This window comes from Loxodonta africana, chromosome 8, assembly GCF_030014295.1.
Source record: "Loxodonta africana isolate mLoxAfr1 chromosome 8, mLoxAfr1.hap2, whole genome shotgun sequence".
NCBI lineage: Eukaryota > Metazoa > Chordata > Mammalia > Proboscidea > Elephantidae > Loxodonta > Loxodonta africana.
The window spans coordinates 42,259,653-42,403,831 of record NC_087349.1 but is presented as its reverse complement, the minus strand read 5'-3'; the positions used below and the strand labels follow the sequence as shown (position 1 = coordinate 42,403,831).

The following is a 144,179-nucleotide window of genomic DNA, read 5'->3' as shown; positions in this document are numbered from 1 at the left end:
TTCAGAAGAGGACATGGAACCAGGGATATCATTGCTGATGTCAGATGGATCCTGGCTGAAAGCAGAGAATACCAGAAGGATGTTTACCTGTGTTTTATTGACTATGGAAGGGCATTCGACTATGTGGATCATAACAAACTATGGATAAACACCGTGAAGAATGGGAATTCCAGAACACTTACTTGGGCTCATGAGGAACCTTTACATAGATCGAGAGGCAGTTGTTCGCACAGAACAAGTGCATACAGATTGGTTTAAAGTCAGGGAAGGTGTGGGTCAGGGTTGTATTCTTTCACCATACCTATTTAATCTGTATGCTGAACAAATAACACGAGAAGCTGGACTCAGGATTGGAGGAAGACTCATTAACAACCTGTGTTATGCAGATGACACAACCTTGCTTGCTGAAAGTGAAGAGGACTTGAAGCACTTACTAATGAAGATCAAAGACCACAGCCTTCAGTATGGATTACACCTCAACATAAAGAAAACAAAAATCCTCACAACTGGACCAATGAGCAACATCATGATAAATGGAGAAAAGATTGAAGTTGTCAAGGATTTCATTTTACTTGGATCCGCAATCAACAGCCATGGAAGCAGCAGTCAAGAAATCAAAAGACGCATTGCATTGGGCAAATCTGCTGCAAAGGACCTCTTCAAAGTGTTGAAGAGCAAAGATATCACCCTGAAGAGTAAGGTGCACCTGACCCAAGCTGTAGTATTTTCAATTGCATCATATACATGTGAAAGCTGGACAATGAATAAGGAAGACCGAAGAAGAGTTGACGCCTTTGAATTGTGGTGTTGGTGAAAATATTGAATATACTGTGGACTGCCAAAAGAACGAACAAATCTGTCTTGGAAGAAGTGTGGCCAGAATGCTCCTTAGAGGCAAGGATGGCGAGACTGTGTTTTACATACTTTGGACATGTTGTCAGGAGGGATCGGTCACTGGAGAAGGACATCATGCTTGGCAGAGTACAGGGTCAGCGGAAAAGAGGAAGACCCTCAACGAGGTGGATTGATACAGTGGCTGCAACAACGAGCTCAAGCATAACAACGATTGTAAGGATGGCGCAGGACCGGGCAGTGTTTTGTTCTGTTGTGCACAGGGTCGCCATGAGTCGGAACCGACTCGATGGCACCAGCAGCTAACAACAACCTCCTTTGCAGGCTCCATATGTGCAGAGGAGCAGTGTGTGACTGCTATTTGACCTTCCTTAGCCCTCTGAGGATGGTGATATAGTGCAGAAGATCAAGTGCGCTTGTGCTATATCCCATAAAAAGTGATAGGAAGGGCTGCCGAGAGGACTCTATCTTGAATATCAGTGGATTCCATCTTAGATTCCAGATGTGGGCAACATAATTAACATGCTCTGCCATTCTGAGAAGTACCTGCCCCTTGAAAGAAAAATAAAAAGAAGCCCACTAAATATTCATTACTCTGTTGTCTCTACTGAACCCATAAAAGCTCTGACTGTGGTATGAGATTAATTGGCCCCTGAAGGTACTTGACTGAATTTCTGGTGGAAGCTTTTCCCTTACACTCCTGAAATTATATTTAAGTACTTCTTTCTCTATAATATGCATATTTTTGCAAATATCTTTTAAGCATGAGAGTTATCAGTTTGGTTTTGCTAGGTGCTGTTGAGTCGATTTTGGCTCATAGCAACCCCATGTGACAGAGCTGAACTGCCCCCATAGGATTGTCTTAGCTATAATCTTTACAGAAGTAGATCGAGAGGTCTTTCTTCCTCAGAGCCACTGGGTGGGTTCAAACCATCAACCTTCCCGTTAGCAGCTGAGCACTTAACCATTTGCGCTACCAGGGCTCCTTATTATCAGTTTAATCTACTCTAAAAGAAGTTTTCTAAAACTCACTGGCCTACAAAGCTTTATTCTGGTATTAGCCACCTTTGCCAATTCAATCTTTTTTACCTCAAAATATTATTTATTTTTTTCACGGGTACACATATCACTAGATGAACACAAAATACTCTAAAAGCAAGTACCCTCTGGGTTTTCTTTAGTTAAAATGTCCATCCAATTTAAAAAAGGATAAAGGTGGAATGCTATAAACTGTATTTTTCTTTAGTAAAAATTTAAAGCTTTGATAATACCTTAACTATAGAAATGTTGTTGTTGTTAGGTGCCATCAAGTCATAGCGATCCTATGTACAACAGAAAGAAACACTGCCCAGTCCTGTGCCATTCTCATAATCATTGTTATGCTTGGACCCACTGTTGCAGCCACTGTGTCAATCCATCTCGTTGAAGGTCTTCCTCTTTTTTGTTGACCTTCTACTTTACCAAGTATGATGTCTTTCTCCAGGGACTGGTCCCTCCTGATAACATGTCTAAAGTATGTGAGATGTAGTCTCACAATCCCTGCTTCTAAGGAGCATTCTGGATGTACTTCTTCCAAGACAGATTTTTTCATTCTTTTGGCAGTCCATGGTATATTCAGTATTCTCTGCCGAAACCATAATTTGAAGGCATCAATTCTTCGGTCTTTCTTATTCATCGTCCAGCTTTCCCATGCATATGTGGTGACTGAAAACACCATGGCTTGGGTCAGGCACACCTTAGTCTTCAAGGTGACATCTTTGTGTTTTGCAGCAGATTTCCCCAATGGAATGTGTCTTTTGATTTCTTGACTGCTGCTTCCATAGGTGTTGATTGTGGATCCCAGCAAAATGAAATCCTAGACAACTTCAACCATTTCTCCATTTATCATGATGTTGCTTATTGGTCTAGTTGCGAGGATTTTTGTTTTCTCTATATTTAGGAGTAATCAACCCTGAAAGCTGTAGTCTTTGATCTTCAGCAGTAAGTGCTTCAAGTCTTCTTCACTTTTAGCAAACAAGGTTGTGTCATCTGCATAATGTAGGTTGTTAATGAGTCTTCCTCCAATCTTGATGCTCCAATTTTCTTCATATACTCCAGCTTCTCGGATTATTTGCTTTGCATACGGACTGAATAAGTGTGGTAAAAGGATACAACTCTGACGCACATATTTCCTGACTTTAAACCACACAGTAGCCCCTTGTTCTGTTCGAAGGACTACCTTTTGATCTATGTACAGGTTTCTCACGAGCTCAAGTAAGTGTTTTGGAATTCCCATTATTCGCAATGTTATCCATAATTTGTTCTGATCCATACAGTAGAATGCATTTGCATAGGCAATAAAATACAATCGCAATAGTAATAGTCAATAGAAATAGTAATTATCAAACATTGTTGGTGGGACAGAAAACCAGTACAACAAATTTGACAATATCTATAAAAAAATGTAGACATCTTTCACCAGTAATTCAACTGCTAAGTTTTTATAGATAAACTCACAAAACTTAGAATTTAAATGTTAATAGGAGAGTGGTTAAATACTTACGGTGCATGTATACAATGAAGTATGATATAGCTGTTAAAAACAATTAGATAGCTCCATGTGTGGTGAGAGAGGAAAATCTGTAAATATATATAAAAAAATATATATATTAAGTGAAAATTCAAGGTACAATGGAATAACATAATCCCTTTTGTCAAAGAAAAATCTTAGCAATATACATATGTATGCATGTTGGTATATGTAAATACATTCCATTTTCTGGAAGGATAAATGAGCAACTGTTAACAATTGTTCCTTTGGGGAAATGGGCTGGTGGCTGGGGAAGGGGGAAAGGAGGAACACATCTGTTTTTCATTTACACTTTGGTACTATTTGAATTTTTTAAAAAACATGAGTTTATGCTACTTTTAACTGTCAGCAGAGTTATCTAGTCAATGGGATTACAAGTTAAATTTTACTCTTTATCATTGTCTCTATACAAACAAATACATTATAAAGAAAATCTGTACCTTTTTAGAAAGCAAAGTGAACATGAAATTTTATTTTACGCCTTAGACATTTGGGCAAGTACTTATTTTCATGACTAGTTTAAGTCATAGTCTTCCACTCTTTGTTCTCTACAATCAATAGCCGAACCAACCATACAAAAAAGTCTGATTTATTTTTTGACAAGAGAATAAATGACATTTACTCTTTTTTTGGGGAGGGGGGTGCTCTGACAACAGTCTTTGTAGAAGCCTTGTAACTTTGTTATTTTATTTAAGTTTTAGTAGAGGACTCATCATTTTCTATAGATTTGTCTTGAACAGTTTGGCTCAAAGATTCTGTTGTTCAACTGAATCAAATATAACATCTATGAATTCCTTAGGGCCTGAGGCACTTGAAAATCCTGTCTTATAATAAGATTGCTTCTCTTTCTTCTTCCCAGTCCTGGGAGTTAAGCTTTGTTGCAACTGAAAATACTCTGCTCTCTTTAGGTTAAACAGACATAATCTTAAGACCCCTGCCCTGACATCCAGTGTAGTAGAAGAAGAGGTCTTCTTACCTCTGGGAAAACACTCAAGATTCATATACATATTACGCTCCAAAAATTAGGTAAGAAGATGTTTTTCTGTTGAGTAGAAAGACATGTGGTATTCATTTTCTGGTTATTGCTGTTAATATAATGTTATCTAGTGATTAGCTCTATGCATGAAAACACATATTCAGCACTTATACAATTTTAAAGTTTTAATATAAATCAACAAATAGGCCATACTGTTTAATAAATAGGTTCTTAAAGACTTTTTAAAGATGTTTTGTTTAAAATGTATCACTTCGAAAAACAGTAAGAAAAACCCAAACTCAGTTTTAGTTTTAGTTAGCAGAATACTAAAATTACAAAAAAGTTCAAGCTACATTATATAAATTTAAGGTGGTTTTCCTCACTGAACTCACCCCTACTACATCTTAGCAAAAAAATGCAAATTGTACTTATTTAGAATTGAGTAATGCTCATTGGAAAATAAATTTCTGGCAAATGTACAAACTATGTGTGTTTCCCATAGAATTATATAAAAATAGATCTTTTTCAGAATAACAATTAATGTCCCATGAGACTGACTAATAAAAAACAGTTGGCACAATTTAAATTCCATTACATGGGCTAAAGTAAAATTTTAATAAAAATGGTAACAGAGTAGAATCATTTATCATTCTTAGTAACTACAGCAGCCATCTTGGAACTACCCTGGTGACTACTGTTTAGAATAAGAATTCAGGGTACTGACCACAGTGGAGAAAACAAAGGTTGCTTCTTATTCTGTATTTTGGGGTTTCAAAAAACCAACAAAGGGCCAGCCAGATACCACAGATGTTAGGCATTGTGCTGATCACAAAAGAATCACAGCTTAGATACAACTTATTTAATATGTAGCAATGCTTCTATAAGTTCGTCACATTGATCTGAATCTTTTATTGCTATCAGATTCTAAAATAAGGATAATATGATCAGAATATATTGTTCATTAAGTTTTTTCACATAACGATGAAAATTACTATGTCAATTTTTTTTTTTTAAGGTTTTAAGTTCATTGTGCATACTATACATCCAGCACAGTTCCAAACCACTTTCACGTTATTTTTACTCTTTTCAGTAAAAGCAATTGATTTAAAAACATGGCTAAATGGTTACAAAATTTTTATATCTTTGCGAGAATTTTCATATAATGAACTTGGTAATTAGAAAAAATCTCTTACAATATGTCTTTTAGAAAATATACCAAAACCAACCAAACCCACTGCTATGAAGTTGATTCCAACTCACAGCAACTCTATAGGACAGAGTAGAACTTCCCCATAGGGTTTCCAAGGCTGTAAATCTTTATGAAAGCAGAATGCCACATCCTTCTCCCTTGGAGCAGCTGGCAGGTTCGAACTGCCAACTTTTCAGTTACCAGTTGAGCGCTTTAACCACTGTACCACCAGGGCTCCTTTAGAAAATAGTCGTTTTAAATACAGAAAAGATTTCAATGTGCTTATTTGTTCTCAGAAAAGGGTGTCCTAAGAGACATTCAAAGGAAATGGCTCCAATAAGGATAATGAAATAAAAACCATCTGTATGTGTCAGTGTTGGTTAGCTGGTTGCCCTTGGGAATGGCTGAGTGGGGCTATATCCCACTCCCCAGTCCTTTTAAAAGGAGAAGAGCCCTGCCGACTCCTGTTACAAGGTCAAATAACCAGTCTGTACAAGCCTGGACAGACTGGACAGTAGTTCTCTACATGGACCTGACACAAAGCACTGTCACACTGTCATGACTGATATCAGAGAAATTGTCTCTCTAAAAGAGTTAAGATTGTTTGGATATCATGATAATATTTAGAATGGTATTGTTACTGAGATACATGGTGGCAGGGTAGAAAGAATATGGACTTTGATGTCAGAGAGACCTGAATTCAATATCTTGGTTCCAACTCTCCCAGCCTTGTCACCTTGTGCAGTCGTTTTATCTATCTCAGCCTCAGTCCATTCGCTTTAACTACTCTACATTCAAGAGCAAGTTCTATATAAAACCAAAAACTATAAAGATCATAGAAGAAAAAAATAAGATCAACGTTAGAGGCCCTAATACATGGCATTAAAAGGATACAAACCATAACTAACAACACACAAACTCTAGAAGGTAAGCTAGATAACTGGGATTTTTTAAAAATTAAACACTTATGCTCATCAAAAGGCTTCACCAAAGAATTAAAAAAAAAAAAAAAAAAGTACAGACTGGGAAAATTTTTTTGGCTATGACAAATCTGACAAAGGTCTAATCTCTAAAATCTACAGGAAAATCCAATACCTCTACAGCAAAAAGACAAATAATCCAATTAAAAAATGAGCAAAGGAAGTAAACAGACACCTCACCAAAAAAGACATCCAAGTAGCTAACAGACACATGAGGAAATGCTCCTGATCACTAGTTATTAGAAAAATGCAAATCAAAACTACAATGAGATAACATCTCACCCAGGCATTACTGGCATGAATGAAAAAAACAGAAAATAACAAACGTTGACAAGGCTGCTGCGGTGAGATTGAAACTCTTATGCACTGCTGGTGGGAATGCAAAATGATAAAATCATTTTGGAAAATGATATGGTGCTTCCTTAGAAAGCTAGCAATGGCAATACCTTGCAATCCAGCAGTTCTACTCCTAGGAATATATCCTAGAGAAATGAGAGTTGTCACACAAATAGTCATATGCACACCCATGTACATTGCAACATTGTTCACAATAGCAAAAGGATGAAAATAACTTAGGCGCCCATCAACAGATGAATGGATACACAAAAAAAACTATGGTACATACACTTAATGGAGTCCTATGCAACAATAAGAACAATGATGAATCTGCAAAGCATCTCACAATATGGATGAATCTGGGGGGCACTATGCTGAGGCAAATAAGTCAATCACAAAAGGACAAATATTGTATGAGACCACTATATAAAAACTCATGAAAATGTTTACAAACAAAAAGAAACAATCTTTGATGGTTATAAGGAAGGGGAGAGGTGGGAATGGAAAAACACTAACTAGGCAATAGATAAGAGGTAACTTTGGTGAAGGGTAAGACAGTACACAATACTGGGGAAGCCAGAACGACTTGTCCAATGCAAGGTCACAGAAGCTCCACAGACACATCCAAACTCCCCCAAGGAACTGAATTACTGGGCTGCGGGCTGTGAGGACCATGGTTTCGGGGAACATCTAGCTCAATTGGCATGACATAGTTTATAAAGAAAATGTTCTACATTTTACTTCGGTGAGCAGTATCTGGGGTCTTAAAAGCTTGTAAGTAGCCATCTAAGATATCCCACCAGTCTCACCCTATCTGGAGCAAGGGAGAATGCAGAAAAACAAAGCACAAGGGAAAGATTAGTCCAAAGGACTGATGGGCCACAAGTACTACAGCCTCCACCAGTCTGAGTCCAGCACAACTAGATGGTACCTGGCTACCACCACTGACTGCCCTGACAGGGATCACAATAGATGATCACAATAACTCACATACACACACAAAAAGACCAGACTTACTGGTCTGACAAAGAATGAGAAACCTGAGAGTATGGCTCCGGGACACCCTTTTAGCTCAGTAATGAAGTCACTCCCGAGGTTTACCCTTCAGCCAAATATTAGACAGGGCATAAAACAAAATGAGACTAAAGGGGCAGGAGGAGACAGGAAAGCTGGTAATACAGAACCCAAGGTTGAGAAAAGAGAGTATTGACACATCGTGGGGTTGTTGACCAATGTCATAAAACAATACATGTACTAACTGTCTAATGAGAAACTAGTTTATTCTGTAAACCTTCATCTAATGTACAATAAAAAAAAAAAAAATTCTCTATTTCCAAAAAAAGAGCAAGTTCCAGAGTCTCTTCTGACATTCATTTTCTTTCTTTCTTGTCTTTTTAACAATTTTTTGCTTTCTTCATGTATGGTGTCCTTGATGTCATTCCACAACTTATCTGGTCTTTGGTCATCAGCGTTCAATACATCAAATCTATTCTTGAGGTGTCTCCAAACTCAGGTGGGATATAATCAAGGTCATATTTTGGTTCTCGTGGACTTGTTTCAGTTTTCTTCAGCTTCAACTTGAACTTGCATATGAGCAATTGATGGTCTGTTCTGAAGTCAGCCCCTGGCCTTGTTCTGACTGATGATATTGAGGTTTTCCGTTGTTTCTTTCCCCAGATGTAGTCGATTTGATTCCTGTGTTTTCATTCCAGTGAGGTCAACTTGTATAATTGCCATTTATGTTGTTGAAAAAAGGTATTTGCAATGAAGAGGTTGCTGGCCTTGCAAAATTCTATCACGCGATCTATGGTGTCGTTTCAATCACCAAGGCCGTATTTTTCAACTACAGATCCTTCTTCTTTGTTTCCAACTTTTGCATTCAAATCACCTGTAATTATCAATGTATCTTGACTGCATGTTTGTTCAATTTCAGACTGTAAAAGTTGGTAAAAATCTTCAATTTCCTTAACTCTGCCATTAATGGTTGGTGCGTAAATTTGAATAATACTCATATTAAGTGCGAAAGCTGAACAATGAATAACTAAGACTGAACAAGAACTGATGCCTTTTAACTATGGTGTCGGCGAAGAATGTTGAATATACCATGGACTGTCAGAAGAATGAACAAGTCTGTTTTGAAAGAACTACAGCCAGAGTGCTCCTTAGAAGTGAGGATGGTGAGACTGTGTCTCACGTACTTTGGATGTGTTATCAGCAGGGACCAGTCCTAGAGAAGGACATCATGCTTGGTAAGATTGAGGGTCAGGGAAAAATAAGAAAACCTTCGATAAGATGGATTGACACAGTGGCTGCAATGATGGGCTCAAACATGGCAACAACTGCGAGGATGGCACAGGACCGGGCAGTGTTTCATTCTGTTGTACACAGGGTCGCTATGAGTCAGAATTGACTCGATGGCACCCAACAACAACAACAAGCCTCAGTCTCTTCATCTATAAAATAAGGATTGTAATTACATCATGGAGTTTTGGAAGCAAGTAAATGAGAACTTTTTAGTGTGTCTTGAATACAGTAGACTCTTAAAAAACTGTAGCTATTATTATCATTTTTGTTGTTACTATCAGTATAATTTCCTTTCTCTGTCCAAAAGATCAGCAGTTCCTTGGAAACGCTGTGGGGCAGTTCCACCCTGTCTTATAGGGTCTTTATGAGTTGGAGGCGACTTGACGGCAGTGGGTTTGGTTTGCTTTTTTTTAAAATTGTTCCTTAACACTCAGAATTTCTAGTTCCTCTTTGCCAATCCAATATTTTATTAAGTCTTTACGGCACTAACATTTCAGTTAAACATCTGTTTCCTCTTGTAGGCTGGAAGGGTCTTGAGAGCAGAGGTCAGGTCAACTTCATCTTTGTATCCTTTCTTCTAGCCTGGCATTCACAAGAGGGTGCTGAATATGACTAAATATATCATAGCCTAATAAATCTTATTTGAATCTTTTTCAACTGAAATTACTAAAAATGTGCCAGTATTTCAAAAAGCCTAAATTTACCTCCAAAAATGCTTATGAAATGTATTTTAACACCCATAACCAGCACCAAGACATAATGGCAATGCCAGTACACATGGCAATACCTTACTTCTGCCTACTGCTCTATATCTGGAAACACCTTAGTACTTCCATACATTTATTCTCATTTGAAGTTTTCTCATAAAATATGTGATGCATAGGTATCATCATCCTCATTATACAGGTAAAGAAGCTGAGAAGGTTAGTAAATGCCTTCCTGAAGGTCCAATCAATGGTAACCTTGGCACAGAACCATCATTACCTACAATTCTCCCCTCTGAGACAGAACATGTTATATCTCAACATTAAGCACTGGTGTACATTTACCAGTGGCCCAACTTAATTGCTGAATAAATAACTGTTACTATTATTATAGTTACTGTTAATATAACTTCCTTCCCTAGTTTGAATGACTTCCTTCTGTCTGTTCCAAAAACAGTTTGTTCATACGTCTCTAATGGCACTTATTGCAAATCATATTCCCTCAAAAGTAATAACGACTTTTAACTTTTCAACCTGAGATTCTGAAGTGTCATTTACAGAGTAGGCTGATATTGTCAGAAATTAGTCTAATCTGACTGGCAGGTTTGTCGGGGGAATTAAGTCTTGTGCATACTGCCCCGTGATTTCGGGGGACTCTCTCTAATGTAAGTCTACCAGCTTAACAAGAATGCCAAGTAAGACAAACATGTCCATGTTATATGAGGAGGGGACATTACTCTTAAGAGAATATTGCATCCCTGAATACAGGGAAGGATGGCCATTTCACACTTAATGTTGTCTTGGTATTTCTTACTATAATCTGTTGCAACTATTTAACAAAAAAATTCTTTTTGCTTTTTTTTTTTTTTTTTTAATAAAAAATCATGCTTAGAAAAGATAGAGACCCTTCTCAGCAACTGGCCCTTCTCCAAGGTATGATGTCCCCACACTACCAAGGATGGCCTTCAGCTTTGGAAGTGTATAACTGCTGTAAAGTCAGAGCAGACTCAGCCCTTGAGGCAGTGCAAGGCAAGGCATTAGGAAATGCCTCCTGCACTCAATTATTTACCCTAACAAACAACACAGATGTCCCAACCATGATTTCTGGGGCGGGGTTGTAAAGGAGATGTCTCCCATATGCTTGGGAACCTCTCAGAAGCAGACTGATGACTAGCTAGGATAGACAACATTTTCTTTGCTACCCCAAAAACCTCCCCACCTGGATAAAGGAGGAGTGCTGGTGGTGCAGTGGTTACATGATACGGCTGCTAACCATAAAGTCAGCAGTTCAAATCCACCAGATGCTACTTAGAAACCCTTTGGGGCAGCTCTACTGTGTCCTCTAGGGTCGTTATGGATCGGAATTGACTCAATGGCAATGGGTTTAGGCTAGATGATGCCTGAAATTCCACAAGTAGAGTTTCATTCCTTAGTCCTCTAATGAGACTACTCCTGAGTGGGGGAAATCCACATTGAACATGGATTCATTAGTTCCTCTTTCTGCTTCTTTGGATAAAGGAGTTGATCAAATCCTTCCTTGAGATTAATTAAAAAAAAAAAATAAGGGCTACAGGGTAAGTAAAAAAAAAAAAAGTAGAGGACCCAAAAAACCAACCCAGAGGACATAAGGGAAAAATCTCTAGATGGCTTCTCTTGGACCATATAGAATAGATATGTCACTATGTTTTAGGAACATCCTCACCATTAACAGGACAGTAAAGAATGCTACCACCACCCATCTGTCCGTTTGTCATACGCTGGTGGCTTGCATGGTGCTGTGATGCTGGAAGCTATGCCACTGGTATTTCAAATACCAGCAAGGTCATCCACCATGGACAGGTTTCGGTGGAGTTTCCAGACTAAGACAGACTAGGAAGAAAGGCCTGGTAATGTATGTCTAAAAATTAGCCACTGAAAACCCTATGATTACAGAATATTGTCCGAGACTTCAACTCACTTATTTTGTACACGTCATCAGGAGGGACCAACTGCTGGAGAAGGACATCATATTTATAAAGTGGAGAGCCAGTGAATGCGAGAGAAATCCTCAATGAGATGGATTGACACGATGACTGCAACAATACACTCAACCGTATCAGCGATAATGAAGACGGTATGGGACCAGGCAACATTTCATTCTGTTAAACATGGGGTCACCATGAGTTGTAGCCAACCTGATGGCAACTGACATTAACAACAAAAGAATCCTACAACTAGTTCTTTAAAGGAACTGGTGTGTTCACTAGACTTAGAGATGAAATGTTATTTTCTACAAGACCCCATAAATAAGTTTTCTTTTCCTTAAGATTCTTATATAATGACTCACATCCTAGAGGCTTTGGAAAGATATCCTTATTAGATACTTTAAATTCTTAGGAGGACAAGGGTTTTTTTTGTTTGTTTTTTTTTTGTTTTTGCTAGAAGCACTGAAGAACAGAAACCAGTTCATCTTCCATAACACTATTCAACTGTTCTTAAGAAACTGTTTGCTGATACTTTCTTCAGAGCTGGTATTTTCCTCTCCTGCTGGTAGATTAAGGGCTTCAAGGTCCAGGACCTCAGGCTGGCTTCCTTCCTTCTCCCTTTCTCAGGGCAACTGCAACAGTAGTTACAATGGTGGCAGCTTTGATAGCCCTCCCTATCTCAGCTCCTCATTCCCTAATTCTAAACTTGGATGTGGTTACCCTCTTCCTTTCAGAGACATCTATGGAAACATGATAGGCTGTTGATTTACTGTAATGCAAAACTAATTCAAGGATACTTCTAGTAACAGGGAAAAAAGCATTGCAATAATTCCATAGTATTTGGAATTTTACAATGAAGATATATTAGAAAAGTAAAAAAAATGTAGGTGATACCCACTTTAAAAAAAAACTGTCTATTAATACATTGTAGGGAGTAAAATAATAACAATCCAGTTTATGAGAAATATTGCAGGTTACATTATTTGGCCTAAAATACTTTTGTCATTTTGCCCCACTTAACATAAACTAAGATGACATGGTTCACAGGATAATGGGAGCCTTTTGTCTACTGCTCATCCATGAGCCTAGACTGGCCCCCATTTTCCATTAGGCACCAAAAAACGGTATGAGTAATATGTAGCCTTATACCCTCATACTGTCACAGGGAACACGGCAGCTCAAGAAGCATATGCAACTCCAGAGCAGGTTCCTCAGTGAGCATTCTTTCAAGTTCTTCCATTGAGTTCTGTTGTGCCCTCCTTCCTAGTCAGCCAGCTTATTCTACTTTGGCTCTGTAGTAATACAGTCACTTTAGTTTATGACCTAACTACAGGCAGTCCCTGGATTATAAACAAGTTCTGTTCCTAAATCAAATCTGTATGTAAATTGCAACAGTTAGGTATGGTTAGGTGTGCTTCATATTTAAGGTCAGTTAGTTAGTCAAATGATTGTCTTAGTAGATAGCATATGGTATAGCTTTCTATGCTTAAAAAACATTAAAGAAACACTTCCAGATACACTAAAACATCTTTAATATAATAATACGGTAATAACAATAATGTTTTAACGCACATCAAAAAGTAGCACCGATTTGTTATTACGAACCATTGTATGTGCCTCAAATTTTTAATATAATACACTCTACGGGAGTTGGCTCTTAACTACGGATTGTACATAAGTAGGATGTTTGTAACCTGGGGAATGCCTGTATCTCAAGAAACTCTAAGTGCTTTATAGGCATTTTCTTATTTAACCTGCAGCACTTCAAACAGACGCAGGGGAAGCATAGCTTCATTATTGCAACAAAGCAAATTAGGTGCACATGTTGTTGGTGCTGTTGTTAGGTGCCACTGAGTTGGTTCCAACTCACAGCGACCCTATGCAAAACGGAAGGAAACACTGCCCAGTCCTGCGCCATCCTCACAATTGTCGTTATGCTTGAGCTCATTGTTGCAGCCACTATGTCAATCCAACTCGTTGAGGGTCTTCCTCTTTTCCGCTGACCCTGTACTTTGCCAAGCATGATGTCCCTCTCTAGGGACCGATCCCTCCTGACAACATGTCCAAAGTATGTAAAACGCAGTCTCGCCATCCTTGCTTCTACGGAGCATTCTGGTTTTACTTCTTCCAAGACAGATTTGTTCGTTCTTTTGGCAGTCCATGGTATATTCAATATTCTTCGCCAACGCCACAATTCAAAGGCGTCAACTCTTCTTTGGTCTTCCTTATTCATTGCCCAGCTTTCACATGCATATGATACGTTTGAAAAATACCATGGCTTGGGTCAGGTGCACCTTAGTCTTCAAGGTGACATCTTTACTTTTCAATACTTTAAAGAGGTCCTTTGCAGCAGATTTGCCCAATGCAATACGTTGGGCAAATTTCTTGACTGCTGCTTCCACAGGTGTGGATTGTGGGTCCAAGTAAAATGAAATCCTTGACAACCTCAATCTTTTCTCCGTTTATCATGATGTTGCTCATTGGTCCAATTGTGAGGATTTTTGTTTTCTTTATGTTGAGGTGCAATCCATACTGAAGGCTGTGGTCTTTGATCTTCATTAGTAAGTGCTTCAAGTCCTCTTCACTTTCAGCAAGCAAGGTTGTGTCATCTGCATAACACAGGTTGTTAATGAGTCTTCCTCCAATCCTGAGTCCAGCTTCTCATGTTATTTGTTCAGCATACAGATTAAATAGGTATGGTGAAAGAACACAACCCTGACGCACACCTTTCCTGACTTTAAACCAATCCGTATTCCCTTGTTCTGTCCGAACAACTGCCTCTTGGTCTATGGAAAGGTTCCTCATGAGCACAAGTAAGTGTTCTGGAATTCCCATTCTTTGCAGTGTTATCCATAGTCTGTTATGATCCACACAGTCGAATGCCTTTGCATAGTCTATAAAACACAGATAAACATCCTTTTGGTATTCTCTGCTTTCAGCCAGGATCCATCTGACATCAGCAATGATATCCCTGGTTCCATGTCCTCTTCTGAAACTGGCCTGAATTTCTGGCAGTTCCCTGTCGATATACTGCTGCAGCCGTTTTTGAATGACCTTCAGCAAAATTTTGCTTGCGTGTGATATTAATGATATTGTTCTATAATTTTCACATTCAGTTGGATCACCTTTCTTGGGGATAGGCATAAATATGGATCTTTTCCAGCCAGTTGGCCAGGAAGCTGTCTTTCATATTTCTTGGCATAGATGAGTGCACACCTGCGGCACTGCACCCATTTGTTGAAACATCTCAATTGATATTCCATCAATTCCTGGAGCCCCGTTTTTTGCCAATGCCTTCAGTGCAGCTTGGACCTCTTCCTTCAGTACCATCGGTTCCTGATCATATGTTATCTCTTGAAATGGTTGAACTTTGACTAATTCTTTTTGGTATAATGACTGTGTATTCCTTCCATCTTCTTTTGATGCTTCCTGGATCGTTTAATATTTTCCCACAGAATCCTTCACTATTGCAACTTGAGACTTGAATTTTTTCTTCAGTTCTTTCAGCTTGAGGAACGCTGAGCGTGTTCTTCCCTTTTGGTTTTCTATCTCCAGCTGTTTGCACACATCATTATAATACTTTGCCTTCTCGAGCCACCCTTTGAAATCTTCTATTTAGTTCTTTTACTTCATCATTTCTTCCTTTTGCTTTAGCTGCTCGACATTCAAAAGCAAGTTTCAGGGTCTGTTCTGACATCCATCTTGGTCTTTTCTTTCCTGTCTTTTCAATGGCCTCTCCCTTTCTTCATGTATGATGTCCTAGACGTCATTTCACAACTCGTCTGGTCTTCGGTCACTAGTGTTCAATGTATCAAATCTACTCTTAAGATGGTCTCTAAATTCAGGTGGGATATACTCAAGGTCCTATTTTGGCTCTCGTGGACTTGCTCTGATTTTCTTCAGTTTCAGCTTGAACTTGCATATGAGCAATTGATGGTCTGTTCCACAGTCAGCCCCTGGTCTCGTTCTGACTGATGATATTGAGCTTTTCTATCTTCTCTTTCCACAGATGTAGTCAATTTGATTTCTGTGTGTTCCATCTGGCGAGGTCCATGTGTATAGTTGCCATTTATGTTTGTGAAAGAAGGAATTTGCAGTAAAGAAGTCGTTGGTCTTGCAAAATTCTATCATCTGATCTGTGGCATTGTTTCTATCACCAAGGCCATATTTTCCAACTACTGATCCTTCTTCTTCGTTTCCAACTTTCTCATTCCAATCACCAGTAATTACTAATGCATCCTGATTCCAAATTCGATCAATTTCAGACTGAAGCAGCTGATAAAAATCTTCAGTTTCTTCATCTTTGGCCTTAGTGGCCAGTGTGTAAATTTGAGTAATTGTCATATTCACTGGTCTTCCTTGTAGGCTTATGGATATTATCCTATCACTGACAGCGTTGTACTTCAGGATAGATCTTGAAATGTTCTTTTTGATGATGAATGCAACACCATTCCTCGTCAAGTTGTCATTCCCAGCATAGGACTATATGATTGTACGATTCAAAATGGCCAATACCAGTCCATTTCAGCTCACTAATGCCTGGGATATCGATGTTTATGCATTCCATTTCACTTTTGACGATTTCCAATTTTCCTAGATTCATACTTCATACATTCCAGGCTCCGATTATTAATGGATGTTTGCAGCTGTTTCTTCTCATTTTGAGTCGTGCCACATCAGCAAATGAAGGTCCTGAAAGTTTTACACCATTCACGTCATTAAGGTCTACTCTACTTTGAGGAGGCAGCTCTTTCCCAGTCATCTTTTCAGTGCCTTCCAACCTGGGGGGGCTCATCGTCCAGCACTATATCAGAAAATGTTCTGTTACTATTCATAAGGTTTTCACTGTCTGTCAGTTTGTCGTACTGTGGGGGCTTGCGTGTTGCTGTGATGCTGGAAGCTATGCCACTGGTATTCAGATACCAGCAGGGTCACCCATGGATGACAGGTTTCAGCTGAGCTTCCAGACTAAGACAGACTGGGAAGAAGGACCCAGCAGCCTACTTCTGAAAAGAATTAAAATAGTGAAAACCTTATGAATATCAGTGGAACACTGTCAGGTGCTCATAGCCTAAAATATGTGCACAGAGCAAGCCAGTAAAGCTGAGGAGACAAAGAATCAAAGCCTCATCTATGGAAACATGATTGCCTTATTTCTTGAGGACCCCAGATTTTTTTGGTGTGCCATGGTGGTGAAAGTATGGGTAAATGCTACTAAATGAATGGAAAAGAGTACTTCAATCTTCCTGATAAAATTCAGCAAGCATTCGATTGTCACAATTAGAATCAGTTGTCTTTTTCAAATTTAGGTAATCTTTCTTAAGTGGAGCAATTGAAGTCTAATGAAACACAAAGAAGTCAAGGTTTCACTGAAGAACCAACTTCTGAGTTCAAAAATTTCAGTGCCAAGGCCCTGATTAATTTTGACTGAAAAAATAATTAATAGAGGATTTTTTAAATGTTGTATGGGCACACTGAAGCATTTGATATAGTTTCATAAAGAGTTTCAAAATTAGCTACTTTCAGGTGTCAAAGACTTGAAAAATAAAATCATTGAAAATAAATGCTGCAATCAATTTTGCACGGCAGAGGAAGTCACTCGATTATATAGGGAGATAAAAATGTTCAGTACCAGGATGTACTTTTCATTTATGATATAAGAGAGGGGTAGGGGATCAACAAGGAACCCTGGTGGCGCAGTGGTTAAGCGCTAACCGAAAGGTTGACAATTTGAATCCACCAGCCACTCTGGGGGAGCCAGATGTGGCAGCCTGCTTCCATAAAGATTACAGCCTTGCAAACCCTTTGAGGCAGTTCCATTCTGTCCTGTAGGGGCCCTATGAGTCAGAATCGACTTGATGGCAAAGGGTTTTTGTTTTAGGGGATCAACAACTCAGCAGGCTTTATGGCTAATGCCAACTTAACTCTATGAATTCTGTGAGGAGAATTAACATGATGAGAAGCTCTAGGACGGATCCAGCATGTTCTTTCCCCAAGTCTGAGAGAAGCAAATGAAAAAAATCACTTGAGGCCTGGCTTGGGTGTGTTTGTTCCAATTCCTTACAGTAAAGGAGGTGAGGCACTTGAAAACAATGATAACAATTCTTACATTTAAATGGGGCTTAAGAGTTTTCAAAGCACTTTCATATCCATTTTCAGATTGTCCTCACCCAGCACTAGGAACCATTGTCTCCATTTTCCAAATGCAGACACAACTCAGTCTCTCTGAACCCAGGCTACAATTACTAACACCAGAAGATGCCATGTTGAGATACAATCCAGAATTTGAGGCAGTTCAGAGAAAAACAGCTGTGTCCTACCCCACCCCGGCCCTCATGAATACGACCTGTCAAAAGTTGAAGGCAGAGCCACTGCCAGACACAAGAGTCTCTAGTGTGAGGCTCCTACGGGGATAAACAATCTACTGGACTTCTGGGTGGGATTCAAGACATAGGATTCTGTGGTGATCAACTATGTCATCCTGGTCCCAAATCCCTCCTCTGCAGGCTGAATCACTGTGTCAGGTCAAGCAGAATGTGCACTGTTGTGAAATAGGTCCTGTGAGGGATACAAACATTCCAACTCCACAAGGCTGCCAACAGAGTGCACACGATCAAACTCACTGCAGAATATGCTATATAATAACCACTGGATCTCTTATTGGATCTATTGCAGCACACAGAATCCACTATGAGATCTACCATGGAAAACTTTATATTCTAACTTTAAAATGTCCAGTAGGGATTAGTTCCACTCCTGACCTAAATTAAGTTAAAATGAGACATATTTGACATTTTCCAAGTAGCAGGTTATAAGTCCATTTTATAGATCAGAGAGTGACAAGAAAACTAGTCAGGGAGTTTCAGAGAACTATATCTCCATCTTGAGACTGAGCCAGAATTCACACTTGTTGCTAGCTGCCACTTGTCAGCCCCTAACTCATGGTGACCCCATGCACAAGAGAAAGAAATGCTGCCTGGTCCTGCACCACACGCATGATCAGTTATGGATAGGAACATTGTGATCCACAGGGTTTTCACTGGCTGGTTTTCAGAAGTGGATATATAGGCCTGTGTTCCTAGTCTATCTTAGTCTGGAAATTCTGCTGAAACCTGTTCAGCATCATAGCAACATGCAAGCCTCCACTGACAGGTTGGTGGTGGCTGCACTTGAGGTGTACTGGCTGGGAATCGAATCTGGGTCTCCTGCATGGAAGATGAGAATTCTATCACTGAACCAACTAAACAAACAAACAAAAAAACCAAACCCACTGCTGTTGAATCAATTCCGACTCCTGGCAACCCTATAGGACCCTACAGACCCTACAGAGTAGAACTGCCCCATAGGCTTTCCAAGACATTTATAATCTTTACCAAAGCAGACTGCCTCATCTTTCTTCCACAGAGTGGCTGGTGGGTTCAAATCGCTGACCTTTCAGTTGACAGCTGAGTGCTTAACCACTGTGGCTCCAGGGCTTCTCTGCCCCTGAATTTACACGTATTCTCCTGGATATTGGTTTTTACCAAAAACACATGGAGAAACTTTTATTTTATCTAGAAAATTCCTGGATTTGGGTTGCAATGGTAGTGTGAAACCTAAATATTAGAAAGAATAATTTTTTTTTTTTTTTTTTTTTTTTAGCAATCATGCTACTTGGGACAGCAACCTGTCTCCAAATGCCACATTGAAAGTGTTTTCCTTTTTTATATAGAGGTGCCAATTTCTGCCTATCCCTGCAGCACTTTTCATGTTATAATTTCAGAACATTATGAAATACTATTATTACCACTATATTTTTACAAAAAGGAAATTGAAGCATGAAATGAAAATGAAGCGGTTCTCAAGTATGGTCAGAGGATCCCCGTAGGTCTCTAAAACCTTCCAGGGATCCTGCCAGCCCTTCCATTCTCCAACTACATATCTGTGTGCAGTGGGATTTTCTTCATACACTTCATCCAAAATAATACATGGCATGAATGTCAGTGCAGGAGCAGATATGAGAACCTAGCTGTCTTCTGTCAAGCCAGACATGAAAGAGAATGGCAAAAGTGTAAAACGATGCCACTCTTCTCACTAAACTTGTTTCTGCTTTGGAAAAGAGTTGTTTTTCATAAAACATGCTATATATGTTTATATGTGATAGGTTTATTACTGTTAGTTTTAAGTAATATACTAAGTAATCTAAATTTTTTCAGGTTTAATATCTCATATGGTTAACAGCAATAGATATAAAGCACACAAACAAAAGCTCTTTGGGGTCCTCAATAAATTTTTAAAGGGATCTTGATACTAAAAAGTTTGAGATCCACTGGGTTAAAGAAAACTTATTACAACAGAAAATCAAATAACATTATCAAAAAATACAACAGGAATGAATTTATAATTTTTCATAGTTAAAAGAGGAAACCGTTTAGAAAGAAAAAGGTATGTGCAATAAGTTCAAGAAAAAAAATAATATTTTAGGCAAAAGATCTACATATGTAAGGACCAAAGAATATAGGAAAAAAAATCAGGCAAGGGCCTTGTCCTTCCAAGATATTTATGGGAATTTGTCTTTGAAGAGGAATTCAGGTATACTTGCTTCAACTGGCTGATAGCAGAAGCTTTGGGAAGGTTAAAGGGGATTATTGTTAGCAATGAAAATATTACGGATGGATTAAAATATTTGTAGGTCTAAAATTTGCCAACTAAACTAACCTGAGGTCTCACGTTGATACCCAAATCAATCTTAATTATAAGACAATTCAGGACACAACCTAAATGTTTAACAACTGTGAACTGGATAAATTTTACATCTTTATGATGGTATATTTAGCCAATTATGTTCTGGAAGAATATTTAATGACTTTGAAAAACACTCACAAATCAAAAAGCTTGTTACTAAATAATATTTGGAAAAAATATATGTATAGGAAAAAATTAAGACTATAAATCAAAATGGAATTATCTCTGAATGATGATGATATGGGTCATTTTTTTTTTGTATTTTTCTCTATATTTAAAACTTTCCAAAATAACAAAATAATATTTAAAAAAAAATTATTTTTTGGTACAGCATGCCTGTTTTTCTCATATGGTCCCAAGTTTCAGCCATCTCTACCCAGGAAGACCACACCTATTGCTTCCTCCTGGTTGTTGATAAATAGCCCAGGAAGCCAGTCTCTTCCTTCCCCTTACACAGGCTAGTAGGAGCACTCTGGGTTGCTTTTGAACATAGCTAGCTATTTGAGAGTGTGCTAATTGATTTTATTCTGCAAAGTTAGAATTAAGTAGTTTGGAACAGAGTGATGAATTCTCCCTGAAATAATGAATGCAAATTAATGTGAAAGTATATCCCCAGGATTTCCTGTTAGAATCTTTCATTACAGTGACAGTTAGGAGTTTTTACAAGTACTTATCATAAATAATTTACTGCCTCTGGTGGCATGCCAGATACCTTACACAACTGTTACCATGGGAACATCAATGTTCACATACAGTTTTAATTTTATTCCCTGAAGCTGAAATAAAAAGTCAGCATTATCTTATTGTTATAGATGTGAGAATTTGGGCATTCAAAAGCTAAGTAGTTGGCCCAGATCCAACAACAAATCAGAGGGAGAAGAGCTGGAATTAGTCTCCTGACATCTGATCCAGGACCTGTGTGGCTAAGGCTGGAAGCCTCTTTAAATTCTGTGCACTGCAAACTTGGTTTGGCACCAATCTCCTACACTAGCGTGATACCAGGACAGCCTCTCACATAGTCAGGATGGGCACTGATAGCCTGGTATCCTTAAAGCAGTTCACAGGGAGGAGAAGAGAGTACAACTCCATGGCTCAGAAGCGCACTGCAAGGTGAATGACAACAAACCCAATGAGTAAGTGTGCACAAGCCAGGGACCCTGTGCTTTGCCCAAGTAGGAGGAGCTTGAACAAACAGGAAGGAATGAAATGTGAGTGTGCATAAACACGAGACAAAGTGCTAAGAAACATTTAGACCAGTAAAAGGAGAGGTTTTTGTTTTTGTTTTTAAGAATTGTAGCACACAAGGAAGATATACAGAGCATATTTAGGTGGGAAGACTAAGAGATTTTTAAGTAGGGATTGCCACAGGGCAGAAGTAAAGGCAACATAACTTTTCTTCTTCCCTCCCCACTGCCATATAAGGAGCCCTGGTAGTGTAATGGTTACGTGCTCAGCTACTAACTGGAAGGTCAGTGGTTCAAACCCACCAGCAGCTTTCTGGGAGAAAAGACCTAGTGATTTGCTCCCTTAAAGATTACAGCCTAGGAAACCCTATGGGGCAGCTCTACCCTGTTACATAGCGTTGCTATGAGTTGGAATCAACTCGATGGCACAAAATGACACAACTGTCATAGCTTCTACAGGTAATCTAATCCTCCATCTTTGGTACAGTGAAAAATATAGAAAAATCCCAGATAAGCTAAGTAGAGGGGTCCACATTTTATGTGACAGTCATAGTCTAGGAAAACAATGTTATAGTAAAATGACTCACAAAAAATAATTATTTTCTTACAGGATAGATATAAAAAGACTATCCTACCACCACCCATTGCTTTTTACCCTTTGATACTACTTAACCATCATAGTAAATGATACTTACTAATGCATAAGGAAAAGTTATTAATAAAAAAGACTCTAATAGTCATACCATTAAACTGCTTACTCTGGTCTTAAAAGAATTACAGGTCACTCTAGCCAGGGGTCGGTGAACTTTTTTGGTGGAAGTACAGATGGTAAATACTTGAGGCTTAGCAGGCTACATAGGATCTCTTTAAAAATGTAAAAATCATTCTTAGCTGTACAAAAACAGATTTTGCTGCCCCCTGACTGAAACTAAAGGAGCCGTGGTGGCACCTTGGTTAAGCCCTTAGCTGCTAACCAAAAAGGTCAGTGGTTCAAACCTACCAGCTGCTCTGTGGGAAAAAGATATGGTAATCCGCTTTCATAAAGATTACAGCCTCGGTAAGGTCAAGGAAGCTCCGTAGACACATCCAAACTTCCTGAGGGACCAAATTACTGCACTGAGGGCTGTGGGGACCATGGTCTCGAGGAACATGTAGCTCAATTGGCATAACATAGTTTATAAGGAAAATGGTCTACATTTTACTTTGGTAAGTAGCATCTGGAGTCTTAAAAACTTGTGAGCGGCCATCTAAGATACTCCACTGGTCTCACCCCATCTGGAGCAAGCAACAATGAAGAAAACCAGAGACACAAGGGAAAATCAGTCCAAACGACTAGTGGGCCACAAGTACTAGAGCCTCCACCAGACTGAGTCCAGCACAACTAGATGGTGCCCGGCTACGACCACTGACTGCTCTGACCCAAAAATAGAGGGTCCCAGACAGAGCTGGAAAAAAATACAGAACAAAATTCTAACTCAGAAAAAAAGACCAGACTTACTGGCCTGACAGAGACTGGAGAAGCCCCAAGAGAATGGCCACCAGACACCCTTTTAGCTCACTAATGAAGTTACGCCTGAGGTTCGCCCTTCAAACAAAGGTTAGACAGGCCCATAAACAAAACGAGACTAAACGGGCACACCAGCCCATAGGCAAGGACTAGAAGGCAGAAGGGGACAGGAAAGCTGGTAATAGGGAACTCAAAGTCAAGAAGGGAGAGTATTGAGAGGTATTGGGGTTGGTAACCAATGTCACAAAACAATATATGTGTACTAATTGTTTAATGAGAAGCTAGTTTGTTCCGTAAAGCTTCATCTAAAGTACAATAAATAAGTAAATAAATAAACCCTATGGGCTGTTCTACTCTGTCCCATAGGATCACTATGAGGTGGAATCGACTCAGCTGCAACAGGTTTAACTGGACCTAAACAACTGCACCGTGTACAAGGGCCACAAAGGGCAGGAGGGTGAAATGGAGGAAACACCTACATCTACCTCCACCCTCTCCACAGATTTGGTTTATCTTGCTCACACTATGTCTTCAGTCCCCAGAACAGTGCTTGACAGATCTTAGGGCTAAAACATATAATTGTTCATTCAATTAAGGATGGCTAGATTCAGTTGGCTGGGGAGAAGTTGCAATTTGTTGAAAGTCTGCATGTCCTCCCCTATTCATCCTTTTAGGACAAAATTATAAAATAATTTGGTGTTGACTATTTTCTACTATAAATCTTACTGTTGAGAATCTGCGGTAACAGGATTTTGCTCTCTCCTGGCCAACCAGAGTCTTACCAATAATGAAAAGACTAAATATTACAACGTAGCATAGATGGTCTACATATAAAAACCAAACTAAACCCACTGCTATCGAGTCAATTTCAACTCACAGGAACTCCATAGGACAGAGGAAAACTGCCCCATAAGGTTTCCAAGGCTATAAATCTTTATGGAAGCAGATTGCCACATCTATCTCCCCAGAGTGACTGGTGCATTAGAACCACCTGACCTTTAACCACTGCACCACCAGGGCTCCTGGTCTACGTATAGGAGTACTGAAATGTAAACCAGTATTTAAAGGCAATTAACATTTAACAGCAGACCTGGTGGCACAGTGGTTAAGAACTTGGCTGCTAACCAAAAGTTGGCAGTTCGAATTCACCAGCTATGCCTTGGAAACCCCATGGGGCAGTTCTACTCTATCCTGCAGGATCGCTGTGAGTCGGAATCTACTTGATGGCAATGGGTTTGGTTTTTCGGTTTTTGGTATCATGTAATAGAGACCCTTTTTGTGCAAATGATCATGGAAAAAAGAACCCACCTATTTCCTGGTGGAGTGGAAGAAGCTAACAGTTTCTGAGCCAATTGTGTGGTAATTAATGTGTTTAACACAATATTTAATATTAATCCACGTATGTCATTACAAAAACTGAGGCTCAGGGAGGTTGAAAAACGTGCTCAAGTTCCAAAAAGTAGTACTTCGGGATCTTTATATTATACCTGAGTGTGGTAAATGTTGTATTTCTAGCTGTGCCAACAAATTGCCTTGTGACCTTTTAGGTGATCAATTCACTTCATTCATTAAACAAATATAAATAGCGACCTATCTGTCAGGGAGTTGAGAGAATTCATGAATGTTACAAAATACAGCATGTAACACTACACTGCACTCAATAAATAGTTGCTAAATTTGAATTTTGTTGGACATCTGAATTGGCTGACACTCATGAGAAAGGAAAGAGTATGCAGAGGAAATTCCTGATTTATCACCCCTGAGTGACTACCGAAGAGAAAAAAAGTATGAAATGCAATTAAATGATTGCATATTTGGGAGGATAAAGGTTGCCACGAGTTGGAATCAACTCAACAGCAACAACAAGAGTGAAAAGCAGGATTTAGAGAGCAGAAGAAGTTGGGTTTCTATGAGAACTGACATAAACGCTGTGTTAATGATTTTGAAAGGATTTTTGTTTTTGCTTCTTAAACAGGAGACCTTTCTTCAGAAACCTTATTTTGAAACCCATTATATAAAACAAAAATACAGAGCTACCACTAGCCCTGCCTTCTGGTTTCCATGGTGTACCCTAAGAAACGTCCATGGGACCCCTCAGGTCAGTTCAGGGCATGGTTTGAAATGCCCTGCTCTACTATCTATCTCCTCCTCCAACACTCAATCACAGTATTTATTTTTAGTGAGGGGTTAGTATTCTCTTTCTCCTAATAACAGTATGGAGATCTATTCTGCAAAGCATTTTCCTGTTAATAGTTATCATGTCCAGAGGTTGAGGTGATTTTAGACGTGGTTTGATCTGGGCTTTAAACTATATTGGGTCAAGAATATGTATCTCTCCATCCCTTGATACTGCATTCTCTATAAAGGCTCCATCGTCAAGCAGGCTCTATCCATATGTGGCAGAGATTGCCACAGCGGCTTTAGGCTTACGTCATCCTTAGTACCTGCAGTCTCAGGGAAGAGTGACTCTCACTTGATAGCATGAGTTCCTTAAAGGATTTGACTGGCTCATTGTCAGTCTTGTGCCCATCCTGATTCAATCATTATGATTGGAGCAAAGTGGAATTATCATTGGCCAAGCCTGGTTCATGTAAGCACCCTTGGAGAAGGGGTAAGATAGTTCCAACTAAACCACATGGATTGAGAACAGTGGGGGTGAAGGATGATGCCCCAGAGTGAAACTGAGCAGACAAAAATGTATGTCCATTCTAGCGATTAGGGTATGAAGTGGCAAGGTAGCCCAAGGCAGGGAGGTTTAAAGACCAGGGCAACCAAAGTGATGATACAAGAAAAAAGAAGTAGACATCAGGAACACAAAAGGAAAGAGAAAATGATGGAAGATGCATCTTGCTAGTGATAGTGATATGGGCTTGTGCTTCCCCAAAAAGAAGGAGAAAAAAAAGACTTGTTCAGCCCCTGAAGAGATGGAGGACAGATTGTGAAGCCATCCAAAGGATTATTTGTTATCTGTATAAGATGAAAAGCAGTCAACAAATGCCTGCATGAGGATTTTGTGTGGGAACACAGATTATAAAGTCACTGGGGAAGATTTCAAGAGACATTTTTGCCATGATTCAGTTGTCAAGAGTGAAAGAGCAACAGAAAGAGCAAGGCTTAAAGCTTTAGGAGTAAAACAATTTCTTATTTATTTTGGACAAAGAATCTAGAGAGAAAGATTTAGAGCTGCTGGCTGGATACAAACAGCACTAAGCCAACCAAAGATAAAGACCACTTCCATGGTGGTATAGTACGTGGTTAGTTGCTCCAGTTCTGGCATCAAATAGGTCTAGGTTTAAATACAGACTCCTCCACTCACTGGTGATGTGACCTTGACAAGTTACTTCCTATTCCTGGACGTGGTTTCCTAATCTGGAAAATGGGGATAATAATAGTTTCAAGTTCACTAGGTTTTGTGGTTTAGGATTAAGAGACAATATATACAAAGCACTCTGTACAGTACCCAGCATATATAAGTGCACCATACATGTTGGTGATTGTATTATTAAGAAACAAAATGGTTTCTAGATACAATATAAATTACTGTATATATGATATTAAAACACATTAACTATCAAATGGGTAAAAGACTGCATTGCTTCACAGAGAAAAGTTGGAAACTACAGATAAAGGAGAGTGGACTCTTTCAAGAAAGTGACCGGAATAAAACCACCTACGTCATTTTTCTTTCTTTCCTTTCTTTTTTTTACCTGAGATAGAGATAAGTATATTTTATCATTCATTCATTGGAGAACTTTTTATTAAGGACCGTTAAGTGTCAGGCATTATGCAAGATGCTGAGATACAAAGATGAAGAAGGTAAAATTCCTACCCTTGAAAAGCTCACAGTCTAGAACAGAAAAAAGGGAACAAAACAAATTGTATCACAAAAGTGGGATGAGAGCTGCATAGAGGTTGTTCAGAGGGTACAATGTGAGCACAGCAGTGAGCAGCCAACTCTTTTTGGACATATGATGACTCCAGTGAGCATTTGAATATGAGCTGCTTCATACTTCCAGGTTGAGATGTAGAGAACAGGAGTTTACTAATACATAATCTTAACAGGTTACATCTAGAAACAAAACTAGCAAACATTAATAATTGTTAAGGCTGGGTGACAGAGGTTCATTCTATCATTTTCCCTACTTTAAGTGTCTTTGAAATTTTACATTGTAAAACTTTTTAAAACAGCATATCAAATCTAATTTCTCAGAGTCAGAAAAGTACAGTGAGGCAAATAGGCAAATGGCAGCAGCCATCACCAGGAACTTGCAGGCTCTCGGACTAGCCAAAAAAAAAAAACCCAAAGCCATTGCTCACAAGTTGATTCCAACTCATAGCGACCCCACAGGACAGAGTAGAAGTGCCCCATGGATTTCCAAGGAGGGGCTGGGGGATTCAAACTACAGACCTTTTGGTTGGCAGCTGAGCTCTCAACCGCTGCACCAAAAGGGAAAAATTATACCTTACTTGATACAGATTACGGAAGAGGGAAAAGAAGAAAGGGAGGAGTAGAAGTCTACGAAAGACAACTTAAGGCAGTGATAGTAAAGGAAAAGGAACAGAAATGGAAAGACAAATGGGAGCACAAAAGTGAAACGTGAAAACCAGAAATTCTTAACATGCACTTATTAGAAAAGAGAGAGATGGAGAGAGAAAGGAGGGAGGAAGGAAGAAAGGAAGAAAAAAAAAGATCAAAGCAGGCCTAGATGAAAGTATTATGGTGAAACTGAATGACAAAGGCTAAGAGGGCACAAGCATGTGTTTTTGGTAAAAACCGATTCCCAGGATGCTCAGTGTGAATTCAGGGGCAGAGGAGCCCTGGTGGCGCAGTGGTTAAACATTCAGCTGCTAACCAAAAGGTTGGTGGTTCAAACCCAGAAAGATATGGTAGTCTGCTTCCATAAAGATTACAGCCTTGGAAACCCTATGGGGCAGTTCTACCCTGTCCTATAGGGTCACTATGAGTCAGAATCGCTTGATGGCAATGGGTTTTTCAAAGGGTTATGGATGGTAGGTGCAAGATGGGGGACGTGCAGGGGGTAGGAAGCACACTGCAGGTCTTCCCAGGGCTCCCTTCATTTCCATGTAGGGTGTTTCCCAAATCCAGGGGCTTACCCTTGAACTCTGTAGGGTAAGAAACCTGATTGCTCTCATGCTCACATCCATTTCTTGGGGATGGACACACCTTAGCTAAGCTCACAAAGACACAACCACAGTAAGAAAAACAAAGGAAGATTAGGATATTTGTATTCTCTGAACAACACAATTCTCTCATGATAAACAAATCTAAGTGGGAACCAGATTGCAATTGAAATATTGCTCACAGAGAATGGATCAAAGCAAAGTGAGATGAGCTGGAAGATCCTAATGACCAGTGCCACCAAGCAGTGATAACCCAGTGCATTCATCTGTACTCGAGGCCATTATATGCCTCACAGAAGACAATCTGTGCTCATAGATCACGGCACCATCCTTCTAGGCACTGCTAGAGGAGCTGTCGTGTTCTGTATTTCTGAATGTCCCTTTTATAGACCTTCCTACTTCTATTTACACTTTCATTCTCCAGATGGAATACAATAAAATTAACTACGTATCTTTTCTTAGCTATAATCACAACTCAGTCTTGCTCCCCTAAGATAACACACAGATCATCCAGATTGTATTTGGGTACTCACAACCTGTTGGGCCCTATCTATGGAGGTCTGATTTTACCTATCATGTTTTAATTCTTCCTATTTTCTTATTCAAAGTGTAACTTTAACCTCACTATGATATGCTGTCTATTTTCCATTTATAAGGTCTACTCTCTAGCCAACTCTGCCTTCCATTGTGCCCCTGGAGGCTGACCGTATGGGTTACATTAATTAATGCCTTGCCTTCTGGCTTAAGGCTGGGTTTGGCCAATGAATGGGATGCCAGAGATCAAAGGGAAGGAGGCAAATAAGGTTGGGATATTCAATCTTCTACCTCTCTTTGTGGGGTTTAAATTGGCTACATCTCTAGACCAAAGATCACAGTTCTTTGTGTGTGTGTGTGGTAGGGGGAGGGTCTCCACACAGCTCTGTTTCTGAGTTTTGGTGTCAGGGTGGTAACAGACAGTCACCTCATACTGCCAGTTCTAAGATACTGCACTGTCTCTTGATGGTTTCCCTAAGCCCTGTCCACATCATTGTAAATAGTCTCTTTACTAATTTTGCCTCAGTTATCCACTTTTTGGCCTGCTATCTCTTTCCTAGAACTGAGCACTGGAGTTTTTTGTTTGTTTGTTTGTTTGTTTGGTATCTCTTTGGGATTTTAGAGGTGGCATGCTGCTTCTAAACTAATATATGACCAGTGTGAGGTAAAGATAAATAAAGGGTGGAAAACAGACATATGGCCAACTAGACCCAAAGAGCTAGGAATTTAACCTTTATGGTTGTGAAGAAACAAATATTATGTATTACTTTTCTGCAAAATAAATAAGTAAAATAGAATTCTGAATTTACAAAGAACCTTTAAGACTGTCCAGATCTTGACAACAAGTAAAGTTGGGGCAAGTAAGGTTAAGTGGCTCCCTCAAGATCACAAAGTTCCTTAGCTATAGAAATGAGAGTAAATTTGGCTTCCCGGTTCCCATGTTCTGCCACTCTGTTTCCCCTGGGAGCTTTCTTTTGGTTCCTAAAAAATAAGTCAGTGTAGGTGTTGCCTTACAATATTCTTTCATCAGACCAGAATTACCAAAAAGGGAGGAGAAAGGAGATAGGTGTGGTGATTTCAAAATATGCCCATAATTTCTCCCTTTGAGTGTGGACTGAACTTGATGACTTACTTTTAATGAACAGAATACGGTGGAAGAGATGGTATGTCACTTCCAAGGCTAGGTCATAAAAAGAACTGTGGCTTCCTCTTTGGTCTCTTTTTCTTGGACACTTGCTCTGCAACACTCAGGCAACCCTGTAGAGGGGAACTAAGGCCTATTACCAACAGCCCTTTGAGGGTGCCGTCCAGGAGGCAGGTCCTCTAGCCTCAGTCCAGCCTTCAGATGACTTCAGTCCTGAACAACAGTTTGACTGTAACCCAGAGCTGGAACTCTAAGCTATTCCCTCATTCCTAATGCACAGAAATTGTAAGATAATAAATATTTGTTGTTTTAAACTACTAAAATTGAGGGTAGTTTGCTGCAGTAGTAATTAACACAGCAGGAAAGAAGAAGAAAGGAGGATAGAAGGGAGGAAAGGGAAAGAAAAGCAGAAAAACACAAAGGAGGGAAAAAAGTAATCAGAAAAAAATGTTGCTTGTAAAATTGGCTGCAAACTACAGACTGAAAAATGTTCAGAAAATAACTAAATAACACATTAGGCTAATGAGTTGGGGAGGTGCCAAATCAACATAATTGTAGCACAAAATGTCATGGTTTCTGCAAGTATACAGCAGAAAATGCTTTATTGTTTAAAAAGTTGGAAAGTGCCACTCTGATCTATTCAAACTCAATATTCTATTTATGTAACAAGAGAAATTTTGTGGGAGAATAAGATTATTCTTTACGGCACTGGTCTCTGAAATCAGGAAATTACCTCCACCATTGTTAATTTCACTCAAGAATATATACGTATACATGGAGCCCTGGTGGCATAGTACTTAAGAGCTTGACTGCTAACCAAAAGGTCGGCTGTTCGAATCCACCAGCCACTCTTTGGAAACCCTGTGGGGCAATTCTATTCTGTCCTATAGGGTCGCTATAAGTCATAATCAACCTGATGGCAATGGGTATGGGTATACATATACATAAATACATATTTTTAAAAAATACTGAGTTCCCTATCATCCTTTTTTTTTTTTTTTTTCTAAAACTGTCTCTAAGCTGTAAGAGTTGATCCTTCCATTTAGAATTCTTGTGACAGTTTTTGCAGGAAGATCTGGGAGCCTAGAGGCTAAAGGAGGCTCTGAAAATAAAAAAATGCTAATATTTGGGCCGGGAGTGGCTATCAGAGACCAATAAGCCTCCATAAAATAGCCAATTTACAGTCATTACCCATCTCAACAAAAGATTTAATCTCAATAAAGATCAGTTGCTCATCTTGTCAAACAACACCATGGTTGGGGCCTTATGAAATACACACAAGTCCTTCTTGCTAAATATAAATGCCTCCCTATAAATATCCCGTTTTGTGGCCGTATGTTATATTTAATACAGTGTGAGAGGACCCTCTACAATTTCTGCTAAAATGTCCCAATTGCTGATTCTGATATTTGATGGATAAGTCATTCATCCCAGATGTGAATTACTTTTTATAATCTTTGATTCATTTTCCTTTCAGCTTTCAGGTTCTCAGACTGAACAATGGACAAATATTAAAGTAGAAAAAACTAAATGTATGGATATCATAAAATCTAAAGAAGGAAGAACTATTTTTGAAGAGTGTACTATGAAAGATAATTCACTCCAAAACAAGCAAGGATGGTGTGCTAAGAGACTAGCTGCACTTTGTGCTTGCCGTCGAGTAGAGTCAATTTCAACTCATAGACTCTGTAGGACAGAGTAGGCTGCCCCACAGGGTTCCCTAGATTGTAATTTTTATGGAAGCAGACTGCGACATCTTTCTCCCGTGGAGTCGCCTGTGGGTTCGAACCCCTAACCTTTCAGTTAGCAGTCGAGTGGTTAACCCCTGGGACTCCTTGAGAGCAGAAGAGCTGTTGAGTAAAATGCCTCTCTTACAGCAAGTGATATCGGAGAGAGATGTTGGATCATGATGTAGAGATGGCAAGAAGAGGGAAGACAAATGGGAAAGGAATCAGTGTGTGGTGCCAAGGAAGCAGCGAAGATACTGAAATCAATCGAGCAGAAGAAGAAATCACTGAAGCTAAAGAAGAAATGAGCAGGTAACTTTACGAAAGGTTCAGGAGGTCACTGGCTTGAGTAAAAATTTTACTCAGAGACGTATTAAAATATGTAAGTCAGATAAAGGAGAAAATGGTCCTTGGATAGACAAATAGAAAGATAAGATAGATACATACATAGATAATGATACAAAAACAAAAAAACAAACCCAGTGCCATCGAGTCGATTCAGACTCATAGCAACTGTATAGGACAGAGTAGAACTGCCCCGTAGAGTTTCCAAAGAGCACCTGATGGATTCGAAGCAGCCATAGCACTTAACCACTACACCACCAGGGTTTCCAAAATAGGCATTAGTAAAAAGAAGAGATGGAAACTGCAGAAGAGTTACCTCATGTTGTTGGGTTTCCTGACCCCCTCACTCCGCCCTACCCCTAACCCCCACCCCCGAGAAAAAGGATGTCAGCGATAACTGTGAGTGAAACCAAGACTCCTAGAGAGTGATTAACAACATCCATCCAGTCAGCTCTGGAAAACAGGGCCTCTTATGATTATGCAAGTAATAGCAGATGAAATAGGACTCCTAATGCTCTGGGATTGTACTGTTTATTTTCCTAATGGTAGACTGGAATTTAAGTTACAGAGGCAAACGTCTGCAAGTTAGAAAGCATAACAAAGTTCATGAGGAAAAAGAGAGTTCCTGGAACAGATTGGCTTACCACTACATTTGCAAATAATTCTCCTACTGTTAAAATAAGTCTTTGGCAGATCTATTCTGTTTGCTTCTGGAGAAAAGGGAAATAATAAAATCCATGACACTAGTGCTTTTGACATCTTTTTAATTCAGATTAAATTTTTTCATAATTTCATTACAAAGACTAGTGGTAGCAAGGGACACCATAATACCTCCGGCCTAAAATTATGCTAAAATAGGAAGATGACAGACTAGACTTTCCAGTGTCTTAAAACCAACAACAGAATGACTAAAAAGAGCTTGAACCAGTGCCTTTGTCTTAGGTGACAGTCACCAAAACAATGAGGTATGTATCTTTTAAAAATAGTGCCAGCATATGGGTTGCCTTCTAACTGTGTGAAATATATAAAAATGCTGGGCAAAGATGTGATTAGAATTCTGATACATTATGGATAAAGCTCACAAGAGAAATAAGGCAAGAATATTCATGCAACCTTCTGTAATATGCATAACAATAGAAACTCTGAAAATATACTACATGGGAAAATGCTAATGAAACATTAATAAGCAAAAATTTCTGTGCATAATCAGCAAAAGTAGAGGATTATTAGAGATTAGAATCTATTGTTTAGGGAGAAGTGAAGCTGTATAAATAAAAAGAAGGCAGAATTAGAAATGGTAGAGCCAGTCTGTTTTGTGTATCAAAGCATCAGGAGGAAATATGGAAAATATGCTCTAAAAGTTTTTGTTTGTTTTTTAAATAACAGTTATTGTCTCTGGATATTGTGAATATGAGAAATTCTAATTTTTTCCTTATATATCTTAGTTTCCAAATATTCTATTTGGACACATATTATTATTTAAAATATCATTTTTAAAAATTGTGTTACAGATTTAAGGCCAGTACAGTGTATGAATAAGGGAAAGAGCGTCTGTAAGTTGTAGCCTACAAAAATAATATTATTTTAAGGATGACAGGAACAGGTGGATTATGCTTTCGTTTTGGTGACAAATACGTACGTCTAGATCCCGCATAAACAACTACTGAATGATTGAGGCAGGGAATAAGAAAAAAAGACAGAAAGGATGAAGAAAAAATTTTTTCCCTAGAATCTTGAGAGTATCTTTTTTTTAAAGGTGAGAGAAAGCAGAACAAAAATGGGAAGGGATGTTAAATAAAGTGAATAGGGGATAGAATTGACTTCCTCTAGAGTTTAAAATTTGTAATGTATATATTTACATCACATAGGATGTGAGGTATTTACATTGAGACATAGAATCATAGAACTCTAGATCTAAAAGGAATTTCAGAGATTATCTGGAATCCAACTCCTTAATTTTATAAAAGAAGCTGAGATCCAGAGAGGCAAAGAGACCCACAGCTAGTTAAAGAGAGTGTAGGATTTGAACACAGGATTTCAGTATTCAGGCTTTTCCATAACTCTCTGTTCCCTTTGCCTGGTTTCATTTTAGCTTATAGTGTATGGGAACATCACAGTAACTTCCAAAAAAGAGAAGGAATGTTCACTAGGGCTGGGGCATGACATGATAAATGTAATATTTTAAAGGGATTTGCTCAACCTCTCTAAAACTGAAAAGGATTGGATAACTAGGAGGGGAACTAAAAGAGGTTAAGTTAATTCCAGGATGAATGGAGAAAATGAGGGGTGGACACCAGGGGTGTCAATGAACTCAAATACAACTTAGAAGGTATGAGTAAAAGAGACTGAGATCTCTAATCAAGGCAAGGAACAGAGAGACTGCGATAGCACAATACAGAAAACTGATGGTTAATGAAAATAGTGACATTTGTTTAAGGCCCAAGTTTGTAGAAAGATGGATAGACTGAAATATTTTTTTATGGAAAGCTAAATAGCAAAGTTTTCCAGGTGTTATAAATGGAGAACAGAGGGCTATTAAACTTCTGACACACAAAAAAAAAAGACAAGGGAACTCTTATTTGAACAAAAAGTAGGAAGCAGAAAGCATAGAAGCAATACGGATACACGTTTGAAAGAGAACACTAAATACAGAAAGCAGCAATAAACCAGACTTTAAAGAATTATTTGATGCAAAATATGCACATAACAGAGAGCTCCTGACGGAGATGGGGAAAAGTGGGAGCAAAACTCAAATTCTAGTAGAAAGACCAGACTTAATGGTCTGACTGAGCCAGGAGGACCCCAGAGGTCATGGCCCCCAGACCGTTAGCCCAGAACTGAAACCATTCCTAAAGCCAATTCTTCAGACAAAGATTAGACTGGACTATAAGACATAAAATGATACTCGTGAAGAGAGTGTACCTTAGCTCAAATAGATATGAGACTAAATGTGCAACTCCTGTCAAGGGGTAAAATGAGAAGGCAAAAAGGGACCGGAGTTGGTTGAATGGACACAGGAAATCCAGGGTGGAAAGGAGGAGTGTGCTGTCACATTACAGAGAGAGCAACTAGGGTCACATAAAAATGTGTGAGAAACTAACTTGAACTATAAACTTTCACTTAAAGTACAATTTAAAAAAATTATTTGATGCAAAATAGTGCATCAGGGCCTTAGGAAGAAAATCCTTTAATGAAAAGCAGAAATACAAATGCATAACAACAAAAAAAATGTATAAAGAATGGGTTGGGGCCAGTTAAATGTAGGTTTATGTTATATTAACAATTAATGACAGTGAACTATAAATAGAACTTCATCAATATATAAAGATTGACTTTTGATAAATATAACAAATGTGAACGTTGCAAATCTCCTCTCTTTTTATATCCCCCAGAAAAATTGTTTTCAACTGAAAATATTTATGAAGTTTTATGAATAAAGTATTGGCATAGAGCATTTTAAAAAAAAATTGTCATGTATTTTTTTTCATGAGTGCTAACCTGTTTGTCCCGGTTCCCACTAGAATCAGAGGCTTCTGCAATTACGCAATAAGCCAGCTGGGGAGGACCAGACTGGGACCTGGCATGCTATGAGGGGCGTGTTTTAAGGGAGACAGTCCTATGGACAATGGCCACGTTTCAACAGCTGCTGTCTGGGGCTTTGGCTCTGAGCCAAGGATCTGCATAACAGTATTGGCTGCTCTCGCTGTGGCAGCCCTGCCATTTACATTCTCTGGCTCTATTTAATAGCAAAAGATGGCGTGTCTATGCTCAATACCAGACACTGACAAAGAGGACACATTTCTACCCACCTCTGAATTAGGTCTTCCAGTTTATACTCTCTGAAACCATGCTATATTTCTTCATAATTACGTGATCTGTTTTCTAATTATTTGTTTAATGCCTCTCTCCAACAAAATTATAAGGACAGGAACATCCACCTCTCCTAATTGATTCTCTGTATAACCATAAGTTTTAGCACACTGCCTTGCACAGAGTAGGCGCTAGAAATAATGTTGACTTCAAGGATGAATTCTTTCTGAGAGCGACTGCAGCTATTAAAGGAAATGTCCCTTACTCTGTGTCAAAAAGGTAATTTTCCATATTTTTTAATTCTGAAAATTGGATGCATTTCAATTATCTTTCACAACTTATTCATTTTGCTGGATCCAACTCTCAGCATTAATATTTTTTGACTCACTGGGATGTGCTCCAAAAATAGGATAGCTAATCTAAATATATAAATTGACCCACAAAGTAGCATTCTGAACATACTATTCCTATTGATGAGGAACTCAGGTTACGACTCTCTCTCCAACAGTCTCCCATCCTCCCTGGATTATTTCATGCCAAAAAAGGCATGCTTCACAGCAGCTCTCAGTTCTTTAAGTGGCAGGTTCTATTTAAATACATAGATAAGCCCTGTCAGGCTGTGCTGCTATTACAAGTGAGCTACTACTGTAAAGTAACATTGCAGTAAAAACAATACTTTTGGTAGCTCTCCTGGTTCTTTCAATCCTTCTTAATTTTCTGGAGACCTTATGAATTTAAAGCATGGCTTAAAAGAAATTTCAGTGAAAAAAATAAAAAAAAACTAGCAATAGTTAGAGAAGCCATTACGACACTAACTTCATCATACATGAAAGCATACACAAGCAGTAAATACATTTGATATCCTAATTATTGCATGAACTCACTTTGATATCTACTTAAAAAAAACAAACAAACCACAACGTATTACTGTCAAGATGATTCCAGCTTACAGTAACTCTAGGATGGAGAACTGCCCCATAGGGTTCCCGAGGAGCGGCTGGTGGATTCAAACTGCCAACTTTTTGGTTAGCAGCCGAGCTCTTAACCACTGTGCCACTGAGAAATTCTAGTGAAGATACATGGTCAAATCTTCACTCAGTAGTTTTGTTTATCTTTTGTAGAGTTTATGTGATTTTTAGCTTATGCCCAGTGTTTTAAGACAAAAGCCTTATTCTATTAGAATCCGTGGTGAATAACACTTTTCCTGTGATAACTAAATCTTTCAGTCTTGAAGTATCAAACAGTGCCTGGAAGAAATGATTTAACAAAATTTAACCTTACATGTCCTCATTGAGTTATTATGATTTCTTTTAGATGTTATCTTAATTTTCCCAGTAGCAGAGTAATATTTTAGAATAGGATGAGGTTGCTAAGCTGCTCTACAAATATATCTTTCCAATTAATACTGCTGATCCTGATTCTGCTACTAAAAAGCTGGGAAAATGTTGGGAATGCCATTCTTTATCTCTATTTTGCCTTGTTTTCTTCATTTACAAAACCAAAGAGTCAAATTAGATCCAATGGTTTAAAATACATAGCAACAAAATGCTTTCTTAAAAAAATTTTGTCAAAGCCTGAAATATTGAACTAAATAGTATTCCAATCAACAGAGTTTGAAAATCACTGATCACTATCTTATGTCTATTTGAGTATGAAATATTATAATTCCTATTAATAACTTCATGACTCATATTAACAAATAATCATAGAATGCCTGGTAGGTGTTAGGCTCTGGTAGGTCCCTGCGGTATCCTGTGCAAGTCAAGCTATGGTCCCTTTCTTCTGGCAGATTATTTTCCAGAAGGAGACAAAATAAAATCTACAAATAAACAAAATAAGAAGTTCTAATGCAAACAAATGGATGCACAAATGTGTATTACTTCTGGCCAGAGGATCAAAGAAGTCTTCCTTGATGAGGTGGCATTTTACCAGGAAGTAGAATTTTCAACTGGGGAAGACTAATGAGGATTTTCAAGCGGGGCAAACATAGTAAGTGAAGGTATGGAGGCAAGGTATTGAAACACATGTTTAGATAATAGCACATGTTCCAGTTTGGCTGTGGTGTAAAAAGTATGAAGATGAGCTTGAGGTAAAGCTGGACAATAAGGCTGAAATCAGATTATGAAAGTCTTTGAATTTCATGATAAAGAGTTTTATCTTTATTCTCCAGGCAGCTCTTAGTTCTTTAAGTGGCCCACCCGCTGCTGCCGAGTCGATTCCGACTCATAGCGACCCTATAGGACAGAGTAGAACTGCCCCGTGGAGTTTCCAAGGACCGCCTGGCGGATTCGAACCGCTGACCTTTAAGTGGCAGGCAATAGAAAGTCATTGGAGGGTTTTTAGCAGAAAGTGATAACATCAGAAATTTAACTAGAAAAGATTTCCTAGGCAACGATGCGTAACTAGAAATGGGAAAGACCAGAGATGGGTCTTAGCTGGCAACAGTCCTAGCAAGAAGCAACGATGACTCACACTAGGACAGCGGCACTAGGAATGGCAGAGGGAGGACAAATCTCAGGAAGACACCAAAAAAAAAAAAAAAAACCAAACATAGAATCCGCAGGGCTTTACAACAAATTCACTTTGGGATGTGAGGGAGAAATAATAATCAACAGCGGCTCTGAGAGTCCAAACCAGAAACTAGAAAGTATTACACCATTTAGAAAGATAGAAAACAGAAGTGGAAGAGCAATTTGTGGGGCGAGGCAGGGGGCTTAATTTTTCTTTCTTAGAAGTTTGGTTGTTGAATTTTAGCTGTTGACCATAGAGATATACTGAATTGTCCAGCAAGTAAATGGAATTGTGGGTTTGGCAGTAAGGGGAGAAGACTGAATTAAAAATCTTGGGAGCTATCTGCAGAGGAATGACACCAGGACTTCCCATGGATGAATAATAACACTACTACGCAATGTGTGGCAGACAAAAAGGTCTAAATGACCCTGACTCCACTAAAGACAGTACCTATCTCTCGGCTTAAGTATGCTATTGCAAGTTCCGGAATTCGTGGAGTAAAAGACAGTTGGAAAACGCAGAAGGTTTACCTCTAATAAAATAAAATGTAGCTTAAACACTGCAACTATTCCCCTCTACTTTGATACATGTGTATCTTGTTTGTGCTGGCAAGGAAAAGACTAAACAGAATTTCCTAGACTACACAGTTCAACAAACAAAGGATATTATGACCCTGAAGAAGGGTAAATGGTAAACTGTTCTCCAAATAAAGCATATATTAGCTCTAAGAGAACTGAAAACAAAAACGAAACATTCTATTCCATATGCATGCTGACCAGGAAGAGAATTCTACACCTGGGAATCTGGGTTCTTGAATTTCACAAGTGACAATGGAGTATCTAAATAGGAGACAGAAAACGAGAGCAAAAAAGAAAACAAATAAAATAAAACAAGATATTACAAAACAAAGGAAAGTTTCATAAACATCCAGCTAAGTTGGATAATAAATGGGTTTTTTAGAGAGTATCGTGAAGGACCTTCCCCGTAAAAAGTGGCTATCTATCTTTAAGATCCTCTGATTTCTAATAAAACTCATTGAATTGAAGATGCAGTTTTGGGATTTCCTTCCTAAACGTGGGGATCTCTGTAACTAGCACCTGCCACAGAAACTCATGCTCTCTTTTTCTTTAAACCAAAGTAGTATATGTATATCATTCCCACTTCCCAGATACAGCCACTTCTAACTAAACTATTTCTGTTCCTAATTAATGAAATACTTCTAAATAATATATATGTTACTATTTTTTGATTCTCCAATTTAAACATTTGTATTGACTTTCTGTTATGTAAAATCAGGACTTGGTGCTCTTATTTCATGTTCCCACAATGCATACACTGATAAAATGTACACACACACACTCTTCCTGTTCTCATCTTCCTCCAATATAATCATATCATACTTCTTGGTTGTATCGATATACAGTATTCCACTGGTATGCCTACATGTTGTTAGTTGCTGTGGAGCTGGCTATGACTCACTGCAACGCCATGTACAACAGAATGAAATGTCCGGTCCTGTGCCATATTCGTGATGCTTGGTATGCTCAAGTCCATTGTTATGGCCACTATGTATCTTGAGTGCCTTCCAATCTGGGGGGCTCATCTTCCAGCACTATATAGGACAATAAACCGAAAAAAAACAAACCCATTGCCATTAAGTACCGATTCTAAATGACCCTGACCCCATAGAGTTTCCAAAGAACACCTGGTAGATTCAAACTGCTGACCTTCTGGTTGGCAGCCACAGCACTTAACTGCTATGCCACCAGGGTTTCTGTATTGTAATTCATAAGGTTTCCATTGGCTAATTTCTGGAAGTAGATCGCCAAGTCTTTCTCCCCAGTCTGTCTTAGTCTTGAAGCTCTGCTGAAACCTGTCCACCATGGTTGAACATGTTGATACTTGAAATACTGGTGGCATATTAGCAACATAGCATCCAGCATCACAGCAACACTCAAGCCACCCCAGCATGACCAACAGATGGGTGGTGGTATGACTACATAATACTGCTATGGCTGAGCCACATAGCATTCTATGATTTGTTTCCTTTCTTGTTCAACCTTCTGTTTTTTCTGGAGTTAATTGCACTATTTTCTCAAATTGTCTAGTATTCTCCAAACTTATTATTTATTGATTTCCCAAATTCTCTGTCAGAGGTGCAGTTTTTCTCAACACAATCAAACATGTCAGATGATTTACCAGTTCCATTCTTCTTCCTTTGGGACTTTATTCTATCTTTGATTTCCTGCTCCAGTTGGACCTGGATGACCTCTAGACCTGTTGAACAGCTGCTATCCTGGGCCCTCCTTTACCATTATCCTGAGAATTCCCTTAGCCTCCCTTCTGCAAACATCCTCCTCTCCTCCACCTTTTTTCTTTCTTTCTCATCTTCCCTTCTTTTTTACTCAATAAATAGTTACTGAGTGCCCACTATGTTCTAGGCATTGTTCTAAATGTTCGGCATAGAGCAATATTAGTAATAAAGAGTTCAATGTTGGTAAATGAATAATTTCTTTTATAAAGATTAGCACAAAGCTGATTCCTAGGAGGTAGAGGTTCAGATGTTCCAAATGTCCAACTCTTCCAAACTGCTGTAACAGTCCAACATCTCTAACATCAACTACTCCCCTGCCCCTCAATACCCTCCCCCTCCTATCTTTGGGTTGGTTAATTCGCTGCAACGTCTCACAGAACTCATGAACTATATTACAGTTAAGTGATTTATTAGGGAAGTAACAGGGTACAACTCAGAATCAGGATCATCTTGAAGTAAGAGGAACAAAAACTCAGGACGCAATTCCTCTATCAGGACAGCTTCCTCTCATCTTCTGCTGCTGGGCCCGGCTGGGGACTTTCTTGGGCAAGCATTACACCTCTTAGCTCCATGGGTCAGCAGGTCCCACTGCAGCTGTCACTCACTGGTCTTCTGGTTCCTGCTGTCTCACATAGCCATCTCTCGATGTTTTCTGTGTTACAGCTCACGCCGTCTGTCTCCTGGATCTCCCGTTAAGCCTAGCAGGATGGCAAAACTGACCAATCCCCTCGTTAGGGTTCCATACACCTTATTCGCACAGTCCCACCTCAGAAGGATGCCATGTACCTTACTTGCATTATTAATAAGCTATGCAATCCTGGTGGTGGGCCACAAGCACCTTATTTGCAGAGTCCCACCCAATCATTTGGTGGGAGTTACAAGGTCATGGCAAGAAAGGCTACATAAGAGTAATCGATTGCACCACAGTTGGACATGGTAAGCTTGAGATGCCTCTTAGACACCTAGAGACAGTTGGATATAGAAATATGGAATACAGAGAGAGGATAGAGCTGGAGGTATAAATTTGGGAATCATCAGCATATAAATGGTATTTAAAACCATTGGAATTGATAAGATTACCCAGGGAAGGAGTGTAGAGAGGGAATCTAGAGTGCTTAATTATTTAAAGATCAGGAGAATGAGACATATCCAGTAAAGGAGACTAAGAAGATATGGCCAGGGGGTAGGAAAAGAACCAAGAAAAGGTGGTGTCTGGAAGTTAAGTGAAGAAAGTGTTTCACATGGGCTTCTTCAACATAGCTGCTTACTTTATCAAGTGAGCAAGGAGCATGTCTCACTTCAGGGAGGTCCCAAGCCCACTTTAACGGGCTTTCATCTGATTAAGGCAGCCCCATACTGGATATCTCCCTTTTGATTAATTCAAAATCGACTGCTTTGGTAACTTAATTTATCTGCAAAGCCCTTCATCTTTGCCATATTCTATTGGCTAGAAGGAAGTCGCATATCCTACTCACACTCAGGGTAGGGGATTATACACATGGCAATTTTTACTTAGTCTTCGACCAAACATTTATAAGATTATCAGGCGATGAGGTGACTACCTGTTAGTAAATCTGTAGGGTGCCTGTACCATCTACAGTCCCTATGTTTGGGACTCTTCTTCTTGTTGAAGAGGCAGACTGTCAAATTTTTATACTACCTGGCCACTTCTAATCTGGTATCCCACTGACCACACTGACCTCTCAGGAGAGGACCCCTCATTCAAAGTCAGCCAATCCATTGGATGGTGAAGACCAACTGGCTTCTCTCTCTTGAGAATTTGAATTAGAGACACCAAAGTGCTAGTCAGTGCTGAATTCCTAAAGGTATATGAAACTGAGATTGACTGCCACAGTGGTCCCTGTGCAAGCACAGCCCTGTGTATCCTTTCAATTGCCTACCCCTGCTCAAGTGCATATATATATATATATATATATTTGTACTTAAGATACATCTTAACTGTTGATATGAAATGCTGCATAATTGACTAGTTAGAGTTATTACTGTCCATTGTAAAGCTTGCCCAAACCATTGGGTTGCCCACGCTGTGGTCTTGTTTTGGCAGCTTCATATAAACAAGCTGATGTCTCTAATATCTGTTTAATTTCCCATGAGTGGAAACAAATTTTGTAGTACTCTTATTTCATTCTTAGCTCTTGCAGTTCTTTTGCAATTGCTTCCAGTCTGCTTCTCTGAGAAACTAGCACAAATTGCTTTGTAAATCAACAACCAAAGAATCAATACCAGTGATGTTCTTTTAAAGAATTCAAGATGAATAGTCCCATAAACCACTGTCATTGCACTCCAAGGTTCAAAAGGAAATATGCTGAAAACGAAAGCAAAGGAAATCTTATACAGAAAGGTTACGTGTGAGTGAATAAAAGTCAAAATATGATTTGAGAAGTGAATGTTCTGAGAACAGTATTAACATAATCAGAATATCAGGATCAACATTTACTTCTTCCGGTCATAGTTATGGATCTAAGAATTGATGCGAATAAAAACTGTTATCAGACAGCTGTTTACAAAGATATTTTAAATTCAATACGCCTTTTAAATATTACAGGCTCTCCTAGGCTGGGAGAGACCATTGTTGTTACTGTTATGGGCCATCAAGCTGATTCCGATTTATAGAGACCCTATAGGACTGAGAAGAACTGTCCCACAGGATTTCCTAGTCTGATATCTTCACAGAAGCAGGCTGCCAGGTCTTTTCTTCCAAGGAAAGGCTGGTGGGTTCGAATCCCTGACCTTTCAGTTAGCAGCTGAGTGCTTACCCACTGTACCACCAGGGCTCCTGGAGAGACCATACAGGCTTCCAAGGAGTGGATGGTGGATTCGAAATGCCAACTTTTTGGTTGTCAGTGAACTCTTAACCAGGGCTCCTACATAGGCCATATAATCCAATTATAAATTTCATGATTAAGTCACTTACATAGTCCTAAAGAAATAACAGTCACACCACCCTGACACTGTAGTTGATGGCAGACAGCCATTTACTAGTTATCATACACTAAATCTACAAAAAGGAATAAAAGCCGTTTGAAACACAAAACGTAGCCTACAACTTTGACATCTGGTTCTTGTAACTGTTTGGAAAAATAGTGGTTTTTTCTTCTGTCATTCCTGGGCGGGGGAGGGAAGGGGGGAAGGTGTTAAATATTGAGCAGAGATGGATAATTGTTCCCCAAATTGGTTTTCTTTAACTCTCAAATGTTTGCTGGGCAACTGACTGCTCAAAATAAAGATTACATTCCCAAACTTCCTGTATAGCCATGTGTTTTAGTTACTTTTGCCGTGTAACACATTACCTCCAAAACGTGGAGGCTTAAAACAACTCTTTTGTTATGCTCATGGGTTCTGTGGGTCAGGACTTCAGACAGTACACCGTATGGCTTGCTTCTTCTGTCATGCTAGCGTGAATTCATTCACGTGCTATTGGTCAAAGCAGTCAGAGGCCCATCTAGCTTCAAGGGGAGGGGAATTAGACTTTAACTCTTGATGCGGGGGGACAAGAGCAGATATAGAAGAGCAGATGGGTGAATTCAATCACGTGCTATTGGTCAAAGCAGTCAGAGGCCCATCTAGCTTCAAGGGGAGGGGAATTAGACTTTAACTCTTGATGCGGGGGGACAAGAGCAGATATAGAAGAGCAGATGGGATAGGAGATAATGTAGCCATCTTCGGAAAATGCAATCTACCACACCATAGGTGCGGCCACGTGACTAAATTCTGGCTAACAGGATATGAAGGATTGGTGTGCTTAACTTCCCAAAAGTGTCCCTTAACTGTGTGCGGTAGAGGGGGAGTTCCCTTTCCTTTTTCCACTTTCCACGTGGCTGAAACATACATGAGAAGAACGGAGGTAGGTAGCCATTTTGGTCCACGAGGTACAAGACACAAATGAGGTTTACAGAACAAAGGAGCCTGGGTCCTTGAAGATCATGGAGTCACCATACAACCTCTGGACTGCCTACATTTACATTACAGAGAAATAAATTTCTGGTTTGTTTAACCCAGTGCCGTCGAGTCGATTCCGACTCATAGCGACCCTATAGGACAGAGTAGAACTGCCCCATAGAGTTTCTTAGGAACGCCTGGCGGATTCGAACTGCCGACCTCTTGGTTAGCAGCCGTAGCACTTAACCACTACGCCACCAGGATTTCCTGTGTTTTGCTTAAGCCACTGTATTTTGCATTTTCTGCCACATGCAGACAATGCTAATCTTAATACAACCATCATCATAAATGAAAACTAATGATGCATATTCATCTTAGATAACTGGATCTGTAAATAAAATACTGCTTACATGGAAAAGAATTTAGTACTGTTTTCCAAACAATGTATTCTATAAAAGCTTATTTTTAAAAATATTTGACACAATTAGAAGCACTTTAGTATATTTAAAAACCAACATAACATTATTATCAGATTGATAAGAAATGGAAATATAGAAATATTCACTGAGAGTGAATACAATTCGGATTATAAAGAAAGGAAGGTCAATATCAAGATGCATTTTTTTAAAGGGACTACTACTTTGTTGCGCCTTGCTTTTCAGTCTTTGAGTTTTCTGAGTTATGTATTTACTCTTTTGGATGGGTGGAAACATAAACCAAAACGACTGAGTGAGGTTGCACTTGAATTATTTTTTTTTTACAGTGATATTGTTGGTGGCCAATGTAGAAATGAAGTATGTGTATTTAAATAGCAAAAGACAATTTTCTCTAATTCAAAATTGTAAATGCTTGCAGAATAAGCCTCATATCAAAATCAAGCACTTCTACTTTAAAAGCACACATTTTAATACTATTTCTCTTTGTACTTAAGTATTCCTATTTTTGGAGATATAATTAAATTATTTAATATAATTCAAAATCACTCAAACTGTAAAGGAAAGTTTTTTAATAAACAGAAGAGGCTAATCAGGCAAAGCTTTTTTTTTTTTTGCCTAATGACCACCTGTCCTGATTATGACATTTTATTCAAGTTGCTGTACTATCCTGTTTGCAGGGCATCCCTAGCTTTGGTAAGTCTCACGATAAATGATGCAGTTGTCTCGGTGTACAGTAGTAAGTGCTTCGAGAACACAATGGAGTCGTATCAGTGAAGCAAAAAACAAAGTAAACGGGAGGGATGGGGAAAAGTTGGATAAAATGAGGTAAAAGGAAAAATTAGAATGATGTCACAAGGATGATGTATTATTTCTTTGTCTGAAAGAGAACCAACACCACTCTATGAATGTAAACAAAAGATATTACCAACACTTATCAACACAACTAGATTCTAGGAGGAAAACAAAGCGCCACTACCGAGGTGGAGGCTGAGGTTTCAGGGCAACTCGCGTGGCAGCAGCTCTGCGCGGTTCGCGATGGTGGATGCCGTGTGGGAATTCGGGCGCGTGGACCGTCCGCTCTGGGTTTGGGGACGGGGGCGAGGGGACAGCGAGGCCTCCCTCGCGGGAGCCCCGGCAGCGGCGCCGACCGGCGGCCTCTAGGCCGGTGCACGTGCCGGCAGCGCGCCTCCGGGCCCACCAGCGCCCGCCAACGTCCTCCGCCCGGCGGCAGTCCGAGTGGCAGAAGCGCGGCGCCCGTCGACTGCGTTGCCATGGTTTCCGGGGTCACGTGGGCGCGCCGCGGCGGGGCGGGGGCGGGGCGGCCCGGCTGGGGGAGCTGAGGCGGCGGCGGGAGCGGGAGGAGTGGAGATGCTCCCAGCCCTACCCGGGCCGCGCTCGCTCAGCCGCCGCCGCCGCCGCCGCCGCCGCTGCCGCTGCCGCACGGAGCAGCCGCTCGCCGGGAGCCGCGGGCCGCGCTAGCCGGGCGGCCGGGCCCCAGTGCGCCGCGCTCGCCGCTGACAGCGCTGCCGGCGCCCTCCGCGCTCGCTCGGCGGCAGCGCGGCCGAGGCCGGACTCGGGAAGGCGCGAGGGCGGCGGCCGCCCGCGCAGGGCACCCCGGGGACTCCCACCGCCCCGGAGGCAGGATGAGCATCGAGATCCCAGCGGGGCTGACGGAGCTGCTGCAGGGCTTCACGGTGGAGGTGCTGAGGCACCAGCCGGCGGACCTGCTGGAGTTCGCCCTGCAGCACTTCACGCGCCTGCAGCAGGAGAACGAGCGCAAAGGCGCCGCGCGCTTCGGCCATGAGGGCAGGATCTGGGGGGACGTGGGCGCCGCCACCGGGGGCGGCACCCCCAGCAAGGGAGTCAACTTCGCCGAGCAGTCCGTGCACACCGACTCCGAAAACGGGGAGGAGGAGGAGGCCGCGGATTCAGGGGCGTTCAACGGTGAGGTCCGGACCCCATCCCCGTGCCACCTGGACCCCCTCGCCCCCGATTGCCATACCCCGCTTTGCGCTTTAATCTTGGAGCTTGCCTTCCCCATCCCTCTCCGCATTCTCTACCTTTCCTTCCTTCCCATCACGCCCACCCCCTCAGCATCCATTTCTGTCTCCCACTCGCCCACCTTCCTACCCGCGTCTTGCCCTCCCTCCTTCTTCTCCTGGGGAGCTGGGGGAGCTAAAAGGTTACTGTTCTCCCCGCCCATCTGCCCTCTCTCGTTCTGGGCACCGAGGCAGAGGTGGCCCGGTTTGGAGTGGGCATCTGATAGGAAGACAACTTTCGCTGTGGTTTAACATACTGCTCTTGACGGATAGCATTGTGCATAAAGGAAGTTGGCCCCCTTGGCGTTCTTTTCTGCGCTTGTATTTGTTAATGGAGTGTCCAAAGAGAAAAGGCGAGGGCTGTTACATTTGATTGGCTTTATTGTTGTTATGACGGTAAATTCACCAAAAGGAGCATGAAATTGGAACTCGCTGGGGCAGAACGAAATTTATGGTAATAGCTTTGACATTCTTGGAAACAAAGTAATCTATTATTTTCCAATTTACCAATACTGTGCTGTGTTATTTCTGTACTCAGAAGAAAGGATCCTACTTAGCCTGCAACCCATGGGGCCTTTGGAAAACGGGGTAATGATCTGCTTTTTATTTAAAACACATATTGAATGATTTGGTGCCTTTTTTTTTTTTTTTAAGTGTGTGTGCAAAACACTGTAGGAAGTTCTGAAAGCTTGTTGGTTGTCTTTAGAACGAAAAGCGAGTGAGTAATTGGACTGTGCCAGACTCTGAAGCTACAAAAGAATGAATGGGAAAGAAATAATAATTTTTTTCAAGTAGCTGCTCCTGGCAAGTCCCTCCCCTTATGCTTACAACCCTGTTTCGTCAACACACACACACACACACACACACCCCTGTATTTACACAGCACGACTAAATCCCATCTTTATGGCATCTCAGACTAAAATACTATGGTGTGTAAATGTGCAAGTGTGTTCTCTTTGTGGTGTAAAGCAAACATACAGGCAGCGTTGCACCAGCTTTTACTTATTTACACTGCTTGTGGTTTGTGTGTCTGCAGTGCATTCCATATAATGAAAACATTTTAAGGCGTCATTTCGTTTCCTTGTATATGCGACTATGAAAGTGTTTATTTTCTTCACAGAATTACACCTTGTAATGGGTTTTAAAATTAATGTAATTTTAAGTTGTCCAAAGTGGTTAAAAAAAAATATATATATATATATATTTTTTAAAGTGGTTACACAAATTCTGGAAATTAGTGCTTTGTGAAGATAAAAGGGAAGATTGTTACTGAACATTTTTAATTTGGGGCTCCTAGTGTTTCCCAGGATATTTTTTTTAGTGTTTCCCAGGATAGAGTAATCATAGTCATAACTTTTTTTTTTTTTGCACAAGAATTTATCAAATGCATTTCTTACTAAAAACAAGAGGATAAAAGAGTATACATTTTAAATAGATGGGCAAGAGAAGCCAATAATGCATGATATGGAAAGGGCAGAGGCATGTTATACTGTACTTCTTTTATGCTCTTGATGTGTCAGTGCACACCACACACAGAAAAAAAGAGCTGGCTCCCCAGGTTGGAGGAATCTAGGAATTAAGGGACTTGGTAAAGAACCTAGATATGTTGGATATATTGTATTGTTAATATAGCTAATAATACATTGTGTAATGCTTTTCAAGTGCTTTGAATTGATGATTCTGTTTTATCCCTTATAACAATGTATATTGTGTGCAGAACAGATTTTATTTCCATTTTGCAGAAAAAGAAACAAGCTGTTAACTTTTAAATAGCAGGGATCATTTTATGTTTCTTCTCCAAGACACTTTTAGTGTAAAAATTTCTTAATGTGAGTTTATTTATTTGTTGACCCATCGTACTATTTATTCCCCAACCCTACTCCCGGCAGATTTTAAAACTTTTGAGTGCACCCCATATAATTTGGTCATGATTCAATTCACACGTGTGTATATATATGTATAACTGAATCTTTGGTAACAATATATCTCTCTAGTAGGTACAGTGCTTTCTGATATCTTCTGTTTTTATTAATTTTCTCTTACTAAAAAGAAAAAAAGTCACTTGTGTTTACACTCGCTGTTTAAAAAACAATTATAGGCTCCAAAGGGTAGGTAAACTTTTTATAAAGGGCCAGGTAGTATTTTGAGCCATATATGATCTTGGTCGAAGAGTCTTGTTTATTTCTTTTTACATCCCTTTAAAACTTGTAAAAACTTTTTTACCTCTGGGTTTGGGGTTGTATAAAACTGGCTGCAGACCAAAGCCATTGTTTATCCACCCCTGGTCAGAGGAAAAAGAACAGTGCCACTGGGGAAAGAATAATAAGACTGAGCCTAGGAAATCTAATCCTATCTTTTTGATATCTATATCCAGAAATATGCCAAAATACTAATATTTTGGATATTCTTCTATCATAGTAAAGAACAATAACTGGAAGACAAGTCTTACTTTACTGTGACATAGAACAAGACCTGCTGGATTAATATTTCTTAAATTTTAGTATGCATGGCAGGAAAGTTTGATTCAGAAAAGGGCAATCACTGGTACCATTCTCACAGAGCTTTTTTGAATAGGTTGGGATGGGACGGGGAATCTTTTTTCAACAGACATCCCAGGTCATTCTGATGTAGGTAGTTCCATGATCAGACTTTGAGAAACATGGTCGGAAGATCAACATATAGTGATGATAATTATCTTACTAACAATTAAAAAGAAATTTAGAAAATTGACATTCGTTGTATTTTCTTAATTTTTCTAGGTTTTTGAGAAAGCTGAAGCTGTAACTTGTCCGATTGTTCATTCACAGCTAGTATGTGGCAAAACCAGGATTGGGACAGAAGTGGCCCTGGCTCTAATCCCTGTTTTTAACTACTGGGAAAGAGACCAGGGCTAGCATCACCCTGAGCATCCTTTATATACCAAACTCTGTTTGAGACCCTTAATGTGTTTATCGTTAAAGCACTGAAAAATTAACTTGTCCAAGGTCACACAGAGAACTAGTAAGTAGCAGAGTTTGATTTCTTTACCCACATATGTCTGACTGTGAAGCCGAAGGAGCTCTTTCTAGATGAAATTGCACCATGGGCTGACTCCCAGGCCAGATTATACTGATTATTTGTCCAGTGATGGCGATGAATTTATGTTGGTTTATACCCTCTTTCCTGAATCCCTTTAGGACAAGTGATGGTGTTTTTGAGAGGGTGATGTTAAAAGGCAAGTTTTCGACCATAACACTGGTACCCTTGACTTGTAGGGAATCTAGCATATGACCTTGACCACAAAATTTGATTACATCAGATAGCAAACTGGGTACCTACTATAAATTGGAAAAATGTTGTCTGGTGCAGGGTTCAGTGATTTTTGAGGATTGAGTGAATGGCCATAGATGTTGGCACTAGGCCAAATAGATGGGTGTAAAGGTGGTCTTCTTTCTTACCTCCTGATGGCTGGCAACTTCCCCATCCCTCTCCTATTCTCTTCTAATTTTATCAATTCTATATTTTACAGTTTGCCATCAACTGATTCTAGTTAAAAAGGCAACCTTTATGTGTTAGAATGACAAGGCTTAAGGTGATCCTAAGGGGATCTTTGAAGGCCTGAAAGAAGCTGTAATGGAAACTTGGTAGCATCTATTCTGCCTCCCTCTTTCCCATCCTACAAAAAGCAAATAAAGTTTGACGTGTCACTTCTGAAAGGGAGGGGCCTCTTGTTTTTGTTAGTTGCTGTTGAGTTGATTCTGACTCTTGGCAACCCAGAGTGGTGTTACAGAATAGCACTGCTCCATATGGTTTTCTTGGCTATTCATCTTAATGGAAGCAGATCACCAGGCCTGTCTTCCACAGTATCTTTGGGCAGGTTCAAACCACTAACTTTATGTTAGCAGTAGACCAAGAATTTATTAGAAGGGTTTACAGTAGGTCAAAGAAGTAGATCAGTACCAATTTAGAGTGAAACCTATGTGGGCATCATCATGAAATCTTGTTTTACTTAATTTTTTCAGTGAAATTGCTGAAATTATAAAATGAGATAAATGAAACTCCAAATTATCCTGATAAATTGACAAGTGGTCAGAAACAAAGAAACAAAAAAATTTACATATGGCCAGATGCAGCACAGTCAACCTGGGAGAAAAATAAATATAATAAGATAAAATATGGAAAAACTAATTTTATACAGTTGTGGAAGAAGATCAAGAGTTCAGAGTGGGTGCACAAGCCAAAAACATAGCCCTTTACCTTCGGAAACCCTGGTGGCGTAGTGGGTAAGTGCTAAGGCTGCTAACCAAAAGGTCAGTAGTTCGAATCCACCAGGTGCTCCTTGGAAACTATGAGGCAGTTCTACTCCGACCTACAGGGTCACTATGACTTGCAATCGACTCAACGGGAACGGGTTTTTACCTTATAAGGAACCCTGGTGGCATAGTTGTTATGGTTCTGTTGTTGACCAAATGGTTGGCAGTTTGAATCCACCAGCTGCTCCTTGGAAACCCTATGGGGCAGTTCTACTCTGTCCTGTAGGGTCGCTGTGAGTCAGAATCTACTTGCTGACAATGGGTTTTATTGTTTTGGTTTTTTACCTTATAAAGCAAGAATGTCAGAGGGGTGTAAATTGAAATTTACCATGTAATAACCATGACTTAGTCCTCTTAAATTCTGCTGTATATCAAATTATCTGCTTTTCATTTTTAAAATATAAAGGTAGTATGGAGAGTTCAGAAGAGATCCTGAAGATCACACAAAATTTTGGAAAGTGAAGAGCTCTTGTGGGGATTAAGAGAACCAAGAAGAAGCAGTTGGAGGAGAGCTGAGAACCCTTTCCATGTGTCTGAAGTTTTTTTTTTTTTTAAAGATTGTAGAAAATGGTCTCCATCTCAGGCACAGAGCTAGAAGAACTATACTGTATCATAACTTGAAGAATAAAAGTCATAAATAAGTCAAAGTTAATCTGCCTGAAATGGTTAATGGGGTCTGCCTAAAATGAGGCAGCAAAAGTAATAAAGGCAATAGATCGGCTTCTCAAAAATCTGCTGTGAAAATGTTCTTAACCATGCTTATGCTGAGAACAAAAAAAAATGCTCTTTACCTATTGAGTTCATCGTCTGACTGACAGCAGGAAATTATAGAGAGTAATGATAGCTTTAAAAAGCTTGTTTGGCCAGTATATTAGGCTCACCTCTGTATTCCCTCATTTAAGAGCCTAATTTCTCTATGACCATTAGAGCTTATGAGAAAAAGCAGCCAGTTGTTAGCTCTTGCTTCCTACTGCATGTGGCCAACAACATACAACTAAAACATTTGTTTTAGCTGTCATAGTTATCTTGTGCACCTGACATATTGAAAATGTGCTTTTACTGTATCATCAACCTCTTAGACACACTTGGTTTGAAAATTTTTATGAAGGTCCATTTTTTGGATTAGCTTTAAGTTCAGACATTTATTTATATATATAAAGCGCTGTACTAGGCATGTTGTCATGTTATAGTATTAATGGTACCGACCTTATGAGGTCATTACAAGAATAAACCAAAAACCAAACCCACAGCCGTCAAGTCGATTCTAACTCATAGTGACTCTAGAGGACAGAGTAGAGCTGCCCATAGAGTTTCCAGGGAGTGCCTGGTGGATTCGAATTGCCGACCTTTTGGTTAGCAGCTGTAGCACTTAACCACTATGCCACCAGGGTATCCGTCATAAGGATAAACCAAAAAAACCCAAACCCAGTGCTGTCGAGTGGATTCCAACTCATAGCGACCTTATAGGACAGAGTGGAACTGCCCCATAGAGTTTCCAAGGAGCGCCTGGCGGATTCGAACTGCTGACCCTTTGGTTAGCAGCTGTAGCACTTAACCACTATGCCACCAGGGTTTCCGTTATAAGGATAGACGGGTTAATTTTGTAAGGCCCTAAGAACAGTGAACATAGCAAGCCTTGAAATATGAAATCTTACAAGAAGTGTAAACTTTTATTGCAAGAAAGCAATTTCATTGTATTTTGTGGAAATGAATCTCGTGTTTGCACTTTATAGAGCAGTGAGGTAGGAAATGAGCTTACGTGGCAGTTCCACTTAGGATTTAATGTGAAGTTAAGGTGGACAGTAATAAAACCTACATCCTTTCAACTCCTGATTTGCAGCTAAGAGCTCCAGGATTTTGTTATTAATGAGATTTAAGGTCTTTGGCTATTAGAGATTGACGTGTTAGTTTGAATTCCTCCTGAAATAGATTACAGCATTTATAACAGTGGCTAAAATATTGAAGCCATTATTTTAGTTATGAGCATAAAGCAATAATAGTGTTAGAGAAGATTTTTTAAATATTTTGAGTTATAGATGGTAATTGTGATTTTTAAGCTAGAATTAGTGAACAGTATTATTTGTTTAACAGTAATATTAAGTGGATTGGGAAAAACAAGGGATTTGAAATACTATCTTTTCCCCTCTTACCCAATCCGTTACTTTAGCCTTTGGAAGAATGGAGGGAGTGAAGTGAAAGGAGAAACGGAATGAAGCTGGGAGAGAGAGAGGGAAGAAAGAGCAAGATCAATTGGCAAGTCTAAAGGGTTCCTTGAGTTACTTACACTTGGTCTGAAAAAAGAGTAGAATGAAGGCAGCTGAACAAAAATTGAAGCATTGGATATTTTCAATTCTCTGACTATTTAAAAAATCAAACTGCTTAGCTGTTATTTAACGTAAGTCAGTTACAAGCTTGCATTTGAGTTTGCACATAAAGTGATGTAACTGTGGGTGGAACAAGAGTAAATATTTAATGGTTATTTATTGTTGCAAATCTCATTCCATGGATTCCAGTAAATTTCCAACTGTCAAGATTTTGTTCCTAACTTTGTTAAGAAACAAACGTGTTTCTTTTTCGACTGTATAAATACTAACAGAAGACCTTCAAATTCATCAATTAGGAGTTTGTTTATAACCCATTAAGAGAGCAGTTCATCAGGAATAGTTGCAGTAGAGAAGGTCTGTGGTCGGAATTGATGGAATATTTTAGGGTGAGGGATACAGTGAAGGAAATTGAAGTGACTCACTATACATTGGAAGTGTTGGGAGTCACATAAAATGAGAAGGAAGGTGCTGAGACCTGGGAGAGCCTATTAGGAGAAGGAAGGTGTGAAAGTTGCAAGGTAGGATGCTGTGCTCATTTACTCACTGCACAGATATTTATTGAGAGCCAGCTATGTGCCTTTTTTTTTTTTTAAGAAAAAAAAAGTTACTCTCTTAAATTTACATTTTTCTGGACTTTTTAAGAAACAATTATTTTGCCAGAAACTCTCTCATAGATGGCGTATGTAACATATTTGATTAACAGATTGGGCAGCAGAGAGCCAGAAGAGTTCTTATAAATATGGTCTTATGCATGGAACTATCACTGACATTTTATATGCTATTTATATTAATTTACATGTTATGAATTCTTTGTTTTCCATCAAGGTAGTAAGGTTTAAAAGGCTGGACTAAAGAAAGGTGCTTTTGTATTTATTTTGCTTTCAGAATTCCCAATTTTTTGTTCTTTAATTCTTTTTCAATGTGATCAATTTTTGTATCAATTGATTAAGAAGAGACCGTTGGAAAAGAGAAAAGACTGTGGTGATTTTTTTGAGTTGGATGACTTGTTATTATTGTGTTCTTGGTCCTGTTCTTATTATCCTTCCAGTCTTAGCCATAGTATTTAGTTGTGGGTGGGACAGTCCAAAGCCCCACTATAAAAACCTCGCTTATGCTGATCTTTATTTTATGGGAGCAAATTTTGTGTTTCAGAAATTCAAAATGAATCAGACTGTTCCATTATGTAATTATTTTGTGGAAAGAATTTGAACTAAAATTTTCAGGTCATGGCTTACATGAAAACAAAACAATCTTAAAAAAATCAGAAATATAAACACAGTTGGTATAACATTTAGAAATGTTTCAGCAATAGGCTTTGCCATGTGTAGCTTAATATGTTTGGAGAGTTAAAAAAAAAAAAACATTCTAGTTACTGCTGTTTAAAAATGTTTCTTTAAAAAAAAAAGACAAAAGGTCAAAATATAAACACATGTTCCACATAAAAGTGAAGCCAAGAAGATATACTGTGTGCAGTTATTCCCGTATCTGTTTGGCTAGGGACTGACGTTGTTTAATTTACATGAGCTGTTCCAAGACAAAATAGTTCATGGGAGCGATATTGAGGGAATTTTTGGGGGGTGAGAAAGAAGGAAAAAAACTTCAATTTGCTTAAATATAGTTCAGCAAGACCCCAAAGAAGCCCTGGTGGCGCTGTGGTTAAGAGCTTGGCTGCTAACCAAAAGGTCAGCAAGTTCGAACCCACCAGCTGCTCCTTGGAAATCCTGTGGTGCAGTTTGACTCTGTCCTATAGGGTCGTTATGAGTTGGAATTGACTCGACCGCAAGAGTTTGGCTTTGGTTGGTTTTAAAGATTCCAAAAAGCATCTTTTCAAAAGTTCATGTTGAATTAAAACATGACTCAGCTCTTTCATTCCAGGTATAGAAAGATAATGTTTGTTAAATGGTATTCTTTTTATTTAATAATAACTATTGACATTGTTAGTATTAATACAGTAGCATGAGTATGCCATATATCAAAATCTTTGCAGATAACAGATGTCCTCTCAACAGTGGAGCCCTGGTGGCTCAGTGGTTAAGAGTTTGACTGCTAGCCAAAAGGTTAGCAGTTTAAATCCACCAGCCCCTGTTTGGAAACCCTATGGAAGAGTTCTGCTCTGTCCTATAGGGTCGCTATGAGTTGGAATCAACTCGATAGCAATGAGTTTGGTTTTTGGTTCTCAATAGACAGGTGAGACTATGTAGGAATATGCCCTTTGCCTCTCAGTCTTTTCTGCATGTGTTATGCTTTGCCCATGATAGGTGCTTAGAATTTTTTTTTTTACATTAAACTGAATTGAATACTAAGTAATAGTAGTAAATGTATGAAAATGTGTATTTCTAAATGTGATTGAACTCTTAGGCATATACATATTTCAGATATTCAAACAGTCTTTTATACTAGTGCATTTTAAAACATTTTTTAACGAAATACAAAAGCTTTAACCCATCCTCATTTCAGTTTCACAAATTTAGACTTCATCATATTCAAAATATTAACATAGTAAAACAAAAATTATGGTTTGCAGTAATATTTACACCTGTTTAAAATACCATTTTGAGTACCAAGGTGCACCTGACCCAAGCTATGATATTTTCAATTCCTTTATATGTGTGTGAAAGCTGGACAATGAATAAGGAAGACCGAAGAAGAATTGATGCCTTTGCATTATGGTGTTACCGAAGAATAATGAATATACCATGGACTGCCAGAAGAACAAATAAACCTGTTTTAGAAGAAGTACAGCCAGAATGCTCCTTAGACGCGAGAATGGTGAGACTTCATCTCACGTACTTGGACTTGTCATTAGGAGGGACCAGTCCCTGGAGAAGGACATCATGCCTGGCAAAGTAGAAGGTCAGGAAAAAAGAGGAAGACCCTCAATGAGATAGACTGACACAGTGGCTGCAACAGTGGGCTCAAACATAGCAACAGTTATGAGGATGGTGCAGGACCGGGCAGCGTATTCTGTTGTACGTAGGGTCGCTATGATTTGATCCGATTTGACGGCACTTTACAACAACAATAGCGTATTCAAAATCATGAGGCTTTATTATATTTGGGCCTGGCATTTGATCACTTCAGAAAATGCAGAGAACACATGTATGCAGGCTTGTCTTGCCTGTAAGGATTTCGCTTTCTAATCTAGGAGACATTCTGATCCAACCTGAACCTCCAATGCCGTATGCCACTGTTGCTTCGTACGTGCACCCCATACTAAATCTGTAAAAGTGATCTGTTGCTGTGAATCTGCTTTGTCCTTTTTCATCACTTTACTTTTCTTCATCATTCTTACCATTGTGATACTGGCTGCTCTCCTCCCTTAATTGTATAGGTCTTGCTGACCCCCAAGGCTCACTTGCTCCTTGGAGCCCTCCAGTTTTCCTCTAGCTCCTGCACAAACCGCCCTTTCTTTAAGCTTCAAAACAGCATATCTGCTGCCTACCAGATACGTCTGTTTGGCCTGTAGTTTAGGTGCCTCCAAATAATTTTGTCCCAAACAATGTGTTATCTTCTGCCTCAGTTATTCTTTCTTATGCTCTTTTCCTCTCTCTACTCCCCACCACCACTAAGTTGATAAAATGTTGCAAGAGCCCCCTACCTGCAGTCGCACTTCTTGAACCTGGTAGTTTACTGTTATGAGGAAGAAAAAGAAAAAAAAAACAAAAACATAGCTTTTAGTTGTGAAAAACTTAGGAGTAGTGACATGAAAAACCTGAAACAATGGATAATTTTTTTAAAGGGTGACTTCATTTTGGCACGGACTCTGGGCTTGAATCCTGGTTCTGCCATTTATAACTTGTGGGACCTTGGGCAAGTTACTTTATGATCCTGCCTCAGTTTCCTCATCTATGAAATGGGCATAATGATATCACCTACTTCAGAGGGTCGTTGTAAGAATTCAAGTGGGTTTGTTAAAAAATGCGTTTGTTAAAAAAAATAAAAGAGCAAGCCAGCTTTAGAAGCCAATGAGATAACAGTTTTTGAAAAATGAAGTTTGATTGGAAATGTAAGAAACGGGAGATTGCTCTCAAGGCAGTGTAGAAAGTACTTTTTGAAAAGTTACTAATGAAAGATGTAAAAGTGATGTCTTTAAATCATTTAGTTAATTGTTTCAAACTTAAAAAAAAAATCCGTGCTGTTTTAAATCTCAAACTGTGTTAGTACTACTTGAAATTAATAGTCTTAACTTAAAAAACAAAAAGCAGTGGGCTAAAGCTCTGCTTTGTTTTCATACCATCCCCCTCCCTTGAGAATCAGTGTTTAACTGGTAGAATAAATTTCTGTGTACAAAATCTACATGTTTGTGTTCTGATTTAAGTTGTTAGCATGTAATTTTTAAAAACTTAGGGAAGGAGCAGGTAGGATGATTGAAAATAGTAACTTCATTTAAATGAGGCAGATGCTTATAGTAAAAACATGAAAATGTGCCTGAAATACAAATTAATTGGAAAAAGTTAGTTACATTAAGTTGACAGCTTGTTGTCATTTATTTATGTCAGTATTTATAAAAGTTAGCTCATGGTGGGACAAATGTATACCTCTCCAGGTTTTACATTAGTGTGTGGTTTTTTTTCTCTAAGACCCATAGTTCTGTATTTTCTCAACAACAAATGGCTAATATATTAATGTATTTTTAGAAGAAAAAAAGACATTCCTTTTTGATATCTTTGTTTTTACAAGGAGTTACTAATAGGTCTTTGGGTTCTTATTTGATTGTCATTGATATATTAATAACAGCTTACCAACTAAACAATATTATGACTTCTGATTCATAGTAATTCCTTAAAATAAGTTCCTGACAATTTCTATAAAAAGAACCCAAAAGGGATGTTAGTGTTTAAATTTTAACAGAAAATCATTTGCAAAATGGGACTAATCTGGTTAGGCTGATAGTATTCCTTTTTATCTGCCAAAACTAAGTAAAAAAAGTAGAGAGGGTAATTATTATTATTTTTTTTTATTGTGAAGTATTTCCAACATACATAAAGGAACAGAGACTAAGTAAGGAACCCTGAAATAAGCCATCCCCTAGCTCTGACAAATTTTAACATTTTGCTACACTTGAGTTTTTTTTTTTTTTTTAAGAAGTAAAATATCACATGTGCAGCAGGAGTCCTATCGTGTACCTTGTCCTGTTATTCCGTTCTCTTCTTAACTTCACTCTTCAGAGATAACCACTGCTGTGATGAATTTGGTGTTTATATATCCAGTGCATTTTTTTGTACTGTCACTACATAGGATTCACCCGTGGGTAAGAAATAGGGCTGTTTTGCATATTTTGAAAGTTTATATAAATCTGTGCTATTTATAGAAGTTTCATTTACATAAACGATCATCCTTCAACTCTTTTTTGAGAACAGTGTTTGAGATAATTTTATATTGATTCATTTAGGGATAGTTCATTTATTTTAAACTGCTGTTTAGTGTACCCTTGTACAAATATATAATTTATCCATTCTTTAGTGAATATTTTAGTTGTTTCCAATTTTTTGTTATTACAGTGCTTTCGTGAACATTGTGTGTGTGTGTGTGTGTGTGTGTGTGTGTCTACTTATGCAAATGTGCTGGAGTTTTTCTAAGGCAAGTTTTCAAAGTGTGGCTTAGGGTCCCTTGGGGGACCCTGCCCCCAAGATCTTTTCAGAGAGTCCATGGGCTGAAAACTGTTACGATAATAATCCTACCAAGATGTTGTTGGCCTTTTTTATTCTCATTCTCTCACAAGTGTACAGTGGAGTTTTTAAGAGGCTACGCGATGCATGACATTACAACAGACTGAATGCAGAGGTTGATATGGGAAGCCAAGTGTTTTGTATTATACCAGATTTGCCAAAATGTAGAACAAAGTGATTCTTCTCACTAAATTTTTTTGTTTTGGAAAATGTATTTTTCATAAAAATATGAAATTATTGTTTTATTTTAATTTTTACTGTGCTTTAAGTGAGAGTTTACAAATCAAGTCAGTCTCTCATACAAAAATTTATATAAAAAATACACCTTGCTATATACTGCTGGAAACCCTGGTGGCATCGTGGTTAAGTGCTACAGCTGCTAACCAAAGGGTTGGCAGTTCAAATCTGCGGGCGCTCCTTGGAAACTCTATGGGGCAGCTCTACTCTGTCCTATAGGGTTGCTATGAGTCGGAATCGACTCGACAGCACTGGGCTTCGTTTTGGTTTTTATATACTTTTAGTTGCTCTCCCCCTAATGAGACAGCACACTCCTACTCTCCACTCTCTATTTTCATGTCCGTTCAGTCAGTCTCTACCCTCTCACCTCTCTTCCAGAGAAGAGCTGCCCACATAGTCTCATGTGTCTACTTGATCTAAAAAGCTCACTCCTCACCAGTATCATATTCTATCCCATAGTCCAATCCAATCCTTGTTGGAAGAGTTGGCTTTGGGAATGGTTCCTGTCTTGGGCTAACAGAAGGTCTGGGGACCATGACCTCCAGGGTCCTTCTACTCTCAGACCATTAAGTCTGGTCTTTTTATGAGAATTTGAGGTCTGCATCCCACTGCTCTCCTGCTCCCTCAGGGGTTCTCTGTTGTGTTCCCCATCAGGGCAGTCATCAGTTGTAGCCGGGCACCATCAAGTCCTTCTGTCTCAGGCTGATGTAGTCTCTGATTTATGTGGCTCTTTCTGTCTCCTGGGCTCATAATTACCCTTTGTCTTTGGTGTTCTTTATTCTCCTTTGCTCCAAGTGGGTTGAGGCCAATTGATGCATCTTAGAAATTATTGTTGTATGTTGCTGTGATATTCGAAACGCTGCCGCTGGTATTCAAATACCAGCAGGTTCACCTATGGCAGATGGGTTTCAGCTATCCACTTTTATGTCTAATTCAAAATATCTTTGGGTGTAACTGTATAAACAAATGCTTTCTAAGAGTGTAAAGAGTTTTTGAGACCAGAAAGTTTAAGGACTGCTGCTCCAGGATATGAACATAAGTGTGCAAAGTCTGGCTTATAGAGGATGCACAACACCTTTAACTCTACCTCACGTTGCCATATTTGCTGTATGAAGTTGTTATACCAGTTTATACTCTCATCAGCGGATAGAAGACTTCCTGGTTCTCTACATTCAAGGCCTCTTTAAAATTTTGTGAGGTAAACTTTTGATGATGGATTAAATTTCAAAAATCATTTTCATTTATTCAGATTTTCTGTTTCTTATTGAGTGAATTTTGGGAATTTATAATTTTGTTAGAAACATTACTCATTTATCTTAGTTTTCCAACTTGTTAGCATAAAGCTGTTCCCATTATTGCAATATTTCAAATATATACAAAATTATATCTCTCTTTTCTTAGTTCTTATCATTTTATTAGATATTTCTTTAATTTGGTTCTATTGAGACTTTTGTTTTCTAGTTTATTGATTTTGCTGTTATCTTTATTTCATTCTTCTAATGTTTATTCTGTTATTTTTATATATCATCATCTTTCAATTTTGAATAAATGCATTTAAGACTATATAAATGAATGCTTCAGTAATGGGTTAACTGTTTTCAAATAGCACTTTCATTATTCATTTCTAAATATTTTGCAATTTCCATTGTGATTTCTTCTTTTACTAAGGGTTATTTAGGAGTGCATTTTAAAACTTCCAGAAGTAAAACCCATTTTTAAATTGCCGTTGCTTTTCTATAGAACTTTCTGTGATGATGGAAATGTTTTCTCTCTGTGTCCAATTTGGTAACTGCTAGCCACATATGGCTGCTGAGCACTTGAAATGTAGCTAGAGTAACCAAGGAACTGTATGTGTGATTTTAGTTCATTTTAATTATCTTAAATTTAATTTTAAATAGACATATGTGGCCAGTCGCTGCGATGCCGGACAGCATAGCTCTGTGGTAAAGACTACGCCCTAAGTTCAGAACTGAAAAAGACCTACCATAATGGAGAGTGAAAACAGACTTATACTATCAGAAAAAAAAAAAAACCTGCTAGTAAGTTAACTGCCTGCCAGAACTAAGCACCCTTTAAAGGAAAATGAAATAATCCAGACTCCTATCAATGATCCTCCCCCACTTGTATGTCAGTTTTTCATACTGTGGGGGCTCATATGTTGCTGTGATGTTGGAAACTCTGCTGCTGGTATTCAAATACCACTAGGTTCACCCATGGCAGATGGGTTTCAGCTGAGCTTCCAGACTAAGACAATAGGAAGAAGGACCTGGCGATCTACTTCTGAAAAGAGTTAGCCAGTGAAAACCTTATGAATAGCAGCGGAACATTGTCTGATGTAGTGCCAGAAGGTGAGCCCCTCAGGTTGGAAGGCACTGAAAATTCGACTGGGGAAGAACTGCCTCAAAGTAGAGTCAACCTTAATGATGTGGGTGGAGTCAAGCTATCAGAACCTTCATTTGCTAATGTGGCATGACTTAAAATGAGAAGAAACAGCTGCAAACATCCATTAATAATCGGAGCCTAGAATGTATGAAGCATGAATCTAGGAAAATTGGAAATTGTCAAAAATGAAACACTTAAAGATTGATATTCTAGGCATTAGTGAGCTGAAATGGCCTGCTATTGGTCATTCTGAATCTAACAGTCATATGGTCTACTATGCCAGGAATGGCAACTTGAAGAGGAATGGCGTTGTGTTCATTGTCAAAAAGAACATTTCAAGATCTATTCTGAAGTACAATGCTGTCAGTGATAGGATAATATCCATACGCCTACAAGGATGACCAGTTAATATGACTGTTATTCAAATTTAAGCACCAACCACTAAGGCCAAAGATAAGGAAATTGAAGATTTTTACCAACTTCTACGGTCTGAAATTGATTGAACGTGCAGTCAGGATGCACTGATAATTACTGGTCATTGGAATACAAAAGTTGGAAACAAAGGAGAAGGATCAGTAGTTGGAAAATACGGCCTTAGTGATGGAAACTGCTATAGATCTCATGATTTAATTTTGCCAAGACAGATCACTTCTTCATTGCAAGCACCTATTTTTCACCAACATAAACGATGACTATATACATGGACCATGCCAGATGGAATACACAGGAATCAAATAGACTACATCTGTGGAAAGAGACGATGGAAAAGCCCAACATCATCAGTCAGAACAAGGCCAGGGACTGACTGCTGAACAGAGCCTCAATTGCTCATATGCAAGTTCAAGTTGCAACTGAAGAAAACTGGAACAAATCCACGAGAGCCAAAGTACAACCTTGAGTCTATCCCACTTGAATTTAAAGATCATCTCAGAATAGATTTGACGCATTGAACACGAATGACCAAAGACCAGACGAGTTGTGGAATGACATCAAGGATACCATACTTGAAGAAAGCAAGAGGTCGTTAAAAAGACAGGAAAGAAAGAAATGATCTAAATGGGAGTCTGAACAGACTCTGAAACTTGTTCTTGAATGTCGAGTAGCTAAAGCAAAAGGAAAAAATGATGAAGTAAAAGAGGTGAACAGAAGATTTCCAAGGGCGGCTTGAGAAGACAAAGTAAAGTATTATGATGACATGTGCAAAGACCTGGAAATAGAAAACCAAAAGGAATGAACACGCTCAGCATTTCTCAAGCTGAAAGAACTGAAGGAAAAATTCAAGCCTCAAGTTGCAATACTGAAGGATCCTACGGCGAAAATATTAAACGATGTGGGAAGCGTCAAAAGAAGATGGAAGGAATACACAGAGTCATTATAACAAAAGAAAAAACAACAATGTTCAGCCATTTCAGGAGGTAACATATGATCAGGAATTGATGGTACTGAAGGAAGAAGTCCAAGCTGCACTGAAGGCATTGATGAAAAGCAAGGCTCTGGGAGTTGATGGAATGCCAACTGAGATATTTCAACAAACGGATGCATTGTTGGAAGTGTTTACTCACCTGTGCCAAGAAATTTGGAAGACAGCTACCCGGCCAGCTGACTGGAAGAGATACATATTCATGACTGTTCCCAAGAAAGGTAATCCAACTGAATGCGGAAATTATTGAACAATATCATTAATATCACATGCAAGCAAAATTTTGCTGAAGATCATTCAAAATCAGCTACAAAAGTGTATCAATAGGGAACTGCCAGAAATTCAAGCCAGTTTAGAAGAGGATGTGGAACCAGAGGTATCATTGCTGATGTCAAATGGGTCCTGGCTGAAAGCAGAGAATACCAGAAAGATGTCTACCTGTGTTTTATTGACTATGCTAAAACATTCGACTATGTGGATCATAACAAATTATGGATAACATTGTGGAAAATGGGAATTCCGGAGCACTTAATTGTACTCATGAGGGATCTATACATGGATCAAGAGGCGGTTGTTCGAATATAACAAAGGGATACTGCATGGTTTAAAGTCAAGAAAGGTGTGCATCAGGATTGTATCCTTTCACCATACGTATTCAGTCTGTATGCTGAGCAAATCATCCAAGAAACTGGACTGTATGAAGAACAGGGCATCAGGATTGGAGGAAGACTCATTAACAACCTGCGTTATACAGATGACACAAGCTTGTTGAAAGTGAAGAGGACTTGAATCACTTACTAATGAAGATCAGAGACCACAGCCTTCAGTATGGATTACATCTCAACACAAAACAAATATCCTCACAGCTGGACCAAAAAGCCACATCATAATAAATGGAGAAAAGATTGAGATTGTCAAGGGTTTCGTTTTGCTTTGATCCACAATCAACACCCGTGGAAGCAGCAGTCAAGAAATGAAAAGATGCATCTCATTGTTGAAAAGCAAAGATGTCACTGTGAGGACTAAGGTGTGGTGTTTTCAGTCGCCTCATATGCATGCGAAAACTGGACAATGAATAAGGAAAACTGAAGAAGAATTGACACCTTTGAATTGTGGTGTTGGCAAAGGATATTGAGCATACCATGGGCGCCAGAAGAATGAATAAATCTGTCTTAGAAGAAGTACAACCTGAATGCTCCTTAGAAGCAAGGATGGTTAGACTACTTCTCACATACTTTGGACATGTTATCAGGAGGGATCAGTTACTGGAGAAGGACCGCATGCTTGGCAAAGTACACGGTCAGTGAAAAACAGGAAGACCCTCAACGGGATCGATTGACACAGCAGCTGGAACAATAGGCTTAAACATAGCAATAATTGTGAGGATGGTGCTGGACCGGGCTGTGTGTTTCGTTATATTGTGCGTAGGGTCGCTATGAGTTGAAACTGACTTGACAGTACCTAACAACAACATCAGTGATCATACATATTGTCTAGCCTACAATGAAAATTACTAGATATGTGAAAAAGTTGAAAAACTTAACCCATAATACAGAAAAAAAAAGTCAATAAAAACATTCCTTGAGATGACTGAGGTAATGGAAGTAGCAATCAAGGACTTTAAAGCTACTGTTTTAAATGTGTTCAAGTGGGCTTTATCCCAGAAATACTATTTTAACATTTGAAGGTTGATGGCTGTCATTTACCAAATTAAAGGAATAAAGAAGAAAAACACCGGTAAATGTATAAAGTGCGTTTGATAAAATTCAACACCCACTTCTGATAAAAACTTTCAACAAAGTAGGGATAGAAGCGAAGGAACTTCCTCAATCTAACAAAGGTCAACTTTGAAAAACATCATGCTTCATGATGAAAGTTTGCATCACACTTAATGGTAAAAGACTGAATGCTTTCCTCCTAAGATTGGAAGCAAGGCAAGTATGTCTAGGCTTACCACATCTATTCAGCACTGTACTAGAGGACAGTTGATTCTTATATATTGACCTTTACGTTACACCTTACAACCTTGCCGAAGTTATTTATTATTAGTCTTTTTACAGATTTCTTATGTTTTTATAAGTAATTATGCTACCTGTAATCCTTCCTTTCTAATAGGATGCCTTTTATTTCTTTGTAATTATTGTACCGCAGTAAAAAATAATAATGGGAAATATGGATTCTGTTAAAATTCTCCTTTCCATGTTTTTAATTGGGAAGTGCCATAGCATTCTACTCTGATTACCTTGTGAAATTTTTCAGTATTGTTGTTAAAGACTCAAATCCAGGTTGCATTTTCATAATTATGGGACGTAAAGGTGATTGCTTTTTGCTGCTTGTACAAAAAGCCAAAGGTTAGTCAAGCGCTGCTGTTTTAAGTCTGTTTTATGTTTTCAGCTAATATTGTATTTTAAATTGAGTTTCACAAACTCAATACTTGTACAAAACATCACTTACATTTCTCCAAATAATTATCTTTGGGTGTCAATAAGCACTCCTATAAGTTTTCGTTAGCATTATTCATTCAGCAGCATTTGTTGAGCCTACAATATATTGGGCAGTGTTCTGGCTACTGGGGATGCAATGGTGAAGCAGACCCAGAAGGAAGGACCCTGTCCTCATGAGATTTACAGTCTAGCATGGGAGGAAACAGGCCATAAATACAGTGGACTAGATATTTTTAAATAGCACTGACTGAGAAAAATGAAACAAAATGATGTGATTGAGAGGGACTAAAGGGTGCTACTTTAAACTGGGTGTTCAGAAAAAAGGCTTCCTGAGGAGGGGTCATTTGAGCTGAGACTGGAATATTACAAATAGCTTCATTCTGTGGAGTTGCAGGTTTTGATTATAGGTATTTTCCATAACTGTGCTTTTATGAATAGGCCAGCTTTAATCACATTCCCTGATTGTTTTTTCAGTTGGTCTTCATTTCAAAGCACTTATGTTTTTTCTAATTTCCCCTTTCTGGAGCTGTTTTGAGCCCTGGTGGCCCAGTGGTTAAGGGCTACGGCTGATAACCAAAAGGTTGGCAGTTTGAATCCACCAGCCACTACTTGGAAACCCTATGGGGGCAATTCCGTTCTGACCTCTAGGGTAGCTATGAGTTGGAATGAACTCTATGGCAATGAGTTTAGTTTGGTGTTTGAAGCTGTTTTGTTGTAACTTTTTGGATGTATGGCAATTTGAACTCTGTGGTTTTTGGCAAAAATAGTATTTTTAGTAGTCTAGTCTGGATTGTTTACTCTTAGAACATTGATCGTCGTGAATCTGCCCTTTACGTGTATTTGATCGTGTAGGTTTAGAAGAGACAGTTTAGGGTACAGAGAAGCACAGATTGCATTTATGTAGTTTTGACAGTGACCTTTCCTACCTCTTTCTACTCCTCTTCTAAACCCACACTTTAAAGTACTGAAAATATTTGGGAACCTTTATCTCAGCATTGTTATTGAGTCAGCTCAATAAAGTTGATTCAGATGGTGTGATTTTATGAGCTTAGCCACCTTAAGAGTCTGCTAGCTGAAACGATTTTTCTTTCTTTCCTAAGAGGGTTGGTAGAGTCCTCATGAATTAAAAAGTGGAGAATCATGTTCATTCATAAGCAAAAGTACGTAGAAGAGTTTTTTCCCCCCTAGTTTTTTTTAGTTTAATAGTTATATTTTATTTGATATTCTAAAATATCGGTTATATTTTAAGGGGTTCACTTTATGGATAAAAAGAATGCAAATGTACATCTTTTAGTGGTCCTTGAAGTTAGCACTGTGTAAAACCTGAAGCGTCCTTACTTTATCTTGCTCTGCCCCACTTCCAGCCTTGCTGCACATGTCCAGGTAATTGGATACCTGATCTTTGTGGCACATGCTGTATAATCAAAAAACAAGAACAAAATTGATGCCACAAATGTCTGCTTCCCAAACAGTTCACCTTATGTCTGATCCTAAGTACGTTAATTGTGTGTGGTTCATAATTTGTGTCTCTTTAGGCCCTAGTTGGTGAAGCTTTGCAGCACACCCTTCAATGGGATTCTGTCCTGATATCCTTGAGCCCCTCCGGTAGCTGAACCTCAGCAGATTCTTAGGTACCACGTAACTGGAAACACCTCGAGGGCTCGCACGGTAGTGGCATGGCGTATCTCTGAGTGTTTTTAAAAGTAATTAAGGCTCACCATGCTTTAACGAAAAATACATAAAATAAGTGGTTCTTTTCAATACCAGGAATTAAACATGTATAAAGAAGCTTGAAAATTGTGTCTAACATTTAATCAGCAAAATATTTCAGGATTTTTTTTGTTGATATTGTTGCTGTTTGCTTGCTTGTTTGGTATTATCTTCTTTAAAAGTTCATTCTTCCTTGGTTCAAGGGTGAGCCTTATTTTCCTTTGAATTTTTGAAGCACAGGAGTCAGAGAAATTAATTTATTCTGAACTAAGTGTTTTCTCTGTTAGAAATGATTAGCTTAAATGGTTTCAGTTCACACAATTTCTAGAATATTTTATTTAGACTGTTAACAGATGCCAAACCAAAGCATTTATCACTAGAAAAGGTGACTAATAGAAGGATACCAACACAGCAACCAAATCCAGCGCTGTCAAGTCGGTTCTGAATTACAGTGACCTTATGGTACAGAGTGGAACCACCCCATAGGGTTTCTAAGACGGTAATCTTTTTGGAGACAGACTGTCACATCTTTCTCCCACGGAGTAGCTGGTAGTTTCAAATCGCTGACCTCTTTTATAACTAGACTTCTTGTTTTGCAGCTGAGTGCTTAAACACTGTACCACCAAAAGAACCTGTTGCTGTCGAGTCGATTCTGACTCATAGCGACCCTACAGGACAATGCAGCTGCCCCAGAGGGTTCCCAAAGAGCAGCTGGTGGATTTGAACTGCCGACCTTTTGGTTCGCAGCCAAGCTCTTAACCACCTCAGCCAGCATTAGCACTGAATAAAGCATTAAAATAAGTGGGAACTAGGAGACTTGCTCTGCTTACTTCACAGAGTTTATTGATTTATACTACCCTTAAAATACTATTTTTTTGCTGTTGAGTCAATTTTGACTCATGGTGACCCTAGTAGAACTGCCCCATGGGGTTTCCGAGGCTGTAATTTTTACGGAAGCAGACTGCCACGTCTATTTCTTCCGCAAAGTAGCTGGTGGGTTTGAACTGCTGATCTTTCGATTAGCAGCCGAGTGCTTTAACCACTGTACCACCAGGGCTTCTTTTATTCATGCTGCAGGTATTTATTTAGATCTCTTATCTGCCAGGCGATCTGCTTCTGAAAAGAGTACAGCCAAGAAAACCCTATGGAGCACGATTCTACTCGGTAGCACATGGGGTCACCACGAGTCAGAATTGACTCAACAGCAAGGAGTTCGGTTTTGGTTTATCTGCTAGACACTGTGTTAGGCTTTGGGCATGAAGAGGTGAGAAGATAAGCAATTTCTGCTGGCACCAAGCTCACAGACAAGTGGCAAACTCAGGGGCAGGTGTGTCAGGCTGTTCTTACTGCAAAGAATAAAGAGACTCATTCAATTTACCTCAAGTAATGGAGGGTTTTTCTTATAAGGATACTCCAGGATTAAAGAAGAGTTGAGTCAGTTACACTTCTGTGCCTCCTGGGAGCATAGGGGCTAAAACTAAACTAGTGGAATATAGTTTGGGAACGGAAAGCATCCCTAGTGAGACAAACGTGAAGATATTCATTGGAACACAAGATTCTCAGTATTCCACTGCAGTGGCATTTGGGAGAAAGTCAAGCCTATGTTTATATTTCTATATTTTTCCTTGAGAATTTACTAAGATCTTAAGTTATATCTCTTGAAAATATTAGAAGCTTAGTATATTCTTAAATCATATCTGTTTCCTCAGGCAGATAATAAGTTTTGTATTTTTTTTTCTTTTTATGTTCTCCTAGTTTCTAACATTGCTTCTGTTTGTATATGTGTATAAACATGTCTTTTAGATAGTTAACAGATGCAGAAAGTGTTTGTTACTAGAAAAGGTGACTAATAGAAGGATAACAAAAAATAGGGATGCTAATTATTCAGCTGAGTCCAAGATTATTGTGTGTATTTCATTTCAGGGTATATGAACACTTTTCTGTGTGTATATATATATACGCTACAGAATGTTCATAGAATAAGAAAGTCTAAAGATGGAAGCAAGGAGTTTGAGACAGTTTAATTTGACTTGTCATTTTTAAAACATCTTCATATGTAAACTTTGCTTTTTAAGTTTTATCGTGGTAAAATATATATATTAAAAATTTACCATTTTCTTAACACTATTGAACATTTTGATGAAAGAGTCTATAGGAGAATCCTGATCACAAGGGGGAAAAATGTGGAACAGAATTTCAAATGCTCATGGAATCCAGACTTTCAGGAGCCTTTGAGGCTGGAGGATCCCTGAAGCTATTGCCCTGAAAAAATCTTTAAACCTTAAACCAAAACTATGCCCTGAAGTCATCTTTAAACCAAATAATTGTTTAGTTTAATTAGTAAAGAATGTTTGCCTTGAATATTGTGCTTTTTTATAGAATCAACTGTATGCGATCAAATTGACAACAGCAATTCAAAGGTTAGATCAGAGGCTTAGATGGCTGTGAGTTTATATTAACAATGGTGAAATAATTTGGAAAATGGTATCGAGAACAGTGGCAAAACGTACAGTGTAACCAATGCCACTGACTTGTACATGTAAAACTTGTCAGATTGGTGTGTTTGCTATGTATTTTTTTAAACACGCACACACACAGACATCTCTTTAAAAAAAACTTCCATTTTAACCATTTTTAAGTATATAACTCAGTGACAGTTAAATTAATTACATTTACCATGTCTTGCTATTACCACTATTTATTTCCGAAAGTTTTTTATTACCTCAAACAAAATCAATACCTCTTCAGCTATAACTCCCAAACCCTCTCACACAACCCCTGGTAACCACGGATAAAGTTTGTCTCTATGCAGTCATCTATTCTGGATATTTCATAGAAGTGGGATCGTGCAGTATTTGTCCTTTCGTGTCTGACTCATTTCACTTAGTGTAACATTTTCAGGGTTCATCCATGTCATAGCATGTTCTCAGAACTTTGTTAATTTTTTTGAGAATTTGTATTGTTGTTTACTTTTTGGGTTTTAAAGATGGCAGTATTAGCTCCCAATATATACCCATCAATCCCTTACATTTGAACAGGAATTTTTAGTTTACAAGAACTTTGAAAGATCTTTAGTTTGTTTTTTCTTCCCAAAACCCCCCCTGGAAGAAGAGGGGCAGGTCTCACTTTCCGTACTTGATAAGTTGAGGAGTTAAATCCTAGTTACATGATTCATCCAAGGTTTCATGGGAGGTGACAGGGCCAGTAATGGTAGTAGTAGAAGTCATGGTAGAAGACGCCAGTGTCCTGACTGCCACTCAGTCAGTGCCCTGTCTGTGCCCTAGCCCTCACCATCTCACAGGTCAGTACATGAATGCCGCAGTGTTGTTCCTCACTATCTTCTCCTCCCTCTTCCCTTTACTTAGGCTCCTGAAGAGAAAACGCTGGGCAGGCCCTGGCCAGATACACATTTCTTTATTTTCCTGAATCTCAACTTTCTTCTCGATTTTGGTAGCTGTAGACAGAAAACCTAGAAAAATTGTGAAGGTTAGTGTTAACTTTCCAAAAGTGTGCGCAGGAAACACTTGTATTTCATCCCTGCAAGTGGATTATGGAGCCTGAGTGATTGGATTCACGGTAATTGTCCGAACCCAGTGTTTGCCGTGACTACTCAGTGCATACCATTAGCCTGGTGCACTCTGTCTTCTCAACCCTGTCTGACCCAATGCCTCATTTACAATAGTGGAATGAAAATTATAGTCATATAATTATGTCTACCCACAATTTAAAAATTAGCGTAATGTCTAACAAAAATATAAAAGAAATAAAGGAAAATAAGTTAGATTAAGTAAAATGTTTTTCAGTAAGTATATGCTTCAGTAGGTACGCAAGAAGACGTTACGTAGTCAGATGCTCACACTTGCGTGTAGAATCACTAAGAATATGAAAGCTGCAAATATAGTCTGATCAGGGTATATTGTACTGGCAGTTCAAATACCATAAGTGCTGTTGACGCAGTGATGTGATTTTCTAAAATGGTGAAAGTTTGTTAGTAAAATTCCAAACAACACAAAATAGGATCTTGGAGAATTCATGTATATTAAAAACTGCATAAAAGATTCATGTTTGTATGTAAAACAGTTTTAGGATCAAAGCTCAGATTGTTATAAACTGGCTTCTTTGCCTGCATGAATGCCTAGTGGGATCTTTGAAAGTGGCGCAGGACGAAAGTTGTGTGGGATGTGGGACAGTTCTATACTGTATAGCACAGTTCTGTACATTGTGGATTATTAGTATCTTGGAGCTTGTCTGCCAAATGCCAAGAGTGTCGTCTGAATTATTGTGATAATCGAAACTGCCCTCACAAATTTAGAAAACCTTTCTAGACCATGATGCCCCTGGCGTTGAAAATCTGTGCCTTATACACTTCACAGACACAAAAACCTAAGGGACCCAGGAGAACAAAGACTGCTAGACATTTCAAACCAGAAGCTCTTAGCCACAGCTCTGTGAGAGGGTAGAGGGAGCAGGAGGGCAGAGGACGTCTACTCTGTTTTTGCCCCAAGGCTGAGAGGCTTTATCTGCCTGCACTGTGTTACATTCCTGTGGTTGAGTTTTTTGCACTTTGTCTCCATTGACTGTCCTTGTAGCTTGTACGGTAGGCTTTCTTTAGGAGACTAGGTCCTGAAGGAGTTGTGAAAAGGGATTTGAAAGTGTCTAAGAAAACTGGTGGAAGATGTTTATATAAGTAATATATGATTGTGCAAATAAATGACTCAAATTATTTTGAAATATAAATAGTGGAGATGTTTTCTCTCTTGATCAACTTGGAAGATACAATTTTGCTGTAAACTATAATATTTTAATAGTTGCAGTCGTGAATTATTTCTTTCACAAGTTAATCTATAGTAGCAATGTAAATCAAAATGGAGAAAAATATTTGTCCATTATTGTGCAATCTTAGGAATTGGTATTTTCACTTTCTTTTCTGAAAAAAAAAAAAAAAAAAATTTTTTTTTTTTTTTTTTCTCTGTGAGGCAGCATTTTGGTGCCAGATGCTCCTAGGTTCAAATTCTCCAGCTCTGCTGTGGGGTGGGCATGTAATCTAAAGTAAATTAATCCAATTTCTCTGAGCCTTAATGTAAAATTTCTTCCTCAGTAGTATGAAGATGCTGATATCTGGTAGCATGATTGTCGGGGTTAATGTGAAGTATCTGGCCAACAGTTAGTAGTCAAAGTTTACTGCTTATACTTTTCCTGTGCATGTTTTTCATGCAGTCGAGCCGTACAGCTGATAAAAAATTAAAGTTTTCTTTTTTATTTGTCCTGTTTCTGTAGTGTAAACAATTTCCATAATTACTGTTTTAAATAAAAGTACTGAATCCATGTGTGTTATAGTAGACCATGACACTCTGCCGCTGTAGTATGTAGTCCATTATGTCTTTCCTGTGTATAATATTAACTGTAAACTTACCTGCATCCCTAAAAAAATGAGGATGCTTTTTGTGTGTGTGTTTTTTAACTCACTTCTTGCCGTAACTATGTAAATAAAACCAAGAAGACAGAGCTGAGTGGGGAGATGGTAGGCTTGCCAGCTGAGTGATGCACTTCCATACACCAGCCTGAAATTGCAGCCACCAGTGTACAGATTTGCATGTCATGGACCTCTGGGCTGCACAAATATAACTCTGAGAATACCAGCAATATGCTGTGCCTGACCTAACAATGATTTCAGCATTCTTGGACATTTATGAACTTTATTTCTGGTTTTTTCATTAAAAAAAAAAAAAAATGCTGCTGCTGAACATATTTATACATATGCAGTTTTTCCTTTAGTTGTATTTATTTAAGATAAATCTTCAAAAGTCAGACTGCTTAAACAAAGGACACAAACCTTTTATGGCACTTGCTGTAATTGCTTTTGTAAATTGTTTTCCAAAGGCATTGCATAGATTTACACGGTTCCTAGTTAAGTAGTTTCAGCTCTCTATAATGAGGGATTTTTATTAAGGTGTTTTGAGAGGACTAATTTAATACGTGGAGGCCTGGTGATACAGTGGTTAAGAACTGGGCTGCTAACCAAAAGGTCTGCAGTTCAAATCCACCAGCTGCTCCTTGGAAATCCTACAGGTGGTTCTACTCTGACTTACAGGGTCGCTGTGAGTCGGAATCGACCCGAAGGCAGTGGGTTTAAGCCATTTTTGTTTGTTTGTTTAATTTAATAGGTAAAATACTGATTTTAATTTATATTTCTTTGATTACTAGTAAATTTAAACATTTTATTTTCATATATTTGTGGTATTTTCTTTTGTGTTATTTAATCATTTGTATTTTTCTCCTACTTAAATTATGGGATAACTTACCAGTTTGGGGTTTTGGGAAAATTAGATTTTTATCTAATCCTATTATTCTGCTTTTTCTTTTAGCTCCAGTAATAAACCGATTCACAAGGCGTGCCTCAGGTAAGCCTGACTATATTACGGATTTTGCTCACTTACAGTAATATTTAAAAAATGAAAGCAGTATTGGACATCCAGGTGTGAAGATAATAATTGATGTAGTGTAATAATTTATCTGGCAGTCATTTTACCAAAAAACACAGCTATGTAATATATAATTAAGACCTGAGAAATAATTGAAAATGATCTCTTAGTGGCTAAACATAAATTCTCACTGTGTGCTGAGACGGATGTACCTTTTAAATGGAAACTCTCATCCCAGTTTGTTTATTCTTGTTCTTGATAAAATGGAGCCCTGGCGATGCCATAGTTAAGTGTTTGGCTGCTAACTGCAAGCTTGGTCGTTCCAACCCAGACAGCAACTTCACAGAAGAAAGCCTGGCAATCTGCTCCCATAAAGATTAAAAACCACCACCCACTGAAAACCCTAGGGGGCAGTTCTACTGTCACATGGAGTCTCTATGAGTCGAACTTCGACTCGACAACATGTAACAACAGCATGGCTATCTGATTTTCAGCCACAGTGTAGAAGCGGTGAAGATGAGTGAAGGGTACTCTAAAAACAGTGATGAGTGAGAGTTTTTAATAAGGGACAGGAAAACTCTAAAAATGCAGATATAAGAACTTGTTACACAGCCATTTAGAATAGGAGCAAATTTTTACATTTGCTAATGTCCCTGAGACTATTACTGTCTTAAATATACCACAGTTTCCTGATACATATTCACAGTGATAGATCTTAGACATTATTAACAACTCTAGACATTGACAAGTGATTAAATTAGGTTCAGTATATTGTTTGTGGGATACAATTAAGAGCATTTCTATCTAAAATTATCTAAGTAAGATAAGTTTGAGCATTGAAATAGATAAACATTTATTTGGAAAATCACCTCCGTGGAATGGATGCCTTCTCTGATAATAGAGGACAAATCAAGTGTTACTACATTTGGTTTGAGAAAATAACTCTTTCTTCTAAATGTAACTGGAAATTTTGTGTTGAAAACATAAGAAAAACATTTCAAACAGACCTTCTTTGGAGTTTATATAGTCCAAATGAGTAATTTATTTTGTAAGATTACCTTGTGCTATATAATATTACAGATATTTAAAGTTAAATTTTATTTTTAATTTGTGGGCAGTTACTGGTATAATTTACTGTTACCATGTATGAGCCAGGTCTATAAAGACAAAGACAGGATTTAGGAAAATATGCTATATTGGGATGGTATCTACTTTACCCTTCTGAACTTGTTGTCATCTGAAGGCATGCTTATTTTAAATGCTGAAAACATGTGTAGATTGTCATACCTTTTGTGGAATGGGAGATTATATTTACACCAGTAAGGCATCAAACTTATCCCAAACTATCCCAAGCTATCAAACATGATTGTATTCTAATGTAGTGTGTACAGTCATTTATGAGCAGTGGTGGAAATGAGGAGGGAAGAACAAGGGAGAATCAGTATTGAGACCTTTTGTCTTCATGACATAAAAATTCTTTCAATAGAAACATAGTTAATGGTCTTAAAAGTAAATAATATCCCTGAATTTTTTTTTACCCCAACATTTTATTTTGAAAAAGGTCAGGTTTACAGAAAAGTTTAAAAATAGCTCAACAAAGCTTGTATATCCTTTACCTAGATCCTCCAGTTACTGTGTTGCCACATTAGCATGCTTTCTTCTTCTTCTCTCTCTCTCTTTCATACACACACACACACACACACACACACACACGCATTTTTATTTTTTTACTGAACCTTTTAGGAATCTTTCTGTTTTGGAAGATTACTCTTTTTTGTAGAAAAATGGAAATCATGTATCATTTATTGTTGTAATTATTATTAAAAATTAATTTTAGTAGTAGAAGTAGCAACTCAACAAATCTTGGAAGAGTAAAACAAAGCAAACAGTGATCCTTTTGCGTCATTGTTTATCTGGCATGTTTATTGGAAAGATCCTAGGGTTTGGAGTTACACAGGCTCGAATTCAAACCTCCCACTTACTGTGTGAGTTTGCATTTAAGTTATTTTTCTCATGAGAATTTTACTTTTTTATTTTCCTTTCTTTCAGTTTGGGATCTCAACATCTATATTCGAGCTTGTTGTGACGGTTAAGTTGGATGGTGTTATGGATTGAAGTGTGTCCCCCAAAAATGTGTGTCAGCTTGGCTAGGCCATGATTCCCAGTATTGTGTGATTGTCCACCGTTTTGTCATCTGATGTGATTTTCCTTTATGTTGTAAATCCTGTCTCTATGATGGTAAAGAGGCAGGATTAGAGGCAGTTATGTTAATGAGGCAGAACTCAATCTACAAGATTAGGTTGTATTTTGAGTCACTCTCTTTTGACATATAAAAGAGAGAAGCCAGCAGAAACAGAGGGGACCTAATATCACCAAGAAAACAGTTCCAGGAGCAGAGCCCTTCTTTTGGTCCCCAGGGTTCCTGCGCTTAGAGGCTCCTAGACCAGGGGAAGATTGATGACACGGACCTTCACCCAGAACAGACAGAAAGAGAGAGCCTTCCCCTAGAGCTGGCACCCTGAATTTTGGACTTCTAGCCTCCTAGACCATGAGAGAATAAATTTCTCTTTGTTAAAGCCATCTACTTATAGTATTTCTGTTACAGCAGCACTAGATGACTAAGACCCAAAAACCAAACCCACTGCCGTCGAGTTGATTCTGACTCATAGTGACCCTATAGGACAGAGTAGAACTGCCCCGTAGAGTTTCCAAGGAGCGCCTGGTGGATTCAAACTGCAAACCTCTTAGTTAACAGCCGGTAACACTTAACCACTACTCCACCAGGATTTCCATGACTAAAACAGATAGTTTTTATAGTCCTCAGAAGAGTGTCTAGGCTCTCAAAAATGTTAGTGCTCAGCCTTTTTCTATTGAGCGTGGTTTAAAACAAAACAAAACCCTCAGCCCTGTGCTTTCCCTATCAGAAAAAAAGCTTTATAGAGTCATAACACTATTTGATATTAATCCTTTAATATGGCCATCTCTTTTTAGATTTGTATGGTAGGTTTTTTAAAAGATTATAATGGTTTCCCTCCATGACTTTGTTTCTGAATTAAAAAAAACAAAGTCCCATCAACCTTAAAAAATGCCTTGCATCATGAAGTCAGACCTCTGCCTGATTTTTTTTTTACCCTACTATCTTGTTTTGAAAAATGCCAACCTTAGAGAAAAGTATAAAAATACTTCAGCAAACACCTGTATGTGTCCTTTATCTAGAGTTCCCAGTTGTTAGTATTTTTTGCCACACTTGCACGCTCTCTTCCCTTTCTCTCTCTCTCTCTCTCACACACACACATTGATTTTTTTACAGAACCTTTTAGGAATCCTAAATACTTCAGTGTATATCTCCTAAGAACAAGGACATCCTTCTGCATAACCATAATGTAACACTCAAGGAATTTAACTTTGATGCAATGTTATTATCTAATGTACAGCTTAGAGCCAGATTTCCCCAGTTGTCCTAACATGTCCTTTTTTGGGTGAGGGAGGGGGAATGCAGTATCATTCAAGGACCTCGTATTGCATTTAATTGTCATGACTCAATTTTTCTTGCTTCCACAAAATTTGACTCCCCAAATTTTTTGAAATCTGCTTTTTTAGAATTTTGATGGTGGTCCCTAGAGATGAAACAGCTTTCCCGTATTGCCTGTTGTTGAATTCTTGATGGTAGGAGCACAGCCAAGGTCTGGTCCTTGTGCCTCATTGACATCCATGAAATATTTGCATTCAACATTTAGTATTGCTTTCAAGGACTACTGCTGAACATTACTTGCTCTGATAAGTAATAATTTTTTGTAATGGAAGTAGAAATAGAACTCCAAATTATGAATTTGCTCATTTTTTCTCTCATGTAGGTAATTAACCACTCTTCAATTTTTAGCCATAACATAGCATTACATTTTATAGTAAATTAACAGAGCTATAAATTTTATAATTTCTCCTAAACTAGCATTTACAATAAGTCTTTAAATTTCACACATCCACTTGTAAAATTAGGTATTAAAAATCTCAGTGAAATCACCCAAAACAGAAAATGACTAGTCCCAAGAAAATAGTGAAATAGCAGAAGTTCGGGTCTTATTTTTGAATCTAGTTCAGGGAACATATGTTTCCTTTTGTTTTGTTTTGGAAATGTGTTGTAATCTTGGTATTCTTGTTTCTACTTTAAACTTTTTGTTGGTAAGAGCTTTTTATCCCCCAAATTATTATTTTCTGGAGGTGTTTTGCTGATTCGCTGGCATAAATATATTTTCATGTATTTTATTTTGAAATGAGCTTCATTTTGGGTAATATTCTAAGCTTGGCAACCACCCACACTAGGTAGTGCATATTGGGAGAATATTCCTTTAACTAATTCATTAACTAATTAATTCAGGAAATGTTTACCGGGTCTCTAGTATGAGCCAGGTATAGTGCTAGAGGTGCATAACCCTTCAGAGGTTAACAGGCTACTGGGGAAGCGGCTATGACTCATAGTGTGGTAATAGCATAATATCCACGAAGTGAAAAGGAGAAAATAGTTCTTCCAGGGTGTAGCTCAGAGATAGGATGCCAGTTGAACTGGTCTTTAAGGTTTATAACATGGTTTTCAAGAGAAAAATAAGGGAATGAGTATTTGTATTTTAGCACTACCAAAAACTACCCCTTGCTGTCAAGTCGATTCTGACTCATGGCAACCCCCTGTTTTACAGAGTAGAACTATTCCATTGGGTTTTCTTGGCTGTAATCTTTACAGAAGCAGACTGCCAGGCCTCTCTGCCATGTTTTAATTTATCATTGCTTCAAAATGTTAGTTTCTGCCTTACCAGGGGAGATAATATATACTGGATTCAGATGGACCTAGGTTGGAGTCCTAGTTCTGCTGCTCACATACCCACTTCGTAAAAGAGTGTGTGACCTTTAAAAATCATCTCTGTGAAACCAAAATGCAACAATTACTTTAAAATGAAGATGAGAATATAAGGGAGCAGGGAAACTAGATTAATGGAAACGGAACAGCCAGAATGGAAATGAGAATGTTCACACACTGTAAAGAATGTAACCAATGTCACTGAACAATTTGTGTAGAAATTGTTGAATGGTTACCAAAACTGCTGTGTAAACTTTCCCCAAAAATACAATTAAATATTATAAAAAGAAGAACCAATGGCTTAGAACAGCAATATTAAAAAAAAACCGTATGTGACCGTAATAACCTTTTTGAAGCTCAATTTCTCCAGGTATAAAATGGGTTAATACTTACCTTATAAGATAATTATAGGTAATAACCTATTATTATAAATAATAATAATAAACTGTAGCCAATACATGAAAAAGCACAACGCAGTATCTCACTAGTTTAGTTTCACGATATTAGTTTGTTGTCCAATGTGTCTCTGGGACAGACAGGGGTTTCCAGGACGCTGAGCTGGATGTAAGATGAGTCAGGAGTAGCTTGTGGACTACAGAGCTTGACAAGAAGAATGGTTAGAAAGATGACACCCTGGTTGAGGCTGAAATCAAGAGTCAGACAGGCAGTTCAACCAAGGCGACAGGATGAAACCACAGGTGCCAGCACTGGGCAAGGGAGATGAGAAGAGAGTGTACCAGGTGGACCTGGAAAGTTTCTCTGAGATGCCAGAGTGCTCTGGGTTCTTTGTCAGGGCCCCTGAGCCACTTCAGGCACTTGTTATATCTCTGTACCCAGACTGATATTAAAATGTGCTCTCCTCTGTAGTTCTGTACAAATAAATCCAAGTGAACAGAGTAATGTGCTTCTTGTGCCTCATCTCCAGCTGCTTCCCTCTCCTCCTTCTTGCTCTAGCGGTATGAAGTCTCTGATTTACTGAGACTTTCTGAGTGCACAGTGTTCTTGCATGCCTTGATGCTTTGTGGATAATGGAGCCCACTGGAGTCTATGGGAAGCCTTTAGTCTCTCTCTCTCTTTTTTTTTTTTTTTTGGTTAGGCCCAGCAATGCTGATAAACTATCTCAAGACCAATGAGAAGTTAGCTTATTTCTTGACCTTAATTCCATTTTCCCCAGGGTACTCTTGAACTCTCCAGGCAAGAGAGAAAGGAAGGTAGTGGTAAAAACAACACAACCAACATTTTTTTGTTTGTGGGGGCGGGGGGCACAAGGGAAGTATTCTTTAGCTCCTACATTTTCCTCAGACTCTTCATGCCAATAGGTACGCAGGGACTTGGAAGATGGCATGGGAAGTGTACATAGCCCACTGAACTCACTGTGTGCCCTGATTACTGGAACCCTGCTTCAGGACCTGGGGAGGAAATGGGGGAATTAGATAGATTTATAACACAGATTGGAGAAGATAGAGTGGACATTTGAGCTTTTCACAACCGTTTTCTAATTATGATGAGAGCATAGGTCAGTACTTCACAAACTTTTCTGTGCGAAGGACCAGTTTTTTGTTTTTTTCCCCCAAATCCATCAAAGACCAGTACTTTTACAAGATATAAAATTGCCATGGCAATATCAATTTGCTATCATAGTTTCTAAACACTCTCACTATATGCTTATCTCATTGTGTATGGCCGTGGTTTAGGTGACATGACCTTGGTATGGTCTACATGAGATTTGAAAATTCTTATAAAAAGCTTTTACAAAGGAAAAGTACAACTTTATTTAAAAGAACTGATTATTTAATTTTTTTTGGCATTTTATAAGAACAGGTTACAAAGTAATGGTGCCCCCTGGAGTAGTAGAATGGTGGTACCTGACAGCCTTGATCTGTGATACTCATGCTGTGACTTTTGCCTGGCATATGCCAATTTATTCTTTGAAGACTCCACATGCTTCACTTGTATAGCCTTGATACAACTCACTCCCGAACCATGTCTCCCATGCCCCCAAGTATTTCTTTCTTTCTGGATGCCATCTATATAGAGAGTAGTACTCATACTGTTGTTACTACACACTTCAATTGATATTGTAGCTGTTTGTTTACATGTTTTTTCCCTCTGCTAAACTGAGCTTCATAATTAATGAACTTAGAACAAAGGGTATTTCTGGATGTGGTTAAAGAAAAAATAGAATGCGAAATAAGGAATGGGAGTGTGCTAGAAGGATGGGAAGATTTGGCCAGAGATGCGAATAGTGGGGTTTAAGATTTCTGAAGTAGAGTGTGCCGGGTAATGACTAGCATGTTTGTAGTCATGGGAAGATTTGGCCAGAGATGTGAATAATGGGGTTTAAGATTTCTGAAATAGAGTGTGCTGGGTAAGGACCAGCATGTATGTAGTCATGGGGTAAGACTAATAAAGAGGGGGTTGGATGAACTTTTATTGGAGTCAAGGAAACCAAAGAAATTTGAGCATGGGCTCTCAGATAGGTCGTTAGCTTGAACATTGAAGTCTTCCATGACGATGTCAATATTAGAGTGGAAAGAAAGCTGTGAGCCATGTACCAGTCATTGAAGGGGTTGTTGTTGTTAGGTGCCGTCGAGTCGGCTCTGACTCGTAGCGATCCTGTGTACCACAGACTGAAACACCGCTTGGTCCTGTGCCATCGTTACAGTCGTTGTTATGCTTGAGCCCATTGTTGCAGCCACTATGTCAGTCTATCTCATTGAGGGTCTTCCTCTTTTCCACTGACCCTGTACTTTCCAACATGATGTCCTTCTCCAGGGACTGATCCCTCCTGACAACATGTCCAAAGTATGTAAGACGGTGTCTCACCATCCTTACTTCTAAGGAACGTTCTGGTTGTACTTCTTCAAAGACAGATTTTGTTCATTCTTTTGGCAGTCCATGGTATGTTTAATATTCTTCACCAATACCACAATTCAAAGGCATGAATTCTTCTTCAGTCTTCCTTATTCATTGTCCGGCTTTCACATGCATGTGATGCAACTGAAAACACCACGGCTTGGGCCAGGCGCACCTTAGCCTTCAAGGTGACATCTTTGCTTTTCAACACTTTGAAGAGGTCCTTTGCAGCATATTTGCCCAATGCAATGCGTCTTTTATTTCTTGACTGCTGCTTCCATGGCTGTTGATTGTGGATCCAAGTAAAATGAAATCCTTGACAACTTCAGTTTTTTCTCCATTTATCATGATGTTGTTTATTGGTCCAGTTGTGAGGATTTTTGTTTTCTTTATGTTGAGGTGTAATCCATACTGAAAGCTGTGGTCTTTGATCTTCATCAGTCAGTGCCTCAAGTCCTCTTCACTTTCAGCAGGCAAGGTTGTGTCATCTGCATAACGCAGATAGTTAATGAGACTTCCTGCAATCCTGATGCCCCATTCTTCTTCATATAGTCCAGCTTCTTGGATTACTTGCTCAGCATACAGATTGAATAGGTATGGTGGAAGGATACAACCCTGACACACACCTTTCCTGACTTTAAACCACTCAGTATCTCCTTGTTCTGTCCAAACAACTGCCTCTTGATCTGTGTACAGGTTCCTCATGAGCACAATTAAGTGTTCTGGAATTCCCATTCTTCTCAGTATTATCTATAATTTGTTATGATCCACACAGTTGGAATGCCTTTGCACAGTCAGTAAAACACAGGTAAACATCCTTCTGGTGTTCTCTCCTTTCAGCCAGGATCCATCTGACATTAGCAGTGATATCCCTGGTTCCACGTCCTCTTCTGAATCCGGTCTGAATTTCTGGCAGTTTCCTGTTGGTAATACTGCTGCAGCTGCTTTTGAATGATCTTCAGCAAATTTTGTTTGTGTGTGATATTAATGATATTGTTCGATAATTTCTGTATTCAGTTGGATTACCTTTCTTTGGAATAGGCATAAATACGGATTTCTTCCAGTCAGTTGGCCAGGTAGCTGTCTTCCAAATTTCTTGGCATAGACAAGTGAGCAAAAAAAACAGAAACAAATCAGTGTAGCAAATTTTAATCTAATAAAAATGCTGTAATGTTAGTATCTCTATTGTTTCCTTCTGTAACTTATCCCGTTTAATTTTAATTGGCCAAAGTACATACTTCTGTGTATCTGTTACAACTAATTTACCCCAAATTAGGATAGACTTGACATTGTATTGATATTTGTGGGGTAGGTAAGGGATTTCTGTCTTACAAATGTATCTTCTTTTTAGCTTTTTAGACGAAGACAAAAAATCAGCTTTAGTCTCCCCCTAAATTATATGCTGTGTTTTTAGACTGTTTTGAAAATAAGATTATTCCATCTGTTTGAATTTAACCTATTAGTTTAAATGCATGTGTGCAAATATAGCCTCTTTGCTTTGAATTAGATTGAGTGAGCTGCTTCATTGGAGCTGGTTACTAGAGAGTCTCTGAGAGCCCAACAATGTATTTCATACTAGCCCGTCATTTAATTGTGCTTTATGATATTTAAAAAACTAATGTTGCAACTAAAAAACAAAAAGTGTGTCCAGGTCTACTCTTCCATTTACCAAACCTGTTTTTCCTTCCCCTCTCTTTTTTGCTATCTTCAGATTTGAGTTACTAGAACCAGAGAATTTTGATTTTGTTGTTTTACAGAAGGCAGTATAATAAAACTGCTAACACATTAGAATATAGATTAATGGCATCCTGTTGAGAGAAAAGAGAAGCCTTTCATTTGAAAGACTAAACAATTTAAAATAATTGTATTGTTAGACCCATTTCAAGGACTTAGGAATGTTGTCTTTATTTACCTTTATGAAAGAAGGTGGGACTGGCCTTCTCATTGCATATTCAAAAACAGAATCCCAAACTATATCTTCCCTTTGAAAGCAGATATAAATATTTTAATATAGTCATTGCATAGCAGACTAGCAGGCTATAAACACAGCAGAGAGTTTTAGAAAATGTACACTGTTCTATGCTATGAGAGCATTTTCAGAGCAGTGACTCCCCAGATGCTGAGCTGAGTTTAGCAGGTTACTGGCAGGAAATGTAAATTTAGTGTATTCACTCTTGTGGCTTTCTGACAAACTGTTGCATGTCAAGTACCCTTTTTAGTATTTTTACTTTATTCAGATTTTGTAGATATTAGAGTGTTGCTTCTCTTTTTTTCAGGACAATTACACAGGGAGAGCTATTGAATGTATTTTAAATGTGTTTCTTTGATTTGAGAGCTGTTTAGTTTTTTTTTTTATTTGGAATTAGAGTAAGTTTACAATCCAGAATTATATTTTTATTGATTAAAAAATAGACATATTGTACTAGATAGGCAATTAGAAGTTAAATGAAATTAAAATTTCCTTTGGTTAAATCATCCTTTTGAAAGGTATTCCTGATGTTAAACATATTGGGGGTGAGACTAAAATCCCTTGGGTAGTCTATGGGTGTGGAGTTCAAATTTGGTCTTTGCTGCTTACTAGTTGTGTGATGTTGAGAACGTTACTTCGTCTTTTTGAACATCAGAGTTCATTATCTATAAAATGGGGTGGTAACAGTATCTAACTCATGGAGTATTGTTCATTGGTTAATGATATAATGAATGTAAAATGCTTAACACATTTCTTAAAGTATAGTGTGAATATATGTTGGCTTGTAGCATTATTACTACCACTAAAATTTAAAAATTAAGAATGAGTGACAGAATTTATCAAATGCCATTATAGCAGCTGTATGATCATTTGGGTTTCTCTTTTAACATAAATTGTGTTAACAGATTTTTTGATATCAAACTATCCTTTGTTCTTGGAATTAACTCTGCTTTGTCACAGCATTTATTAATTGTGTTCTTAAAATATAACTAACACATACCAACTATTGTTTTGTCATAAATTAAAACATTTTTCAACAAAGGATCAGAGCTCTGAAGTTTAGTCATATCTTGGAGTACATTGCTGAATATGCTTTGCCCCTTTAGGTAAATAATTAGGGAGCAGAGGTGGAAACACGCTAGCTAGAAACTGTAGGTTGAAACACCTACTGACCACGACAAGATGAGTTCATCATGTAACAGGTGTATTAGGCAGTATATATAAGTAGCGACTATTGTTCCAGCTGAAGAAAATTAAAACAGGGCCATTAGAGCCAAAGTATGACCTTGAGTATATCCCACCTGAATTTAGAGACTATTTTTTTTTCTGAAGATTAGATTTGACACATTGAGTGCTAATGACTGAAGACCAGACAGGTTATGGAATGACATCATGCTTGAAAAAAGCAAACGGTCATTAAAAAGGCAGGAAAGAAAGAAAAGACCAAAATGGACATCAGAAGAGACTCTGAAATTTGCTCTTGAATGTAGAGCAGCTAAAGCGAGTGGAAGAATTGACAAAGTAAAAAAGCCGAGTTCAAGATTTGAGAGTGGATTGAGAACACAAAATAAAGTATTATAATGATATGTACAAAAATCTGGAGTTAGAAAACCGAAAGTGAAGGACATGCTCAGCATTTCTCAAGCTGAAAGAAGAAAGAAAAAATTCAAACCTCTAGTTGCAATATTGAGGGATTCTATGGGCTAAATATTGAATGACACAGGAAGCATGAAAAGAAGATGGAGGGAATACACAGAGTCACTATAACAGAATTGATCAACATTCAGCCATTTCAGGAGGTAGCATATGGTCAAAAACCAGTGGTGTTGAAGGAAGAAATCCAAACTGCGCTGAAGGCATTGGTGAAAAACAAGGCTCTAGGAACTGACAGAATACCAGTTGAGATGTTTCAACAAATGGAAGCGCTCACTTGTCTATGCCAAGAAATTTGGAAGACAGCTACCTGGCCAACTGACTGGAAGAGATCCATGTTTGTGTGCCCATTCCAAAGAAATGTGACCCAACAGAATGTGAAAATTATTGAATAATATCATTGATATCACATGGAAGTAAAATTTTGCTGAAGATAATTCAAAAATGGTTGCAACAGTACATCGACAGGGAACTGCCAGGAATTCAAGCTGAATTCCGAAGAGGACATGGAATGAGAAATATCATTGCCGATACTAGATGAATCGTGGCTGAAAGCAGAGAACACCAGAAAGACGTTTACCTGTGTTTTATTGACTATGCAAAGGTATTCCACTGTGTGGATCATAACAAATTATGGATCACATTGTGAAGAATGGGAATTCCAGAACACTTAATTGTGCTCATGAGGAACCTGTACATAGACCAAGAGGCAGTTGCCTGAGCAGAACAAGGGAATACTGCATGGTTTAAAGTCAGGAAAGGTGTGTATCAGGGTTGTATCCTTTCACCATACTTATTTAGTCTGTATGTTGAGCAAATAATCTGAGAAGCTGGACTATATGAAGAAGAGTACGGCATCAAGACTGGAAGAAGACTCATTAACAACTTGTGTTATGCAGATGACACAACCTTGCTTGCGGAAAGCAAAGAGGACTTGAAAGCACTTACTGATGAAGATCTAAGACTGCAGCCTTCAGTACGGATTACACCTCAACATAAAGAAAACAAAAATCCTCACAACTGGACCAATAAGCAACATCATGATAAATGGAGAAAAGATGGAGGTTGTCAAGGATTTCGTTTTACTTGGAGCCACAATCCGTGTCTATGGAAACAGTTGTCAAGAAGTCAAATGGCATATTGCATTTGGCAAATCTGCTGCAGAAGACCACCTTAAAGTGTTAAAAAAGGAAAGATCTCACTGAGGACTAATGTGCACCTGACCCAAGCCATGGTATTTTCAGTTGTTTTGTATGCATATGAAAACTGGGCAATGAATAAGGAAGAGCAAAGAAGAATTGATGCCTTTGAATTGTGGTGTTATTGAAGAATATTGAATATACTATTGGCTGCCAAAAGTACAAACAAATCTGTGTTGGAAGAAGTATAGCCGGAATGCCTCTTAGAAGCTAGGATGGCAAGACTTCATCTCATGTACTTTGGACATGTTTGCAGGAGGGACTGGTCCCTGGAGAAGGATATCATGCTTGGTAAAGTAGAGGGTCAGCGAAAAAGAGCAAGACCCTCATGAGATGGATTGACACAGTGGCTGCAACAATGGGCTCAAGCATAGCAACAGTTGTGGGGATGGTGCAGGACCAGGCAGTGTTTCGTTCTGCTGTACGTAGGGTTTCTATGAGTCAGAACCAACTCAAAGGCACCTAGCAACAACATCGTTCCACCCAAACTATGGAGCAGAAAGCTGTGTAGGCAAATGACAATATTTTATTTCTGTTTTGTGTTTTCATGTCTTTTAAGGTTATATATACTTCATGACTTTTTCATTGTGGGAAAATGTTGTATGTTCTAACTATGCCTTTTAAGGACATATGCACCTGAAATAGCATGTTGTATTGTTTCAATGACATAAGACCAGTTATTTTAGATTGAGAATCTAGTGGAGAATGAAACAAACACATAAACAACATATGCAAAGTCAATTCCCATTGTTTTCCTTCCTAAAAGCATTTTCATCCATCAAATACTGACTTCCTACTTATTTCCTCCTTTTTTAGCTTCACATATACTAAGGGTGTTAGAAAAATGGTGCTGCATAGGGTTTTTATATTGAAAATGTAAAAACTTGGGTTTCATGCTATGATTCCTCCTTGTGTACAAACTTGCCTTAGAATTAAGACCTAAAATTCCAACGAAGAACACTTTGAGTAATCATCATATATACCATTTATTGAGGGCTTATGTTCTATGGGCAGTTCTACTCTGTCCTATAGGGTCGCTATGGGTCAGAATTGACTGGATGGCAATGGGTTTTACATGATCCAGGAACTGTTCTAAGTACTTTATGTGTATTAATTCATTTTCTTGTTAAAACAGCTATATACAGTGGGTACTATTATTGTTCTAATATTACAGATAAGGAAACTTGTACACAGAGACGTTAAGTACCTTGCCCAAGGTTACACAGCTGCAAAGTGGCAGACATAAAATTCAAACTCAGGCATTCTGCCTGCAGAGCCTGTGCCCTTTTAGATACTCCATTCTCCTGACAAAGGTGGGACTACTTTAATTCAGCAACTATTTATTGAGTGTCTACAGTGTGCCAGGAATTGTTAGTTGTTGTAGATCTGGGGCAATACCAAGGCGAGTAAGACATACAAGCTTCCTGCTCTCACAAAGCTTACATTGTAGTGGAAACAGAAAACAAATACATGAACTTCATAGTTAATTCCTTGGCACAGCAGGTTGTGTTTTGAAAAGGTATTTTATCATAACGATGAACGTTTTTCACCATTTCTCCATTTGCCTGAGTTGGTTGATGTGAATGTCAGTGATATGCTGTGTTTTTATGTTAACCTGGGAGATTGAACAGTGTAGAGGGATATATTTCGGCATCTGAAGACCTGGGTTAGAATCTCAGAGCTCCATCATTTACTAGCTGTGTGGGAACTCTGAGCCTTCGTGTCTTCATTTATAAACTGGGTGTTGACTGCCCTACCTCCTGAGGTTGTCACTAGGACAACATGAGAACAAGTTCCTAGCACAGTGCTTGACATTGAGGGGACTGAGTAACTATTAATTTTCTCCTTTCTGTACATTTTTCAATCTTAATAATTTTTAGTAAAAGATGTAAATCAGTCAGCAGGACCAAATTGCATTCCCTGTAAATGATGTTTGACTTTTTCCTCACCAGAATGTCATGTTTGTTCTAATCCACATTTTTGTTTGAAACTATCATTTAAACAGAGGTTGAGGAAAGTTGATGCTTGCAGGTTAGCTGATAATTAATATTCTTAAAAACAAGGTATTTTGAAAAGAATTAAGTACAAAAAATGCATCATAGCAGACTAGTTTCTGAAATTTTCTTTGCACAACGTTGGTATATTACATTGCTGTGCTAGAATTCGACTGCGTAGTTTGTACGAGAAAAATAATATATTTAATTTTTATACTAAAAAATGATACTGCTTTTTATTTGCTTATATTTATCAATACCCACACTTGTTTCATCAGAAACATTTGTTGCTGATATTCCAGTAACTCCATGTAATGTGATCATCAGATTTTATTGTGCTGTGGTGAGTTTTTGATGGGGAACCGTATCTGTTAATTAAGTAGAATTATTAATGTATACACTTAATATTCTGACCCTTGTTTCTAGTCGGTCACTGGATGCATGTTCAGTTTTACTGTTGATTTCCCTTACTTTCTATTTTTATTGCCACCACTCCAATTACTATACACGTAGATTGCTGTAGTGACGCTAGGTGATCTCTCCTGCTTTAGTCTTTCTTTTTCCTCCGTCTGGTATGTCTCTGTAATAAATATCACTTGAAATAATGGTGAGGGGTGGGGTTCTCACAATATCACCAAGTCGCAGGAATGCATCTGGGCTTCAGGAGCAACGAGATCCTGCATTTTGAATGCCGTTAGGACTATCTCGTGGCACAGATGGTTAAGCATTTGGCCACTAACTAAGAGGCCGAAGGTTTGAACAGACCCAGTGACTCCAAGGGAGAAAAACCAAGTGATCTGCTTCTGTAAAGAGTACAGCTCAGAAAACCCTAGGAGGCAGTTATAGTCTATTACAGGAGGTTGCTATGAGTCGGATTCGACTTGACGGCAACTAACAACAACCACCACAGGACTACCTCAATCTCTTGCCTGATTCTCTTACTGTAGGTTACTGTCCCTGTGTGGTAGGGAATATGACCACCCCAGTTCCACACTTTACAGCACCAGCCACCAGAAAGAGACTAAGTGGACATTCCTTCTGACGAAGCCAAATAAAATCCCAGGACAGAGTTCTAATTAGCCTAATCATCCTCGATTGCTTGGAAGTTGTCTCATTTGCCCATGTAGTGTCTGCGATGCACAGGGCTCAGAAACCCTGACCTGACCTGGCCAGGGACTAATTTTAGCTGACCCATTTTAGATCATTAGAATCACGTCTTCTACCTGAATCTTTGTTTAAACTGACTGCCCCAATGAAGCCCTCTGTCTTTCTTTGTCGAAGGCAGTCTCTCCATTGGCCCACTGAGTTTCTTTTCCAGCCTGAGGGGACATCTACACTTTATTCAGCACATTTACAAATCAGAGACAGCTGAGAAGCCCTGAGCTCTGTATGTGCTGAAGTTAAAGTCAGTTGTTTCGCCACCTGCCCTGTGTGACTGCAGGTGACCCATTTGGATGTGTCTTTATCTGTTGAGAAACATTACCATTTTATGATAGAATAATTCTTTATACATAGAATAACAATAAATAACTACCAGACAAATGTCACCCCTCTTCAAAAGAATGGCACTATTATCTTGCGTATCAGCTCATCTAGCTAATGAACGACAAAGCCCCAAAGAAGAAATAATCCTTTACATTTATGTCACAAGCTTTTCAAAGAGATGAAGTGGGAGGCTAAAGATCACTGTAATCTTCTTATAAGCCGTTTTTGTTTTTAATGTTACTTTCTTCAGAACATTAAGAGGATCCAACCACCTGGTTCCCTCATATTATGCAAAAATTTTGTATTTTTAAATCAGTTTGGATGTTTTTTCTACACTTGCAATGTTTCTAATTTGCAAACCAGTAAAACCAGTTGCTGTTGGTTCCCACTCATGACGACACCATGTGTGTCAGAGTAGAAGTGTACTCCATAGGTATTTCAGTGGCTGATTTTTTAGAAGTAGATTTTCAGGGTTTTTTTCTGAGGCACCTCTGGGTGGACTTGAACCTCCAACCTTTCAGTTAGCAGACTAGCACATTAACCATTTATACCACCCAGGGACTCCTAATTTGCAAAGAGATAGCCTTTCTGTGTAAAAATATTTGGTTTTGGAACGATTATACTGTGATGACTATAAAAGAGATGGCTTAATATTTGGTTAGTTGTGCTGTTGCTTTAGTTAAATTGAAAAACATGTATTTTTAATACGCTTTTTGCAAGATACTACCTTATACATACTGTGAGATTGCCAAAAACGAGTAAGCCCCTGAAGGAGCTGAGTGTATATCTATCCTATCAGAGAGTCATAAGTACAGCACAGCAGAGCCATATCAGAGTAAATGTAACCTACCCTAATTCCACTGTACACATCCGACAAAGAGTGAGAGGGAAAAGGAGCCAGACAGATGTTCCACCAGGTGAGTTTGTGCCTTGCAGTGGATTGGGGGTGAGGGGGAGAGGTTGTGATACACTGTTCCTACAGTCTTGCTCAGTTCCTGTATGCCTGTGTGAACATTTCAAGGGTTTAAAGGTGTCTGTTTTCTACACAACATGGCTTCTAAATGTAAGCCACCAATTTCTTACAGTACTTAATAAAAGAATAAGCAGTTTCAATGTTGGAGGGAAGATTCATTGTTGTGAACTTACTGCAGGACCATTTGACAGTCTCTAGCAATGGCTTCCTATGGAATTTTCAAGAATAATATTGACCGTTGGAGATTTTTGCCTTATATATTGGATTTAGAACTTAACTCCCACATAAGATGTGATTCTGCTGAAAGAGAGACATGAATAAGATGCATTCTGTGTTCCTGCATTCTGTGTTCCTACATAGAAGGGAGCCTTTAATCCTAATTTTTGTGCTTGATTTGAGGAAAGTGTCAGGAGAATATGGCATTTGAGCAGTGTTTGAGGGAAGAATAGGATTTTAATAAGTGGAAAAGGGAAGTGGAAGAGATACAATTCCAGTTGAGAAAACTGTTCAAGATAGTATGGCATTCAGGGAGTGATGAATAATCTAAAAAAGTTTGAAATATATGGACTTTGTTATATATAATAGGAAGAGAGGCTCAAAATGTAAGTGTGGTGGGGAAGCATTAAAAATTTTTGGTCAGAGGGTGACATTAGCAGATGTATCATGCTCACGAATGGTCAGGATGGAATTCTGAAGTTTCAAAATAAGTTTATATAATCCACCCTGCGTCTTTCATCTTAATCATTGCCAAGGAAACAGCTGAGAGGAGATGATCTCCTTCTGGAGATAGCTACATTTAATGACTAAAGAGCCTTACTACTAGGATGTGTACAGTAGAAGGAAATGAGGGACACAGAGTTAAAACTATCAGCCCATTGTGCTGAGTTATAGGTATATAGTTATAAACCCAACAATTCAGTATTACAATTATTGGTTTCTGGAGTCTTGTTTTTTAGATAAAAACAAACAAAAAATTTATATTTCCCCACATATTTACCTTTTCCAGCATTCTTCATTTCTTCCTGCAGATTTGAGTTGCCATCTGGTATCATTTCCTTTTAGGCTAAAGTACTTTGTGTAGTATTTCTTGCAATACGCATATGCTAGGAACAAATTCTTTCAGTCTTTATCTGGCAGGAAGGTCATTTCACGTTCATTTTCAAAGGACAGTTTTGCTGGGTATAGAGTTTTTGGTTAACAGTCGTTTTGCTTTCAGCAGTCTGAATATGCCATCTCACTGCCTTCTGGCCTCTGTTGTCTCTGATAAGAAGTCAGCCATTGATTGTTTTATTGTGCCTCTGAAATTGAAAAAAAAAAAAATTTTTTTTTTTTCTGTTTTCAAGATTTTTGTTTGTTTCTGACTTTTTAACACTTTGACTAGGTATGGATTTCTTTATGTTTAGTCTACATTGAGGTTCATTGAGTTTCTTGGAGTAGCTTAATATTTTTCATAATCTGAGAAGTTTTAGGCCATTATTCCTTCTGAATTTTTTCCTACTCCTTTCTTTCCTCTTTTCCTCAAACTTGTATTATGTGTAGATTAGTATGCTTGATTTTGTCTCAGGTCTTTGAGACTCTATTCATTTTTAGTCATTCTTTTTTTTATTCATTTTTTTCATGAGTTCTGTCTCTTTATTGAGATTCTATTTGTTGAGCCTCTATTTGTTGAGCCACTGTTAACCACACTTTAATTCTTGGTTTCTTTTAGTTCTTTGAATATATTTGTAATACTTGTTTTGAGGTCTTTGTCTACTAAGTTGAATAACTGGGCCCACTCAGAGATCATTTATATTGATCTCTGGGTCATATTTAATTGGTCACATTTTCTTGTTTTTTGCATGTCTTATAAGCTTGCTGAAAACTGGACTTTTCAGAATATATATATATATATATATATATATATATATATATAGTAGCAATTTTAGATTCTGGTTTTGATTTGATTCCCCTCTCTCAGAGTTGTTGTTGCTGCATTTTGTTTGGTTAGTAGCTTGCCTGATAATTACTGTGGAATCTGCTTTTGCTGCTGTGCTGCTAATACTGTCACTGCTTGTATTTAAAGCAAAATTTGTTTTATTTTTAACTCTAGCCTCCCAGGGGTATCCCCTATGTCTGCATGACTTAGTGGTTAGTCAGTGATTGATGAGAGGTTATACACTCACACGCCTTGAGCTGATGGATCTGTGCGTGAGTTTGCAAGCATATTCAAATTTCAAACGTTTTCAACTCTGGTCTGGCTTTTACTTTTTGTCAGGCCAATTTGTGTTTGTTTCTGCAGGTGCCACAGGCTTGCATACAACTTGGAATATGTGGCTATTTGGTGAGCTTATCAAATCCCTCTATGGCTGTCTGATTTTCTGTTAAATTTTTGACTAGTTTTGTCCATTGCATGCCACACTCAGGACCACAAATCAGGCTAGCTGAGCCACTGACCTTCCTGTTTTTCTGCCACCGAGATTGCTGTTACTAACAAGACTGCCTCAGAGTAAAGTTCATGGACCAGTTGTATCAGCATTACCTGGGAGCTTGTTAGAAATGTAGCTCTCAGGCCCCACCCAGTGCTAATAGCAAACATGAAATTGGAGATTATGTTTCTAGAGCTGATTTTCTGACATCTTCACCACTTAATCTCATGATTGTTGATGTATGTTTTAAAATTCCATAATTTTTTTTAGGAATAAAATTGTCTCTCACTGTATTTAGTTCAGCTGTTGCTACTGAAATACACTTTCATTTCTACCATACTGACTGCGTGTTTTATGGTATTTTGGCTGATAACTTGCTTACTCTATTGGTCACCTAGAGAGAGAGAGAGAGAGTGTGCGTGCGTGTGTGTGTGTGTGTGATGAAAATATACACACTAAAACATTAGCCAACACAACTTCCACATTTACAATTCAGTGACATTTATTACATTTTTCATGTAGTGCTACCACTGTTGCTACCCTTTTCCAAAATGTTCTACCACCAGTAAAATAAACTCAATGCCCCCTAAACAAAAAAAACCCCTTTCCCCCTCCTTCTCACCCCTGGTAACCTTTAACAGTCTTTGGTTCCTATGTATTTGCTTATTTCATATAAGTGAGAATCATACAGTATTTGCCCTTTTGCAGCTGACCGACTACGCTCAGCATAATGTTTTCATGGTTCATCCATGTTGTGACATGCATAAGAACATCATTTTTCTTTACGGCTGCATAATATTCCATTGTATGCATGTACCATATTTTGTTTATCCATTCATCTGTTGATGGACATTTTAGTTGTTTCCACCTTTTAGCTATTGCAAAAAGTGCTACAGTGAACATTTGTGTACAGGCTTCTGTTAGCATTCCTGCCTTCACTTCTCCTGTGTGTAAAGATTGGGATTGCTGGGTCATACGGTAATTTTTTGTTCAACTTTTTGAAGAACCGCTGAACTGTTTTCTACAGTGGCACCGTTTTACATTCCCACCAGCAGTGGATGGAAGTTACAGTTTCTCCACAACCTCACCAGCACTTGTTTTTCTTTCTTATCATTGCCATCTAAGAGGGATGCGGTGATATCTCATTGTGGCTTCATTTGCATATCTTGAAGGCTAATGGGAACTCTAGTTGTGCAGTGGTTAAGAGAGCAGCTGCTAAACAAAAGATCGGCAGTTCTAATCCACCAGCCACTTCTTGGAAACTCTGTGGGGCAGTTATACTCTGTCCTATAGGGTTGCTGTAAATTGGAATCAACGCAACAGCAATGAGTTTGGTAATGGCTAATGATATTGAACATCTTTTCATGTGCTTGTTGGCCATTTGAGTATCTTCTTTAGTGAACTGTGTGTTCAAGTCCTTTGCCCATTTTTTGATTGGGTTGTTTGTCTTTTTGTTGCTAGGTTGTAGAAATTTTATACATATTTTGTATATTAGGCTTTTTTCAGATATATGGTTCCCAGAAACCTTCTTCAATCTATAGGTTGTCTTTTCATTTTATTGATAAAGTCCTTTGATGTATAAAAGTATTTAATTTTTTTGAGGTCCCACCTGGAATTTATCTTCTTTTTTTTTTTTTAAAAAAAAATGATTTTTATTGTGCTTTTAGTGAAAGTTTACAAATCAAGTTAGTCTGTCACATATAAGCTTATATACACCTTACTCCATACTCCCACTTACTCTCCCCCTAATGAGTCAGCCCACTCCCTCCTTCCAGTCTCTCCTTTCGTGACGATTTTGCTAGTTTCTAACCCTCTCTACTCTCCCATCTCCCCTCCAGACAGGAGATGCCAACAGAGTCTCAAGTGTCCACCTGATACAAGTAGCTCACTCTTCATCGGCATCTCTCTCCAACCCATTGTCCAGTCCCTTCCATGTCTGATTAGTTGTCTTCAGGAATGGTTCCTGTCCTGGGCCAACAGAAGGTTTGGGGACCATGACCGACGGGATTCTTCTAGTCTCAGTCAGACCATTAAGTCTGGTCTTTTTATGAGAATTTGGGGTCTGCATCCTACTGTTCTCCTGCTCCCTCAGGGGTTCTCTGTTGTGCTCCCTGTCAGGGCAGTCATCGGTTGTGGCCGGGCACCATCTAGTTCTTCTGGTCTCAGGATGATGTAAGTCTCTAGTTCCTGTGGCCCTTTCTGTCTCTTGGGCTCTTAGTTATCGTGTGACCTTGGTGTTCTTCATTCTCCTTTGATCCAGGTGGGTTGAGACGAATTGATGCATCTTAGATGGCCGCTTGTTAGCATTTAAGACCCCAGACGCCACACTTCAAAGTGGGATGCAGAATGTTTTCATGGTAGAATTTATTTTGCCAATTGACTTAGAAGTCCCCTTAAGCCATAGTCCCCAAACCCCTGCCCTTGCTCCGCTGACCTTCGAAGCATTCAGTTTATCCTGGAAACTTCTTTGCTTTTGGTCCAGTCCAGTTGAGCTGACCTTCTCTGTATTGAGTATTGTCCTTTCCTTCACCTAAAGTAGTTCTTATCTACTAACTAATCAGTAAATAACCCTCTCCCCCCATTCCTCCCTCCCTCCTCGTAACCACAAAAGAATGTGTTCTTCTCAGTTTATACCATTTCTCAAGATCTTATAATAGTGGTCTTATATAATATTTTCCTTTTGCATCTGGCTAATTTCACTCAGCATAGTGCCTTCCAGGTTCCTCCATGTTAAGGAATGTTTCACAGATTCCCCACTGTTCTTTATCGATGCGCAGTATTCCATTGTGTGAATATACCATAATTTATTTAACCATTCATCCGTTGATGGACACCTTGGTTGCTTCCAGCTTTTCGCTATTGTAAACAGTGCTTCAATAAACATGGGTGTGCATATATCTGTTCGTGTAAAGGCTCTTATTTCTCTAGGGTATATTCCGAGGAGTGGGATTTCCGGGTTGTATGGTAGTTCTATTTCTAACTTTTTAAGAAAACGCCAGATAGATTTCCAAAGTGGTTGTGCCATTTTACATTCCCACCAGCAGTGTACAAGAGTTCCAATCTATCCGCAGCTTCTCCAACATTTATTATTTTGTTTTTTTTGGATTAATGCCAGCCTTGTTGGAGTGAGGTGGAATCTCATCGTAGTTTTAATTTGCATTTGTCTAATGGCTAATGATTGAGAGCATTTTCTCATGTATCTGTTGGCTGCCTGAATATCTTCTTTAGTGAAGTGCGTGTTCATATCCTTTGCCCAGTTTTTGATTGGGTTGTTTGTCTTTTTGTGATTGAGTTTTAACAGAATCATACAGATTTTAGAGATCAGGCACGGGTCGGAGATGTCATAGCTGAAAATTTTTTCCCAATCTGTAGGTGGTCTTTTTACTCTTTTGGTGAAGTCTTTAGATGAGCATAGGTGTTTGATTTTTAGGAGCTCCCAGTTATCTGGTTTCTCTTCATCATTTTTGGTAATGTTTTGTATTCTGTTTATGCCTTGTATCAGGGCTCCTAAGGTTGTCCCTATTTTTTCTTCCATGATCTTTATCGTTTTAATCTTTATGTTTAGGTCTTTGATCCACTTGGAGTTAGTTTTTGTGCATGGTGTGAGGTGTGGGTCCTGTTTTATTTTTTTGCAAATGGATATCCAGTTATGCCAGCACCAGTTGTTAAAAAGACTTTGTTTTCCCCAATTAACTGACACTGGGCCTTTGTCAAATATCAGCTGCTCGTATGTGGATGGATTTATATCTGGGTCTCAATTCTGTTCCATTGGTCTGTGTGCCTGTTGTTGTACCAGTACCAGGCTGTTTTGACTACTGTGGCTATATAATAGGGTCTAAAATCAGGTAGAATGAGGCCTCCCACTTTATTCTGCTTTTTCAGTAATGCTTTACTTGTCCGGAGCTTCTTTCCCTTCCATATGAAGTTGGTGATTTGTTTCTCCATCACATTAAAAAATGTCACAGGAATTTGGATCGGAAGTGCATTGTATGTATAGATGGCTTTTGGTAGAATAGACATTTTTACTATGTTAAGTGTTGGTATCCATGAGCAAGGTATGTTTGTCCACTTAAGTAGGTCCTTTTTAGTTTCTTGCACTAGTACTTTGTAGTTTTCTTTGTATAGGTTTTTTACATCTTTGGTAAGATTTATTCCTAAGTATTTTATCTTCTTGGGGGCTTCTGTGAATGGTATTGATTTGGTTATTTCCTCTTCGATGTTCTTTTTGTTGATGTAGAGGAATCCAAGTGATTTTTGTATGTTTATCTTATAACCTGAGACTCTGCCAAACTCTTCTATTAGTTTCAGTAGTTTTCTTGAGGATTCCTTATGTAGGCTTTTCTGTGTGTAAGATCATGTCATCTGCAAATAGAGATAATTTTACTTCCTCCTTGCCAATCCGGATGCCCTTTATTTCTTTGCGTAGCCTAATTGCTCTGGCTAGGACCTTTAGCACAATGTTGAATAAGAGCGGTGATAAAGGGCATCCTTGTCTGGTTCCCGTTCTCAAGGGAAGTGCTTTCACGCTCTCTCCATTTAGGGTGATATTGGCTGTTGGCTTTGCATAGATGCCCTTTACTATGTTGAGGAATTTTCCTTCAGTTCCTATTTTGCTGAGAGTTTTTATCATGAATGGGTGTTGGACTTTGTCAAATGCCTTTTCTGCATCAATTGATAAGATCATGTGATTTCTGTCTTTTGTTTTATCTATATGGTGGATTACATTAATGGTTTTTCTAATATTAAACCAGCCTTGCATACCTGGTATAAATCCCGCTTGGTCATGGTGGATTATTTTTTTTTGATATGTTGTTGAATTCTATTGGCTAGAATTTTGTTGAGGATTTTTGCATCTATGTTCCTGAGGGATAGAGGTTTGTAATTTTCTTTTTTTGTGGTATCTTTACCTGGTTTTGGTATCAGGGATATAGTGGCTTCATAGAATGAGTTAAGTAGTAATCCATCATTTTCTATGCTTTGAAATACCTTTAGTAGTAGCGGTGTTAACTTTTCTCTGAAAATTTGGTAGAATTCTGCAGTGAAGCCGTCTGGACCAGGGCTTTTTTTTGTTGGGAGTTTTTTGATTACCTTTTCAGTCTCTTTTTTTGTTATGGATCTATTTAGTTGTTCTACTTCTGATTGTGTTAGTTTAGGTAGGTAGTGTTTTTCTAGGAATTCATCCATTTCTTCTAGGTTTGCAAATTTGTTCGAGTACAATTTTTTGTAATAATCTGATATGATTCTTTTACTTTCAGTTGGGTCTGTTGTGATGTGGCCCATCTTGTTTCTTATTCAGGTTATTTTTTTCCTTTCCTGTATTTCTTTAGTCAGTTTGGCCAATGGTTTATCAATTTTGTTAATTTTTTCAAAGAACCAGCTTTTGGCTTTGTTAATTCTTTCCATTGTTTTTCTGTTCTCTAATTCGTTTAGTTCAGCTCTAATTTTTATTATTTGTTTTCTTCTGGTGCCTGATGGATTCTTTTGTTGCTCGCTTTCTATTTGTTCAGGTTGTAGGGACAATTCTCTGACTTTGGCTCTTTCTTCTTTATGTATGTGTGCATTTATCAATATAGATTGACCTTGAGCACTGCTTTTGCTGTGTCCCAGACGTTTTGATAGGAAGTGTTTTCATTCTCGTTGCATTCTATGAATTTCTTTATTCCCTCCTTAATGTCTTCTATAACCCAGTCTTTTTTCAGCAGGGTATTGTTCAGTTTCCAAGTATTTGATTTCTTTTCCCTAATTTTTCTGTTATTGATTTCCACTTTTATGGCCTTGTGGTCTGAGAAGATGCTTTGTAATATTTCGATGTTTTGGATTCTGCAAAGGTTTGTTTTATGACCTAATATGTGGTCTATTCTAGAGAATGTTCCATGTGTGCTAGAAAAAAAAGTATACTTTGCATCTGTTGGGTGGAGTGTTCTGTATAAGTCTATGAGGTCAAGTTGGTTGATTGTAGCAATTAGATCTTCCGTGTCTCTACTGAGCTTCTTACTGGAAGTCCTGTTCTCCGAAAGTGGTGTGTTGAAGTCTCCTACTATAATTGTGGAGGTGTCTATCTCACTTTTCAGTTCTCTTAAAGTTTGTTTTATGTATCTTGCAGTCCTGTCATTGGGTGCATCAATATTTAATATGGTTATATCTTTCTGGTCTGTTGTCCCTTTAATTATTATGTAGTGTCCTTCTTTATCCTTTGTGGTGGATTTAACTTTAAAGTCTATAGTGTCAGAAATTAATATTGCTACTCCTGCTCTTTTTTGCTTGTTGTTTGCTTGATATGTTTTTTTCCATCCTTTGAATTTTCGTTTGTGTCTCTAAGTCTAAGGTGTGTCTCTTGTAGGCAGCATATAGACAGATCATGTTTCTTTATCCAGTCTGAGACTCTCTGTCTCTTTATTGGTGCATTTAGTCCATTTACATTCAGCGTAATTATAGATGAGTATGTGTTTACTGCTGTCATTTTGATGCCTTTTTGTGTGTGTTGTTGACAATTTCATTTTTCTACTTTTTTGTGCTGCAATGTTTTTCATTGTAAATTGTGTGTTCCTCATTTTCGTAGTAGTTGAATTTATGTTTGCTGAGTCATTATGTTTTTCTTGGTTTTTATTTTGAGTTATGGAGTTGTTATACCTCTTTGTGTTTACCTTAATATTTACCCCTATTTTTCTAAGTAAAAATCTAACGTGTTGTCCTATATCACCTTGTTTCCCTCTGCGTATGGCAGTTCTATGCCTCCTGTATTTAGTCCCTCTTTTTGATTATTGTGATCTTTTACATATTGACTTCAGTGATTCCCTGTTTTGAGCATTTTTTTCTTTTTAAAATTAATGTTAATTTGTTTTTGTGATTTCCCTATTTGAGTTGATACCAGGATGTTCTGTTCTGTGACCTTGTGTTGTGCTGGTATCTGATGTTATTGATTTTCTGACCAAACAATTTCCTTTAGTATTTCTTGTAGCTTTGGTTTGGTTTTTGCAAATTCTCTAAGCTTGTGTTTATCTGTAAATGTTTTAATTTCACCTTCATATTTGAGAGAGAGTTTTGCTGGATATATGATCCTTGGCTGGCAGTTTTTCTCCTTCAGTGCTCTATATATGTCATCCCATTGCCTTCTTGACTGCATGGTTTCTGCTGAGTAGTCTGAACTTATTCTAATTGATTCTCCTTTGTAGGAGACCTTTCTTTTATCCCTGGCTGCTTTTAAATTTTTCGCTTTATCTTTGGTTTTGGAAGGTTTGATGATAATATGTTTTGGTGATTTTCTTTTTGGATCAATCTTATATGGGGTTCGATGAGCATCTTGGATAGATATCCTTTCATCTTTCATGATGTCAGGGAAGTTTTCTGGCAACAGATCTTCATGTATTCCATCTGTATTTTGTGTTATCCCTCCCTGTTCTGGGACTCCAATCACATGCAAGTTATTCTTCTTCATAGAGTCCCACATGATTCTTAGGGTTTCTTCATTTTTTTAAATTCTTTTATCTGATTTTTTTTTCAGCTATATTAGTATCAGCTCCCTTGTCCTCCAGGTCCCCCAGTCTGCATTCCAATTGCTCGAGTCTGCTCCTCTGACTTCCTACTGAGTTGTCTAATTCTGTAATTTTACTGTTAATCTTTTGGATTTGTGAATGCTGTCCCTCTATGGATTCTTGCAGCTTATTAATTTTTCCACTATGTTCTTGAATAATCTTTTTGATTTCTTCAACTGCTTTATCAGTGTGTTCCTTGGCTTTTTCTGTAGATTGCCTTATTTCATTTCTGAGGTCATCCCTGATGTCTTGAAGCATTCTGTAAATTAGTTTTTTATATTCTGCATCTGGCAATTCCAGGATTGGGAAAGATTTTGATTCTTAATTTGGGGAGTTATAGAAGCAATCATGGTCTGCTTCTTTATGTGGTTTGATATCGACTGCTGTCTCCGAGTCATCTCTAAGATATGGTAGTGATTTATTCTATAATTGCTCACTGAGTCTTATCTTGTTTTGTTTTCTTTCAATATACGTAGATGGGCTACTAGATTGTGCTGTCTTGATTGTCGTAGCCCTTGAATCACTTATGTCGTATTACCAGCTGGTTTGGGCTGTTACCAGATATATAAGCCTAAGAGTCTGTTCACTATTCTTGAGTAGAGTCTGATTTTGGGTCATCAAGTGTGTGGTGCAGACTGTCACCTATCCACCTAGAGGAGTAGTGGTGATAGTTGTGTGCACCAGATTTTAGTAGCAGCAGGGGGTCACACTCGGGGGAGGGGGCAGGATGCTGACAGGCTTTCCCAAGTGCTAGTGTGGTAGGTGTGTCTCTATTCCTAAAGCACTTTGATGGGTGGGCTCTGCAGCTGTACTTTAGGCACCCAATGCGTGTACCTCTGTAGATTGGTAGGTGTCACCCTCCTTAGACCCCTAAGGCAGGAGGCTAGGTGGTCTGGGGAGAGCTTCAGCCCTCAGTTCCTTGTCGTGGGTCAGTGAAGGCTCTGTTGAATACGCAGAGATATCAGACTTGAAAAACTTGTCTTTCCAGTAATCCGCTAAAACAATTACAGTCAGATCCCTATCAGAATTGCCTTTGCAGTATAATAGCCACCTTGTTACCGTAGGGATGAAAGCCCAAGAGTGTGGATCTCATATGCTTGGCTGGAGCTGGTTCTGTATTTTTGTCCAATTAGGGAAGGATTTTTGGTCCCTGGGTTTTTTGTAGCTGCTTCTCTCAGGCCAGGAGAATGGGTTAGGAAAAGACCAAAAAAGAAAGAAAAACCGCAGAGCACTTCACTCTCTGGCTCAAGAAATTCCAATGTGTTAATGAAGCCACCTGGGAAGAGGAGGGGAGGGATCAGATAGATAGGAGAGAGTGTACCCCCGGAATATAGACAAAGTTACTTATCTTGTTTGTTGATGACTGTTTTATCTGAGATTCCCGAGGGGTGTGTAGCCTGTGTGTGTTGGCTGGGTCAAGATTGCCCCCAAGGGTCAGGCCCGTGTCCTGTGCTTGTGCTGTCTCAGAAGCCGTGGTCGGTTCCTCCGCTCCCAGTCCAAAGCCCAGCGCCAAGGTTCCCCTGCTGGGACTCCGCACTCCAGGCTCCAAAATCAGTCGCTGCCTCCTGGTGACTTCTCCTCCTGTCAGTTGTGTCACTGCCCTGCCTACGTGCACTGGCTGGGCTTCCCCCGAGGTCACTTCTGGGGGCTAGGGCTGCCTCCCCTGTTTGTGCCATCTCAGTATGCTGTGCTCAGCTCCGCTGCGCCCAGTCCAAAGCCCGGCGCCGAGGTTTTCTGACTGGGACGCTGGCTCCAGGCTCAAAAAGGAGTCGTTGCTTCCCCGTGGTTGTTCGTTCTCAGTCTCTGTCACTCAGGTCAACTCTTTAGATCTGTGTTTGATGGCCAGGGTTCGTAGATTGTCATGTATATGATCGATTCACTTGTTTTTCTGAGTCTTTGTTGCAAGAGGGATCTGAGGTAGCTTCTACCTAGTCAGCCATCTTGGTCCCGCCTCCTGGTCTCTGTATCTTCTTTTTGAATAGACTTATTTTCCTTTTAAAAGTACATTATTTGGGTACATTCTAACTTGGTCACTTATAAAATGAATACCCATGAAACTTATATTTGAATTACAAGTGGATTTTTTTACATTTGTTAGTAACATTTGTATACGTGAAAGCTAGGACTCAAAGGCAGGAGATTTTAGAATTAATATATAGCCTGGAAGTAAGAATGTCAGGGAATAACTAAGCATTACAATCTTGACCACTTTGAGGAATTAGCTGATTAGCTATTATGAAACCATGAGCAGAAGTATAATCTAAGAAAGAACTTTCTGGCTAATATTAGAGACCAGTGCACCACTCTTCCTTGGAGGATGTGTGTGTGTGTGTGTGTGTGTGTGTGTGTGTGTTTATGCATTTTTTTTTTTCCAACTCTACTTTGGGTTTACCAGTACCAGTGGTAAATCGAATCATTTCCAACTCATAGGGACCCTATGTGAGTAGACTACAACTTTGCTCCATAGGGTTTTCAATAGCTGATTGTTTGGAAGTAAATAGACAGGACTTTTTGCCAAGGTACCTAAGGGTGAACTTAAACCTCCAACCTTTTGGTTAGCAGCCAAGTGAATTAATCATTTGTACCACCCAGGGACTCCAGTTTGGTTTTAGGGAGGGGGCTACATAAAGATAGGTAGGTGATTAGTGAGATACCGTGTAGCAGTAAGAAGTTTTACTAAACTGTCAGTAAGTTTATGTTCAAAATTTAGCTGTTGTTAAAAGGAAGGGGATTTATGTAAGGACTAATTTTTTTTTTTTTTCTGAGCAGTATATCAGACTCTTCTAGGAAGTATGACTCTTGCCTTCCTTATTCTGTCTCTTCTGGCCTTAGGTGTAAAGAAGGTGGTTATAGTATAGCTAGAATTAATATGGAGGGGGTAATATTAATAATAATATTTTTCATTAATTACCTAAGATGTACCATATTTTGTGTTATCCCTCTTTTACCCTTGCCCCAGAAGAGAGATATTAATATTCTAGTTTAATTGGTGGAAAAATTGATGTTTATGATTTGCCTAAGGCTGAATCGACTCAATGGCACTGGGTTTCTGGGTTAAGGCTGAAATATGAACTTTTCTGTCCTGCTGCAAATCATACATTCAAAAGCTAATACTATAACCCACTAGTCTGGGAAGTAAAATTGAATACTTTGAGATGGGTAGAATAAGCCATTTAAACTGTCATGTCCAAGTTAAACATGTCTTCCCAGGGATTTATACATTTTTCTTTATTAATCCTAGAATTATGGTCAGTATGTGTTTACCAGTAATTTAAGCAAGAACAAAAAAAATTTTTTTTTAATTCCTCTGGGTTTTCTTTTTAGTTATTTTATATTGTCTATTCAGTTTTTATTGTGTGAAAGAGGCCATGCTAGCATTTAACCCAAGAACTTTACCCCAAGTTCAGGCCTTTTGATTTGTCCAGAAGAGTTTCCTCTGTATAAATACCCATTTACAGTGAGGTGAAAGTGGCAGATGTCTAAATTAATCCAATGGCAATACCTCAATGAAACATATTTTTTAAAATTCCTGTGATATTTTCTTCACCGTTATCTTTTGAGATAAATAACCAGACCTCTTCTAGGAAAAGATCCAAATGTATAGGGCTAATTTTTGAAAAAACTAGAGGTTTAAATTAGATCTCTTTAGGAACTTTGACGGCTTTTCTGCATTAATGAATTCTGACTAATCTGGTTTGGGGAATGAATCATCTTATTTGTTTTGGGAACTTTTGTGATTAAAATGAAAATCAGTGTAAGTAACTTAAAGTCATTATTAAATATCAGGAATTAAGTCTGGATTTTAAATTTAAATAGCCATGTACAGTTCTCAGCGTATGGTCTTTCATCCATACTGGAATTCCTTCGGTTGCTCGTTTTTTTTCCAAGCTCTGAATTAACTTCATTATGATATTTATATTTGTGTGAGGTATAAAAGACACTTCTCAGAATGTATGATTAAGTGCCGTGTATGATAAGTTTGAAGAGAGGGCTAGAGAGTATAAAGGTGCAAAGAAATCTTGTTTAGGGTGGAATCACTTCCTGACCAACGAGACTCTAGAATGTTTTGTAGTAGAGGTAGTAGAAAAAAAAAAAAAAGAAATTCTTAAATAAATTTTTTAGAATTGTTAATAATATGTCTGGTTAATTTAGGAACCTATCTGAACAAGTTTAAAATAGAGTTTTATAGAGAACCAGAATGTTCTTTATTAGGGACTAATTAAAGCCCCAGTGATAACCTCAGAGAGAGTTGATGAAACATCCTAGATTAAGTGGAAAGCATGTTTGTAACATTTCACCAGGACAGCATTATATAGTTAAATATCTGAGCCAAAATTTTACAGTAAAATTCTGCTGACATGAATATAACTGCTTTGGAAATTAAATATTCACTTAAGTACTATTTAATGAAGCCTGCCAAAATTTCTGCAAGGTAAGTAAAGGATACATTTATATCACCTTTTTTGTAGCTGAAATACAGCCAGTAATAGAGTGGATTATGATAACTTTTAATATTTTGATGCAGGAAGCCATAAAATATTAAGCTATGAATTAAATAAGTATCTAGCTAAGATTTGAGGCAGTTTTAAGCAAATTGCAATGATTTCGTCTAGAGTTTATGAGGCAGCCTTACTCTGTAGATTTTTAAGTTAACTTTTTTTTTTTTTAAATAAATATGAAGTTAATTTCAATCCTCCCTCCCTTGTAAGCCTCTGAGAAAGAGGGAGAGAGATGGATTGAGAGAAAGATCTGTGTAAACCTGGGTTTGGAGCTATCAGATGGCTTCTGTGGTACTCATCAGGACCGTTCACAAATGTTCTGGCTTTATTCTGTCTCCTGAGAACATGATAAGATGGCACTTCCTTGTCTCCTTCAAGTTAGAAATGGCCATGTCACTTGGCTAGTAAAATGTGATCTATATATTCCTTCGAAGAAGTGATAGACATCACTTCCAAACAGGCTTTAGGAGCCAGTGAGCAAGTTGCCCCTGCTTTGTGGACTGGTGACATTCCAAGTGGTGGAGGCTCTGTTAGCCTGTAGCCTTCAGTGAAGACCACATGGAGCATAGTATCCACTGTCCTAAGATGGACATACAGTATCTATCACTAAGTATCACTAAGCCACCAAGATTTGGGAATGCTTGTTACTGCAGTGTGTATAAGCCAGCCTAACTGGATGGAGGCAGTTTTCCTAGATCTAAGGATCAGGAAGAAATTGAAACATTGCTTACCAACTAAGGTAACTATCCATTTCTTCAACCATTTTTGTTAACATCTATGTACCATTCTCTGTTCTAGGTGCTAGGAATACAGCAATGAACAAAATAATCTTCCTCAGTAAACTTCTTCACATTCCTTACCACCTATCTTAGTCATCTAGTGCTGCTATATAACAGAAATACCACATTTGGACGGCTTTAACAAAGAGAAGTTTGTTTCCTCACAGTAAGGTGGGCTAAAAGTCTAAATTCAGGGCATTGGCTCTAGGGGAAGGCTTTCTCTCTCTGTCAGCTCTGGAGGAAGGTCCTTGTCCTCAATCTTCCCCTGGTTGAGGAGCTTCTCAGGTGCAGGGACCCCAGGTCCAAAGGACACGCTCTGATCCTGGTGCAGCTTTTTTGGTAGTATGAGGCCCCCCCGCCCCCACTCTCTGCTTGCTTCCCTTTCCTTTTATCTCTTGTAAGATAAAAGGTGGTACAGGCCACACCCCAGGGAAACTCCCTTTACATTGGATCAGGGATGTGACCTTAGTAAGGGTGTTATATTCTCATCTTTAACATAAAATTACAATCACAAAATGGAGGACAACCGCACAATACTCGGAATCACGGCCCAGCCAAATTGATACACACATTTTTGGGGGGACATAGTTCAATCCATGATGCCAGCTACTTAGGATCTCCTTTTCTGTGAAGCCTTCCTGTATTCTCTGGGCAGATGGTGGCTTCTTTCTCTTTTGTGTTCCTATGGCACTTTGAACATATCTTCATTATGGCACTAATTCATTCAAGTATTGTGATTATTCTATTTCTGTCTTGCTTTGATTACTTAGAAAACAGATGTTTTATGTATTGTACGTATTTATATAATTTAACATGATATAAAGTATAGAAAAACAAGTTATCCATTATTTATAATGATACAAGATAATAAGTCCTTTGCATCATCTCTTTACTCTTTGCAGCATCCCCCAGCACTTCAAAAAATGAGGCCTCCTGTAAGGCCTTTTGCTTGCATGTGATTTGTGATTAAAATGTGAACTTCAATATTTTGGACATGTTCTCCAAATGCTTTTTCTCGGTGAATTAAAAATGTTAAGATCATCACTAATAGGTCAGAGCAGATATATACTGAATTACCTGGGGAGAAATAGGAATGAATGAGGGGAGGAAAGAGCCTATTGACTTGACCTAACAACCAATTAACTTGTTCTTCTGTCCTTTTATTAACTGTAACTGATATATGCTTATGCCAGTGTTTCTCAATCTTTTTCATTATCACCTCCTTCCCAGAAGTCTTTTTAGACCTTTTTTTTCCCCTAATTGCCCCCAATGAAATTTTAGTACTGTAGATATACTCCATATCTTTTTATGTAGTGTATGTATTTCTGTGCTTTATACAAAAAAAAAAAAAAAAAAGCAGGGGTGGGGTGAGATTTTTTACACTTTAGGAACCAATTTTCTTGGTTAAGAATGCATGCCTTAAACTAACATTTGTAAAAGGTAAACTTTTTCCTTTTCAGGAGAGTATTTCACCTTCAGTAAGCTAAGTGTAACCATATTGAATCAGAACTCTGTTGTCTAATACACCTGTGCTTTTTTAATACTTTTACTGGAAGGTAATTATTTAAATAAGTATACTGAAAGTATATTGAGATTGAATGAGATAGGATACATTAGATCAGGGTTCCTCAGCCTCAGCACTATTGACATTTTGAGCTGAATAATTCTTTGTTGTGAGGGAAGGGGGACTTGTGCATTGTAGAATGTTTAGTAGCATCCCTGTCCTTTCTACCCATTATGTGTCAGAATCCTCCCCCACCCCCCCCATACCATCCCCACAGATGGGACAACCAAAATATCTCCAGACATTGCCAAATATTACCTGGGGCGGGGGGCAAAGTTGACCCTGGCTAAGAACCACTGGTCTAGGTATATAGAAGGCATAGAAAGCTTAGGTTTCATAATGATAATGGTAATAGTACTAATGATGATAATACTCCTGATGCCATCTTGTGATTTCTACATCTGTGCCAGAATAAAATCCATATAGATTAAAGGGTAAGAGTAAAAAGATCTAGCCTTTAAAAAACTGAAAAAAGCAGAGACTCAAACAGAGACTTGAACACCAATGTTCATTGCAGCACTATTCACACAACCCAAAAGGTGAAAACAGCTTAAATGCCCATCAGTGGATGAATGGATAAACAAAATGTGGTACATACATAACAATGGAATACTACTCAGCCAGTAGGAGAAATGAAGTCTTGATACTTGCTACAATATGGATGGAGCTAGAAGACACTATGCTGAGTGAAATAAGCCAATCACAAAGGGACAAATATCATATGCCCTCACTTAACATAAAAAGACAAGAAAAGGCAAATGTATAGAGAACAAAGTTTATTGGTGGTTACGAGGGGCAAGAGGGAGGGGAAGAGGTAGGGGTTAACGGTGATGGAAATATTGCATTGATTAAAGGTAGGGTTGCACAACTGATTATTGTAATTGCTGTCAAAGGTGTATACCTGTAAAACAGTTGAATTGGCAAAAACTGTGTGATGTATTTACAACGACAAAAAAAAAAAAAAGTAGCTGCTGAGGCTGGTTATGTACAACCAAACACCTCATGGGATTTGGTATCTTGGTTTCAAGGCTTAGGGCCATGGTTTCATGTGACACCCCAGCTAATTGGCCTAATAACATGTTTACTGCTTCTGTTCTATCTCCTGGTTTTTTGCTTAGTGCCTGGGGTCTTAAATGCTTGCAGGCGGCCATCCAAGGCACAACAATTGGTCTCTATTTGCTTGGAGCAACAAAAGGAGCATCAGGAATAGAAGGAAAATATGAGATGTGTTGATAATTGCTCCTTTTTCCATGAGACCAGTAAGAATTGGACAGTGTCCAGCTACCATAACTGAACATTTTGATCAAAGATTCTATAGAATTCCGATCAAAAGGGGGATGATGCAGAACAGAATTTCAAATTCCCATGGATTCCAGACTTCTTAAAGCCATGGAGGTGGGACAAATCCCGGAAACTATTGTCCAGAGATAATCTTTTAACCTTAAACTGAAAATATCCCCTGAAATCTTCTTAAAATCAAACAGTAGTTTACTTTAACTAGGAAAAAATGTCTACATTATGCTCTTTTAAGAACTGTTTATATGGAATCAAATTGACAACAGCAATTTGAAAGATTAGATAGGTACTTTAGGGAAAGGTGAATTTATGTTAATGGGGGGAACAACTCAGAAAAGGAAGGTGAGAATGGTTGTACAACTTGAAGAATATTATCAGCATCACTAAATGATACATGTGAAAATGTTGAATTAGCATGCGTTTTCCTGTGTATATTCTCAGCAATGGCAGCAAATAAAATTAAAAAAAAAAAGAGAGATATAACAAATCTTTAAATTTTCAAATAAGGAAGGAGTTTCCAATCTCAAAACAGTGGTACTTTTGTGATGTTTAACTTAGGATTTAAGTCACATTGAGGAATTTTCTTCCCTGATTTTATTACATTAAAAATAAACATTCACAATCTGTAAAGCCTTTGTTGTTATAATTAAAAATAAGTTGGATAAAACAGCTGTGAGAAACATGACAGATGAAGTGGTATTAAAAGACTGGTGTAAGTCATAAACTAAAAATTCCCCATAGATTAGGATAAAGGGGAAAATACAGTCAGCTTGTAAACATTTGAAAATTGTTCAAATTCAGTAATAGTTTACATTTTTTATTTAAATTGACAAAGAGTTTAATTGGAACAGTAACCAATTCTGTTGTACAGTTAGAGGAGCCTTCTTACTCATTCTTTGTAGGGCAACCTTCCAGAAGGAAACTTGGTTTAAATTGTACATTTTAGCCCCCAAAAATAATATTTGGGAATAATTCGTACGGCATAATCTGAAATGTAGAAAAATATTTATCCATGATGATGTTTATTCCAGTGTTGCTGTAATAGAAAAGTACTGGAAGCTACCTAAGTGTCCAGCATTAAAGGAATGGGTAATTATAGCGTATGATAAATAATCTGCATCCTTAAATGAAATGTTTGCAAAATACTTTTAATGCCACAGGAAATTCTAATAGTGTGAAATGAAAAAAGCCATTTTTAAAATTGTGTGTGCAATAATAAAGACTGGGAGGAGATATACAAAATGTTAGAAGTATTTGCCCCCGGGATATTAGATTATGGATAATTTATGAAAGTTACTCGTAGTTATATGATAAGTCATTCCATTGAAGACTTAGGCTTTTTTCCTGTTCTTTTAGGTAATTTTTAGATCTTACACTTTTGTTTTTCTTTTAGCCAATCATTTTTTTTTTAATTGTGCTTTAGGTAAGATCTTATACGTTTCTGTAAAACCAAAAAAAACAAACCCATTGCTGTCGAGTCGATTCCAAGTCATAGTGACCCTATAGGATTGAGTAGAACTGCCCCATGGGTTTCCATGGGGCAGCTGGTGGATTCCAACTGCTGACATTTTGGTTGCCAGCCAGATGCTTAACCACCAGGGCTCCTACATTTCTATAACTTATAAAGTAAAACAATTTTTTTGTTTCCTTTTTTTATTGTTACATAATTTACATACCATAAAATTCATACTGTACAGTTGAGTGGGCTTTAGTTGTTCAAAAAGTTGTGCAACCATCACCACTATCTAATTCCAGATTTTCATGACCCCCAAAAGAAACGTTGTACCCATTAGCAGTTGTACCCTATTACTCACCCTCTCTTATCCGCTGGAAACCACTAATCTTTCTATTCCTATGGATTTACCTTTCTGGCATTTGGTTCATTTTTATATCTCGTATTTCTCTTATTTTAGTGTTTCCAAGACAAAATATTTTAAGCTGTGTTTCCCTGAGTGGGAGAAAGCACAAACCAATGTCAATGTCTTAAAATGCAGCTTTATATTTTAAGAGATTCCTATCAATTGCAATATGAAACCACATTTTGGGGGTCTAGATGAGGTAAATTAATACTTGTTTTTATACTGTGTTACTGTTCCTGCTCATTACTTTTAAAAAGATATATTGTTATATGTTTCTCGATGAAAGAATTTTTTAAATGTTCATTTTTGTATTTATAGTATGTGCAGAAGCCTATAATCCTGATGAAGAAGAAGATGATGCAGACTCCAGGGTATGTAATTTACTGAATAAATTAATTTTAAATGATACTGCTGTATTGTATAAGGAAAATGATTATAGAAAAGATGTAAATAGGCGTATGGGTTAACCGAGTCATCACGGAAATATTTTGACTATTTCTTTCCCTAGTCTTAACCTCTCAAAGCCTACTTCTATTTGAAGTTTTGTATAGTTACTTTTATCTAAAGAGTATCTCTTTGCCATCTTGTGAGGCCTCTGGGAAGGAGTGTGGATATTTCTTTTTGGATAAAAGGAAAGATAAACATAAAAGCTCATTGTAGTTGTGGTTTTCTTTCTTTTGATAAAAAATGTCTGTAGTTGTTTTTCTCATAGTGATGACGTTATTTTTCTAAGACAGTTTTTCACTAAAGAAAAATAAATACTGGGAGAGGCCTTCTATTTCTACTGATTTATAACAACAGAAGCTTACTCTGAAACAAATAAATCACAGTAAAATTACATATAAGTATTAGTACAGTAGTTATTAGTTTAGTTTTTTAAATCTATGGGTATGAGTTTACTCAATAACTGATTTCTTAGAGACCGTGATGAATGTTTTCTCAGTGTCAGTTGAAGCCGTTTCCAAGCTGTGTCCTTTAGCTCAGTTCTCTTATTCAGTAGAAAGTAAACTAAGAGATTTTTGTGCCTAGAGATGGAAAGTAATCAATTTTCCTTTTTTTTTGAGTACTGTTATGGATTGTTCCCCAAAAGTATGTGTTGTAAATCCTAACCTATCTATGCATGTGGTTATGATCCCATTTGGGAATGGGTTGTCTTCGTTATGCTAACGAGGTAGGATTAATATAGGGTGTATCTTGAGTTGGTCTCTTTGGAGATAATAAAAGAGATTAAGCCAATAAGCTAGAAAGCAGAGATGGGAGAGGATAGACGCCATGCCACATGAAGACCACCAAGGAGCCAAAAAATAAGAACCTTCCCCCAAAGCCAACAGAGAGAAAGCCTTCCCCTGAAGCTGGCACCTTGCATTAAGACTTTCGGCCTCCTAACTTTGAGAAAATAAATTTCTGTTTATTAAACCCACCCATTTGTGGTATTTCTCTTATAGCAGTGCTAGATAACTAAGACAAGTACATACTTTGCAGAAGTTCCCCTTTTTTCCTTTGGCCCTAAAAAATAAATAAATAAACAAAAAACACATTTCTGTAGTTCTGAAAAAGTATTTAAATAAGATTGAGTTTTAATGTGGAAAGGCAGGTGCTACATTCCTAAGTCACTAAAAAAATACATCATTAAAAAAAAAAAATTAAGGTCCCTTAAATGTATGTAAAATCCAGTGGTACAAAGAAAGGAGCCTTATGACACAGAAGATCTTAAAGGAGATCCCATTTCACCCCTAAACCCGTGGGGACTCCTGGCACCATGGCAGTAGGAGCTCATTTCTCACCTGTTGTTAGGTGCTGTTGAGTTGGTTCTGACTCATAGCAGCCCTATGTACAAAAGAATGAAACACTGCCCAGCCTTGTGCCATCCTCACAATCATTGCTATGCTCGAGCCCGTTGTTGTAGCCACTATGTCAGCCCACTCACTGAGGGTCTTCCTCTTTTTCACTGACCCTCTACATTAACAACCATGATGTCCTTCCCCAGGGACCGGTCCCTTCTGATAACGTGTCCAAAGTGTGTGAGATGAAATCTCACCGTCCTCCCTTCTAAGGAGAATTCTGGCTGTACACGCTACCAGAATTTAAATTCTTTCGATAAAGTCCACACATCCCAACCTCTGCTCTTCACACCTCACTGAAAATTATTTTGCCTTAAGAGCAAGGTACTTTTATGAATGTGTGTCATGTTGTTACCACTCCGTGTGGTCTGAAAAACTAGACCTCGCTTATCATACTTTATGTATCCAGCAGCAACAACAGTGGACATTTAAAAACTACATGCATTCTTTATATTTCTGTATAAATGTGTATGATAACAATGCTTAGTGATTTAGATAAGTTGGATGTACCAGTTTAAATAGTAAAAAATCAAAATTAAAGAATATTTGAAAATATAGTTTGAAAACAATATGCAATAACTCAAAAACTGTTAGGCCTTGAAAGGAATTTTAGATACCATTTGGTCCATGAGATAGGTAAATGATTTGGCCGGGGGCGGGGGAGCAGGATCAAGAAGTCCAGACTTGGCTTCTGGGGAACCACGCCTATAAATGAGGGCAATTACTGGAGAAGGAGGAATCTTTGCTGGTGAGCATTCACCCCAGGAGTTATCCCCTGCAACATTCTTCTAAAATCCATTGCCATCAATTTGATTCCAACTCTAGCAGCCCTATGGGACAGTGTAGAACTGCCCTGTAGGGTTTCTAGATATATATATTTTTAATAATTTATTTGTTGTTACGAAATATACACAGCAAAACATACAATTCAACAATTTCTACATGTGCAATTCAGTGACATTGATTGCATTGTCAACTTCCTTATCCTAATTGTTCCTTCTCATTAACATAAACTTGCTACCCTCTAAGTTTTCTATCTAATATTTTGAGTTACTTTTCTAGATATTTTTGTAACTACTGTATATGTTAATGATTATAATAAAGTGCTTTAGGTTCTCAATTAGAGGTTGAGTATTCTTTCCTATAAATTGGTTATTAAAAACGATACTGTTTTTTGTCATAGAAGCTGTAAGGCAAACTGCACCGTAGCTCTTGGGAATGATTATCATAGATTTCAAAATTAATTGGATTGAAACTGATATTCAAAAATGTCTGTGAGGACATTTTGATAAAGTAACATTTCATTTGGGCATTATTTTGTGGAAGCTATACATCATGAAATCCTTAAATTTCTTAGACTAGTACAAACGAATTTATTAGCTGATAGGAAATCAAAGAAAATTTAAGTACTTAAAACTCATTTTGGAGAAATAACAAAATTGAATTTTAGTTGGAATACCTTTAACATGTAGAAACTGGTAAAGAAGAGCTGTGAAATTAAAAAATGGAGCCTTTCTTTGTTCTTTTACTGCACAAAAAATTTTTTGGAGTACCCTCAGCATATCCAGCCCTGTACTAGGTGTTAGGTATACAGTGGTGAGCAAAATGGGCAAGTCCTTGTTCTCATGGAGATTCGAGTCTAGTGGAAGAGGCAGACAACAAGCATGTAACTTAATGAATAATTAGAAAATTGTTGTCCTTGTTGTGTGCTATCTAGTTGATGCTGACTCACAGAGATCCTGTAGGACAGAGTAGAACTGCCCCTTAGGGTTTCCAAGGCTGTAATCTTTATGGGAGCAGACCGCCAGGTCTTTTCTCCTGGGGAGTACGAAGGTAGGTTCAAATCGCCCACCTTTCAGTTAGCAGCTGAGTGCCCAACCATTGCACTATCAGGGTTCCTTAATTACAAAATATGAAGTACTAAAAGGACAGTGAAGCAGTGTAGGAATTAAGACAAAACTCAAAAAAATCAAGACTCCCTCATTATATGTATATAGATGGTTGGAGAAGGCACCTTGAGTTGAGACCAGAAGGATGGACACGCGTTCAGGCTTGCCTGAAGGCTGTCAAAGGGGCAGGAGCTCAGGAGTTTGAGGCTCTGAGTGAAGACAGGTGTATGTGGGTTGAGTGGCCTAGGTGAGGATGGAGATTGAAGGAGTGGGGACTGAATTCGCAGTAAGTGTAATGAAATCCATGGCAGGTTTAAGCTGAAGAATGGGTGCTCTGATTTAAGTTTTAAAAGGATAACTTTCAGCTGTGTGGAAAATAGATTGGCCAAATAGGAAAATATCTCGTACAGAGTTCTCTTGCTTAACAAAGTAGATACACCATATTTTCTTTAAATGAAATAAGTAAATCTTATTTCTTAATCAGTTTTCTAATTTTCTTGATTGAAAGGCAGCAGAGCATAGTAGAGTGGGTCAGCAAACTTCTGTAAAGCGTTAGACAGTAAATATTTTAGGCTTTTTGGACTATACAGTCTCTGTAGTTACTCAGCTCTGCTTTTGTAGCTTGAAAGCAGCAATAGATAATATATAAATAAATGTGACTATCTTCCAATAAAACTTTATTTATGGACACTGAAATTTGAATTTCATATAATTTTTACGTGTCACAAAATATTGATTTTCTTTTATAGTCATTAAGAAAATATAAAACCATTCTTAGCTCGAGGGCCATACATAAACAGTTATGGCCCACAGGTCATGCTCCACTGACTCCCAGTTCAGAGTATAAACTCTGTATCCAGCCTGCCTAGGATGGATCCCAATTTTGTAGCTTATGAACTGTGTGTCATTGGAGAAGTTACTTTGCTGGGTTCATTTTCTTAACTCTAAATTGGCACTTGACTCATGGGCCTATAACTAGGGTAAAATGAGTTAATCTTTGTAGCCCTTAAAATAGTACTTGGCACACAGTGAATGCTAAATAAATGTTTAACAAATAAGATTTTTATCCCAAAATTAGAGAGAGAGATAAATTTTAATAAAAACGTGGCCTCTAATACAGTAAAAATCACACTTGGATATATTGCTGAAGTCTTGGTTATCCAGAAGCAGAGCTGTCTCATCCAGAGGTAGGATCATGCCAAGTCCATCCAAAAGGGAAAAAAAAAAAAAAAAGAGTTTTTAGAAGTGGGAGAGCATTTAAGAATTTGCTTGCTTCTAGAGACTTTATCTAGTTTCAGAGGAAAGAACTACATCCTGAGAGAGTGTTAATATACTCAGTAGAAGAAAATAAAGGTGGTGTCTAGATTTCTGGCATGGCTGTTGTAACCTGTGTCTTTTTGCACTCATTCCACTGTCTGGGAGCTTTGGAGTCTTTCTAGCCAATTGTAGACCTTTGTATAACAAACTTGATAACCTGGAGTAAAATACTTACAAAAAAAAAAAGTCAGTGCTATATTGGTGAATATACACTGTCGCCTTGAGACAAATTGTATTACATTCTCCCACTTATTGGCCTGATAGTTATATTTTAATTACTAGTCGCTTAAAGTGAACCTCAGCATTAACAATTCTTTCTTCTAACGTTTTGATAATTTTTTTTAGGAGATGTTGTCTGCTTTGAGAATATGTAAAGTAAGTAATAATGGTTAATAATGGTGTTTTGTTTTTTAATTTGCTGTCCTTTTAGATTATACATCCAAAAACTGATGATCAAAGAAATAGATTGCAAGAGGCTTGCAAAGACATCCTGCTGTTTAAGAACCTGGATCCGGTAAGATAGATCTTAATAATAGAAATGATTTTTTTTCAGTGCCAGTGTCAAGAACTATGCAAGGTCTTGGATTTTACCCTCCTTACAAGCTAACAAAGGAGCCCTGGTGATGCAGCATTCTTGGTACACCCAGCGAGAATGCAGGGATGCTCAGGGCCCATGGTGAATTTCCTCTCTCAATAGCCAATAACGCCCAGTGCCGTTGAGTCAATTCCAACTCATAGCCACCCTGTAGGACAGAGTAGAACTGTCCCACAGGGTTTCCAAGGAATGGCTGGTGAATTCAAACTCCTGACCTTTCAACTAGCAGCTGAGCTCTTAACCACTGCGCCACGGGGGCTCCTTATCCAATAATAGTAATTATATTTTAATGTCTTCTACCTTCTATATTATACGTATTTTAAAAGTAATATTTACTTGGCTTTAAAGGTGGGGGGATAATTTGTTCTTTTAAGGATTTAGAAATCTCTATTCTTTGGTTTTAGGTGTACTTCTTGAATGTCCTCTCTCAGCATGAGTGAACATGCTGTTCAGAACTTATCCTGCACTCTGACCTAAATCTTCGGCTTCCTTCATCACAGATTATTCTTGTTCATTGCTAAACTCCTGCTGACAAAGAAGCGGGAAAGAACTCCTGCGGCCATGTTCTGAATGTGAAAACTGAGTTGGCTTTTATAACTTACCCCAACTTCTTTTCTGGTTCAAACTCAGCATATTACAGTTTTCAGATTGATGGTGGATTAAAACTGCTAACCTTTCTGTTAGTAGCCGAACTCTTAACCACTGCGCCACCGGGGCTCTTTTTTAAGATGAAGTCTCCTATAAAAGGACATTTTTATAAAGATAGAAGTACTGCATCATTTCACGTCTTCTACGCTAGGTCATGTTTATACCCTGAAATATTTTTAAAATCACCTTTGTTTCTAATATTATTTGTTTATATCATGATCTCCAGGAGCAGGAATTACATTTTGTGACTTTGGAGATCTGTTTCAGGACCACATATTACAAGTTTGTATGTCCATCTCTGACAGGCCTGCCTGAATCGATCATACCAAAGGTCCATTAGCCACTTCGTTCATTGACCAGTTCTCTTCAGGGCAGGAATTAGGTCACGTCTTAGGTAACATATGCCACTCAAGGCTCTACACGTGCTGTTGTTGTTGTTAGTTGCTGTGGAACTGATTCTGACTCATGGCGACCCCATGTGTGCAGAGTAGAATTGCTCCATAGGGTTTTCAAGGCTGTGACCTTTTAGAAGCAGATTGCCGGACCTGTCTTCCAAGACACCTCTGGGTGGTTTCGAACAGCCGACCTTTAGGCTAGTAGTTGAGTCTTTAACTGTTTATGCCACCTAGGACTCCTCTACACATACTAGGCTCTCAAAAAACAACAGCAGCAGCAACAACAAAAAATTGTTGAACAAGAATAGGAATATTTGAATTAACCTTTTATGTTTATTTAAGTGTATATATTTAATAGTAAATTATAGAATTGCCCATGTTTGTTATTTGTGGTAAGATAATGGTATTTATTCTAGATTATCTAGAACCCAAATCTTATTAAGTTATGCCAACCCTTTGAACTTAGTTATACTTCATAGTGTGTCTTAAGCCTGTTCAGAGTGGCTCTGCCATGTCTTTCTTTCCCTATCCAAGTTTATTCACTCAGTTCATTCAAACTGCATTTACTGAGCATCCACCCTGTACCAGGCATGGGGTCAGTGCTGAGAATCATAAAGGCCTGGTTCAGTGCCCTGGGTTGGTATTGAGGCTGGCCTGTGAATCAGATGTTCTCTAAGGCAAGACCTCTTGCCCAGTTTGACCCAGGTTCTCCAGAGCTCTAACGATGGAAGAATAACAAATGAAACAAAGAAATTTAGGAGTCTAGTCTGTGAATGGAAAAATTCTCTTGTAGTATTAAATAGTGAAGTAAGTGACTAAAGGGAATTTGTGAAATTTTGCTGGGCCTCTAAATAATCCCAAATCTCATTTATCTAGAATAGTATGTAGTTCTATAGAAATAGAGGGATCACCAAACTATGTGATCTCCCACCTCTATGAGTCCAAATAATTTATTAGGTAGATTCAACTGTGTGTGTGCGTATGTATGGGTGTGTATATGTTGCTAATTTTGGTATTGGGTTTAAACTAAATTAGTATTTAACTCATTTGCTCCAAAGGCACACAGAAGAAACTGTAAAATTAATCCTTAGTTTTACCCTTACAGGTAGGCTCCGACCAAGGATTTTTCAGCTAGAATGTTACATGGGAGGATTTTAGGGATCAGCAAAAACAGTGCTTCTCGAACTTTAATATGCTGCATATGATCCAAGAATCTTGTTAAAATGCAGGTTCTGATTTGTTAAGTCTGGAATAGGGCTGAGAGTCTGCATTTCTCACAAGCTCCCAGGTGATGTCAATGCTGCTGGTCCTCAACCAGACAAGTAGCAAGGACGAGAGCCAGAAGTTTGGTACTACCATATGTTATTTTGTTTGTATACTTTCCTATTGAATTGAGGCGGTATTTTAATGCTTCAACACTGACTAAACAGTGATAATCTGTTGTCTGTACACTAAGTTATTAACAGGCATGAGTGATGAATGAAATAGTTGCTAGTTATACTTTCCTGGGATGCTGCTTATTCTAGTCCAGCTTCTAAATTAGTTTTCCTTGCCATCTCAACTTTAACTCTTACAAAGAATTGTGAAAATTTGGTTGCATTTAAGCTATTAAAAAACTTTTGTTAGTATACTCTGGCACAGAGCACCTTTGCTTAATTAAAGTGTTTGTTTATATATATATATATATATATATATATATACAGGAATTTTCTTTAGACTTCTTTCATTGCTCTGCCAAAGGTTTTCAATATATATTTTAAAAACCAGTTCATAGGAAAAAAAGAAAAAGCTAGTTTATGAATTACCAATTGAAAGACAGAAAATTTAGGTATTTTTCATTGTTGAATATTTTGTAGGGAAGAAGCAAACATATTTACACCCCAAACACCACATATTTACATAGTGGTTTCTAAAAGATCTTTTTTGGCATTTGAGGAAAAAACAGCTTGATGTATTCCCTTCTTATCTCAAATTCTTTTAGAAATGATACAGGTATACGTAAGTAAATGTATTTATTTTTTAATTAAAATTATTGAAAAGTTAATTTTTTTCAATAAATTATCACTTGGAATAAGAAATTTATCCCTAACATGGCAGATGGAAGGTTTTAGGTTGTATTTCTATTTTATACAAACTTCTAATTTTTTATAGTGTATATTTTTTACAATAACTCTGAGTGCTTTTTAATTGAATTACGTATTTAACTCAGATAATCTCCTTATAGCAATGGTGGCTCCTTTCAGCTCTGTTTCTTGACTACCCACTATGTTTCAAGGCCTCTATAAAGTTCTAGAAGCCGCAAAGACATGGTTCTTGTTCTGGAACTTATAATTTAAGGAGAGATATAAACACATACACAAATCATTTCAGTAAAGTGCTATAATGTGGTCAGGGTTCTGTGTGAGGATGAGGGTCTCTTAGGCCAACCTGGGGACTCAGGAAGCTAGAGCGGCCACCGGAGCTGAGCCTCAGAAAATGAGTAGGAGCTCGCCAGTGGAAGTAAAGTAATCACCAGAGCCTGAAGTAGAAGACATCTAGTGGGTAGGAGCTAAGATATGAGCACTGCCTTCTGAAAAGTCATTCCCCAGTATCAGACTGAAGCATCGAACAAATCCTCAGGCTAAGTAGAAAAGAAGGAGCCCTGGTAGTATAATGGTTAAGCACTCGGCCGCTAACCAAAAAATTGCTGGTTCAAACCCACCTAGCAGTTCATCGAGAGAAAGACCTAGTGATCTGTTTCTGTAAAGACTACAGCCTACAAAATCTTATGGGGCAATTCCACTCTGTCACATGGGGTTGCTATGACTGAACAACAGCAGCAACAAGCAGAGAAGTGTAACAATTAGATTGTGACAATCCCACTTTGGTGGTGGTGGAAAAGGTCAAGTGGAGAAAAAGATGAGGGAAGTAAACAATGACAGAGAAATGACTCAGTTAGGAAAATATGACATGATCCAGGGAAGAGAATGGGCCTGGACTAGGGAAGGGAGAAAAAAGATGGACAGACAGGAATAGTTTCATGAAATATTTAAACATTTGATTAACAGTACTTGGTACTTGGTGACTGATTGCATTAGGGTTTAAAGGAAAGTTAACTAGGATGACTCCCAGTGTCTGGCTGGAATGACTGTAAAGGCGATAGGTACCTTTTGCTATGATAGGAAAACCTGAAAGAGGAAAGGGAAGCTAGTAATTACTAATTAGCAAGAAGAATGATCTTGGCTTTGCATCTCATTTCAATTTTCTGAAATCGTTGTTTAGCTTGAAAACCTTGCACCTCCCAGGCCTCAGAACATTTTTCCTTGGAGTGCCGTATATTCATACATTGAGCACAGCATTTACAATTATTAATCTCTTTGAAGGTATTCTTTTCATGAATATTTTAATGCTGGACTCAGTAGGCCATTTTCCTTTCTGAAATGTTTCTAATTCGAGGCAAACTGAAATAATTTTCCTGTGCTATTTTTTTATATGATAGGTTCTTTTCTGTTAATGCAGAGTAAACAGTTATTTTTCAAGTGAGTCAGTTCTTTTATTGAGTGCTGTCTCGGATTTGCATTCTGTAGGAGAATAATATGTGGATTTTCTACAGTAGTTGTCAGTCATCATGATAAGCCTCTGCATATTAAATATTTCCTCAGTTCTTTTCACTGTGTTCGTAATTATGGGGAAATTACATTTTGATTGACTAGAACAGTCGCCTGTCACAGAGAGGTTCTAAGAGAAATAATTGTTCTGTGTTTCATTTTATCAGGAATTACTTTTTCACATATCTGTATATGAATTCTTTAGGTTTTAATGTTTTTAAATGCAGCTAACCCCAAAATTTACTTCAGCAGTTTTTGTCTTTTCTTCCCATTTGACATTTAAGTCAGAGCTAATCAGTAAAGCTGATATTCCCCCTTCACCTACCCTAAAACAGTTGACATATAAATAGTATGCAGAAGAAAATATTAGTAAACCATTTAATCAACCTTCAGAATTTTGAAAGGTGACCATATGTTGCCTGGGTTGATAAACTCATTTGGGTAAAATGGTCTCCGTGGGGCCAATTAACACCACATCAAGTGAGCACTGTTTTACTGCCACGTTGGCTACAGCCCCGGCTGTTTTTCCTCATACAGGTGCCAGGGCTCACACAGGGACCCAGGGAGGGAATGAAGAATGACTTAATGCAAACTCACTGGTGTCATTCTTGCAAAAATTTCTCCTAGTCCACATGAAGATACAACTTTATGTCCTGTAGTTAAAATGGAGAGTTTGGTTTTTTAATTAATTGAAAAATGTAAACCTATGTGTGTGTGTGTGTGTGTGTATATGTATATACACACTTACACACACACAGTTTACAAGAATTCAAAAAGAACAAAAGAATATTTGGTGAATAGGAAATCTCCTTTCTGCCCTGTCTCCCGGCAGCCCAGTTCCTCAGGAGCCACGTTCTGTTAGCATTATTATATCTACTTTTCTAGGGTTATGATATGCGTATACAAGTGTATTCTTTTTAAAATTTTGGTGGCAGCAAACTCTACAAAGTGTATACCCTGTTTTCTTTTCTTACTAGTATTTATAAAGTCCACATTCTTTTTTTTTAATTATTTTTATTAGTGTTAGTTTATTTATAAAAATTTGAATTGGAACCTCTTATATATTATAAAATTAAGCCATGAAAATACATTAACATTTTGCTGTCATGCAATGTGTTAAAATTATATATATAGCCCCCCCCCAAAAAAAGCCCAAACCTGTTGCCATCAAGTCAATTCCAACACATGGCGATCCCATGTGTTACAGAGTAGAACTGTGCTCCTTAGGATTTTCTTGACTGTAATCTTTTTGGAGGCAAATCACCAAGCCTTTCTTTCATGGTGCTGCTGAGTGGGTTCAAACTACCAACCTTTCAGTTAGTAGTTGGGCACAAACTGCTTGCACCACCTGGGGACCAGGTATATATAACAAACCAAACACCAAGCCAAACTCACTGCCATTGTGTTGATTCTGACTCATAGCAACCCTGTAGGACAGAATGGAACTGCCCATAGTTTTCCAAAGCTATAAATTTTTATAGAAGCAGACTGCCATGTCTTTCTCCCATGGAACACCTGGTGGGCTTGAACTACTGACCTTCTGGTTAGCAGCCAGGCACTTTAACCACTGCACCACCAGGGCTCCTCTGTATATAACAAGAAGCTTCAGATAGCCAAAACAGTATTGAAAAAGAACAAAGATTGAGAACTCACAGGTCTCGATTTCAAAGCTTACTACAAAGCTGCAGTCACAGTATGGTACTGCCATAAGGATAGATATATAGACCAGTGGAACAGAATTGAGAGTCCAGAAGTAAACCTATGCATCTTTGACCAATTGATTTTTGACAGGTGTGCCAAGACCATTCATGGGCAAAGAACAGTCTCTTCAACAAATGGTACTTTTTATTTACTTTTTAAAAAATGTTGGCAGTCATGTTTTTAATTTTCAGGCTATTCATTTTTCTCTGATTTGTTCTTTTTCTAAACATCCTTTTTTGTTTGTTTCATGCATATAATACCATCTTGAATATTTCTGGGCATATAAAATAGAACTTTCTAAAAACTCTTTACCGTGCCCTGAAATATGTCTCACTTGGTGTTATTTTGGTGTTTATCATAGTTTTGTAGGCTACCAGAGGGGCAGTAAAAAAGCTGATTTGGAACTCTGAGTAAGTAGGGCAGGACTGTCAACTGCTGTACTGTTTAGGTTGAGTTGACAGGGAGCCAGCTGTTAGATTGGGGAACCCCTAACTGCCAGTATGTGAAGGTCTTTGTTCTTAGGCACCAGTGTTTCCAATAGTTGTTCTAGTTCTAATTTTTTTAGTTTCTCCCAAGAACCTCACACTGATCTTTTGTCTGGGGACAGTTGGGGTTGACCCGTGGCTGCTCCGCATTCCATGTACAGGGTAGAGGAAATCAGAAGGAAGGTACCAACTGATCCGTGTAGGACTTTGAATCAGCCCCCTTGTTTTCAGTTCTGTGACTCACTCCCACCCCAAATGAACCAGGTGTTTCCAGGCCTGGAGCCAGTGGGTGTTCAGTAAGGCACACCGGGCTCTCTACACTGTAGGCTACAAGCTCATCTGTGCTGCACTGGGTGCTCCTTCCATACCCTGCATTTAACTCACCTTGTCCTGGGAATCTCTCATTCGTTGTTGCCCCTTCCCATACTTCATATTATTATAGATTCATACCTTTGTATCCCTTATAAAATTTTTATGGGGTTTCAAAGAGAAGATAACCATGTGGTCTGTTCATCCTCTTGATCTAGAATATCTTGTTTCTTTAACCTGTGTTTTCCCCTTGGGTCTTTTTTCTTTAATCTATCTTCACCTTCTTAATTTACTTACCTTAATAACTCATTTTGGCTTCAGCAGTGATTGTTGTACCCATAGCTTCACCAAGGGTTCAGAGCTTATTAAGTGGCGGAAGATGTCAACCCCAATGACTGTTAGGTCTTTTGACTTGGCTTTTAATATTGCACCATGTTCTTTTCCTATATCCATTTATTCTGTTCATAGGTCTCTGAATTGTTTCTGTATTTGTTCTGAGGAAAGATTTATTTTACTCTTAGTTTATTCTCCTTAGCTGAAGTTTATCCTTAAGCCTTGTCAACAACACATTAGCTGAATAAAAAAAATTGTATACAGTTTAAGTAGTCGTTGAATAATAGTTATAATATTTCTGGCTTCAGTTTTTAAAAATCTGCTTTAGGGCGGGAAATGGTTGATTCTTGGAGGAACCTTATTGGCAGAGTATAATAGAATATTTTCTGTAATAGTTTTTGGTTTTGCTTTTGTTGTTTTTCTCTTTTGTTCTACTTTAGTTTTGGTGCTAAACCAAAACAAAGTATTGGAGTCAGGATCTGAACTCAGCAAATATTTAGGTAATCTCTACATAAATTCTAGTGATGACTAATGTAGGAGACTTTTTAAAAATGGGATACGTGTCTTTAAAAGAAATTTGAAATAGTTCTTGACTAACTTGGTCATTTCAGTTGCTAAGATTGTATTTCATAAGGCATATGGTACTTTGGTGGTTAATTTTATGTTTAAAGTGGTGGTAGATGCAGATACTCTGAAATAGACTTAATTATAATTACTTTTATTTATATACTGAATATGAGAGTAAATATATAATCATCTCATTTGTATGTGGTAAGGAAGCCTGCACTATTTATTTTTTCTGACAAGACTTAATGGCAGTGATGATATTCCCATTTCTTTGATTTTGTTCATAGAATATAAAGCCAATTATGATTATGTAAGAAAATATGGTCTAGATAAACATAAAGATTATATCTTTTTTTTTTCTTAACAATAGGAGCAGATGTCTCAAGTATTAGATGCCATGTTTGAAAAATTGGTCAAAGAAGGGGAGCATGTAATTAATCAAGGTGATGATGGTGACAACTTTTATGTAATTGATAGGTAAGTTTTACATAACCTCACTACCGAAATTTAAAGAACATTTTGTGTAAAATATTAATAGTTATTATAGCTAATGGAAAATTAATATGTAATAGTTGCTATTGCTTCTTTTATTGCTATGTAATAGGCACTGTAAGCCTTCTTTTAGTATGTATTTTGACTATAAAAACTGCCTTACATTTGTACATAGTACGTTCCCTTTTCAATTTGATCCTAATCACCTATTTGATAGATGAAGAGACTGAGAAACACATAAGTGACATGACTCAACTAAGGTCACCCAGTCAGTGTGGAACCAACCACACAGACAGGTCTCCTGGCCACTGCTCAGGCTCTTCCCACAGCTCCACACTGCCTGAGATCTCACATTTATCAGAAAAGAAAGCTGTATGGAAAAGCAGCACACAGTATTTTAACAGATTTTATACTGAAACAATTTCAGCTGGACTGGCAACTTGATTTAATTCTCCCCTCTACGTTTGTTATATATTTTATCCCATTCAAAACAGTATATTTAGTAAACAGTTTTAGTACAAAAGACTTCAAATAGGACAGTTTGTCTATAGTTCAAAAAAAATTTTTCATGGGACAAATTCTAGAAGGTAATCTTGGAATAGCCATTCTATCCATGAATTATGTTAGAAACCAATTATTTTCTTCCTTTATTCTTAATACCTTTTGTCAGTTATCTTATGTTTTTGTTATTGTTTTATGGCTGTTCTTTACCATTCTTAATCCTTTTCCAATCTTAAAAGCTACTTTCTTTTTTGCCAACTTTATTTTTTTTTATTTTTGTCTTTGTTTTTTTGTTAGGGTTTAGCCACAGAATAAAGCCAAATAATTTCCTGTCTGCCTTCACAGGTGCTTCTGCAGGTCTTGAAATCATCCTTATTCTGATAAATTACAGTATGTAAAATACAGACAGTCATCATGTGCTGTGCATAGTTATTATAAATATAGGGTCTGGATAATATGCAGTACAGTGACATGCAAACTGAGTTTTATATTCCTAGGAAAAGAAACCCCAACTCAAAGCACAGAAAAACTACAGAGTTCAGGGTGAGATAGTAGTCTGAATTCCTACCACATTTTACTTTAGATCATGGGTTGGCAAATTTTTTCTGTAAAGGGCCAGAAAGTAAATATATTAGACATTGCAGGCTGTATGGTCTCTGTCACAGCTACTCAACTCTAATTATTATAGCATAAAAACAGCCATTAAAAAAAAAAACCCATTGTGGTCAATTCCAACTCATAGCGACTCTTATAGGCCAGAGTAGAACTGCATCATAGGGTTTCCAAGGAGAGGCTGGTGGATTCGAACTGCCAACCTTTTGGTTTACAACCATAGATCTTAACCACTATGCCACCAGGGCTCCAGAAAAACAGCCATAGGTAATGCATAAACAAATGAGTGTGTCTGTGTTCCAATAAAACCATATATAAAAGCAGGCAGCCAGCGTGTAGGCCATATTTTGCTGACCTCTGCTTTAGATTATAAAGGACCCTAGGAAGTATTGTAGAGTAGTGGCTGACCAAATTGTTACAAACCAAAAAAAAAAAAGAAACCTGTTGCCGTCTAGTCAATTCAAACTCATAGCGACCCTATAGGACAGAGTAGAACTGCCTCGTAGGGTTTCCAAGGAGCAGCTGGTGGATTTGAATTGTCAGCCTTTTGGTTAGCAGCCAAGCTCTTAACCACTGTACTACCAGGGCTCCCAAATTGTTATAGAGATATAATTTTTGAAGTTACTTTCTTTTGATTACAAAAGTAATACACGTTCATTTTAGAAACAGAACCTTTTCAACTTATTAATGGTCCCTGGAATCCCTTACTGTTCTTCCCCCCAGAAATAGCCATGTCAGTGGGATATACATTCCTCCAGTGGTTGTCTGTGTCTATTTGGTTGTATTCTTAATTATATTCTTATCATTTATTATCTTAAATGTTCATTGTTTAGTCTAATTTTTCTAACAGAAGCCTGTTCACCAGCGCTTACCGTAGTCTAGCTGATGGTCTCTTCATGCTCATCTAGAACAGAAGGTGCCTCTGACACATAATGATGCCCTTTTGTACTTGCTGCCATCAGAGGGAAAAAGGAAAGTGGAAAAGAAGATTTTATTGCACAGGACCCTTCTCTGAGCTAATGTGTTAACTGTAATGAAATTTTACATGAATTACTTTTACCTTTAATTTACGTATGCTCAACAGAGGAACATTTGATATTTATGTAAAATGTGATGGTGTTGGAAGATGTGTTGGTAACTACGATAATCGTGGAAGCTTTGGTGAACTGGCCTTAATGTACAATACACCCAGAGCAGCTACAATCACTGCTACCTCTCCTGGTGCTCTATGGGGTTTGGTGAGTAAAGTATTTGACTCGAACGCTATTATTTGTAAAAATTGTTCTAACAATAGCTAAGTTGATAGAGTATTTTAACCTAACAGGTATATTTATTTAGGATCATCACTTACTGAGAATTTGTTAAGCAGCTGTTGGATGCTGAGTTACTGGGCACCAAGATGGTGCTGAGTTAAATCTTCGTGTCCTTTTCCTCTGCTTCTCTGGTCAAGTCAGGAGCTTAGGACCTGTCGGCCATGGGAAGGACACTCAGACCCAAAGTGTTCCTCTCTTATCCATTCTTAAAAAAACAGCCAGCCAAACAAACAGCCTTCAGTGCTATTTTCTCAGATTGGTTCCTGAGGTGAGTATTATAATGTGACCGATCAGTGGTTCCCAAAGCATGGTCACCTAACTAGTAGCAGCTGTGTCTCCTGGGAACTTGTTAGAAATGCAGATTCTGGGGTCCGCATCCAGACCTATGTAATCAAGATGGGACCCCAGCACTCCATATTTGAGGAAGTCTTCCCTGTGATTCTGGTGCATGCTAGAGTTTGAGAAACCACTATAAACGGATTCTCTGGGTGGTAGAAATGATTAGTAATAATTTTGTATTTAAATGCAGCTAGTAGAGAAAAACTGCTTCATGCCTGTGCTTCTTAGCCTGGCTGCACATCAGAATTACCTGGAGTGCTTTTAAAAAAAAAAAAAACCAAAACAAACTCTCACCTAGGCCTCACCTGAGACCAATTTAATCAGAACCCTTGGGGGTGGGACCTGGGCATGAATACTTTTAAAATAAGTTTCTTAATGGTGATATTTCCACCAGGCCTAAATGTTGGTTTGTTTCATAGATGGTATCAGGATGCAAAGTAGCAGGGACTAGTAAAGCTGATTCGGAAGACTGTTTCAGGTAGTGCTTCTCAAACTGTAATGAGCTTATGAATCACCTGAGAATCTTGTTAAAATGTTGATTCTGATTCAGTGGGTCTGGGGTGAGGCCTGAGATTCTGCATGTCTCATAAGCGCCCAGATGGTGCCAGTGCTGCCTGGTGCTCAGACCACACTTTAAGCAGCCCTGATTTAGGGGAAATGTTTTGTTTTTTAAATTGTTTAGAACAGCTCACTCTATAGTTCTGACATGCGTTTATTAGGTTATTTCTCTCAAACCCTTGTATGGAAGGAAGAAAAGCTAGTTTAAGTCTGAAGTTTGTTAACAATCTTGTTTCCAAAGACTGTTGCGTTACAGACGTTACATGCTACTCAACCATGACTCACGGTCTGAAGTGGAGTCTGCTGATAAAAATATCTCTTCATCAGAGGAACAAGAAATGCTTTGTATTTCTTTTTTTATTAGAACCAGGCAGTTATTGTATACTTATTTGAAATGTGATGAGTCACATTTAAGTTGTAGAAGAAAAACGAATTGTTTCAGGTGGAAAGGAGACTTCTTATCTGAAGTGTTTTAAGGACTGCCAAAGATTTGAATATCCAAAGTCAGCAAAATAAAAATCCCAAACCAGAGCAAACATGATCCCCAGCAAGTGTTTACATGTCATCAAAGTAGTCAAAAAAAAATCTAGAGTGTAGTATGCGTTGTGTTAATTACGGAAAGTAGTATTTAAAAATTTAATCATCTCAGTGGGGTTGCCAGCCAAGGTCTGACTGTCACACAGTAAGGATGCAAGTTGCCACTTCAGAATACTGAGGTTTTTCAGCCCTGGTAGAAACCTTAATTAGGTATAAAGGCCCATAACTTCCCAATGTGTATACTACTTAAGCCCTCAAGAAGGATTGAGCATTTTCAGAGATTTTTTACTAATGTGTACATGTTACTAAGCTTTATTAAAATGAGCAGCTTGTGATAATCACCTTAGGGTACATGCACTAAAGCAAACTTTTTTAGAAATTAAAATAACAAATATTTAAACCTTTTTTTAAATTGTGGTGATATATTTATCACACAAAAAAATTGCTGTTTCAACCAGTCTTCAGTGTACAGTTCAGTGACGTTAATCACATTCACCATGCTGTGCAACCATCAAACCGTCACCACTGTACATTTCCAAAAAAAATTTATCACTCCAAACAGAAACCTAGTACCCCTTAAACAATAACTCCCCATTCTCCCTGCCCCCTCTCCTGGGTAACCACTGATAAACTTTTGTGGTTTGCGGTGGGGTGCTGTGGAATCATACAGTGTTTGTCCCCTTGAGTCTGACTTATTTCACTTAGCACAATGCTTTCAGGGTTCATCCATGTTGTAGCCTATATCAGAACTTCATTTCTTTATGGCTGAATAATATTCTTTTGTATGTATGTACCACATTTTGTTTGTCCATTCATCTGTTGACGGACATTTAGGTTGTTTGCCCCTTTTGGCTATTCTAAATAATTCTGCAGTGAACATCAGTATACAAGTATCTCAGTCGTTGCTTTCAGGTGTTTTGGGTATTTACCTGGACGTGGATTTGCTGGGTCATGTAGTAATTCTTCCTGTTTAGCTGAGGAACCACTAAAACATTTTGTACAGTGGCAGCACCATTTTACATCCCAACCAGCAAGAGGAGGGTTTCGGTTTCTCCGCATCCTCTCCGACACTTGTCCATTTTTCTGGTAATAGCCATCCTAATGTGTGTGAAATGGTGCCTCACTGTGGTTTTGATTTGCATTTCCATAATGACTAATGACATAAGCATCTTTTCAGGTGCCTTTTGGCCATTCATACGTCTTCTTTGGAGAAATGTCTAGTCAAGAGCTTTGCCCATTTTTAGATTGGATTGTTTGTCTTTCTGCTGTTGATAAACCTGTTTTTTAAATAGCAACTTGCCTAACTAGTCTCTTCTCAGAGAAGGTCAAGTAGAAAAAAAAAATTTCTCTTAAGGTCAATAGATCGGCTCTGATGTATAAGTACAGGTGTAAGATAAATTCCAAAAGTCTTTTGTAGACTAGTTGAACTGTAAATATTTGGTCACTGTTCGCCTTAGCGGATTGTCCAATCTCCATGACCGTACTGATGGTTCAGAGAGGTGATTATTGAAATGACTAGGAAGAAAGCATTTGAAATTGGGCTTTCTGGACTTTATATATTACAGTGGATATGAAGGGGTGAGCTACTACGAGAAAATTCTTCCAGAGACATATAGCTCATTATGGTTAATTGCTAAACCATTTCTAGTCTTCTGTTTTTGCAATAACTTCTTTTCATTAAATAGTGTCACAACTGGTTTCTAAACTTGATTATATGTCAGAATCAGTTGGGTAGCTTTTATGAAATATAGATTATCGAGCCCCACATGCAGAGATTTTCAGTCATTAAAATCTAGGACCTCAGAAGCCTTTTTTTCTTTTTTAATCAACTGCAGTTGATTCTGATGCAGAGCAAGGCTTAGAAATAATTTCAATGTTTTTATTATTCTGCAATTTTTTTTTTCTTTTTGTAATTATTAAGAGTACAAGTCCAAATTACAGCCAATACCAAATTGTCATCAACTATATTGGGGGACAGGATGTTTAATTTCCTAGGAACTTACTTCCACACTGGCATTTTTCCTCAATGCACTAGTTCATTTAAGTTTAGCCTTAAATATGTTGGCATAGTGATTTATTAATTAAATAACATGCCTCAGTTAGTATTTATCTTATTAAAATGGTATAATTGTTTAACAGTGGATGCCAAACATAATTATGGAGTTCTTATTTAAGAATTAAAATAATGTTCTGTGAGAAATTTTTCAGTGTAGAATTTATGGGACAAAAATTTTTGAGCTGTTACCCTAAAGAGTTTCCATAGTTCTGTATCTTTGAAGTCATGTAGTTTAAACATAAACAGGAACATGATAAACATCAGAATTAGGCTGTACTAAAAAAAGCTGTATTGTCTCTGGGCTTTCACATCTTTAAAAAAAAACTCTGACATAGTGTGGATATCAAAAGAACCTCCTATAATTGCTTTATGATTTTAAAACATTTTCTCATGGAGTTTTTCATGTGTTTTTTACTGTAACCTTCATTAAGAAACACAATAAGAAACACCACGACCAGCACATATGTTTGTGTGTGCGCCTTTGCGTATAACTGAAATAAAGAACAATACTATGAGGGATTCTCTCAGATTTTCTGTTCTACTTTATTTTTTATAAAAACACTTGCCATGTCTCACCAAATTGATTTTGCAACCCTGTAACGCCACCCTGGTGGTGTAGTGGTTAAGTGTTACAGCTGCTAACCAAGAGGTCGGCAGTTCGAATCCGCCAGGCGCTTCTGGGAAACTCTATGGGGCAGTTCTACTCTGTCCTGTAGGGTTGCTATGAGTCAGAATTGACTCGATGGCAGTGGGTTGGTTTTGGAAGGCCACCGTTGGAGCCCTGGTGGCACAGTGATTAAGAGCTTGTCTGCTCACCAAAAGGTCACAGTTTGAATCCACCAGATGCTCCTTGGAAATCCTATGGGGCAGTTCTATTCTGTCCTATAGGGTCACTGTGAGTCGAAATCTACTTGACAATAATGGGTTTGGTTTCCAGTTTAGGGCTACTGTGGACAGTAAAAGATACATGTGTGTGTGTATGTGCGTATATGTATATATATGTATCTGTATATGTGTATACACACGTATGTATATGTATATATACATGTATGTATATTATATATATATATTTACATGTATACACATGGTAACCCTGGTGGCGTAGCAGTTAAGAGCTATAGCTGTTAACCAAGAGGTTGGCAGTTCCAATCCACCAGGCACTCCTCGGAAACCCTATGGGACAGTTCTCTGTCCTCTGGGTTCACTATGAGTCAGAATTGACTCGATGGCAATGGGTTTTTTTTTTTGGTATACCATTTTTTGGGTGGGTTATATACACATACAAATACAATTTTTTTTAATGGTGAAACAGCGCCTCCTTGTGGGTATAGCTCAATGACACGTTGGTTGAATCTCTTCTAGAAGTAAACCGATGCATCCTTAAAAAGAAAAAATATATATATATATATATTTTATATGGTTCTATATTGGATTTTATGCTTAAAGAAATAAAAATATGAAATGAGTTTGCATTAAAAATACAATATGTTAATCTTTTATTTCAAAATCTTCAATTACTGGTTGTTCATTATAGGGAATAAAGTGAAACTACATGTTGAAACAGACATTTTTCCCCATAAAATGCACCTTTTAATTGTCTGTATATTTTGATATTCTGCCTTTAGGACAGGGTAACCTTCAGGAGAATAATTGTAAAAAATAATGCCAAAAAGAGAAAAATGTATGAAAGCTTTATAGAGTCACTGCCATTCCTTAAATCTTTGGAGGTAAGTTTATATATGTTTATGCTTTTATTTTATTTTGCTTTAAAAGCTTTTGTTTTCTAAGGAATATTTAGTTCTGTAGAAAAGTTCCTTTGAATAAAAATATATCCATTTCACTTGGAAAGCTCAAATTATGTTGTTTTTATAACTCAGTATTTCTTTTACTTCCTGTAGCTACATCTGTTTTGTTGTTTACAAGTAGATAGACTTTTATCTGGGATATATAGCCAATTTATATATGATCTTTATTTTAAAGCAGACTTACAGTGATCACTAAATGAAGGCAATAGCCACCCTTTTCTATACTTTTTTTTACACCTTTACAGGGAAGAGTTATTTACTAAATACAGACTGTCCTCACCTTCTCCTTCCCAGTCGTCCTTGCTCTTTATTCCACTTCTCCTTTCTTCTTAAAATCGGTGTTCCAGGGCTCAATCTTGGTCCTCTTGTCATTTCAATCTACACTTACTCACTTGATGAACTTGTCAGACTCCGTGGCTTTAAATGCTGTCTGTATGCTCATGCCTCCTAAATTGACATCACCAAGCAAGGCCTTTCCCTTGAATTCTGAGTCATTTACCCAACTTCCTATTTAACATCTCCCCTCGGATGTCTAATAGACACCTCAGACTTAACATGTCCCAAATCTACTCCTACCCTGCTTTCTGCATCTTAGTGGATGGCAGCTCCCTCCTTCCAGTGTCTCAGGCCAGAAACCTTGGAGTTAGCCTGGTCTCATCTTTTTTCCTCACCCACGTCTAATCTGTTAGCACTCTTATCTGTTCTGTCTTCAGAATACATCCAGCATCTGATCATTTCCCACCCATTTCTCCACCGTGACCGCAGTATGAGCCATCATCACCTCTTCTCTGGCTTATTGCAGCTGCCAGAATAATCCTTCTAAAACTCAAGACAGATCATGTCGCTCTTCTACACAGTCTTTCCTCTGCTCCCACTCCGTTCTCCCTCTGACCTCATTTCCAACTGCTCCCTGCTCACCATGGCACTCCAGACACACAGGGACGCCAAGCCCACGCCTACTTCAGGGCCTTTGTACTTACTGTTTGGCATGTCCTACACGCCCCGCCTCCCCCCCCCCCCCCAGCTCACTTCTTCATCGCTTTCATTTCTTAGCTTGGATGGCTTCTCAATGAGACCAGCTCTTATATTTTTATCTCTGAAGATGGAGGCTTATGAGAGAGAGAAAAAAAAAGTGGATTTTGGTTACCTTGTAAATTCAACTTTACTTTCCGTACTTCATTGTTAAACTGAATTTTTTCTAGATACTTTAGTCTCACATTTGAAATATTTTGCAGACAATCAAAGAGGACATATATATGTATACACAATGTCTTATAAAGCAGCAAACGTCAAAATATTAGTGCTTCTCCTTTCGAATATCTCTTGGTTGAATTTTCAGTGTATGCCTGGTAGAAACTTTGGCCACATTACAGAATGCATGGTAGGCAGCTGATCTTTTCTAGCAGCATATCTCTTTAAATATAAATAGATTTGGAGTTAGAAGTCCAAATGTCTTCAGAGCTAGGCAAGTAACATAAAGAGAAAAAAAGCAAGCCGGGAAGGGACTTTGGTGACTTGGAGAACATATGCTCCATGTAAAGGGACAGCTGCTGTTCCCCCATAGTCTGTTGTTACCACGGGGAAATATGGGCAAGGGCTGCTAAGCCTTCCCTTTTTTTGAAGACAAGTGGAAATTCAAAATTTTATGAGAAATTTACTTTTAAATGCTACTAGTTAATATAACAAACATACTGCTGAACCTATTTGGCCTATACATTACCAGTTTTAAACCTCTGAAATAGTTAAGATTACTCATCAGTCTATTAAATATTGCCTTTCTTCTCTGTAGGTTTCAGAACGCCTGAAAGTGGTAGATGTAATAGGCACCAAAGTATACAACGATGGAGAACAAATCATTGCTCAGGTATAACATCTTTTATGTAATTCAGTTTGGGGTTATATTCAGAAAGGTTTTTATACATTCTAAATGTTGATAATTTTCTCATATGTATTTCTGAAATTAGTATGTAGTGATGGATTAAATGAATATTACTTCTACCAAGTGACCTGTTAAGAACGGTTTAATATATAGCCATTAAGCTATTTAAATATTTTTGCTTATGTAATTAACTACTAATGAATATTCATGAAACCATCAAATATGTTTCTGCATAGTTTTATATTTGTATGTGACATGAACTTCACGTGTTTACAAAGAATAAGATGTCATTAATAAGAGGAAAAAACAGGCAAGTATCCCATGAGATTAGGGAGGACCCAGAAGGTACATTGGGAGATATTGGAGAGTTTTGGGTGACTAGGAGCTCGTGATGAAACCTTCTAAGGTGGCTCCCTGATAACATGAACCAAGAAGGAAACACACTGGACCATAAATTGCATTGGCTTCTGGGAACTAAGTAGGCCAGCATGTTACTTAACTCCTAATGCTTTTCTAAAATCCCAGTTGGAACCAATAGTATTACATACGTTGGTTAGAACAGGGCTACCAAGACGTAGCATTGGTGAAGATTGTTGGCGTTCACAGATGAAGGATGTAGGTGATAGTACCTTATTTCCCCGTTGTCTTTTTGAAGCATTGAGCAAACAAGTCAACTGGATTATTTTTAGTAGATTCTGTAGTTTTCGTATCATAGTATTATACTCTACCATGTTCTTTATCTAAAATATTGACTTTTCCTTTGATGTGTGTGAAGCACAAGGTTCAAGGTCTATGAGGCTGAGGAAAGGATAATTATAAGGTCTATGAGGCTGAGGAAAGGATAATTGTTTTAGAAGACAAGTAAACAAATCTCTCTTTTGTTTTTTTACATATATACAGATAAGAGCAGTCAGGGAACAAAGCTAAGGTTCTACTATATAAACTGGCAAATAATACAGCCTACCTGTGGCTGTCGAGTAGATTCCAACTCATGGCGACCCCTGTGTGTCAGAGTAGAATAGAACTGGGCTTTATAGGTTTTTCTTGTCTGTGACCTTTCAGGAAACCCTGGTGGTGTAGTGGTTAAGTGCTACGGCTGCTAACCAAAGGGCTGGCAGTTCGAATCCGCCAGGCGCTCCCTGGAAACTCTATGGGGCAGTTCTACTCTGTCCTGTAGGGTCGCTATGAGTCAGAACCGACTCGATGGCACTTGGTTTTTGTTTGTGACCTTTCAGAAGCAGATGACCAGGCCTTTCTTCTGAGGCACTTCTGGGTGGGTTCAAATCTCCAACCTGTTGCTTAGTAGCAGAACACTTAACCTTTTGCACCACCCAGGGAGAACAAAGTATAGAGCGCTTTTTAAATGATTTTTTAAGCTTTTTATTTTGAAATTGTTATTCACAGGAAGTTTCAAAAGTAGTACAGAGAGGTACTGTGTACTCTTCACCTACTTTTCCCAATAGTAATATCTTGCATCACTTTAGTACAATATCAAAACCAGGAAGTTGCCATTGGTACAATCCACAGCTTGCATGTTGCTGTGTTGCTGGAAGCTATGCCACCAGTATTCAAATACTAGCAGGGTCACCCATGGAGGACAGGTTTCAGCTGAGCTTCCAGACTAAGACAGACTAGGAAGAAGGACCCAGCAGTCTAGTTCTGAAAAGCATTAGCCAACGAAAACCTTATGAATAGCATTGGAATAGAACAACATCATTAATATCACAAGCAAGCAAAATTTTGCTGAAGATCATTCAAAAATGGCTGCAGCAGTATATTGACAGGAAACTGCCAGAAATTCAGGCCAGATTCAGAAGAGGACATGGAACCAGGGATATCATTGCTGATGTCAGATGGATCCTGGCTGAAAGCAGAGAATACCAGAAGGATGTTTACCTGTGTTTTATTGACTATGCAGAAGCATTCGGCTGTGTGGATCATGACAAACTATGGATAACATTGGGAAGAATGGGAATTCCAGAACACTTAATTGTGCTCATGAGGAACCTTTACATAGATCAAGAGGCAGTTGTTCGGACAGAACAAGGGAATACTGATTGGTTTATAGACAGGAAAGTTGTGCGTCAGGGTTGTATTCTTTCACCATACCTATTTAATCTGTATGCTGAGCAAATAATCCGAGAAGCTGGACTATACGAAGAAGAACGGAGCATCAGGATTGGAGGAAGACTTGTTAACAACCTGTGTTATGCAGATGACACAACCTTGCTTGCTGAAAGTGAAAAGGACTTAAAGCAATTACTAATGACGATCAAAGACCACAGCCTTCAGTATGGATTACACCTCAACATAAAGAAACAAAAATCCTCACAACTGGACCAATGAGCAACATCATGATAAACAGAGAAAAGATTGAAGTTGTATAGGTTTTCATTTTACTTGGATCCACAATCAACAGCCATGGAAGCAGCAGCAAGAAATCAAAAGACGCGTTGCATTGGGTAAATCTGCTGCAAAGGACCTCTTTAAAGTGTTGAAGAGCAATGATGTCACCTTGAAGACTAAGGTGCACCTGACCCAGGCCATGGTATTTTCAGTCACATCATATGCATTTGAAAGCTGGACAATGAATAAGACTGAAGAAGAGTTGACGCCTTTGAATTGTGGTGTTGGCGAAGAATATTGAATGTACTATGAACTGCCAAAAAAAGAACAAATCTGTCTTGGAAGAAGTAAAACCAGAAAGCTCCTTAGAAGCAAGGATGGCGAGACTGTGCCTTACATACTTTGGACATGTTATCAGGAGGGATCAGTCCCTGGAGAAGGACATCATGCTTGGCAGAGTATAGGGTCAGCGGAAAGGGGAAGACTCTCAATGAGGTGGATTGACGCAGTGACTGTAACAATGAGCTCAAGCATAACAACGATTGTAAGGATGGCTCAGGATTGGGCAGTGTTTTGTTCTGTTGTGCATAGGGCCACTATGAGTCAGAACTGACCTGACAACACCTAACAACAATCCACAGGCCTTATTTAGATTTTACCAGTTTTACATGCACCTACAGCATATAATTTAGAGTTTATAAGCTTAGGGTTTTATTAAATATATTTTTAGATATCCGTTGTCTTAGGTGTTTATACACATACGTGTTTGCAACTATGTTATATAAATCTAGATTCAACATTTATTTTTATGATGTAATCTGATACTAAGTTTCTTGAATTATACTAAAGAGTTTCAAAACATCAGTTTGAGAGGCTCAAGAGTGAGTACTGGTGTGTTATTATCTATATTATACTTTTTAATTCAGAAGGCATCGTTGGAAATCAAAGTAGAGTCGCAATAAAATTTTAAAAAACCATATGTAGTTAGAAATGGCAACCCTGTGAGACTCTCCCAGAAGGTCTTTTAGAGGCCGTGAGATGGTTTGTCAGCAGCCTGGAATCTCAGAGTCAGGTCCCTGATAATACCAGTAAAAAGGTCAAAATCTACACCTGCTACTTCCTAATAGGTTTGGATGCTTACTCCTCTTTGTGAGTGGACTGGTCATTTTGGATCACCACGCTAATGCTCCTTATGTTATGAGGACAGAGGGCACAGATTAGCACTTCACAGCCCACAGGATCAGCCGGTATTCCTGCCTGCCGAAGAGATGCTGCTGGAATACCCAGCAGTGTGGTCATTGCTAACTATGTAGGATGTTACCCAGCCTGAAACTTGGGTGAAAGTCTTACCCCAGTGTTATTTGCAATATTTTCTTGGCTGGTTGGTTATATTTTAGAAGAAATGCTGTGATAAGGAATGTATGATTTCAAATAATTTTACGAACAAAACCATTACTATATAATTGTTGGTAATAACTTCTCTGATTTTAGGAATTGAGATAGACTATTTGATGAAGTTTCACTTTTGAATTGGATTGCTGTCAAATAAATGTGCATTTTCACCATCTGTTTTTGTTTTCATTCTCATAGGGAGAGTTGGCTGATTCTTTTTTCATTGTAGAATCTGGAGAAGTGAAAATTACTATGAAAAGGAAGGTAAGCATTCTTAAGTCATAAAAATCCACATAACGTTAGCAGGGAACATAGTATTTTCTTTCCTTTTTTTTTTTTTCTTTTTTATGTTTAGGCTAAGATTAACTTTCATTTTTCACAAGCTGAGTAAATGTTAATATGTTTTACTACCTTATCAGGGTAAATCAGAAGTGGAAGAGAATGATGCGGTAGAAATTGCCCGGTGTTCTCGGGGACAGTATTTTGGAGAACTTGCCCTGGTAACTAATAAACCTCGAGCAGCTTCTGCGCACGCCATTGGGACTGTCAAGTGTTTAGGTGGGAATCGCAACTGTGGCCCTACTTCTCCTGGCTGAAGTGGTTATGTTTACAATTTATGTGTGCACATTGTAACGGTCGTTTTATTGAGTTCGCAAGTTTTATGGTCCCCACAAAATGTGACAAGGTTAAGATTCACTGCATTATGAAATCAATTTGTGGATATTTTTCTTTGAAAAATTTCATATATATATATATATATATATATATTCTGCTCTTTTGTATATATATGAAGTCACATCTTATTTTAGTAGGTAAAATAAGCGTCCCAAGTACCAAGTTTCATATCTAATCTTTAAAATAAATAACATGCATTATATTCCTCAAAAAAGAAGGCCAAAAAAACATTTGCATAAAGTACATTGAGATCTGCAGGGCCAGCTGGAATGTCTGAGAATACTTCCTCATCCTAGCACTGGAAAGCAAAGGCTCGAGTTTGTCAAAGGATAATAAATTTTTCTTTGTTTTTTCGCTATTTATTTCTCATACCACGTAGTAGCTTGTCAGAAATGCCATTTTGGGCTGCAAGATATCTATATACACCTTGAAGACAGGTTTTTATACCTGAAAAATAACTTACTTAAATAATAAAAAATATAGTTGAGAAAGTGGCAATATAGATGACATTTTCTTTAAGTAAGAGAATTGATTCCACAGTAATTAGCCCCTCTATGCTCTTCATCTTCAGTAGAATAAACTTAGTTTCAATGTCCTTAAGACTCCTTAGAATTAACTTCTTAGAGAAGTCAGTTTTTAAAAAGTTTTGAAATAAGTATAACATTAATCAAGTATTATGCTTGGATGGAAGAAAAGACAATTAGAAACTGACAGGTAATTTCCTTAAGTGAATAGAGATATTAGATAGTAAAAAAAAAAAAAAAGATAGAGTAAAGGTGATGTGAAATTCCATTAATTTTTTTCTAGAATCAATTATGGTCACATAAAAGAAAATTTGAGAAATACAGAAAATGTAGGAAAAACTAAGAATCACCCATACCGCCACCACTCGGTGAGAGTTTTCTGTTTTGAAACCATTTTGTAAATGTTTTTTTTATTCATTATAGCAAGGCATTTTCTCATTTTTATTACATAAAATTTTTATATTAGGTAAATAAGAGGCCCTGGTGGCACAGTGGTTAAAGCGCTTGGCTGCTAACCAGAAGGGAGAAAGATGTACCAGTCTGCTTAAGTAATGATTACAGCCTTGGAAACCCTATGGGGCAGTTCTGCTCTGTCTTATAGGGTCACTTTGAGTCGGAATCGACTCGATGACAGTGGGTTTGGTTTTTTGGTTTTGGTAGTAGATAATTATACTTATTACAAGCTATTTAATCATTCCCCAATATCTTGAGGGTTTTACTTCCAACTTTTTATTATAAATAATGCTTAATTGATTATTTTTGTGTATAGGAGGCTTTTCCTTACAGTTTTCAGAATTTTTTTTTTTGATATGGCTTTTGATATGTATTGCCAGATTACTTTTAAAATGTTATTTGTACCAAGTTACATTCCTACCATCCTACAAGAATGGCCATTCACCCTGATCTTGTAAACGTCATTTTTACCTTTGCGAATTTGAAAAGCAAAAAAGATGTATTTTATTTTGCAGTTCTATATATAAGAGTATGATCATTTTTTCCATGTACATCTTATGAATTAAGTTCTGAACTGCATGAGACAGGCAAACAAAGTGACATATATAGCATATACCAATAAAAATAGAAGTGAAAAAAAAAACATTTTGGCTGCCATTTTGAAATGACTAGACAATAGTACAAAAGAAGAAGAATTATAAAATGTACCATTTGGTTTTCACAACTTGACATTGGAAACCCTGAGAAGGAAAAACAAAATAGAAAACACTTCCCTTGCCTTTGAGGAGTTCATAATAAGGCAGAAGCATCAAAATGAATTTATTTTTTCAAAATTCCAAGGCCTTGCCATGACAGTCATTTATTATTTCCTCAGCCTGGACCAGGCACTTTCCCTAGCCTAGCATTGTACATCATACTGCAGAGGGACCTGAGAGTATGGCTCAAGATGGCCCTGGCTGCTTCCTTTTGAAGTGGAATGTTTTTATCTTTTTTTCCTTGTATTTTACAATAATTACCTAAAAATGCCATTGCGTTGTTGATATATGCAGGATGGGTATCTTAAATGACTTGGAAATTCTGCAGATTTGTAGAGAATGTTATTTATTTTTCTTTTATTCTCTTCTTTTCTTAGCCATGGATGTGCAAGCATTTGAAAGGCTTTTGGGACCTTGCATGGAAATTATGAAAAGGAACATCACCACGTATGAAGAACAATTAGTTGCCCTGTTTGGAACAAACATGGATATTGTTGAACCCACTGTGTGAAGCAGAAGTATGGAGAAAGAAGATCTGTAGTGGCAAAATTACACAGTAGGGGTTAGTCCACTGAGAATGTGTTTGTGTAGATGCCAAGCATTTTCTGTGATTTCAGGTTTTTCCTTTTTTTACATTTACAATGTTATCAGTAAACAGAGCAGTGATTTAATAGTCAGTAGGCTTTAACATCACTTTCTAAGTACTTAGATCATAAAAAATTCCACATACTGACAATATGATTGTCTACTCCATAAAATTATGTTTTGACTGAAATGTTTATTCAAATGATTGTAATATATTGACTGAATCAGTGTTTAAGAAGATAATTAAAGGATGTTATCATAGACAATATAAGATGTGTTCGTTTTGACTTATTCTGAATTGATATGTTAGCAACTATGCCCATGTAGGAGGGAACTTGGTAATGAATCATGCTACACAGCATGGTATCACGTTCTTTTTACAACTCATTATATATAGTAAGTACAATTTTAATAATTCTTGTTTTAAAATTTTTCTGGCTTGATAAGTTACATGTTGGCCTTGGATTATTGGTGACATGGTATAGAACATCATATGCAATTTTAAAACCTTTTATATTTTTGCAATAAAGTACGTTTGACTTCTTTGGCATAATGTCAGTAATCTACATTTTCCAGTGGTTTTAATGTTAGGCAGTGTAGTCATTATGGCAATAGAGGAAAGAATCTTTTTTAGATGCAAGATCATTAACGCATTTTTTCCTCATTAAGCACATATCTTTGCTTCCTTTTTAATTTTATAATTTTCTGAATTCTTTATCTTTAAAATTTTTAGTTTGACCTTCTAAGTCACAAACTAAGTTTTTAAAAAAGGCTATTTAAACTTGTTAAATCTGGCATTTTGTTTTGTCTAGTAAAAGCCTAAAATCTTATAAATAGTAAGCAAACAAATAAAACTCTATTATACTGAAAATTATTTTGGATTCCTTATTAACATGCCCACAGGTTATTTCCTTATTCTTCGCTAGGCCTACAAAATACAATCCTTTGCACACATTTGCTCCCAATGGGCTTCTGGTTTTCCTTAGAATAGCTGCCAATCTGGGATCTCAATGGTCAGCAGCCAGTGAGAAAGACTTTTCCCTTGTCTTTTTTTTTTTTTTCTTTGAAAACTTCCTCTAAGATGGTAGAAATAAATACTGATAAGCAAAGCCATATTCAAAGATTAAAAGGAGTTTCTGCCCATACCACGTATTACCATGAGGCTTTGCCATTTGCTTTAATGTAGATTCATAGTTGAAGTGCAGAATTAATTCAACTTAAATGTAATGTAATTGATGTGCTTATTATTCTGCTATATAAAATGAATTTAATTGTATTCAATCAAAGCAATATATTATTACATGACTTCTAGGTCCAGATAACACCAGTGTCTAGAGATTTTAATTCTAACCAGTTGTTCACTTTTAGATGAGAAATTTCATTTTGGGAAACGTGTTTCAAAAAAATATATGTACATGGGTAAAATTATTCTGTGGCTAGTTTGGTCTTGTTAGAGAATGTTTATAGTCCTACTTGTATATGGAAACATGGTTAGATTAATTGGATAATGTATATGTAAAAAGTAATATAAAGTATGTAAATGTATAACTTCTGCCACGTTTTAGAACATTTTTACAAGACCTTGTTGGAAAAGATAGCTCTGTACATGAAGATGACTTGTTTTCTGTTTTACTTCAGATTTTATTTTAAAAGCCATGTCCGTTAAACAAGAAAAAACACAAAGAACCCAAAATTCTGGTTCATCATTAGGTATTCTTTACTCACCTTTTCAGGAAACCTATTTTGTTGCATAAGCTGATTGTTAACTATTCATAGAACAACACACAAATGGCTGTTTAATAAAGAACTCTGACCAAGGCTGTAAATGCCAGTTACGTTATTTTCAGTATTGTTGGTTATATTTAAATTTTCCTTATAATAAAGCACACTTTTATAATAAAATATGTGAATTCGTTTTTAATAGACTTTTTTTTTTTTTCCCTTGCTTGTTGCTTTAATGTAACTACAATGCATAGTGCAATGAAAAGCATGATAGAGATGTGGCTTATGTGAAAGTTAACTCCCTGGACACAATGCAAGAAATATGTGTGGCAATAGTTTTTTTTAACTCTTAGTCATATGTGAGAGAAATAATTGTGACACATTGCAGATTATATTGGCCATTTAGAATAACCTAATAAATCAGCTAACTTGGAAATTTATGTGGAAAATTAATTAAAACACCTCACATTTGGCTTATGGGTGTCATCATTTAATCATTAACCAAGAGTCTTTACTATTTGGCAATGGTTGTAGTCTTAAAGGTGGAGTCTTGTGGTGCATTATATGTAGCTAAGAAAAGGTCACTGTGAGTTGGAATGGACATGATGTCAATGGGTAAGGAAAGGAAGTCTCAGAGAATATTCTTTTGACACTGAGGTGTTTTCTCTTATTTGTTTTAAATAAATATATAGAGAGGTGTTGCATTTTTCCTGCATAGCAATATGAACTAGGGCTCAGTGCATATATTTTACCTGTGATACATGTTGGGTGAATATTTAGGGTCGCTATGAGTCAGAATCGACTCAACGGCAATGGGTTTGGTGTTTTGGTTTTATTATAAACTCTGGGATATGGAGCAAGGATCTTTGGATTTTATTGAAATATATAAGATAAAGAAAAGTGCTGAGGGGATTGCAACCAATGTCACAAAACAATATGTATATAAATTTTTGAATGAGAAATT

At 38.0% G+C, this 144,179-nt stretch overlaps 1 protein-coding gene across 1 annotated transcript; it reads left to right on the top strand.

Annotated features, from left to right (window-relative positions):
- Positions 1–46,754: 46,754 nt before the first annotated feature.
- PRKAR2B (protein kinase cAMP-dependent type II regulatory subunit beta) lies at positions 46,755–141,764 on the top strand. Its single transcript, XM_003407006.4, has 11 exons — positions 46,755–47,097; positions 74,036–74,071; positions 111,323–111,375; positions 116,482–116,565; positions 125,042–125,148; positions 127,361–127,514; positions 132,705–132,806; positions 134,674–134,748; positions 138,700–138,765; positions 138,921–139,059; positions 141,286–141,764. Exons 1-11 carry the CDS (start codon positions 46,797–46,799, stop codon positions 141,417–141,419), a joined length of 1,251 nt encoding a protein of 416 aa, XP_003407054.2. The 5' UTR covers positions 46,755–46,796; the 3' UTR covers positions 141,420–141,764.
- Positions 141,765–144,179: the final 2,415 nt, after the last annotated feature.

What these genes read in the sequence shown, in the direction of transcription:
- PRKAR2B (XM_003407006.4), top strand. Translation starts at nt 46,797, where the DNA reads ATGAGCATCGAGATCCCAGCGGGGCTGACGGAGCTGCTGCAGGGCTTC. An exon ending in ATTCACAAGGCGTGCCTCAG is followed by an intron (nt 74,072 to 111,322) that starts GTAAGCCTGACT and finishes TTGTATTTATAG; the next exon opens with TATGTGCAGAAGCCTATAAT. An exon ending in GAGAACAAATCATTGCTCAG is followed by an intron (nt 134,749 to 138,699) that starts GTATAACATCTT and finishes TCATTCTCATAG; the next exon opens with GGAGAGTTGGCTGATTCTTT.